At 41.5% G+C, this 144,179-nt stretch overlaps 2 protein-coding genes across 5 annotated transcripts; one reads left to right on the forward strand and one right to left on the reverse strand.

Annotated features, from left to right (window-relative positions):
* Nucleotides 1-12,277: 12,277 nt before the first annotated feature.
* On the forward strand, nt 12,278-20,504 carry rflna (refilin A). The gene is made up of 4 exons (XM_080894258.1): nt 12,278-12,574; nt 12,685-13,028; nt 17,158-17,267; nt 17,371-20,504. The coding sequence occupies exons 2-4, from the start codon at nt 12,810-12,812 to the stop codon at nt 17,702-17,704; spliced, it is 663 nt and encodes a 220-aa protein (XP_080750384.1). The 5' UTR covers nt 12,278-12,574; nt 12,685-12,809; the 3' UTR covers nt 17,705-20,504.
* Nucleotides 20,505-25,092: 4,588 nt separating this feature from the next.
* On the reverse strand, nt 25,093-116,714 carry ncor2 (nuclear receptor corepressor 2). Of its 4 annotated transcripts, none has more exons than XM_080894457.1 (46): nt 116,481-116,714; nt 98,730-98,925; nt 96,514-96,629; nt 88,813-88,990; nt 85,263-85,445; nt 79,035-79,148; nt 73,010-73,066; nt 71,196-71,248; nt 67,306-67,372; nt 66,100-66,272; nt 65,807-65,900; nt 62,556-62,734; nt 61,832-61,886; nt 61,643-61,741; nt 59,862-60,004; nt 57,294-57,454; nt 55,989-56,051; nt 50,765-50,907; nt 50,493-50,631; nt 49,478-49,904; nt 46,621-46,741; nt 45,787-46,048; nt 44,569-44,733; nt 43,972-44,099; nt 43,745-43,844; nt 43,454-43,561; nt 42,906-43,009; nt 40,173-40,323; nt 39,887-40,036; nt 39,696-39,788; nt 38,955-39,160; nt 38,525-38,861; nt 38,154-38,345; nt 37,755-38,000; nt 36,962-37,096; nt 36,586-36,864; nt 36,317-36,494; nt 35,806-36,188; nt 33,824-33,942; nt 33,443-33,612; nt 33,175-33,309; nt 32,158-32,303; nt 32,002-32,055; nt 29,117-29,305; nt 28,203-28,382; nt 25,093-28,112 (listed from the first exon to the last, which is right to left on the reverse strand). In XM_080894457.1, the coding sequence occupies exons 2-46, from the start codon at nt 98,832-98,834 to the stop codon at nt 27,910-27,912; spliced, it is 7,083 nt and encodes a 2,360-aa protein (XP_080750583.1). In that variant the 5' UTR covers nt 98,835-98,925; nt 116,481-116,714; the 3' UTR covers nt 25,093-27,909. The 4 variants fall into 4 exon arrangements, with proteins under 4 accessions (XP_080750583.1, XP_080750582.1, XP_080750581.1 ...); XM_080894456.1 differs by having other exon boundaries at nt 37,755-38,003; XM_080894455.1 differs by having other exon boundaries at nt 43,454-43,564.
* Between the last annotated feature and the right edge of the window lie 27,465 nt (nt 116,715-144,179).

Raw genomic sequence — 144,179 nt, forward strand, 5'->3', positions numbered from 1 at the left:
CAACAAGGTGCTGGAAACATTCGATCTGCGTCCAGCAGACATTTGGGTACTCGACATCACAACAACATTATTGGTCAGTTGTGATGTTAATTCTGGACAAGACAACCTCATTTCTACTAAGAAAGGGAAGGTTTACAAGGTTTGCAGATGGTGGCAGTGACAAAAAGAGAGTAGGTGGTGTTGGAAACTTTGAGACTTTCATTGGGAGTGACCAGAATGTATAGATGAGTACAAGAGAGGGGCAGCTCATATTGAGCATTTTGAAGACAAAGTTAAAGAGGCAGGGTGGAGATGGTTTGGACATGTGCAGAGGAGGGATAGGACAAAGGATGCTGAAGATTGTGCAGCCAGGCAGGAGGAAAAGAAGAAGACCACACCGAAGGTTCATGGATGTAGTGAAGGAGGACATGTGGAGGGTTGGTGTGACAGTGGAGGAATCCAACGAGGGGGTGAGATGGAGGTGTATGATCTGCTGTGGTGATCCATAAAGGGAGCAGCCAAAAGAAGAAGAAGAAGACAATGCATATTGCTACTGAAAAGATTACAGTGTTCCCTAATAATAAACCATAGGTGACAAGAGAACACAGCCAAACCTTCAAGAAGAAAAAGAGTTTTCTTCTCTGGTTTACAAGCTGATAAAAAAGGAGAACAGAGAGGCCAGGCGTGCTTTAAGAAATCTGCCAAACATAAATGCAGCGATAAAGTGGAGCAAAAATTTAAGAGCAGAATTCTTCGCTCTGCCTGACTGGATTTGAAGAATTTGGCACCTGTGAATACAACCTAGTCCTCCCACGAGTTTATTCAGGTTGAAGGCAGTAGTCCAGCATCAAATCTTAATGACCTTTCACATCAGATTTGAGCAAGATAGTAATTGCCACTAAAATGTTACCATCTCCCCACTTAAACCTGGAGACGCAGCCCTTGCAATAACTACAGAAGCACTCAAGAAGACCTAAGATAACTCAGCACCTGGGCCAGATAACAAGAACTGTTTAAAGATTGTGCTGAGCAGCTAGGAAGAGGCGTTCCTGCTCTTGTTCCTGAATTCTATCAATGGCTCCACTGTACCATCGATGTATCAGCTATGGCAGCAATCCCTGATTATTCCCATTCCAAAGAAGAGCAGCAGAGGGGCTGAAGATTCTTGTGGATGGACACCATTCACAAGTCCCTGGAAACCTCTAACACAACAACCAGGCTCCTGTTTGCAGATCTGTCTTTTTTTCATTTAACACATGTAGCCACATATTCTTCCCCAGAAAGTCTTCATTCTGTTTCATCTATGTAACCAACAACTCAGCTTGTTCCCCACAGACTTGTGTTCTCTCACCCTTTCTTTTTATTCTATTTATTGTAGGGCCAAATTCCTTAATGTGAACAAAGAGATGGTCTTGATGTTGTTGTTTTTTAAAAAAAAAAAAAAAAAAAAAAAAAGAGGCAAGTGGCTGATATAATCATAAACACCATCCAAGGGGAACAGGTAGAACTGGTAAATGAGTAAAAGTATTTGGGGCCAAACTTTGAAAAACAACTAAAATTCAACACCAACACAGAGAAGACTCAGGAAATGCCAGCAATGGGAGTGTATCCTGAGAAAACTCTTTAAACAACATCCTTGCAATGCTCTACTATTCCTTCATAGAGCGCTTTATGAAGTTCTCTCCTATTATTGGATTCCCAGTCAGAGTCCTCTCTTTGTGAGCAGTAGATCAAAATAAAGCTGTCAGAATCACGCATGACCTCTCCCATGTGCTGTGGCCCGTTCATTGGATACTTTTTAGACGCCGGCTTCGCTGCCCAGCCTGCAGGTCTCAGGTGACACCTCCATGCCCAGCTTTTTAAAGCATAATCATTCCTCACCCAGTCCTTCTGTGTGTTCACTCTGTCTGTGAGAGTTATGCATTATGCTAACAGGTGAGTCTAAATTGACTATATGTGAATGTGAGTATGAATTGCTGTCTTTCTCTATGTGTGAGTTCAGTCACAGACTGCCACCTGTCAAAGGTGTACCCTGCCTAGATAGATGAATGGATACTTAATAATCCTTTATAATAACTGAGCTCCACAGCATGTGAAAAGCATGTCACTATAAATGAGATTTCTTTACCCTCTTTCCAGGATGCTTGAAGCTAGAAACCCATGTGAGTCATTCAGCAGACAGATACACATGGAGAACAGTTTGTACCCCAACAATGAAGCCAAGTCAAGATGTGTGTTTTTTTTGTCACCAGAGAGCAGCAAACCGTTCTGCACAGCAGGTCCTCTGACCTCTGGAGAATGGGCAGCTCATGAATAACTCTCTGCCCGAACTTTACAGGGAAGTCCTGTTACTGGTGCTCGGTTCTGGCCCTCCTTAAGGCTCAGAGAGAAAAGGAGAGAAAGAGTAATGGTAATGCTGATTGCATTTGACAGAGGCAATGAGAAATATTATACATTACAATGCAGCACACAGTGTTAAGTAGGAAAAATCTGGCAAGGGTCTGTCAAATCATGCTGTCCGCTCCAAGCCACGTGTTCAAAAAAGGGAACATTTAACTGTCACTTACAAACAAACAGGTTATTGTTAAACTCGAGCAGTGCCGCATCATTTAAGCGAGCATTTTGAGAAGATTAAAAGTAAACCGATGAAGCCAAAAACGATTGGCTCTAACTTTCCCAGAACAACAGCGTATTTACACCACCTGTCAAATAAGTGTTTGCTTTATGTAATGAAAAAGAAAAGAGTCAATTATCAGTTATTACGGTGTGATCTCTTTAAGTCTTCATGTCAGCCTTTCAAAATAAAGGGTCATGATGCTGCCCAGGGTGCAAGCATGCAAACATAAACGAGGGATTATGGTTTCAAAGACACATGCGCGCACGCACAAACTCAAACTGGGGAACAGTAAGGCAAAAGCACACATGGGTGGTCCTCGCTTGTCATTTCACTCCTGCAGGCTAGAAGGCAAACACAAAGCACCATGGGAAGCGCAGCCATGCTCTGATGGCAGAGGGGCTGTCAGCCTGCAGGAGACGAGTCATGAGAAGTGACTGGAGCACAAATCACTCTGAGATGAGAGTTTAAACTATCCCCCAAGGCAGCAGAGGAAAAGAAGCTCTCTGGAGAAAATGAACTGTAGAGAATAAATCCCTGCGTCACTGAAGAGGAAGTCCCAGATTGTTTCTTCTTCCTACAACCTGGGCTAAATTGCTTTGTTCTAATTGTGTGGTAATAAATATCATGTTACTGTGGTGAGCTGCTTGTCGTTGACATCAGTCTCAAATTGTTGCGTTTGATTCGTTACTTATGCACAGCTTACGCTCGAACCCAAACCGCAGCCCTGTGCAAACATGTTGAGCAAATAGGCAAGGCTCCTGTCACGGCCCGGGAGCGGGGCTTGTTTATGCCTCCAGAGCACAGAGCGCAGGGCCGGGTGTAGAGATGAATGGAGATGAATGGGACAGGAAACATAAACAGCTGTTATCGCTCTGTCCTTTACACATGCCGTGACCTTTTCTTGTCTTCTTTGGCTCACTCACTTGGCTGTGTTTGCTCCCCCGCTGAGCCCAGCTCTCCCTGTGACCACTGCACACCTTGTTCGGTCAATAAATGCCACTGAAAATCAATAGAGTGTCACAAAGCTCAGATTGTATCTCTGTTCGCATTTCTTTTTTCTGAGGGTGGATACCACTGACACTCCTGCTCCCTGCTATTTGTCTTACAGAGTTTTGTGACTCACGTGGACCATGTGCATGTCATATCTATAAGCCAGAGACTGACTATCGACTGTCTGCGCACAATGTCAATTTTTTATGACGTTACACGTGTTTAAATTGTCACTATGCAATTACCTCAGCAGAACATAGATCCGCATGTGTGCTGATAAAAGACAATGCTCTAAGTCTGCATCATGGAGTATATCGATAAACACAGTTAGCCGCTGTAACTGACACGTTAAACAAAAGTCAGCTCGTGTGTTTACCTACTTACTGTTCACACAAAGCAAAGATGTCAGAGGAAGAAGAGTGCAGGTGAATCACTGATTACAGCTGAGAGTGGATGAGCTGCTAACATGCAAGGCCAACAGCTGTGGAGCGCCGGGGAAGTCCAAGTAAGGGGGTAGCAGAATGTGCAAGACTGCACAGAGCAACACAAACACTAATCAGCTCAGTCCAAGATCAAGTCAAGACATATTCATGTAGCTTCCTCTAAAAACAAGACTCTCCAATGGACAGAGCTCAAGGCAATATATGTATATATGGATAGATCGATACAATACATCAGGGTATGATTTAGGGTCCTGCGTACATTCAACATTTGTACCGGCAGCAGATTGATGAAAGCATCCTTTAGATCGAGGATGTCATACACATTTTGCATTGTGGGCCTTACAGCTCACTTTGATGTGGGGATGTGAAATGGGTTGGACTCATGAATCCGCCCTCTCTCTCAATGTGAAATTTAATTACAACCCGAATACCACAGATATCTGAATATAAGGAGAAGTGCAATTTCAACAGTAAGTCTGTAGTACATGAGACATCTGTCAGCACGACTCTTTGTGCTTCAATAGTAAGAAAAGGGAGCTGATTGGCCACACTGTCCTGGAATTATACACAAGAAAGCTTTTGTTAGCTCACAAAAAAACTACAAGCATTTTTATAGTAACTACTCTGGTGTCGTATGATTGACCATGGGGGAGGTCATTATCAATAGGGAAAATGGTAAAACCTATAAAGCATACAGTAAAAAGTCCAAAATGTATGTAGGTCATTTACCAAAGCCACCCAGTGGGCTGAACTGAAGTTTTTGCCAGGCCAATTCTGGCCCCATTGGCCTTGTGTTTGACACCCATGCTTTAGCTCAGGGGTAGGCAACTCCAGGGCTCAAGGGCCGGTGTCCTCCAGGTTTTAGATGTGTCCTTGCTCTAACATGGCTAATTTAAATGGCTAAATTACCTCCTCAATATGTCTTGAATTTCTCCAGAGACCTGGTAATGAGCTAATCATTTGATCCAGGTGTGTTGACCCAGGGTGAGATCTAAAACCTGGAGGACACCGGACTTTGAGGCCTGGAGTTCCCCACCTCTGCTCTAGCTGTTAATACAGTGACTCATAACTGCGGAACCGATAGCTTGCTTCTACGTATTGAGCCATTGTGTTGAACTTTTGCTTCCTCCTTTTAGAGTTGACAGGAATTTTACACTAAATGCTTTTACTTTAGACATGTTCCCTGGGGGTCCAGACACCATTTAAAGGTTCCAGGAGAGACCATGGGTTAAGAGAGTGTGGTGAATCTTTTTGTGCTTGGGTTTTTGGGTTTTTATAAAATTGGGTTTGGTGCAAAATTAAAGTGTGAAATATTTATTAATATAAAAATGTGAAATGTATTTATTTATTCAAATTGGTATATTGTATACTGTGGTGGAAGGCTGGCATTTAAGAATTTACCTGAGAGTGGAATAATAGTTTAGTGTGTGAACGCTGAACATATTTAAGGCTGCTGGTTGTCATTAGAGAAGGTTGATTGTGCTGTGAAGAAGCTTGATGAGTGGATTGTTTGTAAGGAGAGCTGTATGGCAAATAAATGCTTTCTGTTCCACTACATTTGCCTTGGTCCATCTCACTGTGTTTCCAGCCGCTAAGGGCCACCCTGTTACATCAAGTCAACATGAAATTGTGGGGGGAAAATCCACACAGAGCTAGACTGACGCTCCAGATTTGAACCTCTTGTTTACATTTTTCTGTAGCTTTATGAGGTATCTTTGAGTTGACCCCTAGTAAAGAAATATTCCAATTTCAGACCATCTATATAGAAAAAGAGTTTAGAAAGAATGGAAGGAGAAGAGATTTAGTGGAGATAGAGGAAGTCTCTGTACATTAATAAAACCAGATGCAGCCAGGCTCCTGAGAAGTGCATTTCACATTGAACTCTGTGGTTTGGATGGCACACTGAAAGTCAGCCAGGCTCATCAATCATCATGTCAAAAACTGTTTCTTTTCAAACGGGCAGGGGTAAGGCTATCAGAGGAGAGGTGCAGCGGGGCCACATGAGTCTGCTGAACGAGCAGCCGCCGTTTACGTCTATACTGTGTGAAAGGCAAACTGGAGAAATGGTCACCTATCTGCAACATGGAGAAGATTCACAGCTGAGTCTGTGTGTGGAAACAACTCTGACGTCCCCGTCAGCTCAAAATATTCGTCCTGCTGGGAACTGCCCCTCTGTGCCTTGTTTACACTGAGGGCTGCGCCGAAGCAGGCACACACCCCGTCACGAACAGTGAGCTGCACACATTCGAGACAATATGCGTCTCAAAGGTGTCACAGTGAAAATGTGAAAAATTGGTCACGGGGGCTAAATGCCTGTTGCTCTGTTGTTGCATGCAAACAAACTCGCACAGACACACCTACACCAACCCCCCTCCTCGTCCTGCTGTTACTCTGGTGCAGTTCGTACAGCTGGCTTGGCAGGGTTGTGTGACTGCGGAGAGAATGCCAGAGATTTCTGCAGATCAGGAATGTGTAAGAGAGCGAGCCTCTGACTCTATGCAAACATGTTTGTGTTCTCCCATGTGTGTGTGTGTGTGTGTGTGTGTGTGTGTGTGTGTGTGTGTGTGTGTGTGTGTGTGTGTGTGTGTGTGTGTGTGTGTGTGTGTGTGGCAGGATGTGAGGAATGATTGCCCTGTGAGGGGGAAGGATGATGGAGTACTTAAAAAAATGAATCATCAGCCGACAGCTTGACTTTCCTCCCCCACTGTGTCTGTATCAACGCCTCCTGGGATCTCCAAGCACTCAGAAACTCAGGAAGAATATTGATTGCAGAACTCTTCAATCAGCTCCAACAGAATTGGGTCAAAATGGTAAAGGTGCCTGTTAAATAACATTTACTGAATAAATTGAAAGGATAAAACAGGTATGCAAATTGCCGTCCCAAACATAATAATGGAGTTAATCATCTCCCTGAACATGTGATGAAGGACATGGAAAATACATTCAGTTTGGTCATAAAGTAACCTCCTTCTTGTCAGCTGAACTAACTTCCTCTTTGTAAAACCTGTAAAACCAAACAATGGGCACTGAAATATGCCGAGGAAATGAGCTCTGATGTTGTGTTTGCGTGTTAGAAATGAAGCTAAACTGTGTCAAACTGTCTCAGATTTATTTGTAACATAGATACACAAAACAACATTAATGTAATAGTCATAAAAGTCTATAAGAACCTAATCAATATGTTTCTAAAGAGGATGTTTAATAACTTTGCAATCAGTTCATCCAAATAACAACAAGGTTTTCTGGTTGCTATTTAGTTATACTATTATTATCTCACAGTTTATGCCTTTGCAACGACTTACAAACTTGAATTTGAACAAACCACAAGACTTCTGTCTGACCATAAACACCTTGTTATGCCATGCACAGCAAATTAGCATAAACACTTTATATCAACTGTCAAGCACGGTGGTGAAGGGATGATGATTTGGGCTTGTTTGCAGCCACAGAACCTGGACACCTTGTAGTCATTGACTTTACAATGAATTCCTCTGAATACAAAAGTATTATAATCAAAGATAAGGTCATCTGTCTGACAGCTAAAGATTTTCCAAGACTGTCATGCAACCGGCACTGCAGCAAATCTACAGCATTGACCCAAAGTCCATACCTCAACCTGAGAACCCAGTTCTCATGAAACTATTCGATTCCACATTTCTATATGTAAGACAGCTTCAGATATTCACTTGCAGACTAGAATTAGATAGGCTGATTGTGGGTTTGAACTGATCTATCAATGCGTCCACGTGCAGCATGGAGAAACCGACCCATGTGTAAAATACCAAGATAAAATTCCACCATGCTCACTCCTGTTATTTTCACAGTTCTCTGGGTTATCCTTCGCTGAGGTTGCAATTGAGCAACTCCTCCTTTCGGCATGCTCACAGACATGCCTGCACCCACGAAAGTGCTCATCATCTGGGTCCCAGTGTTTTACGGCTAATCTGTACCAGATCTCCACACTAATCCTTGGAATGTCTGAGGATCAGCATCACTGGGCTCTTAAGGATGGACACGATGATACAAAAACACACCTGATGCGGGGAATGCTAGTAAAAACCTCTCTCCACGGTTTCCTGCTGCGGCTTCCAAACAGAATACATGGAGGAGGGAAAACAGTTCTCAGCAAACAAGATTACAGCTGTGCAGGCTTAACAGGCATGCCATTAAATATATCTTCCAGACAACAAAGGCAAACACAGAGTTATCTCAGTTTTTATGAGAACTGAAAAAACAAACAAGGAGGGGGAAAAAACCATCATGCATGATTTCCTGGAAATCTGTGGTAATCACCATGAAGAGCTGCTGGACCATCAAAGATACAATCAGCCACTTAAGAGTCTGTGCAGTTCTACACTGGCTGTTATTTATGCTCTGATTTCCCTTTTGGCAGAGCTGCTGTTTGTAAGAGTATGAACAGAGAGTGCAGATGTTAGTCGAGGGAATGATCAACAAGGATTCAATTCAGTCTCCTCTGTCTGACACAGTGACTGCTGCCTGTTCACTCAGGTCTGCTTTGTTTGTGTCTGTGTGTGTGTGTGAGAGCAACTCATTTGGTTGCTGCTGGATGGAGAGTTACCACCCGTCTCCACCCAGTCCTGAAATATACCAGGAAGGATAGCTAGACACGCAGACACACAGATCTCCTGAAAAATAATGAATCACTCTTTTCCTCACTAAATGCTTTCCAAACAAAAGCAAACTGCTTAAACAAAGCAGCTGACTGAGCATTTCTTCACTTAACTAAACACGACTGGCACAAGGATGCTTCTTGACGGGACAGGATTATCTTTGAATATATCTGGGGAACTTTTGAATAGCTTTGTGTGAAAAGCTTTCCATATTTGGAGGTTTCAGGTCTTATCAGAGCATGTTTTCAAAACAGATTGTGTCAAAAACGATGGTAGATAACTCTATTTTGTTTAGCTGTCCGACTTCTTTCTTCTTCCTTTTTGCAAATGCATGCCTACACATGTCTACATCCACAAAATACTTTGTTAGATACATCGCTTGGACCCCCTGTTGATTTCAGAACTGCTGAAATTCTTCATGGCATAGATGTAGTAAAGTGCTGGAAACATACCTCAGAGATTTTGGTCCATAGTGATATGGTAGAGTCTCACAGTTGATGCAGATTTGTCAGCTGCACGCCCACAACACAACTCTCGTATTCCACCTCGTCTCAAAGGTGCTCTATTGGCCGTTTGAGTACAGGGAGCTCATTTTTATGTTCAAGAAACCAGTTTGAGAGGATCTGAATTTTGTGACATGGACTGTCATCCTGCAGTAAGTAGGTATCAGAAGATGGGTACACTATCCTCATAAAGAGATAGACATGGTCAGCAACAATACTCAGGTAGAGTGTGGCTTTTAAATGGTCCTCAGTTATTAGTAAGGTTCCAAAGAGTTGCAAAAATATATCCCACATTCTTACCCCACCATCATTCCTCTCTCCAAGGTTGTCTTTAAGATTGCACTGATGTGTTTCACATGAAGAGGGTTTTATTCATCTTCAACCTAACTGGGACTTAAAATTCAGAGAGGTCTTTTTTTTCTAAAGCTATAAAGGATACTAAACATTATATGCAAGTCTCAAAGGCTAAAAGTCGGCGTTGTGGTTGGTTTAAAAAGTTTATAAAGCTTTAGCATGAAAGTATTTAGAAAGTTTCACAGTGAAAAACAAGATTATGGGGAAAAATATTGTAACAATACCGGCATTGTGTGTTTGAAAAGGGTTGGAGTGGGAAAAAAAGACTTTTGAAGTTATCTAAAATACACTTGGAAAAAATATCTTTTCATGTTGGTGAAATTGCAAGAAAATGTCAGCAATACAAGTTTCAACCTGATGAATCACAGCAGTAACACAAAAAATGGATAACACCCAGTATACTAACATTGCTAACAGCAAACTAAACTACAGTGCTGACTGCTCAGTGCACAGACAGGACTTACACCAGTTACTCTTTATGTATGAATGGCTACTGGGCCCTGCAGAGGCCTGTGACAAAATAAGCTGGCAATGGTGCAGATGATGAAGGAGAATTTCTAAACGCATTTTTATTTAACTTCAGTCATAAATCAATGAGTGATTTATTGATTTGCAAAATATGAGTAGCATGTATTAATTGTAAATGACCAATTCACAAGTACATATTATCCAAATAGGGGAGACCGGGGATAGTTGTAACATTTTTGACATTTCTGTCTGTAAATTGAAGCTCTTTTAAGGTAGTGGATTCAAAATGTAATGCAAAGTATTTACATGTCTCTGCTATTAAATAGTGCAGCTATTTTCTCTGCAGCACAATTACCCATTGCATGGTATGGTCTCAAACACGAAGAGTGAAATGTTACAATTAACCCCATAGTCTGGGTTAGTTGTAACATATCCTGGGGTAAAATGTAACACAATGAAATAAGGGTACTGACAAAATATTAACATGTAATCTTTGTTTATTCAACACATGAATGCACTTAGAGCCATTTATGTAACTATGTGTGTGTGTGACAGAATGCAGAAATCTAGCTTTTGAACATATTCCAGCCCCCCAAAAAAGACAAATTATGGAATTTTCTGCAACTGAATATTTCATTAATTTTGGTTGGTCTTCCTTGAGTTTGGCCTCATTGGCTCAGTGGGCATTGTAACCTACAACTCTTGCACCAATTTTGAACATAACAATGAAGCTGAAAAAATGTAGTTGTTCACCAGCATCGCAATTCCATTACTTTTTATCATGGCTTACCTTGGTGTGGTTTGCAAAGTGCTTCAGAAAGATGAGGAAATCTGTTTCTTGCACCCATCCTGATTTATTTCCACTACCAGTACTTCCTACTGGTCCATCTCTGACACAGTGGTCTGCATAATGTATGTGTGGGAACACAAACAGTGGAGGAATTGTGTTGCCAATGGCATTAACCGCATATACAAAAGCGACCAGTGAACCTCTCTCTGCTGATGTCGTTGCCCCAACTTGTTTAATATAAATTAAAGTAAAAGTGTGGTAAGTTGTAACATCTGCATTATTGTTACAACTAACCCAGACTGTTGCTGTTACAACTGACCCAGACTCCTATAGCCATGAACTAGCTAACATTACAGCCAACGGCTAAAACATTAGCGCTAAAGACCTACATAGAATATATCCCCATAGACATACAAATAACATAATTTAAGTTTGATGAGTTTAACTGCAAAGCAGATAATGCTATTAGAAATTGAAATAAAGTAGAAAAACTTACCTTTTGGCATACAAATTACTTTTTTTCATGTTAAATTGTCTGTGTTTGACAAAATGTGCTGATTTTTCACATGTGATAGCAGAACTGAATTGGGCATGCACAGGATGAGTCACATCATTTGAAACTTAGCCCTGATTGGAGAAATTGGAAGTGTTACAACTGACCCACGTTACAACTATCCCCGGTCTCCCCTACAACTTAATCTCCAAAAAATGATCTAAAATAGTGTTGAAATTTTATATATTTATTCGTTTCTAATGACACTTTTGAACTTTTTTCATGACATGAATGCCCAGAGACAGGAAGCGAGGCCTCGTGGGGAAATGAATGGGAAAGAATTTACTGTCAGAAATTCTTCCATTTTATTCTTATGCTTACATTTTTTTCACTCTCTCTTTGGTTAGGGTGAGGCAACAAAACTATTTGGGTGAGGTCTCCAAAAAATACAAACATGCTTCCAACCGAAACAGTCCTGCTGAATATCCATGCATCCTCATAGACGCACAAAATCGCATTTTGTGACTACTACATGAATTGCCACGAAACGGTGCTAATAATTAATAAAAGGGTTGCTTTGCTGAAGTCGTATATCATTAACTTACAATTAATTATTAGTTATAACCAAGTGCAAACGCTGAACAAGTGCCAGAACAATTTGCTTATTATACTTATTTGTTTTTAATTTTTTCTTCTTCGCCAACATTATAAAACGACTCCATCACAGCATCTGTTCTCGTTACTAGCGGATGATTAATTACTTGTCCCTACCTACTAATTATAATATATCTAAGCAGATCGGCGACTGCAGCAGTCAGGAAATTAGATAATTTGCTTAAATGCGCGTCAGCAGGTTCGCAAAACACACCAGCCAAAGTGTACGGGAGGAGCAGGGAGGATGTGCTCGCCCCTGTCGGTTGTACATGGAAGTGATCCAGATCATGAGGGCTGGACTAGATCCAGGTACGAAGGGGGGGCCGAAAAAAGCCTGGCAGGATCATTAAGAGGGAGCTCTCCAGTGAAGAGCGCGCACACACAGGGCGCACACATACTGGAACACACGGTCAGAGCAGAGGAGCTCTCATGCAGCTCGGTGCCAGACGCGCTGTCGACTCTTTGTTTTTTTGCGCGAGTTTTACTACATAGTTTTTTTTTGTTTGTTTATTTGGTTGGTTTTTTTTAATTATAAATCACATAATATTTCACGTTGGAGCTGAGTCCGTGGCTACCGTGTGTTTGTTTCGGACTTCTTCGCGCATATTTGGAATATCTTTCCGGATTAAAGTGGATACTTGACACCGAGCAGGTACAGTAAAGTTTGAAGCTGAGCTGATATCAATCTGAGGGTTTTGTCCAAAGCCTGTGGCCAGTGGTTAAATGTCATTCCCTGATTTTTTTTCTTTTCCTCACTTGCAGAAGTCTTCTTGAGAGAGTTCGCACAGGATTGTTTCTGCTCGACTCAGGAGCGCTTCAAGGAAAGAAAAAAGTATTGTGAGTGCGACTGGGCTTCCTTTTTTTTAAATAACTGAGCCGTCCCAGAAATGGTGGGGCACCTACATTTACAAGCGATGGATGACAGCCTCAAAGGAAAGAACCGGGAAGGTCTGCTCGACAGTCCAGATTCGGGTTTGCCCCCCAGTCCAAGTCCGCCCTTCTGCTCGCTTTCTCCGGCTCTGATCGAGTCGCGCTCGGGCAGCTGCACGACGCCCGTCGAAAGCCATCATGGATATTATAAGAAGGAAAGCAGAGAAGGGAAACTGGTAAGAAACAAACTGTTGCACTTTATTGTTTTAATACCGCCGTGTGAGCGGAGAGCGGACACTTATTCCTGCTCTTTGTGCCCAATTTTGCACTCAGATGCTTCAGTGACACAATGAATTAAAGGACAAAGGAGTTCATCTTCAGTAATGACGCTGAAGGAAGAGAAACTGAAAACCTGAAAGTCATTTTAGCTTTTGGCCAGGAACAGATTTCACATCAGTCCCCCTCACACAACATCTGGAAGCTCTCTCTTGCTTTCTCTATGAGTGCGTGTGTGTGTTTCTGGAATTCAGTTGCAAACTTATGAATTTGCACTCTTGCTACTGGGCCCTCCACAATACAGTAAAACGTTTTTATTTTTTCAGCCTCGTGCATCAGCTGGGCCCTGAGTCTAACCCTGTTACGAAATTAGGGCCCAGGGACTCCCAGGGGTCCTTTCCAGAATTCACTCAGAACGATGACACTTATTAACACTGTTACTTCATCAGCATGAATGAAGGTGGCAGGCTGAGCAAATCAGTAAATAGTCAAATGTGATCAAAATAATAATGGTATTTGAGGATTTGCATATGAAAAACCTTGGATCAGGCTTTTACTCAGAGTCTGCTGTTGCTACAGGATCGCGACTGTGAACTTGTAGACAGAAAACCAGACTTTTAATCCTGTAAATTAACCGTCAGCAGCAGGTCAGTGCCCTCTTTTTGAAACCTGCTGGTTCAAATTAGTTGATTTTTAGGGCAGTACTTCAACCTGTTTTGCTTGTTATCCTAAAGCTATGTGCAGTATTAGCCTTCACAGTCTGTCATGTTGCATTCTCATGGGGGGTGGGGGATTTAGAAAAGTCAGTAGCACAAATATGTACAGACAGTCCCCTACAGGTGCAAAACTGTCCATTTCAAACACTCATTTATTTGGCTATTTTACTCTGACTTTGATCTCTTGCTTAATATTAATATTTTTGTCCATATCTTGCTAGTCCTGCTCAATCTCTGAACACTCACAAGCCCAGCTCCTTAAAAAGAATAGAATTAGAAGCATCAAAATGAAGTTGCAGGGTATCCAAGAACCTCAAAAATCACCAAAAAGATCACTGAAGTCTAAAAAAAAACATCTGGACATCTGGAAGCCAGCATCTTTCTGCATTAAATGCTGTTCACAATGAGTTTAAATGTGGAAGTAATAAAAACTCTGTCTTTATATAGCCTTTTTGATCTTTGCTGTTTCTTGTCTTATCTGAAAATCCTAAATAGCTTCCTGCCTATATGATAAACAAATGTGCAAAATGAGTCAGACATTGCAGTTTAAGGCAATACTTTGTTTTTTGTTTTATTTTTTTGCTGGGTAAGCAACATAACATGAGACATTGTCTCTTCTTTCAAGGCAAACGCTTTTCATTGGCACGTCCTGCAGTGAATCACATGACGAGGCTGATTTGATTGAAAATCATTTCCAGGTCACTCCTAGTTCCAAAAGTCTTAAGAACATGTCTGCACAGGCTGAGGTGGCTTTTAAAGTGTTTCAAAAGAGGCCTCAGAAATGCAGCGCTGCATCCTGGGAGGTGCACGAAACTGGTGTGTGCTGGGACGTGAAGCAAAAAAAAAACGATCATCTAATCCTCTGGAGGTTTGGATTAGAGTGACTCCTCCGCTTTGTGGTTTTTCCCTCTTCTTTTTCTTTTTTTAAAGAAAGGAGCTGCTCCCGCTTCTGTCTGTGGGCCTGTTTGAATTAAAAGAGTCAAATATTTCTATCTAAAAAACAGTTTCCCCAAGTTTACTGAGTATAAATCTGCTGGCAGGATGAAAGGAGGTGTAACTATGCGCCGAATTTTGTTTGTTTGTTGTCTTTTTACTCCTTCCAAATCTATTTCTGTGTTGTTTTTGTATGCTACCTAAGAATAATCCTCTGGTTCTATTTCGAAGGTGCAGGGGGCGAGGGGGGCTCGCTAAAGCGACCTCAGGCCATTGCACAAGTGTTTGATGACCTCTCACTTCTCAAATTAAACACAGATAAATGCTCAGCCAGCTTCGTCCGTTTTCAAACGTGGTTCAAATTCATGCAGATGCAGGATAATTATTCCTATATCTGCATCTTTTTATGTGTGAAGAGATTTACAGGAGCGACAGGATGCATGAAAAGCACATGCGTGGTCGTGTAATCGCGTGTATTTCAGAGGCTGTGGACGTGTCCAGCTCAAGGAGGTGGCTCCAGCTGCTGGTGGATTAGACAGGAAGGACAGGAAGGAGACAGATGACTTTTTCTTACATTTGGCTTGCTGTGGGACACTGATGAGCCTGGCTCTGCCTCTAATGCCTCTACTGCTGTGCAATTCAGCAAATTTTGGTATCGATCAGATAGCAAGTGAATACAGGGTCAGTGTCGATACTAATACCAATACTTCAAATCTATAAAGGTAGCTTATGTAAAGGAGAGCAGCGTGTCATGATTTTAGGACAATGCAGTTATTTACGTTTCATAATAATTAGTTTAGACAACATGCATTTTGAAACTGGATGTTTTTGGAGACTACTCGGCTGTCAGCTCTCCAGCTGTCCGTGTCTGTGTCTGCAGCCAAGTAGAATCTGGGCTTCAGAAAGTAGAAACAAAGTATCGATCCTACCGGGCTAGTATCAGTCCGATACCAATACCAGCACTGGTATCAATACTATTGATATTTGGATAACATCCACACAAACACAGACTTTGCTGCAACAAACAGCCTACAGTTGGAAGTCTGTGTTTGGGTTGGCGTTTCTCTCCATAGCTCGGCATTGTGTGGGTTACTCAGTTGCACACTATTTCTTCTTACGTGGATATGTGCTTCCAGTGGGGTGGTGGTGGTGGGGGGTGCTGTGCTGTGTGTACATGCTCGGGGATACGGCGCCTGGAGGAGGCCTCCCCTCCATTCACAACTGTTTGCTTTGCAGACCTTGCCAGAGCGCACCGTCTGCGGCGAAATACCTGGAATGCTCTCCACGCTGGAGCAGCGGTGGAAAGACAATCAGACCCTCGCGCGCTGTTTCCAAGTCACAGAGCAGAAAAACGAACCAGGCTGAGGTTCGGCTTTTTGTTCGCTGCTGCGTGGCAGCTGTTGAAGCGCGGCGCCGTCGTACAGACAGCCCCGCGCGGCAATGATGGTAGGCTGTAGGTAAGACGAGCTTCTCGCGGTGATCTGCAGCGCCCTTGGCCTTCTCTTGCTCGTCCCCTGTAGCGGCATGTGCAGTCCAAACCGCAGCATGTGACAGCTTCTCCTGTGTAATGTGAGAGGGAGCAGAGCTGCGGTTGTGGAGTGGTTTGATTCAGACGGGGTTAGAGTTTTAATCGCACGTGTACAGAAAAGGGTTCGTTGCATTGTTGCTGTACCAGCTTTTGTGTCCACTGAAGGCTCCAGAGGGGGCCAGTCTTGTAGGTCAGAGGTCAAGTCACAATCAGAGCTTCAACAGACAAATTATACAACAAAACCAAATAATGGGGGTGTGCTTAAAACAATACTTCAAATTTGTATTGCGTGATATTTGGAAGAGAAGTGTTGTAATCCACATGTCATAACAACGTGAACAACCCTGTGTAGTAACATATAGCCAATAAACTGTACAGGTATTGATTGGAGCGTTTTTGACTTCAGTAAGAAGTCAGCTTTAGCTTCAGGAGGATATGGGGACAAATTTGTTAATGGATTAAAAGAAAATGTCTTCAATCAACATAATTAATGCATGTGAGGTAGTGCAGCTAACCTTTTGTAATCTAAACTCATTTTTTAAAAAGCACATTGAGTAACACGCTGCATCTCTACCAGCAGTGGTGTGGGTGTGTTAACCTCCTTAGAGCTGGGATGTTGGAACATAAGGGCAGGAAAAGGAGGGCTACGTTTTTGAACTTTTAAATGTATTTTAACACGTTTTACAGCTTTTCCTGTTGATAAAGACAGGCTGGAGAGTGAAAGTGTTGTTGTCGTCTTTCTGGTCTAATTGTTGTAGTACTGGCCTGTACCTTTTAAAAGGAGAGTTGTTGCGAGGTTGAGAAGAAACAGGGTGGGGACTCCAGTGATTTGAACTGGCTCTTTTGGGATTTCTTATCTGGGATGATTGTTTGCTTATATGTGAGATTGTAACCTGTGTTTTCTCTGCACAGCTGCCCTACCTGCTGCTGAACTCCACGGGAACCGACCCCAAGACTCGCATGCACCCCGTGTTCTTTGGAGAAAGCATCGAGGTCAACCCCAAACCAGAGAAGGAAATCAAGTAAGGGCGCATGTAAAGATGTGGCACTGTTTTTGCATCCTCTTTCATCTCTTTATTGATCCACTTCACGTGAGTTTCTTAACAGCCACTTTGTCGTTTTCAGGTGTAACTCTGAGGTCAAGTACGACTCCGACAAGCACTACCGCGACCGGGTGTTTTGCACCCCCGTTCCCACGGCTACGTCCTTCAGCGAGACGGTGGTGGCGGTGCGGAACTGCACCTGGAGGAGCTACAAAACCCAGGTGTACCTGGAGCCCCGGCAGAGGCCCGTCAGCTACCAGAGCACCACCATAATCTACCCAAAACATGCCAAGAACACTTACCGCACCACGCTCAACTACAACGCCACAGGCTCCCGCCGTTGGTATGTCTCCACAGTGAAACTGGAGTCAAGTGAGGATACTAGTCCCTGCATCATCTACACAGAGGACCTGTAGGGTCTGGACTGCATCAGCCTGCACAGGAACAAAAGCTATTTGGTGATTGTCCTGGTTCTTTTCTCTTTTTTTCTTCTTTTTTTATTTCAAGGACAAAAAAACTCACAAAGGCCCACACTGAGAGGGAAATACTTCAAGCAATATCTGGACTCCATGAAAACCCTGCTCTGTTCACCTTTACTGGCCATGGAAGAAACTGCAGTGGCATTTAATAACCTGATTATATTTAGATTTTCTACTGTTGCAGTCTCTAAAAGGAAGGGCGCTGGGTTTCTGGCAGCTCAAAGCTGCGCTTCGGTGGTTAATGTCTTATTTAATTACAACGCTGACAAGTGGCCTTCGCACTACTTCGGGTTCCTTTGCAACCTCAGTGATGGCAATGATCAGAATGTAGATATCTGTGTATATAGAGAAAAATCAAGAATGACTCGTGTTTTGGATTTCAGCCGAGCCTTTGAAAAATCAGTCACACACAATGTAAAGCTTTCTAAATAATGGCTTTATTGCACTTGTTTTCTATATATCACAGTTCTCTCCAAGGGCTTTTGGCACAGCACGGGGGAATTTCAGGACTGCGTATGAAAATTTGGACCAAAGAGCATTTTGAGTGAGACTGCACACTGAGGCAGCGCACTCGCTTATCATTGGACACTTTCAATTCAAGCTTGTGCAGTTTGATCGAGAGAGCTAAGGCTTTTATCAAAACAACACAGTTAGAGAGGATATATGAGGAGACATGGGATCTCCGTAAAAACTCTCTGTAGCCTTATATTTAACTGTGTCGGACCACGACAGCTGTTCATATAAAACAAACGCGCTGGTGAGTGCAGTCAACGATGCAGTTTTGGTGACTGGTCCTTGTTTGCTCTCTAGGAGGTGCTGAAGGGCTGCAAAACAAAAATGAATAAATAAATTAGCAATAAATTAAGAGTTTAATGCTTAAAAAGTGAATTAAAGTGTGGGTAAAGGACCACATCATCTGTAGTTCCAGTATAACTGAGATCAGGACCTTCAACAGTGATTCCCTTTTTTCCCCCGTCTTTTTCAAACAGTTCACTTTTAACAATCAGATTGAAGTATGTAACACTCCCTCGTCATAATTCTCAGTACAGAACAAACTGTACAGTGGCGCTCACTCATCTGCTTCTCTGTTAGGCCTACAAAACAAGAAGCTTTTCCAAATTCACTCTGTGCAGTGATCTTACATCTGTTTTAACTGTTCCTCGTGTTATTGCCAACACTGCTCCACATTCAGTGGCAGCGGACACTATGAAAGACAACTCGTTAAGTGATTTCATTTAAAGATTGAGGAATACCTTAGCGAGTAAAACCGTCCATACTTTTAAGTGATAATAAGAATAATAATCGATTTAATCTCTGATGTCGAATCACAACTTGTAGCATACCTTCCAAAAAGCCAGTCTTACACAACAAGCTAAACTAGAGTCCTGCCAATACTGTCAGCTGATATTAGCAGACTTATCTGTGATAAACACATTTGAAAAGCAAGGAAGAAACGGGAGAAACGCTCTTAAGTTGAACTCATGTTGTGGTTGTTGTTGCACAGTTTGTCCACCAGAGGGCAAACTATGTCTGCAGCTTTCCTCCAGGCAGGGCACTGGATCAAACTCCACAACCAGCTGATGTGAGCAGTCAGCAGACAAGTAAATAAATAACTACACAGGAAAAATGTGAAAAGTTGGGGGGGAAAGGAAATCTGCGAATTTTGAGAAAGTTCTGTGTCTGAGAAGAAAAAAAATATTGGCCGATAAATCGGGATATCTGATATTTAAATCACCCGATACTGGTATCAGTCTTAAAAATCCGGTATCAGTCGGGCTCTAAGCTAAAGTAATATTTAATTAAGAAAACAGAGCACTGTTTCTGTTTATCAGATATTTAGTAAAAACTAGCCTGTGAAATCAAACCTCTGTCACCGATGTGCAGACTTTATTTAATAAAATCTAATTAACTAGGCGAGTCTAGAATAAACTGAGCATTTCCTTTTTTCAGATCCATGGTAGCACAAAAACTCACAAAAGTGAAGCAGTGAACCCACGCCACATTTCTCCATTGAGGGTTTCATCTATTTCTTTATGTGTGTCTAATATAAATATATGTACATGTTTTAATTATTGAACATGGCAAATATTGAAACTTCAGACTTTACCTCAAATTTTCTTAGGTATCAATTTTAAGTCATTGCCAGTGTGTGTTGTTGATTGTCAGTTTAGGTTTTCTTGTATTTTCACAGTTTGAAATAGCCTCCGGGTTAAGTGTCAAACGGAAAAGTAAGGCGTGCACGAAGCCGAGGCAGTGCATCAGTACTGTAAGATGGGGGTATTTTTAGAGAGGAAGAAACAAATATAAAGGGCGAGAAGAGACGAGACAAGCAGATCTGCTCTTTTCAAAGTAAAAAAATAGAGAGCGGCTGAGGAAATTGTTCAGGAGACGGTTTTTTTTCTACAAAACAAAGCTCCTCGGGAAGATGTTACGAGTTTTGCAATGTGCAGATGGTGCGAGAAATGTCAGAGACAGCCTGTGAAATGTCAGAGGATAATGAGAGACAGTCGACCAGTGTCGAGTGTAATACTTTGGTGGCTTTATGTGAGATCCTTTGTGTGTTTTCTAACACTTGATTTTTGTTACTGTAAAATATTTTCCTGTTGTATATGTGGTATCGAGGCACTTCGCAATTCTCTTTCTATTTTTGTACGCCAATCATTGTTGTTATTCTGATCGAAGAAAGTAATTTAAAACAAAAGATGATTATCCTGATGGAATAAAAGACAAGCAGTTCCCAAACCTTACTTCTGTTGTTTTTGTTGCTCATCTGTGATCACGGGAAACAGAAACAGGTGTTTCTATTTGACAGACTGTACCCCATTAAAATAGAGTCGAGGCCTGTCCATCAGGCAGAGTGTAATGTTAATGTTTTTAAAGCGTTGTCCAAGAGCAGAGGCTGTAAATCAAGGTGGCGATCGTTCCGCATGTTCATCCTCGGCTGGTTTTAAATATCAGACTGCAGCAAAAATAACATAAGCTGCTGCTGCCAGTGTTGGTGCGGGTTTTTGGATGGGAGTCTGCTGCAGCCCACATCATCATTCGGCGCCTCATCCGTCTCTCCCGTGGCGAGGCAGCAAACGGGGCCTGACCGCACTTTCACATTTAGGACCTCATCTATAAAAAGCTTTTTCTTTTAGTGTGTTAATCCAAACTGTACATTTATTATTTTTAAACAAACCACCAAAAGGGAAGGCTCACCCCAAAATTAATGTTAGAATACAGTTTTTCCTCTATTTGTTTCTAGCAGGGTTTTAATAGTTTTGCAATTTTCATTAGTTTTTATTTTTATTTAGTTTTGACTTCAGATTTTCAATTTTATATCAGTTTTAATTAGTTTTTACCAATTGTTTGCTAGTTTAGTTTTTATTTTTTTGAAAATCCTTAGTTTCAGTTTAGTTTTGATTAGTTTCAGTTATAGTTTTAGTTGTGTTTGCAATAATTAAGTGTAACAAAATCCCAGTTTCGTCATATCAGTCATGCTCTTCTGCTTATCCTTGGGTATGTTGCTATTCCAGCTACCATACCCTGCACCCTGGACAGGTCGCCTGTCTGTCGCAGGGCTAACACGCAGAGACAGACAACTCACATTCCCACCTATGGGTTCTTTAAATAAATAAATAAAGGCAGATGAACAACCATTGATACCAGGCAACTATAAAATGTATATCTTGGCCCCAATGAGACTATTAACTCTTGCAGCACCGGGTGTTCGTAATTTTGGTTCAAGTGAATTGATAAACTTTTTGAAGGCAATTGACTCACACGGTTATGTAGATATCCCCGTCCTGTTGTCTCGGGATGCATCACGCTGCCTTGCCTGGGGTTAGCTTCTGTTTTCTGGGGATGAGGGTTGAGTGTGCTCCCTTACCTTCTCAAGGTAAGCTAGGTTAGCCTTCTTGTGTGAGCTTTTCAAGAGCACTTTAAGGTTTGTGGGATTTTTTTCCCCTTTAGAAATGTCCCTCATAATTTGTCTCTTTCCACTACAAGACACTTGCTTTATCCAAAACACAGTCATATTCAAAGTAATCCCAAATTGGACTCTGGCGCTTTCTCTCGACTTTTCCTGACATGATTCTGCGCGTGGACGGAGCAGCAACACAGACGACTCGACTAACGTACTGCCACCTGCTGGCATAATGAGACATAGCAAGACAAAAATCTGGAAACTAAACTTCATTTTCTCCCTTGACTATTGTATGACACGCACACATCTACGAAAACTAAACACATTTTTGCTATAAATTCAGTTAATTTTAGTTTTGTGAACACTCATTACAGTTTTCCTTTTTTATTTTTATTTCCATTAACGAAAATGTTTTTTCACTTCTAGTTTTCGTTATTTCGTTAGTTTTCGTTAACGATAATAACCTTGGTTTCTAGTGTGTGTTCTACTTTTGTAGACATCAATAGTTGTGGAAATGTCTGCTTCCTCTTGAATACAATGTAATTATTATCAGCTGGCTTCATGGTGCTTACAACCTTTTAGTGTCAGCTTCCTGTAGGAACTACTTTATAGCTGCATCTCAGTAAAAGAAAAACTATCATTGTGACTAGAGGCTTGTTGTAGTGAGAGCGTGCCCCACCATATCTGAGCCATTTTGGACGGCTGACAAAATAGGAAAACCACAAGCAGGTAAATATTAGGGGTGCAACGATACACAAAATTCACGGTTCGGTTCGGTTCGATACTTTGGTGTCACGGTTCGATATTTTTTCGATACAAAAAAATGTTCATGCCTTTTTAATTTGTCATTTATTAAAATTATAAATATATATTTTAACTCAAAAGTACAGTTTTTAAATTTAACCCTAACCCTTGTGCGCGTTTTTTATTTTGACAGCGAATGCGCACCTGCGGACCACTTATGTGCACCCCTGGTTATTTAGCTCGTCATATTGCAGCCACAGAAATTCTTTTGTCCATGAAACCATAAAGCTGCACTTTCTTTTTGCCTTATAGTCTGATTTGTCATAACTTCTCCGTTTTGTGGTAAGCTTTTCTTTGGCTGTCACTTCTTCACCCCGACCTGTCTTATTTGGCTCAGCAGAACTAAAATATATATACTGCTACTTTTACACACGGACTCACATAAGCTCAGCGATTCTCTGCGCGATCAACCTCTCACATGTTTAAGCTTGCTGCGGGAGATTTCACTTGTCATGTTTGCATAGTAAGCTAACGATTAATAAGACGATGTCAGAGGAATTGGTGCACAAATTATCATCACTCACAGATCAGTGCTGTCATTGCAAAGTGAAAGCAAAAAAACAAGCGCAAATTCAAACGCGATTTCAATATGTCACATATTGACAGTGGCTCACCGATGCCAATGACATAATTACCCAGCTACATTTCTGAAAGAATGCAAAAGCATTGACATATATTTTTCCTACAATAGCCCGACGGGCAGGGCAGAGAGATTTTCATAGACGGCTGGAAAGATCGCTAGCTCCGGGACGTCGGGCTAGCGATTTTGCAAGCCCTGTATCTGATTGAGGAATCACTCATCTTTGGAAAAGAGAGTTTATTACAGAGAAATGTCTCTTTCCAAAATAAAAGCTATACTATCCGCTTCTTCTGGGCTATATTCTCAGCAGCATAAGGAGAATCACGTGCTAACAGCTGTCTAAATGACTCGGCTAAAGTTAGTAGCATGCTTGTTGTTTTTGTCTTTGCACTAGGATGATGTCGGCGTAAATGTGCAGTCATATTCGTTGTGTTCCCACTAGTGCTTTCAGGTTAATCTCGTTGAAATGACCTTAACGCCACAACACGGCAAATCTCCGTTAACGAGCTACCGCCGATCGCCCCGTGCATGGGGCTAGACGGCCAACACGTTAACGAGCTAACTGCGCTAACACACTAGTTCACACCAATGTAATTAAGCATTGCATGGCACATCCAACATACTGTTTTACTTTAGTCCATGACTCGCTTACCTTCAGGGTCATACGTCACATGAAAACCAAAATAATTCCAAACGCCAGATCTGAATGAGGGTGGGGGAGGTCCATCTTGCAAGGAGAGCTTAACTTCTGTCTCGCTAGCTTGCCCTGCGCTCTTCCTCCTGACTATGCTGTCTGTGTTGAGCGCTCAGTGGATCTGCGCTCGACAGTGCAGCCTAGGCGGAGTAGTCGAACACAGATTCACTGAGCGCTCAACACAGACAGCATCGTCAGAAGGAAAGTTGATAAAATAAATTACAAATGTTGTATTGTTCGATACATATGCGTACCGAACCGAAAGCACTGTATCGAACGGTTCAATATCGATACGAATATCGTTGCATCCCTAGTAAATATACTCTCACTTTATTGTGAAACTTCAAACTTCACCTCAAATTTGATTTGTTATCAATTTTAAGTCCCCCAATGAGGTGCTGGAAACATTCCTCAGAGATTTAGTTCATTTTGACGTGACGGCATCACACAGTTGGAGATTTGTCGGCTGCACATCCACGATGAGAATCCCCTGCCCCACCCACATCCCAAAGGTGGGTTGAAATCTAATTGGAGAGGCCATTTCAGTAAAGTGAGCTTGTTCTCACATTCAAGAAACCAGTTTGAGATGATGCGAGCTTTGACAAAAGAAGATGTGCACACTGTGGTCATAAAGGGATGGGAACGGCCAGCAATGCTCAGGATGGCTGTGCTGTGTGGTGTAAAAGAAGTGATTTATCGCATCTTAACACCACCAGCAGCAGCACCAGCCTGAGCTGCAGATGCAAGGCGGAACGGATCCAGCCTTCAGAGATGCTCTTCTGCATACATTCTGGGTCCAACAGTGGTTATCGGAGTTACCGGTGCCTTCCTATCAGCTCAAAGCAGTCTGCCAGTTCTAACCTCAGACACCAACGATGCATTTGTGACCACAGTCTCTTCTGTCAGTCCTAATAATTATATAGCAGATTGAACTGGAACTGTGCTGCTGATGCTTACCGACTCTCAAATCTTATATATCATATGATTACAAAGTGAAATTGCATTCTACTGGTCGGTTGATTTTAGGTTTTATCAGGGGTTTGTTGAATTCGGCAAAATCTCCGCAGAGCACATGAAGCAGCTTTACTTTGTAGCTGCAAACTTAAATTTAAAATGCAGCTCGACCCATTTTCTTCAATTCTTCTGTTTAAGAAAGAAGAAGAAAAACAAAACCTCACAACAAGACATTCAACATGCAACTGAAATATTTGCTTGTACCGCCCCCTGCTGTAAATCAACCGCCATTACTTTAGGCTCCAGTAATAAGTACAAATGGAAAATGGCAGCCCCTCAATCAAAGCCCCTGCCAATAAATAACAAGACTGAGACCATGAATGGCAATAAGCTTTTTATTTAAACATTAAGGCAGTGTCTCTTTTGTTTTTCATTTTTACACTGCTATCCACAAAGCTTGCTGGTGGGCATGTAGAATTTAACCATGTGAATATGTCTTCTTTCTTTTCTTGTAATACCAACCTTGAAGCAAGCCACATAAATATTTACATCTCTTCAGTTGTATATACAATCCTTGCTATTATACAGTGGGTTATAATAAAAAAAAAAAAAATGCACAAAATGGTTGAACAATGTGTTGTTTGTCAATCCCCCACCCGTCCCTATCCCACCCACCCCCCCCCCCCACTGGACAGTCCAGGGAACACCATCAGCAATCACCTTTGTCCTTTTAGGTTTGAATGATTAATCTGGTTTCCAAATGAAACAGGCGTGCACTGAACAAACAGTGAGAACAAAAAACAAACTGGATACATGTTAAAATTCATTTTTAGTATACTTAAAAAAAACAAAAAAACATATTAGTCAGGGAACAGCTGGATATGGCTTAGTCTGTTTAGCGTCACATTCTTAAATTTCATCAGTGGATAAGTGATATACACGCAGAAACTGTTTCTGCCGTGCCTGATCAAATAAACCATCCATCAGTCTTGACAGAAAAAAAACTTTAAAATAAAAACTAAAAGAAAGAAAAGAAAGAGACCTCAAACACAGCTGAGATGAGCTTTTTGCAGGTAAGGCCAGCTAGATGCTTCACCGTCAACAAGGTAGGATGAAGGAGGGAGAGGAGGTAGTCCTATAACAGTCATGTTTGTGTTGCGAGTATTACGAGCTTACTGCCGCTGCTTCCCAGTCCCAGGCAGGGAAGGAAAAACAGAAGCTTTTCACATCAATTTACAGAGTTAGGGTGACCTTTAAAACGCTGCACGAAAATGTGCTAAAATTGTGAGAAATCGTCGTGTAAAAACTACCAGGATGCTTCTGAACGCCTCGCCCCTCCACCTCCTCTGACTCGTACAAACTCAGGAGCTGCAATGAAGTACACTTGAATTAATTTGTCATAGGTCTGTTGTTTAAGAAAGCGTCTGATGCAGGCCCAGGTAAGCAGTCGTTTGACACAGTTTTGTCTTGTTTAGTGTACAAATCGAATGAGTGAAACATTTAAAAGCTAAGGCAGTGATGGATTGGGAAGGGAGGAAAAAAAGATGTTTCATTTGTTTATTTTTTTGTTTGTTTCTTGTTTTACATTTCCCTGTGTGGACAGTATAAATCCCGGCATGTGGGGGCTAAAAAGAAAAATTGTGCGTCACTTGAGTACTGTATATTGTAAAATAAATGGCACTTAACACTAAGAATATCTCATAACTGTACAAAATCTGCCTGGATGAGGAGTCGAGTCTCAGTGCCTCTTCTGGGCAGCAAAAGGTCAGAGGTCAGATCGGGATTCTAGCAGGCCAGAGGAACCCGACACTGCCATGGACCAAGAGTCATAGAAGGATGGCTTCTTTTTTAATTCTTTAAAGTCAACTTTTTTAATGCAAGGAAACTCGAGTGATGCTGTGGAATTCGCCTTTAAGCAGCTTTAAGTTTGGTCTGCAAACTGGCTCGAAGCGGCTTAAGTCATCGATCACCGAAATGTGATTGTCGCTTTGAGTGCGGGGGAGCTACACAATAGAGGTGGCAAGACCAAAGAACAAAATGAGCAGATGTTGAAGGAGACCTCCACAGTGGGATTTTCTACGCAGTTCTTGGGTCCATTATTTTTTCCCACCTGACACAGGAAACAATTTCTTAAATGCCATTGTGAACAGATTGACAACTAAGTGCTTAATATCCAAAAAACCGTTTCAACAAACACAGACATGGTTAATATATATAAAAAAAATAAAATAAAAAAAAACAGTGAGAGTGTCACTTGTCTCAGTGCCATCCATCTGGCAAATCATCTCTCCGCACATGGATTCCTGAAGTCAAACTAGGGCTTTGCCTTTTCTCCAGGGCCCTCCCCACTATGTGACGACATCAGCAACGAACAGCATGTTTACCCTGTAAACCAATGATATGACCCACCCACATAACAATCTCTGCCTGCCCCCCCCCCCCCGCAAAAAAGATACATCCTTACAACAAAATGACACCATCAAAAGTTCACCATCAAAATGTACTAAAGGTCTCAGCTCACCAAACACAGGACTGGACTGACAGAATTTAAAGTAAAAAAAAAAAAAAACCAACAAAAAAGAAAAAAACCCAAGGAAAAAACAAACACGTCGATTCTCCTCCTGTCCACCCTCGCCTGTGTTCTTGTAGTGGTAGCAGTGCTCAAGCCACGTACACCTGGAGTTCACCATGAAGAAATACGAGAGGGTCATCCGTGTGCATGCCGCTGCTCTCAGGTCAAATCATCTGTCACTAGAGCAGCAGTCATCGGCCTCCTGACTGGACCAACGACACAATCTCAGTCCCCTCCACACAAGTGTAAAAACATTAGACCAGGATACCCGCAAAGGGTGGAGGTCCATGTGTGTATATCAATAAGGCCAGTGAGGAAAAGTAGTAAATTAAGAAGAAAAAAGAAAAAAAAAAGAAAAAGTGATTTGTCCTTTGGAGCAGTCCTGGAGTGAATGCATAACATGTAAGCGCAAACATACATACACGTGCGTGCACACATGCATGCACGGGGGGTGCAGCAGTGCTCCACTTCGTCGCTGTTTGGCATATCAGGTGCATGAGAGGAGGACGCGATCCATTCTCGATGACTGATGGAGGAAATACGTGTTGGAATGGTGTGGGAAGGTCTGCGGATGCCGTGTTTGTGGAGGTGAGTGACCGTACGCAGGTCCTGTTTAATCTGCCGTTTCCAGTCACTCGCTGTCGGACAGGGTCTCGTATTGAGACACAAGCAGAGGTTTGTGCTCCTCCTCCCCCCAGGAGGGGCGACCCTGTCCGGGTCCGGACCCTGGTCCCTGGCTCCCTTGTTGGCCAGAGGAGGGTGAATGAGCAGGCATCGGTCCGCTGGGGTAACGCATGATCAGCGGGTTGCATGGAAACGGAGTTGGTGTTGAACCTGCAGAGAGCAAAACCAAAGAGTTGTTAGCAAGTGTTCACACTGCACCTACAGGATCTCATATGAAATCAGTGTCACAAAGGTTTATACCTGCAGACAAAGGCCGGTCCTCCCAGACACGGTTGGTGAGCGGGGTTCGCCTGTTGCAGTCTCCCTCTGAGTGGACCGAGGACACTGAGGAAGGTCTCTCACCTCCTGAAAGCCCTGGTCCTGGAGACTTTGCCTTGCGCCCATTAGAGCGTCCACTACCCTTCGAGGACTTTGTGCCTCCTGCAAACAAAGGAGATCAAGCGCCGATCTGAGTCTACAGTATACTCCGTTTAAAGATGCTTATTCTGAGCCACCTTTGGCCACATAAACTATAGCTTCCAACATTAATGTTTACGTGTATGGTTCTGTTTGTCACAGCAACACATCAGTAACGCCTAACGTACTCAGGAGCAGGTTTAATCAATGTAAACAAGATTACAGACAGAGCTAAACCGTGTCATTTCAGGAAAATTACCAAGCACCGCTGCTCTATTCTTGGGTTGCAATCAGTGTATTGATAATGACAAGAGCATCGACATGTGTGATGTGTATGCTGAATCAGCCAGTTGATTTCGTAACTTTTAGGCAACAAACAGAGAACTCCATAGTGCTTCCTTTATGACTTAAAACTTGCTTTAACCCAAAAATACACTTCGGTACGGTTGCACAACAGATCATATAATTCAGCTAACTGATAATATTTATTACTATAGATGAGAAGCATGTTAGACCAATTGTTAAAATGGAGACATCTGTTTAAGTAGAAACACCACTCCATAAATAGAAATGCTGGCCACAGAGATTTCCATATATATGCCAAACATTAGGTAACATGATACAAGGACAGTGCAAGGTGCCATTGATCAGATGGCACGGATGCAAATTCTATAAAAATATAGTGTAGGTGTAAAATTTGAACCTTTGGATTCAAATCCAAACCAGATAACGATTGAAGGTTTCTTAAGTGTTGGCACCTTGTGACAAAGAGTCTTCAACTCGCCCCTCTGCAGACAAACCGGAGCTCAGCGGGGTAGCAGCGTTGGATGGAGAGCGCTCCTCAGATTGATCATAATTGCCCATCAAAGCCTTTCTTATAATGGCCTCCAGGCCTATTGAGTTTCCAGGCGTTTCTGGGGCTGGGTTTTGGCGGATGTTTACAGGTACTGTGAAAGAAGAGATCATTATAAAGGTTAATAGTTGGCCGAAAATCACAACAGTGAGATGCAAAATGGTCAGAAAAGTAAAAAAATATGTAAAAATGCTGTTAGGGAGGACGAAGAGCATCAGCAGTGAATAGAGTAAGATATCAAAAAATACAGGATTTCTACTTGTTGGTATACACCAGCCTGAGTGTTTCACACTTGTACTTAAATTCAGTTACAGATGTAGCGTTGAGTGAATAAATAAAAATTAAAAAAAATGGTTGAGCTGCAGCCTCTTCTCCACACACACACACACACACACACACACACACACACACACACACACACACACACACACACACACACACACACACACACACACACAAAGAGACAGCACATCAGCAGAGGCAGTGAAACCAGGTTAAGTTAAAAATAAATGTTCTGGCAACAAGAACCTTCGTTACTGAAAGAGCAATCAAAGCCTTGGTGTAGGCCACTATGCAAAACACCTGTTAAATTTAAAACCACTGAGCAGCTTCAGTTCACACTTGTTAGCACCTGTATTAGAGCGCAGAGGACTGTGGAGAAACCAGAAAACTCCACTCAGCGTTTACTAAAGCCAATTTCCAACTCTGTCCTGGTTTTAGATTTCTAATGGACTTACTAAAACTTGTTCTTTATCTTCAAGATTAAAAGACAAAAAAAACCCTTAAAAATGTATTTAGGAAATGGCAGGAGATGCACTGTTTGGAACCAAACTGACTCAGAGAACAAAATTAGTGCAAAAAATTACTCCAGAATCAAAGCATCCTTTTAAATTCGTGATAGATTTGCAAAATCTAGAAGACTGGCTGAGAGAGCAAGGAATGCACACAGAGTATAAGCGCAGATTTCAAGCATGTGTTCCTCTTCAGTAACAGCACGGCAATTTAGATCAGAGATCGACAGCCGAAGAAATATTTGCCCTGATATAAAAGCGTGCTCTTCTGTCACAACCTGACAGGTAATGTTTGGAGTTCAGCAAAATCTGAATATCCTATGACTGATTACTAGAGAGGAGTATATATACATGAAGGTGTGCTGACTAAAGGTTTTCTTTATGCACTGAATTCTGTAGAAATATGACAAAACCTGAACTCTGTTACTGCTAAAAGTACCTTTGCTGCCTGTAATACATCTCTGTCATGTATACTTCTTGTATCAGGTAATGTTTTCCTCCTAACAGCTCACTTCAAGCTTGGCTCAGTTACATTAAGATACCAGCCTTTTTACACAGCAGAAATGTGTGAGGATCAGGTCTAAACGTTCTGCAGGACCGAGCCAAAGCAAAGGCAACACACTCTTGAACAATCCACCTGTGCCTACAATACTGCCAACATCTCCCACTTGCATTCCAAATAAATTAGCACTCCTAGTGTCATATATCACAGCTATGTCAGGCACAAACTAAGACATGCTTTCCTCCCCTGGCATTAAAGATTGATGCAGTAAAGTGTTTTCTGTGGTTAGTTTAAATCATCTCCTTCCTAAATATTGTGCTCTGAAAGGGAAACTACGGCAAATACATATTCATTCAGTCCACTACTGTTTCAGTTGCAAACTGCAGCTATGGCAAAAACAAGCAAACAAAAAAAAAACCTCAGGATTTTTTTTGTTTGTTTTGTTAAACACTTTCAGAAACAGTAAACAGAGTCATAATTGTCAGCCCAGTTATATGAAAACTATGTGTTTAAATTCAAGTTAAGCAACAGAGGAATTCACAGGCTAGCATAAAACTGCAGAAGATGATCGTCTCACAGAGATATGGAGCCCACCACCACCCACAATGCTCTCAGACATGTGCCCATTCCAACCACACCCATCTTTGACTGATTCTAGCGGTGCATTAAACTGCACGTCTTCAAACTTTCGTGGCTGCCTCTTGCACGGTTGTGATGTGCCAAAGTACACAAAACTGACTTTGCGTAACAGTACAAGTCTCCAAGAGCACAGTTTGCTGATACAGTCTTAAGTACTGTGGTTGGTAATTAGCCAAAGCTAGCATTCAAATCAGAGCTTTGTGTCTGCACACAGAAATGGATTGTTAGCTAACGCTTCCTCACCGATGGTGAGACTGTAGGAGGAATTTAAACTGTAAAGGTAACATGTATAGATGCTCTCATACATTTTCTCATATCTAACAAGTAGGAGACCAAGTCAAGCCTACACTGCACCTGCAGCACACTTGAGCAGAACTTGAAAACATGCAGCTAGCACTGTTCCCCAGTGAGCAGCTGATAGCTGTGATCCATGACAGATTAAAGTCTGCCAAGGTGGTGGACATCAATCTTCTTAAACCTAAATCAAATGTGGTGTAGTTGTGTAAATACAAAGACCGGTTTTTCAAACAAAACAGAGCTAAAATGAAATTTCTGCACTTGGTCAACAATATCAACATGACTGATTTCTTTCTACATTTATTTTACTTCACACTCATGTAGCATCTGCCTCTTGCAGACCCTGTATTAACCACACAAAGGAAGATCAAGCGCAAGTTGCATTTTGAATGTTTGACTTTATGAAAATGCAAAGTTATTTTTGTTTGTTGATGATGCCAGTTATGCAATTCTTAGGTAAAGCTGCCGATCCATTATTATCAAGAAGGCACGGGTATCTCGGCCTAAACGTTCGCTCATTGTTCTGCTGTTTATTAATAGCAATGTGGCTTAAATGATTACCTGCAGTTGTAGATGCTGGCATATTGAAGATTTCTGTTCCAGGCTGACCAGCATCTGAAAGTGTAAACAGGGTTTCTTATTTACGCTCCATTTAAATTAGAATAACATTGTTTACTACTGAGCACTCGGTAAGACCAGTCCTGATGTCAGACTTACTGAAATCAGTTTCACTTCCCACTACTGAAATCATCTTCTTGATGATTTCCTGTTTTTTTGATTTCACAATAGCCGAGTTGCTCTCAGTCAGTTTGCTGAAGAAGGCAGGAGGCTGGGAGGCATTTGGAGGAGAGTGGGAACCCATCCTGTAGAAGAGAAAGTACTATGATGTCAACATGCACACAGACACAAACTAACCCGACTCCTGTGACAAGACAATTTAATAAGCACACATTTAAATATAAGGGCTTCATCATTTTAAAATTGCAAAAAACTTCCAAAACAACAACAACAACAAAAAAAACACTCATTTATCCAACCATCTACTGGTGTGCACTGCTGTGACGACAAGCCCACATTTTTTGTACTCAGCTGTGGTACCTGCCTTCTATACTGAGAATTTCCTAAACAGTTAAGGTGCTACATTCAAGGCATCAGGTCATGCCACCTTATCAAGGAGCAGATGCTCTTTATTGACGTTAAAGCTCCTCCTTTCTCCTACCTCAGAGATGAAACACAGCACAATCAGTTGTTAATAAATGCTGAAACCTGGCAATCACAATTTATGGCCCAGAGGATTACGTGACAATCATGCCACCCACTTCGGTTGTAAAAACTTTTTCAGTGCAACAAGGCTGCCAAACAGATACGCAATCATTAAAGTTTCCTATTTCTCTGACTGAAGAAAATAAAAAGTAGGTTTATTAACCCAGAAGCAACTCTGTTATCTGGAGCAGAAACTCCGGAAACCACAATCCAATGTCAGAGTCTGTCACTGTCCTTTAAACATGACTAAACTACACATACACATGTGACAGGTACAGTATATATGCAAGCACAAAACAGTGGGCTACTATTTCATGACCAGGACCTAAATTTTGACATTGTGTTACAGAATTTGCTCAGTGAAATAATCTAATTAGTGGTGCTAAATGTAAATAAACTGTGCTCATAATGGACTTTTTGGAGCGGACTCTTGATTTTCATGCTGCTGCTCCAACCCAAATCCAAACTTACCCTTGCTCTCCCTGCTCGCTGGGGTAGGAGGCTCCTCTCTGGACTTCAGGTTCAGAGTTGGCTCCAGCAGGAGACACCGGTTCGATGCCGTCAATAGAAACACTGACAGGTGATGTTTTAGGCTGAGGTGTAGATCTGGAAAACAGCATGAATATCATAACTTTGATTATCCATTACATATATTCTATGACATAAAAATCTTTTTATCACTTATTTAAGATAAGACAAAAGGTTAGATGCACTAATTGCACCCAACAGAGATTCCTACCGGTCTCTGTTGCGTTCTCCACCAGGTCCCTCGGCATAGCGGGTCCCCTGAGCAGACTCCTGTGAAGTGGGAGGGGGCTGGGAGGCACTGGGTGGACGGGTCAAGTCCAGGACAGGAGAACCGTGGTAGCTTTGCTGCTGGCTCTGCCTGTAGTCTTTAGTTATCACCTCCTGTTTGGGTGAAGATTATCAACATCAGACATTACACAACACTGTCTGAGATAAACTCTATCAGGAGACCCGTGTGTAAGGATTTTATTTTACTCTAACGAAAACTAAACACATTCGACATGCATGCATTTGCTTTAATACAAACGCCAACTTCTTTTATAAAGCACTTCTAATTATTAGATTATTTTATGCAGTAGTTGAGAGGGCTTACGCTGATGTGCTGTGCCAGAGTGACCACCCTTTGGCTGCCTTTGACACAAGGGGACTGGGGCTGCTGGCCTGGAGACAGTCTCTCTTCAGATGGAGAACGGTAAAGACCGTGTGTCATAGCTAAGAGTCGAATCCAGAAAACACACACACACTTTAAAAATTAGTTTGGATTTTCAGGTTAAGGTGACATAATTCCAAACCTTTGGAATGTCCTAAAGAAAACAAGCATTTTTTTTCCTGAGATGTCTCTACACTCATCCAGACTTTTGTAGGCTCAAGGTGCAAGCTTTGGAAAAAATAAAAGAAGAAGAAGAAAAAGAAAATATATCTAAATATGAGTAAGTGTGAAGAGGTCTCAAGATATTTTCAGTGCACACTTTGCATACAGCCTTGGCAAACTCATCTTTGACCAGAAATGGTGCTAAAATTGACAGGTTTTGCATCAGTAACTGAAATGAAGAAGTTCAAAAAGACACTTTTACATCCTCCTTTATATCACTTGAGGGACTTAAAAAGTGTGTACTGCATGTTATGAATAGAAATAGGCTATTACTATCATACTAGAGTACAAAACCTAACTCCAGAAACTCCATTCAGTCGAGGGTCTAAAACATTCTCCCTGTAAGCTCTCGAGAGCACTACAGCACATGGATTTCAAGACTTTGTGTCCTTTGTGTGTCATATCTCGCTACGTGTTTTTCTTACACAACTCTTACACTACATTATTCATTTCAGAGGATGATGTAAGTTGAAAGAGGGGACCAGGATTGACTCTGTGAATCCCAGAGAGGGAATGAGTGATCCTGTGGGGACAGCAAGCTCTGCCTTTTGTTGTTAGCTAGAAAACACATGAGAGACTGGGTTCATTTCAGCAGCAGCTTTATAAGCACCTGTATTTCTCTCTGTGGATCCATCTACTGTTTTGTGAACAACATCATCCTGGTGTTGTCATCTAGCTCAACCATCTCATCAGCTTTGACAAGCATGCTTCTCGAGTACATTAGCTCGCAACATCCAAAAAAAAGAAAACCTAAATAAATCAGCATAGATTACAGTGAGCAGTAAAACAGGAACATGCACAGATTTGGAAGGCCAGAAGCTGTAGTACCCCCTCCCCCTGATTCGCTGAAAGTGTCTCCAGTCTTTGCCGTGTTACTTCCCCTTCCCACCTGCCTTCTCTGCAACACTGGTGCACTCTGGGACCCCAGGGAGTGAGTTTGGTGGATGGTAATGCTTTTCCTGTTTAATGAAACTATCAGACCAATTTTCTATTTCAATGTTCTTTTTCATCTGAGTTACATATGTTTGAATTACAGCAGTCTTACTGAACAGAGGGTATAAAAATACTACTCTGATGATCTAACTGTCTGTGGTGAAATATTTTCTTAATGTAAGCAGCCGAATGACAGGGAGGAGGGTGCCACATGTTAAATTCAAGTCACATCCTCTTAGGAAATAAAATGAACATAAGCAGCAAAGGATGCTCAACCTAAATGTCCCACCAGCTTTAGCTACCTTAAAGGACACCTAGGATCTTCTTGGAAAAATCAAGTTTTCACAAAAACACTATCAAAACTCATTCAAGCTCGCCAAATTCTTTTAAAAATTTAATCTAATCAAGTATTGTCCAATTTGGGAAAGCTAGAAGTAAGGCTTTCCAGAGGGCACCCTTGGTGGACTTTAAGTCTATAAAAGGGAGAAACTGGGAAAAAAGGCAAAAAAAACAACAACTACAGCATTGAAACAAAAATGTAAATGAATTCTGCTGATCTGATAATGCCAACCACCACAGCGTGCAATAGGCCACACACTGACGGGGGAGTGGGTCTGGGTGATGAGGGGGGACCCCTGGGATCCAGAGCGTCTTACCATTAGTGGCGCTGCTGGCAACAAGCGAGCCCATCTCTGGCATCCCCGTTTCACAAGAAATTTGACGCATAATAATTGCGTTTATGAAGTTGGCCGCAGTCATGGTGGTCTTACCGAGTGATCGGAGCTCTTGTTCCTGAATGGACATCTGTTTGTTTTGAGTCTTTTCCCTACTAGGTGTACCGCTTTCTCCACGGCCAGGAGGGTTGTCTGACTGCAGAGGCAGTAGGTGCTGGGGACGGCCTGAAGCAGAGGTATAAGACCCGGGGTATAGTCCACCTGGGCTGGGGCTGGACAGCTTGGGGTCAGATTTACTGGATGGGCCATGCTGGTCCTGAAAATGTTTGGGTAGACCTCCCCTGTTTTTGCCTGCATCGCGACTCTGCTCTTTGGGTGCATTTAAATCCATGGCAGTTGGGTAGGCCTCAGAAAGCACACCTGTCCTTTGGAGATGGCTAGGGTAAGCTTGGTAGTGGGATGACCCTGAGGGCATGGACCTAACAAAGCAAACACATTTAAAAAAGCGAATTGTATTTATAAAAACAAACAAACAAACAAACAAACAAAAAGCGCGTACAACTTTTTATCTGTTTATTCAAATTTTCTGTGTTAAAGTTCAGTTTACCGTAACACAGATGAGCCGGAGTGTTCGTTGACAGAAAGACTTTTCCCCCCAGTGTGCAGGACACTTGGCCTCTGCTGGACGTTTTCCTGGGTACGAGGCGACACTGGGGAGTGCTGGTGGCTGTGCGGCTGGGACGCAGGTCTTACGCTGCTGCTGCTTGACAAGCTGTGCTCTGTACCTAAGTAGCAGAAACAGACTCGTATAACTTTGCAAATTCCAAACTAGATTCGTAACTTAAATAAAAATGAAGAACACCATATTCTCCACACCTGGTCGCCAGATGGGGGCATGCTCCACATTTCCAATAGAGCCGCCCTTGTCTCTCTCACGCTCTCGATCCCTCTCTCTCTCCCGGTCCCTTTGCCTTTCGCGGTCCCTCTCGCGCTCCCTTTCCTTTTCCCGATCTCTCTGACGGTCCCGTTCGCGCTCCCTCTCCTTTTCCCGTTCCCGCTCCCTCTCACTTTCACGCTCCCTGTCACGTTCACGGTCTCTTTCACGCTCTAAAGATGAGGCCGTGCCTTGCATTTTGCTCATGTGTGAGGAGCCAACTGCACATGCAAAAAAAGGGAGAGAAAGAGAACTTTAGAAATAAAAAGAGTGCAACATATTTATTGTGTGAGTCTGCTAGAGTGAAATTAACTGTACCGGGTGAGATGGGAGAGGTGGTGTAAGGTCTGCCAGGGAAGCCGGTGCTCGTCCCAGGGATGTAAGGGATGCGATCCACTGTCCCTGGAGAGGGAGGGACCAGTATGTGTGATACCTGAGAAAGATCGATGATCCCTAGAGGACAGAGAAGGGTCAGCTGATTACAGGGCATAAAAATAATGAGAGGCTGTCAACAGTCATGCAAATGTTTTATGAGGGAATGTGATATTTATATTTATTAAATCTGAAATGATGGACTGACTATGTGAAATTCTATATTTCTGACAGATAAATGGGAAAGCAGAAGCAAATTACTAAAACATAAACCCTTAATAGATTCTGCTCTAGTGTTCTAAGACAAAGTAATAAATGAGTCAAGATGTGTTCCTTCAATGCGTTATATTGGAAAATAGTCTGACTGGCAGCTCCCTCAATCATCCTACATGACAAATTTTCAGCAACCACTAATGCAGTTCAGTTTTTTTCTATTATATTTATTTGTTTTTGTAGGAAAATCGTGGAAAATGCCATAATAAAGGACAATAAGACTCTCCCACAGAGTGTGATGACAAAATCAAATGCTGCTTTATTACTGTACATCAGCTGACTATAAATAAACTGTCCACCAAATTGATTTAAATAACTCCGAGCATGAACAGCACTAACATTAAATTTTGGCTTGCAGGTGCTTCTATTAATAACAACCACCCTGCTGTTGTTTCATACTCCTATTTGTATTCGTAGTGCAGGTGCAGCACACTTGACTGCACTTTCAGTTAGTGACTGCCCTTACCCCGAGGAGGGTAGGGCAGGGGGACAGCCTGGTCACGTGATGGAATGCCCCTCATGATGTCAGATGAGCGCTGTGCAGCCATGGCAGCAGCTGCGGGCCACTGATGCATCTGCTGAGAAGTGATATAGTCGTTGAGCAGCGTCTGCCGGTTCTCCAGGGCGGCGGTGTCAGGAAAGCCACGGATGATGTAGGGGTAGTGGGGAGAGTATGGAGCGCCGGAAGCAAGGGGCCTATGCAAGTAGTATGCTGCTGTGTATAAACAAGAAGATGATCTATCAGGAAGTCACTCAACTTGGAGTAAAACTCTCATCACATTATCACACAAATGCCTTGCAGATGATTAAACTGTTCTCTAATGAGGATGGGGACAACATGTACACACTATAATGGACACAGTACCTGAGTCGATTGGGATACTACGACCCATTGCAGCAGGATCAAAAGCTAAGGAAATGTGACGGTACATTTCATGTCCCAGACTCGGAAACAGGGTCTGCTGATCTGGAAGAGTGGAAAGTGGTGATTTGGTGGTAGTCATCTCTCTGGGGGTTGGTGTGGCTTTACGCTCCTGAGTCAGATTCTTACTGGAAACTGGTGGGGGAAATAAAAAACAAAAAAAATTAATAGGAAACAGAATAATTTTTAGTACAGAACAACTCTTTTACATGCCTGTCACACATATACACGATTTATGCATTTTCATATACTTCTTGATTCTTTTTTCGTTTAAATTACAAACTCTCAATCATTTTAGCATGTGATATACTTACCCTCATGCTGCCTTTGACCTGCCTCCCTGGACAGTGGGGAGCTACGATGTGAGGATCCAGGGTAAGGTGTCCTTAAGGCTCCTTTATCATCGTAGCCCACTGGGCTGTGATGGGCTTTGCCACCCTGCTCTGACCCCAGCGTCAGTGGAGAAGAGCGCGATATGGGACTAGCTGTACTGACCACTGCACTGGGGCGCCCTTTAGGTGCGTCTTCATATCGGCTTCTCTCAGTACGCATCTCCAGGTGTGACTGTGTACCGTGGTAGGGACTGCCCATGATGGAGCGGACATCATGACGTTTCCCTGAACTAGCCACCTCCTGCTTCATGGACGATCCCTTCAGAGACCACAATGGGAATTAACTCAGTTAGCAAGCATGAAGTGTTTGATTGTCTCTACACGTGTCATTAGCATTATCTTTAGTGTGTACCTGTACAATGATGCCCTCCTTTCCAGGCTGTCGGAGCTCTTCCCTGGGAATGAGGTGGATAGAGCGCCCAGCCTCCTTCACTATGGTCTCTCGGCCTTTCATAGAATCAGACAAAGAGCCAGGCCCACGAGGTGGGGGGCTCTCTCTTTTCATCTGTTTAGGTTCCCTCCTCATGTAGGTATCCTGATCTAGATGACGAGGTATACCTGAAATTTTAATATATGACTATTATTGATCTTCAAACAAGAGCAGGAAGCCTAGTGTTCTCATTTCTTTTCATAATTTAGCCATACGTGAGCCAAAGGATAAAGAAACATGAGCGACAGACACAAAGGTTTTATAAGCTTAGCTGAATAATCTGGGGTTCGAGATCTGCTTAATTTGCTGCTCTTTAGGCAAATAACTTCAGGTCAGCTAGCACTATCCATTTCTTTGTAAAGGAAGAAACAACAGAAAAATGTGGCTTTCAGTTCACTGGAGGAAGCTCTGGGAGTGGAGTCAGATGAAATGAGAACACGGACTACATCAATCAATAACCTGTTACGCCTTTAACCATGCACCATCACAAAACCAATGGTGACTGGTAAAGCAGCATCAGTCTTTTCTGGGGTCGCCAAAAACACAGGCTACATTAACATTCTCCTTTAATGTATGTTCTGCTTGAGGACATTTTTTAAGTACTTCACCAGGATGAAATGAGAATTCAAAATAAAATCTCGTTGGAAGTAAACCGCTTGCTACCTTGTGAGATGGAACCACGGATGTGATGAGAGTCCTTGTAAGAGGCATGGTGGGGACTGTCACTATCATGAGGCATGGCTCGTCCAATCAGTCCTGAGGTGGAGGGACCAAGGAGGGAATGGTAAGGTGTAAGACTATGGTGAGTTATTTCATAAACAATCAATGTCAAACCTCTATATGTCATCTGTTACCTTCACAGTTGGCAGCAGACAACGATTCCCTCATAGGCAGTCCCCTCGAGATGCCTCCTTCCATTACATCATAAGGACGCTTGAGGCCCAGGATTTCCCCAGACTGCCCTCCACCTCGGCCCTCATCTTTAGGAGTCTGGGATGCTGAGCCTATAAATGACAAAGATCTCAGTAAATATACTGACAGTATTTCTTAAGGTATGTGCAATTTGAATCAATATTATTTCTAAGATTAACTAAAAGCAACACAGCAAAAAGTAGGACAATACGGCCAAGTGCTACTTACGATCATATGTAAGAATGTGCCCACTAATGCCCTCATAGAGCACATGTCCTTTAGACAGGGCCTCATCGCGCTCCCTCTCAACTCGGCTGGCACTGTCCTCAGTCATTAGTCGCGCTATGGTTCCCTTATAAAGCGAATCAGCCGGCGTCCCCTGTGGAAAACAAAAAGAAGAAATGAGACCTGTACTTTGTACCATCAGTGTGTTGTAACAGAGAATCAAAAAAAAAAAAAGAAGTCTGATTAGGATTTTGATATACAAATGACAGTGAAGCCTGACAGCAGACAACCTTGACTACAAGCAGACTTGGTTAACAATCCTCATTTCGGTAAAACTAAACAGTGCCAACGTCATAACAAAAAATGTTACGGAAATGACAAACTTTATATCACGAGTGTTAAACTGTTATTTACAATTACTCCACTAATTAAAAACAACAAGAAAAACAAGTGAACAAACATCTATGGAAATTTAAGCTGACTGTTCTTGAGTCTAATCAGACTCAACTATGTCAAAGAAGGAAAACACTAAGTTAAAAATAAGTACAGCTTGAGGTTAAACATTTCAGAGGAATCATCAAGTGAACCCACTCACACAACTTGAGTCACGTCACTAAAGTGGACATGAAAAGTAGTAGCTTAGGGAACATTGTTACTGTGTTGCTTGCAGCTTTTCCAAGAAGACACTGAGGAAGGACGAGGCCAGACTAGCATGGTTTCTTATTATAGGATCAGATGGCGCTGACTTAAGTTACCCGCACCTACCCTTTAAGAAGAGGCATCAATGCTATATGGATTCGTGCACTGAACAGTAGCCTGCACACTAAAAAGGTATCCCTCTAACAATGGAGATGTTACACTTTCAGCCATCTCTCCTTTTACTAATCCACAACAGCAGATAGAAGCCAGTATGGCAGCTGGATATGATATTACAGTGGGCATATCAATGACTGGTTTTGCCCGCGCCTAGAGTAAATAGATAAAGTAAAGAGGGAACAGATGCGGTACATTGTGTACCTGTTGCTAAGGTGACGGGGCCACCCAGAGCTGCAGTTATGTCACAGCACCACGGAAATCCACCAGCCTTATGACCTCTAACCAGCTCTGCTGCTCTCGTTTCCATCAAAAGGACAAAGCTCAGACGCATGAAGGCTGCTAAAATTGACTGTGGCAGGTATAAAGACATAAAGCCTTCAACTTTATGAGCAGAAACCAGTGATGGCATCAAAATGAACCAATGAAGTACTGCTAACAATGCGTGGCCCGTCAGTGTATGAGCTGTACATGCTGCTGTCACTATGAACCTTGACTTAATTTAACAGTGTTAGTTTCAGTTCAGTATTACAAGGGGAAATGGTGAGCTAGGGCTGGGCAATAAAACAATAAAGATAATTATTGCAAAAAAATTCTCCCCTACAGAAATATGAGACATGGTCAATATTAACCTCCTAAGACCCGAACTCTTCCACTACATGCTTTTTTAATTTTTCATTGATATTTGGACATATTGGGGCCCGATGAATGTAAAAACAAAGAATTACCAGATTTTTTTTTTTTTTGCCTTATTTTTGTTTTTAAGAAAAATGAGAGCCACATATGAGCATATTCGTTTAAAATCTTGATAGAACAGTAGCAGTATAATGTCCTCATAAGTGGATAATCAGGCCCTTGTAGAGCAAAATTCAGTATTTTGGTCTAAATAACCCAAAATGTGATGGCCACATATGTGGACACCAGATCCTAGGAGGTTAAAGTCAATAAAAGCCAATTCATGTTTTGAGATATAACACGAAAGGGTCAATGACATCAATCATGTGGTTGGAATTGAGTTGGAGCCAGCATGCACCTTGCTAGGTGGAGGCAGTGTCAAAAATGTGTGACATAACAAGACCGTGGGCTGTTGTTGGCCCATCAGTCAGAAGGAAGAGCAAAGTTTTAACATACAAAGACTCCTGCAGAAGCCGTCTTTGCTTTTCATGTTGTATTTTTTTCCCCCTATCTTTGATTTTCTCGAGATCTCTGCTGTCACTCCTTTCCCTTTCCCAGCCTGTTTATTAACAAATCGGCATTCAACCAATGCACAGTGTCATCTATGTCGAGCAATGTGCAATTGAGATTTTGGAGGACTGCACAGGAGTAGCGCCGCTTGAAAAGCACTCTCCTTATATCTTCACCTAGGAACAAAAATGAACTCTTAAGCTTGACTTAAGAAACTGATTTGATTTAGATCCTAGCCGTACGTGCTAGTTATGATGTCAAACAAAAGCAGGTCACTTCTAAACCTGCATACTGGGGAATTATTTATAAGCGTGTTCAGTGAATTTGAAAGGTTGCTCGGAGGTTCCTCGAAAAGGGGAAGAGAACAGTTTTCCAGTTGTGTTGTAATGCACAACTCAAACTAGAACAGAGTCAGCAGAATATTATTAACAAACACGAGGATTGCCCCACCCAACAAACTGTACATATGGGAGACTGTTGCAACGAGAGTTGTAACAGTGGTCAGGGATTATCTGTAGGTTACATCATCAAACCAACAGCCTATGAGTATTTTCAGTGGAAACAACAAGAACCTTTACATGAGTAAAATTCTTTGGAAAATACAAATAAGCCTGTTGTTATTTTCTGAATAGAGTTTGTCTCTCCACTTTTGTACCAATTTTGAACTTTATACTGGAGCATTTTTAACTCCAGTATAGCAGCTATATTACAAGGACTACTTCAGCGGTCAGCACTCACCTGAGTAATGGAGCCGCCTCGATAGGGAATTGGGGAATCAGGATGCAGTCTGGTCCCTGGGATGCCTTTAGTGATACTACCCCCCTGAACAGCTGAAATAGACGCTTTAAGGACAGTAAGAGAGAGACAGCTGTCACTATAATCCAACATGTAAAGTCACATTAAGAGTAAAAAAGAGGAATGCATTTAACTGGAAATAAATATTTGAAACTGTTTTGCAAGACCACCCGAAAAGAAAAAGTTGAAGCATCACCGAGTACAATCACTTCTGCACATACAGATTTGGGCAGTTTCTCTCAATCTTCACATTTTCCCAACATCAGTGAACTCAACTACCCACTGACTTTATAATAAACAGATAGATGAATGACCAGACAGAGAGAGATTGAAAGTCTAGCCTAGGTTACATTCAGTACATTTAGAAAAGTCACTCCAATTTGGTGTGTTGGAATAAAAAGCAAGTCATGATTTGACTTTGTTCAGAATCTGTGGCTTATTGCTTGTAATCAGTATGGCAGTAAAACAGTGGGAAAAGACAGAGCACCCACCACGTCCAGCAGCACTATCATGAGATGGCCCTTGGGCTGACAGGTTATCAGCTTGGGAGGACGAGCTGTGAGGGGACAGCTGTTCCTGCTTTACTATTGGAAAACCACCTGCTATATATTAGATTACAGAGAGAAAAGAGAACAAAATGAATAGGGACAATTTTATTATCCTTTATTTATCCAGGTAAAAGTCTCATTGAAAGTAAAATCTCATTTTGAAGACAGACCTTGCTGAGAGGGGCAGGGCACAATAATGAGAGAGTATCAATCCCCTCAGCCAGATTTACTCACCCCCTTTCCTCTGATCCATCCAAGGCACCCCCATCGGTGCGGAGGGCATCTTCCCATGGTCCAACCCATGAGCTGGGCTGTGCAGCTGTACTGGTGTGCCCTGTTTATTTAATTAAAAAAAAATGTACATGGTCATAAGAACAATATGTAGGATCACTGATCAAAACAATTACATGATTTCTACTCTCAAACTATGTCTACTTAATGTTATTGGTGTGGTGCTGTACCTGTGTGATAGAGCCTCCTGGCTTGGAGGAGGAAATGAGAGGTGGAGGCTCTGGCATTGTGAGCGGTCTCACTGCTGCTAGCCTTCCGCTGTCCTGCGGCAGTGAGGGGTGGCCTGATGGCTGGAACGCTGGCAGATGGATGAGATTGTGAGAATGAGATTTGAGCAAGTGATCTTTAGACAAAGGCTTAAAAAAGCAAGTTAAGTAGACATGGATTTGCTAAATGTTCTCACAGTACAGATAAAAGATTATGTAAAGCAGCGGTCCCCAACCTTTTTTGCGCCACGGACCGGTTTATGCCCGACAATATTTTCACGGACCGGCCTTTAAGGTGTCGCGGATAAATACAACAAAAAAAACTTAGTACCGGTACCGAAAAAAAGAAGATTTATTCATAACACACGTGAAAAGACCCAGGAAAACTGAGTTAACGATAAAAACAATAACAAAATAATGCTGAAAACCGATAAAAACCCTGAAAACCATACATTTCAGACCTGAGCCTCAACTCTCGCGGCCCGGTACCAAACGATTCACGGACCGGTACCGGTCCGAGGCCCGGGGATTGGCGACCGCTGATGTAAAGAGAATGCTCACAGTTGAAGTGGATCAGGTGCTGGTCATGAGTGCTCTTGGACATGTCTCGTGGGGACACAGGGTAAGGGGATAGAACTGAGCGCCCCAAGTTAGAGGTCCTCGGGTCATCAGGGCCGAGCGCCTGCTTCTTAGCTTCACTGTGTGGAGAGAATGCTGGGGGCTTTTCTGCAACAGTGACACACAAGGAGAGTCAGGACCAGGTAACAACACACAAATGGTTATCCACTAATCCAAGAAGTTGTCCTTTGGCCATTACCAACACACTACTGTCCACACCTTCATCAATGTCATCATAAGAATTACAAAGAATATCTCATGCTACCTCCCAGACAGAGTGACACGCCACTGAATTAGTACCCTTACTTAATACAATCACACCATCCCAGTGCTAATATTTAAAGTGAAATCCAGCTGAGGAGAAGTTAAAAGGCAATGGATGAACCTACTTAATCCCTGCAGGAGGAGCAGCAACTGCTTCTCATTGCTCTGAATGGACATAAGCACACCACAGATCATTAAATCCTCACAGCATTTTTACAATCATCAAATCCTCAATTTTTTAAATCCCCACAAGCGCTTACTTGTAACTATTACTTCCCCCACACGGTGATTAAATGCTGAAAAATATCAATAGATATCAGCTGGAATACATGTTTATATCTGTCCTTATATTAGCATAAATGAATGAAAAAGGACTTTGGAGTTCACAGCTGCCGTGCACATGCTGGTTATAAAAGACCTCTCTTTGTGTGGACCTTTAAAAGTCCATTCAACAAGCTTACAGTAACTGCACTGAACCAGACTGTATTCCCTTTTGGGTCAATAGCAATACCAGATCATTTATCAGTTCCCTCTCCCTGAGTGTCCCAGAAACACTTCAATGCCCTAAACACTAGAGTACACAGACTCAAGGTTACAGGATGTAGCAAGGACCAACAAAGTAAAACTAGATCAAATGCAACTAGAACAGCATGTTGTACTGCATTTTCATTAACCTCATTTTAAAAAAATAATTTCATTAATCCTCTAATCTTGTTTTCATAAAACACCAAGCTGTACACCCTGCAGTGGAGTGACACTAAGGTCATACAGAACAGTGATAAAAAGGATCCAAGCTGAAAACCTAAAACTGTGAAGAACTTGTGTTTGCAACTTCAGCAGGTAAATATAGTTTCTAGGCAATAAGAGAAGTTTCTGTTGTGATGGAGGTGTGCATACCATCCTTTTCGCCGGCAGAGGGGCTGCGCGGGCGAACACGTGGGCTGTTGCTGTGCAGAGCCTCCCTGTCTCTGTCTGCCTGTGGGGTATAAGGCTGCTGTTTGCCTGGCTGGCCTGGAAACTGCTGCTGCTGTTGCAGCTTGACCTCCTGGGAGGACTCCCCATGAGCCATGGTGATCTGTTGCTGGTACAGTGCCAAAGCGTGGGGAGGCAGTAATGCCTTCCCACTCTGCTGACCCCCGTGCACCGAGGCTTCTTGCATCTGCACACAGGGCGACAAGAAAATAACAGAGTTACATATGTGCCACACATATAACACAAGCCCACACCTATCCAGGAGCTGACATATGGTTAGCCACATAAAATATCTGATAAGCATGTCAGCTAAGACGCATCTCTTATTTCTTGACAAGCTAAAGTTTCCCTAATGGTCATTATCTCATTTCTCGTTATCCTCCATCTGGTTGGCTTATCTCATACAGTTATGACTTAACAATTTCACCTACTATGGTGTTAGCCTTGTAAGCAGAGAGACTTTGATAGGATTCACAACTGCAATGAAAGATTGTGAGTGCGTGAGTTCATCAGTTTTATGTGGCGAAGACACTTTCAAAGGCTGGGAAAGCCACGATGCTCTTCACTTAAAAAGGGACATAAAGGTTTATAGGGACACAATAACAATGCTCATTATCAAGTCCATATGTGTATTCTTGGATTCTAGCAAAGTAGTTCTGCATGAGTCATATTAAATAAAAAATAAATAAATACATAAAAAAGATCTGTAACTGTTTGAAACAAGAACTAAAGCTAGCAACTTTAAAATTAGCAACTCACAATAGGTGGTATAGCAGCTGCTCTCTGTTTCAGCTGTTTCAGATCCATGGGCTTCTGTAGTGGGGATGATATGACCCCATCATGAGTGTAGTTCAGTAGGCTTGGCCGTGGAGACATCATTCTACACAGACGGACAGAAATAAGTTAGTGGGAGTAAAGAAGAGGTTGAAAAGAAGAGCATACAAAATCACTTGTTTAGTTTTTCCACCCACTAATGTAGTAGGATGTGTGCTGACATAGCCTGAGACCATGGGAAAAAAGTAAAGATTCATATTGATGTATTACACATCTGTCAAAAAACACAACAGACTCTGAATTACAGTTAAACACACAAATCGATGCACAGAACCACGCATGCACGCCCCCCCCCCCCCCCCCCCCCCCCAACCCTCCCCCTTTTGTTTGCCTTGGCAGAGGGCAGCATTTCCCTGAGCTCTGCCAGTACATGCAGTCTGCTGTCATGGAAAAAACTGAACAAGTACCGTGCAAACACGACTAATCAGTTCTCCTACGCACTCTGACACCAATTTCTAGCGGCCTCATTCACAGACACATACGACATGTTTTATTAATATTATTATTTAAATATATATATATATATATATATATATATATATATATATATATATATATATATATATATATATATATATATATATATATATATATATATATATATATATATATATATATATATATATATATATATATATATATATATATATATATACACACACACATTTTCATACTGATGTGCAAATAAAATCCTTGGCTAATAGAAAAGTGCAACCTGTGGTACATGAACACACAAACACAGCTTGCCAAATATGGCTTCAATGCTGTACAGTGTAGCTAGGCAACTACTACCACTTCAAAGCCCTCACTGCTTTGTGTTCTTATGTCTGCTGTGTCAGAACAGAGATGTAAGATACCCAAGAAAACTCAAAAACCAGAAGATTTTTTACAACAAAGCTCTCAAACTGGTATAACGATGTAAACAGGGGAAATAAAGCAGGGAAGGGATACACTGATCAGCACTCAATCTGCCTAATACTGTGTAGGTCCCTATTATGCCAGAACAGCTCTGAGGCCTTTGGAGCTTGAACATGGCATCATTGTATCTTATGACTGCATGGCATTGGTGATATTGGAGTGTTTGGGTGCTGCTGTGGTATTAGGCCACTGTGCCTCATACTTTTATATGCAACAGATGTTTGATAGCATCATTGTCTGTAGAGTTTGGAAACAGGCTCACTGTCCAGAGGTATTTCTTATATTCTCGAGATGGTTTTCTGATATGTTTTTTGCTTTCTGTTGGAGGACATTAAGGTACAGCCATTTTTGTTGATCTGCAACAGTGTTAGGTGGGTGGTAAATAGCAGTAAAAGTAATAACCACATAAATACCAGGGAAAAGATGTCCCTGTAAAATTCAGGGTTATGGCTATAAGCCTGGTCCTCTGATTAGTGCTGATGGTTCTCACTATGGGCCTCCTGCATGACCTCATCAGAACCTCAAATGTCCCTATTCTTGAGAACAGCTGCAGCCTGAGGGGCTGGTAACTTTGGGAATCCTGAAAATGCAATGCTGGGGGAGACGCTGCCTGTGCTGCAACCAAGAGGCCTTGGCAGATGACAGAGGTGTCAAGGAAATCCTTTTTCCTTTGTCATTAGGGTGGGGAGCCCAAGCCAGCATGCCCGCCCCACAAGAACCATTAGCCCCATGGCTTTCCCAGTAGCCTATATTCCCACTTTCTGGAACTGGAGGACATTGTCGGATGTAACAAATATTTCTTCCCACATAGTGGTATCTGGTTTAGCTATCTTACCCTCTTCTGAAGGGATGTTGATCTTAGCAGCTGTGTGCTTGCACATGTCCTGTATGTTGCGCTATAAGGTAGACAGCGATGGAGGTTTAGTTGGTAGTGAGGGAGTTGGAAATTATAGTTAGAAGACAGGAGTTCTGAATCAGCTGACTCATCTCCATCATTGTTAGCGTCGCTTCCCAGGATAGCTCTAATAGAGAAAAGCCCTCACATCGTCAGTCTGCCACCAGTGATGGGAAAGAATTAGCTACTGGCTCAGAGTGTGCTTCTGCATAAAAGTCCTTAGGTATTAGCACTTTTCCCTGTGGCAAAGCTGCCTCACACACCAAAGGGACACTGCCCTGCAGGTTAGCCTGGTGAGCGAGCCTGCAGTGGCACAATTTGTGTCATAAAGGAATACAATGGATACAGATTTGGGGGGAGGTCAAGGCAGCCTCAGCAGTCTACACATGCCACACAAACTGGGTGTGTATCTCTTGTTGCTGCAGAGAGACAGATTTCCAACTTCACTCAGGTTGTTAGCCATAGACATGCTGGTGGGCCTGACAATCGGCTAAACAGCCACCAAACTAATGTGCAGGGAAGAATACTGCTGTTCTTTGGGTAGCGCAGACTAAAAAGTAGTGCTACTTATTTTATACAGTATTGCTACCTAATAGGGTACGGCTAGAGCCGTTAGCTTAGTACCCAAAGAACAGCTGCCAACAGGCTTCCGTGAGAAGAGAGAAGAGGTTTTTGAATGACATCTCACGCTATGTCACACCCCATTATGTGGGTGTCACTGAGAAAGCCTATAGCAGGTGGCGTAATAGTATTTCAGCTTCTGATGAGGTCAGGGAGGAAGCATTACCCCATAGTCATGAAACAAATGCGATGAAAGAGAATACTGCATTGTAGAGAGAGCATCCATCATATTCACTTCACGGGTCACAGTTTTAATGTTGTGCCTGTATAAAATTGTTGCTTTAATTTAAACAAATGGGAAATTACCATTTACCATTATCCACTATATCCATTGCTACGAACCCTCACCTGTTCTTATCTGTGTTGTCCGTCTCCTCCACCTCATCAGCACTGCAAGTGGCACTAGAGTCACTGTCTCCATGGGAGCAAGTTTTGGCCGCATGGTCCTTCTTGGAGTTCTTGTTGGAGCTCTTGACTTCCTCCGTGCCTGCAGTGGGAGGTTTTGTATCTGTGGCATCACTGGGCGGTGTTGGCTGCAGCTGGTCTCTGTTGGGCTCCCCTGTTTCAGTCTTAATCTCCTGTTTAATGGAATCTGCATCTTCCTTGACTGGAGGTTTCTCATCCCCTGCCTGACTTGTGTCTGCGAGGTCCTCCTTCTTGTCGCCAGTGTTTGAGCTGCCCTTTGCCTTGCTTGAGGCTTCCTCCTTAGCCTTGCTGTCCTCAGACGAGTGCGGCGAGGGCAGGCTCTCCGTGTCAGAGCTGTTATTGGCTCCACCTGGCAGGGACACAGGGTTCGAAAGGAAACAAATTAGAGGTTTGTACTACAAATGTTTTATCTCCTTCACCTTTTTTCTTCCATTTTTCCTCTTATCTCTTTCTGCTAAAGAAGATTTTTCGCAGTGCCAGTCTTCTGCCTAATCAGGTTTCACTGTACAATAAGGGGAAAACAAAACCAATTGGAATGATGGATGAAAGCCCCCAGGACTTCAGTGCTCTATTGAGGAAGTACAGTCTACGCAGTACACTTCTGTCAACAAACTACAGCAACGTTTCATGATCATTTTCCCATTTGTAAACCATGATTCTTTAAGCCAACGTGAGCTGCTCAAACACTTTTTTCTGTCATATGAAACGATGCCACTTTATAAAGTTTGTGTAGAATAAAATGCAATTTAAAAAAAACAACTCTGGCATAAATTCTACATTTACAACCATTAATAACTAAACTGTAAGAGAGTTATTAAGTCTATGTATGCAATCTAGTTTGTAGTTCGGCTGTAGTTGTCCTGAACATTCAATGCAATACAAACAACTTTGTAGACAAAATAGAAGGCTTAAAATCAAGGCATAAGGATTGATATACCTTCTCCATCCTCGGGGGCTTCTTCTTCATTGCAGCTGGCTCCTGAACCCTCCATCTCCTCCTCCTCTGCTGGATATGGGGCATTAGTTTCCTCATTCTGTGAGGCTTTGCCTCTACGACGGGCCTTTCGTTCCTTCTCCTGGGTGAAAATAAGCCCAAAAAAAAAAAAAAAAAAAAAAAACTCAACAGAAGCAATCTTACAGTATAACATTACACAAAGTATAAAATTCATTTTATTGTTTTTAAAGGCTTGCGGATGTCATTTTGATTACCGATTTCATTTTATGCTGCTGCAGAATTTCATCCAGTTTCTGCCTCTTCTTGTAGTTGAAGTAGAAGTTCTTGCACTGTGACACGGTCTTTGATCCCACCATCTTGGCGATGGCGGACCAATTCCTACCATACTGGAGAAGGCCTAGAATTAACAGATGGACAGGCAGAGGGATTAGGATAGACATACAGAGACAGACGTGTGGATGTGGCCCTTGATGATCTGCTATTCTCTCTGCAGCTGTAAAAGATGTAAGCTGTGCAAAGTGCACTGCTTGTGACGATTGTAAATTTAATGGTTATTTTGGCTTATATACTATCAACGCCATCTCTAATCTCTTCAAGTGTACAGCGTTGCCATTGTAAATCAATAGCCAGGAACATCCGTCTCTATACAGCTGTCTAAACTGCGGCACAGCCTGGGAGTTTTACCCACAGTGTAACATAGACACTGTTCCACTCTGCCAGGAGCACCATGGCTTATTAACATAGATTTCCAAAGTACAGACAGAGAGTGAAAGAAAGAGAGAGACTGATAAAGCAAAAAGGAGAGGGACGTGCTAGTGGTAGGTAAACCGCCAGTCAAACCAATGACATCACTAACTCACTCCACTGGGGTCACTGTGTGTCATATTCTAACTGACTTTGATGTGACCCACTTCCAAGAAACCCAAGTCCTTTACTCAGTCAAGCACATGATTGGGCCTTACACAAGAGTCTACAGGCACCCGCTGGGCCAGGGCTGTGATAGATCAACCTGTCATGAAACACACAAGAATGTAGGGACGCACACAAAGTGTGTATATGTGCTATAGTAAGATATGCAGAGAGCATTCAGTGCATAAAGACAAGTAAATGAGAAATACAGATAGCATAGAATCTGCTCCAGCGCCCCCCTCCCAGAGTCTGCTGTTAGCTAAAAGGCAGCTCATTAACAGTGTGTTGTAAGAGGCTTAGCTTACACCACCCACTTGTTTCCTGTGCCAGCCTGACAGGTCCTGGCAACAGGACAGCTCTCAAAAGGTTGCTGGGGGCTGGTGGGTGGGAGGGGTGTTATTAACAGGCACAGAGCCAACACGTCTTGGGATAACCTTGGCCATGGGTTCAGAGGTCTCTGCATCTCATCGCTTAATGGAGGTAGTAGGACGACACGCAGAGCTGCGAGCCAAAGGAGAGGAAAGGACAGCTGTTTACAGCCCCATCAGTTCAGCTCTCATAATAATCTGAAAGCCTGAATCTGATACCAACACTGGATTGAGTAGTTAGTGATAAGACTATTACTAAGTAATATCTGCAATAAAAACTGATCTATTAGTTGTTTACAAGTCTCATTTCCTGGAAATGTTTCATAAGACTTTGTGTACAGAGATACTTATAACACTGATATTACGACACATAAAATGCCACCTAAATATGAAAAAGTTTTTTTTAAAACTGCACAGTCGTGTTTCACTCGCACAATAGTTGCAATTGTATTAACATTAGCACCTACATAAGTGCTGTGTCACACATACAGTGTGTAAATGTAATTTAAAAAAAAAATCTCTAGCTAAAAGGGCTAGCAAAGCTATGAATCATGCAGAAAAAGTGGAAAGACCTATAATATTCACTGTTCGGCTGAGAATTTATTAATACTATTATAAAAAGAGCTGCCATAACAAGCTTGGGTGATCTTCATGTCTGAGCTTCTGGAGTCTAAAAGTGGCAGCGCACCTTGAAACTGTTAAAGTGGAAGAGGTTTTTCAGCTGAAATATTCATTGCTGCCACCAAAGGTATTGCTAGAAAAGCTTCTCCCAGGAAGAAAAGACTGGTTGGCCTGACTCGCTCCATGAGGACTGAGACACGTGACTGCTGATACCTAATAACCTTTTAAAGTCTGTGGGTGGGAGGGGGTGGACTGCCCTACAAGTCATACACCCTCGAAACTGATAAGAGTACACACAAAAATATATGCCTTCACACCAACCATGAAACAACGGTGGCATAAGAATAAGCACATTTATAGAAGTTAGATTAACTCTTCGCAGCATGCAGTGAAGCTGAAGTGCTAAAGAGTTCAATTTATTTACTGAAGGTCAAAGGTCACTTTGTGATGACCTCTAGCTATATCCAGTTTGATCCGCCACACGCAAGCACACAAACCACACAAAGCACAATCCCAATAAGTTATAGTTGGCTCAGGGCCTCAGTTGCTCAGAGCAACACACATGTAGCATACATCCAATCAGCTGTAAGAATACTGAAACAGGTGGTAGCCTCACACCCAATCAGGACATCGTATTTTCTTTAGCTCCTCCCAGATAAAGTCCAATCAACACCTGGTGCGGCCAGAAAGTGGTTATTCCTGTCTGTCACATGCCTGTCGCTCTGGTCGTCGTCTCGTGCCCCTGCTCTGGATAACGCTATCAGACGGTCTGATCTCTCGAGGGCCAGCAGGGAAGCTGTTCAGGGCTGGGCCTTCCGGATCCAGAGCAGAGGAGATGAAAACAGCTCAGTCTCAGTGTTCTTCTTGCCAGCTGGCTCGATACATGAGCCGGTGTCAGGTTGACATACTCTAAACCAGCACATGCTCCTGGCCTCTCCCCTCCTTTTCCCTCTCCCTCTGTCCTCCCTGTGCTTCGGTGAGTGCTGCTCTGTTCTTCTCAGTCGCTCCTCTCCCCAATGGCGGTCGCCTGGGAAGACTTCCACAGGAAAGTGGGACTGTGGGGCGGTTCTATGTGCTCAGCCTCTCTCTCCTCATCTGATCTCTCCTCTATCTCTCTTTTTTTCCCTCCCTCCCTCTTTCCGTCGGTCTGTCCCTCCCCCTACCTCACTCTGCCAGCAGGCACCGCGGCATGCACATACACACACATGCACACACAACCGCATGAGTGAGTACAAACTCTCTCTCTCTCTCGTTAATACTCTAGCACACAGACACAAACATACACTCGGGCAGTCCAAGAGTAAACAGAGAGAGAGAGAGAGAGAGAGAGAGGGGGGGGGGGGGGGGGGTGGAGAGAGAGAGAGAGAAGCCTGGTGAAAGCGAGGAAACACAGAAAGCAGAGCCACTGAGCCAGAGAGACAATGGAGAAAGGGAAAGGATATAGAAGTGGAGAGTAAGCACAGAGAGAAGAGTGGGGGCAGCAGGGGTGAGAGAGGGAGTTGATGTTGATACCATGAGAAAGCATAAAGGCTTTCACATTTTTCCTGACTGACCTGCTTTTCATCTTGAATGTGACCTCTCTAGTTTATAACAACACACAGTGAGAGGAGAGAGAAAGTGAGTGGGGGAAAGAGGCGCTTGCCAAATCTTCCACAGCTCTTGCCAATCTGGGCTGTTGCCATCTTCCCAACCGAGAGACAGAACGAGAGAGAGTTGGAGCAACGGCGGAGGAGAAAGGGAGAAAAGATAATATGGCATTCTCTACCTGCTGCTCCTTTAAATGGGTTCTTCCAGCATGCAGAGCTGGGCCTATTATCCAGCTGCCTGGCTGCCCGCACCCAAGCGAAGCCTGGCAGATTAGCACACTTACATAAATGCTGGCCAAGACTGGTACGCACTCCAGCACACACAGGCATAGCCTTTGCTACACATTACTTGCATGTGCCCACATTCACGTAGGCGTAGGGTGGTGGGTTTAAGACAGAGTTACAAAGCCTGCTCATCTCTTGTTTGAGGTGCCAATCTTTGACTGGGGAAGACAAGGGCGATCCATCTCCAAGTGTGGCCATGCCATCCTCGAAGGCACTGCTGGCTGGCACTGCCACGCAGGAATGGTGAGGCCCAGCCAGACACTATAAATGCCATTATTCAGATCTGGTTAGCTCAAAGGGATAAACACATTAGCATCGGGACACCTAAACCTCTTTAAAACATATACATGTCAAGCACCTGCTGCGGAAAAGCACCTTGACAAACTTATTCAAAACTAAAGCGCAACTGAGGAAATGGGAGGACGGAGGTTGTGATCTTGGAATGTCTGAATTCTTGGAAAGGGAATCCCTTTTGACAGGTGTGGAGGTTGTTGCTAGAACTGATGATAAAACGACCTCCTCCTCCTCAGCCCTTGGTACTGTAGCTGGGGTTCTGTGGTTACATAAGCCCTTCACAGAAGCACCGCTCCCACAGAGCTGCCAGGCTAATCCTCTTGGATGGAGTGCCCCACTAATCCTACAGCAGGAGAATGGAACTGAAGACATTAACCAGGATTACTACACAGGACCGTGTTCGAGCCAGGCTAGTGCCAGTTATCACAAAATAACCTCTTAACACACAAACCTGCACAAACACCCAAGTAGCAATTTGCAGGAGACGGGACACAAAGCACAAAGCAGGTGCAGACTAAATGGGATTTTAATATCACACTGGAGCTTCTGATAGTTGTTTGCAAGGCACCTCATCTGCTGTTCAAAACATTCAAAAACAGGCCTGCCAGTCGCACAAAGCACAATGACACATCACCTATAAATTACCACAAAGCAGCCGCCTTGTGAAACCCAGTGAATCATGTGCAGAAGACCTAGCACTACAAAGAGGTAGTTGATCAACTTTGCCCACTATTTTAGAAGTTATCGAAAAAGGATACATTTATTGTGAAGAGTAAAGAAAGATCTTTATATGCAATGTCACTGCCAACACACACACACACACTCACCTTTTCTTGCAATATGTAAACGTGTTTTTAAAGCATAGTAAACATTACTGCAGGTAAAGGGCTCATTGAATCAGCAAATGAGGGTAATGTACTGCATATTAAAAAAACGAAACCAAAAAAAAAAAAAAAAAAAAAAAAAACAACTTTAAAAGCATACTCAGAGAGTGCAGGTGCAAGGAAAACTGACAGAATGTCAGTGACCTTTATGAATCAGCCAGTAATCTTCAGTGAGAGACAATAAACAGCCGCATTCGTTAATGACTGCTGTATTCGCAGGGGTTGGTTGATAAGGGGCAGACTTTACAGCCTCCTTGATAAAATACAGGCTTGCCTTGACCCAGAGACACAGGGAAACGGCTCCAAAAAGCAGCAGACTCCGTTCAGGCAGACTGACATACACATGCATAGACATAACCTAGCAGCACGTGGTGGTTGCTACCACACCAACAGGAAGTCACAGCCACATCACTTGTCTATGCTTTCGAACAGTGCTTGAAGCTGATAAGTATTCTTTGCGTTGACGAGTTTATTATAATACATAAAACATGCAATAAAGCTACTTCACATGAGAAAAGAAAGGTGTCTTACCTTTTTTGGCAGTTTCCATCTCTTCTTCAGTCCAGCGAGAGCTCTCATTCATTTCAAGATTGGCTGTTAAAAAATTTTTTTTAAAAAGACAAAAAAAAAAAAAAAAGACAAAAAAGGAGAACCACCAAGTTAGAGAAGGCGGGAGGAGGTGGAGGGGGGAGTGGGGAGTTGTCACTATGTCTGTTAGGGAGTGACTGACGAGAAGAAAGACAGAGAGAAATTAAAGAAGAAAAAAAGAATAAGAGGGGGAGGGAGGCTTGAGTTGCTTGCTAGTGAAGCACTGCAGCATGGGTCGCTAGGGACTGTTTGTTTTAGATGGTGGAAGCAGGAAATCCAAGGAGAGAAGTCAGTTAATGATTATAGACATAACAACTGGCTTCTTTCGCTGCACAGGCCATAAGCCAGGCTGTCCCTGGCCTTCCATGACAGGACAGCGCAGCAGGAGTCTGTGCTCACGTGTCCTCTATATGGACCTGTGAAGGGCACATTGGGCCAGCTAGCACTTCTGCTAGCAAGGGAGCAAACAGTGGCAGGGGTGTGGCTGCTGACTGAGAGCCCCTACAGCCCGAGTCACCAGGGGATTCTTTGTGACTACACCTGCAGCATGTATGCACAAATGCTGAAACATCAAAAATGCCATCCTAGCCTGAAGCTAGTTTGTCTGTGTGTGCACAGCTTACACACCATCTGTTAGAACATGAAACAGAGCTAAGCAGGGGGACAGTGCTGACACACAGTCCTTTATTAATAGTTCATCTTTTGCCAATAGGATTTTGTGTGCGTACCTAATGCTGCCACATTTTACACCCATTACGATTTCTTTTTTTTATGGTGTTTGAGTGACAGTCAGGCAAAAGTAATGAGTTTAAGACTGAATAAGACAACACGAATAACAGACAAAGGATCAACAGTGCACTCTTGTGGTACGGGACCAAAGACCACAACTAGATCAAAGGTGACCAAACTCAGTGCTGAGTGATGATGGCAAATATTTATCTGTAAAGATTCTCTCTTGTTCAATTGCTGTTAACAAATGCACACAATTTATTCCTGCATGCCATCTTAATCTTTTACATCCAGTTAAAAATTATGGGGTTAATTTAGAATGATTTTGTAATAAAGTATGTCTTTACATCTGTATATAAGTCCAATAGCAATTTTATCATGCTGTTTACCTACATTGTTTTCTAAGGCTACAGAGTTCAGCGTGGCTTAAGTCATATGATAATTTGTTGTTTTTTTTAACACTGAAAGAAGAGAGAGGAGAAATCTGCACCAATTTGCTGCAATGCAAGAGATACTGACCGAGCTCATTGTTGAGTGGCGGTGCTGAGGTCTCCTCTGCTTCGCTGGTCATAGAGCGGGTTATACGGCCCTTGCGGCGTCCCTGGCTATTGGCTGTTCGTCGACCCTTGATAGCCACGGGAGGCTCTTTGTCCTCTGCATCTTCTCCAGAGGTGTCGTCCCTGTATTTGGAAAATGTCAACAGAGTCAGCAAGAGAATGCACCGGGTTGCTGAATGGTCGGGTCTATTAAACGGGACATTAATTTCTGGGCAGCACTGTGAGGCACTGATAATAGTCTTTTAAAGAAAAAAACAAAACAAAACAAAGGTAGGGTGGGGGGTATGATTCAACAGCATAATGGCTTCAGTCTGAAACTGAAATCAAGTGTTTTATTGCAGAAGAACAGACTACAAGCATGATCTGTGGTGAGTTTTGTGCAGGCAAAGTTCATCACAAAATGATGACTCAAGATTTAAAAAAAATGGTTCCAAATATTCATCAGGGATATAAATTTTATTTAATATTTATTGGGACTATAATAATTTCTGAAAAAAAAAAATGCAAATGATAGGATGCAAATATTGAACAAACAGGAGCTGTGACACATTTCAATACTACAACGCTAAAAAACAGCAGGACCAAGAAAAAGCATCTCACTGAAGTAACACTGGGAAATTGTGGTACATTATTCAATATGTGGACAGAGAAGCAGGTAAATGAAACTAATGGACTGTTTTCTGATATGCAAAAATAATGACCTTATATGCCTGATGCAATTACTTGCGTGGGTATACTGTCCCAATCCTGGACACGGACATGTTTGTCCAAATGAGGATGGGCTAGGGCTGTTCGATATAACGATACATATCAGATGACGATATAAAAACGTCTATCGTTTCATTTTACGCTATCGTTTGTTTCGTGGGTCGCAAAATAAACTGTTTACAACAATATTTTTTCATCGTTTTGATGGTCACTGCAGTGGCTATATTCATTTCTTAAAGTTCTCTCTTTCTCTTATATTTTATATAACCACACTACGGACGGACAAGCGCCTGTTTTTATGCGTTGTCGTTAGCAACAACGACGGTAACACCATCGCGTGTCCGCTTGTTTATGTTCCACATAAACCTTTCACAATAAAGCCAAAGATCCTGTTGAGAATCACGTGAAAGAGCAGATTATTTCCGGATGAGAAATAAAAAAAAGAGTCGCCAGGTGCTAAAAAAATAAACCTTAGACTCAAACGTTAGAACAGGCTTTGCCCCGCACCACGCTGTGTAATAAATACTCAAAGTAAATAACAAAGAAAATGGCGGCCATTACAACTTATGTCTAAAAATGTATAGTTTCACGCATCTGTTAGAACACTTGACTACAGTTACATGACGCGCAGCTGGAAACACTTCCCGCAAGTCGAGCTGCCCGAGATTCACAGAATTTACAGAAAATATTACATTTTTGTGATTTATGTCGTTATCGGACGATAGATGTCTTATATCGGGATATGAGATTTTGGTCATATCACACAGCCCTAGGATGGGCAAAAATACCTCAGAATGAAACAAACTTCAAATCAAAAATTTGAACGTGTATGCAGACGCTGCTTTTTCCATTCTTTTTATTTCCAGGATAATTTATTGAGTGTCTGCACAATGGCATGCCAGGAGACAGCCACTGAATTTGAACCTTCTGCTCCTCCATTCATCTTCCCCCAGCTCCATTAATCTTGCTGAGGGGAGCTGGTGGCACACTAAATATAGGCAAGCCAGCTGTGCCAGGGGTGACAGGCAGGCAGCGGGGTGTGCTGGGAGTCACGGAGTCCCCTGGCCTCGCCTCAGAGCAGGCGGGCACCCGGCAACGCTTCATCATCATCATCCTCCTGCAGTCTGACACATCTGCAAATATGACCTACCATTGCTTGAAACTGCTAGAGTGTACACTCTCAGCTGACAACATAATATAGTGCCTAAATACACACGCAGAGGGATGGATTTATCTAATAATTTTCAGGCAACAGAATGCAATGAAATTCCTACCGTTTCTGCCTCATTCAGTGGCACCGTGCCTAAAAACACCCCCTCCTTCAACACTGCACCCAGCTAGGTTAATTACACGGCTTATTTTCCTCACCAAAAACAACTCAGACTAACAAAATAAGCACAGAGTTTTAAAAATGAGACTTTGTGCTATTTGCAAAGGGATGAACGTAAACAGGAAAACAGCTGCTCTACTAGGGAGAGCAAATGGAAGCTCAAAATTGCTGTAGGTGGAAAGTCTGGCTGGAGGTGAGGGAGAAAGAGCTCAAGGGTTACAGAATGATTGCATTTCCAGATCAACTCCCAATAGCCAAAAATTACCCCAACTCCATTTCCTGCATCCTGACATGGAACAATTCGAAAAATTGCGACTTGGAGAAAAAGATCAAGTAAGAAAAATTACTCCAGCTGTATGGGTTCACCCACTCAACTCCATCTTTTCTTTGAGCTGTCAGTGTGCTCTCAAATTTAAAGCTCCCAGTGCTAAAAGCTTGCTTGGATAGTTTTGACTTCTTTTTTTTTTTTTTTTTAAATTAATGGCAACTCACTTCATTCCATCTTCCTTGTCTTCAGTGTCATTTTTCTCTTCATCCCGCTCTGCCTCCTTCTCTTTCTCCTCCTTCTCCTTGTCTTCCTGGCTGTTCCGGTTCACTTGTTGTTGCTGCTGCTGCTGCTGCTGCTGCTGACCGTGCTGTGAGGAAAAAACACAACAATGAGGTGCCGTATTACAAAGATAATCCCAAGTAGTTTGGCAAAAACAAACAACCCAAAAATCTCCTGCAATTTGCACATCTTTGACGCACACGCTTCAGTGTGCAAACGCAGAGGCATTCAGATTTTGTCAAAATCCTGTGCATCCTGCCCATCAGATTAATATAAAAAGAAGCAGTCGGTGGTTAACAGCTTTACTTGAGTAGGTTACTCCAGTATCTTTCTAGCATTACTAACCACAATTTATCTTCTCCGATTTCATGCATGTTCTGCTTGCTTCCAAACAGCGAATGACTTAGCAATTTTGGTGGCAGAACCCAAGTCTGAGACTTCCTAGCCGACGGTGTCAGGCTGGCCTTTGTGGTGGTGTTTTTTTCTTGTTTTTTTAAACATAGAATATGAAACCAAAAAAAAAAAAAAGAAATTCCACTCTTCCTCATTTCTAAAACCTTGCTTTCTTTTATTGTTTTTTAAATGCATCTCACTTTACCTAAATGAAGATTTACGCAGCTTCAATTTTAGCATAGGCAAAACCAAAGAGGATGCGAAAGTTCCGAAATTACAGTAGCACATTTCTTGCTCCTGAAGCACCCAGAACCACTTCCTCAGCAGTTTCCTGCCTGTCTGGGCTTTTATGGTTAGAGTTCACAGCACTGACACGCAGCTCGACCTAAAACCATAAATACTGCTTAACAATGATCAGTCGGCTCTTCATCAAGAATTAAGATCTCATATTCTCTTTTTGAGGTATTTGCAGTATCATTCTGAGCAAATGCTCACCCAAACCATGTAAACAATGTGTATCTCTGTAATAGACATATTTTCAGTAGCTCCTGACAACCAAACAACAATTGGCAAAATCTTACTTAGCATTTGTTGTTAGGGAGGGAGAAGAGTAAATTTAAAAATGCACCTTTCACACAGAGAAGCTAATTCTTTTTTCTCCATTTGCACAGCATCCCTAATGTCCTCTCCCGCTCTGTGAAATTAATAATGATCTCAACACAACACTACAATACTTAGAAAAAGATTGGACTCTGTGAAGCTGGAAAGACATTAACATTTATATTAAGTCATTTCCTATTATATTTTCTCCTCTCCCCAAAAATAATCTGTTACCATTTGGAGCAATCCTGATGTATAGCAATGCACTTTCTGTTCCTCCTCTGCAGATACCTCCCTCTGTGACAGTGAGCTGTAAATGCTAGCTGCTAATCAAGAGATATGGTCGCAAAGTGCCTGGTAATGAGCAGTTTCTTCAGGAAAGATGACATAGTTTGCTCATAAACATACGAAAAGGTCGCCCTACATGTGCCATTTCATTAGTGCCACCATGAAGTTAGCACCTGCGGTTAGATACATTATAACAGAGTTCATTTGGAGCAGGAATAACGTCACCCTACTACAGAAAAATGGTTTAACATGGTGAGATGATGATTGTGTTTACAACAGACATTATCAGCCTCATTCTGAGTTGATTTTAAAGGGACTTAAGTCTTTCAGTGTGCCATATTTACACATAAAGTACCCCATGTGCTCTACACAAAAACAATCTTATCTCAACTCAATCACAATGCAGAGAATCTATCAGAAGTGTAAGCCTCAAAGATGAAAATACCTGGCTTCTTCCTCTGCGTCGGTAGTTCCTTCGCACAATGTTCTTGTAGTTCTCATTCTTTTTGGTCAGGTAGTAAAAGAGCACACACTCTGCCACCGTCTGAAACATGAAACAAATGTCATTTCTTATGCCTTGAAAAAAGGGAATGACACAAAAACAAAGGAGTGAAGAGGGAGAAAAAAAGTATACCTTTCTCTCTAGAAAAGACGCAATCAGACCGAAGTTTTTGGGGTGCTGGATGAACCTGTGGAAGCACAACAAAGGCAACAGAATGAATCCAAAATAATGGTAATTTCTGGAAAGTCACAAAATACCACGAAGAGAGTGCCTGGGGGTGGGATGACATCAGCGATCACACAGAAAGAAAATGAGAATTTATGACTCAGCTTACCTAAAAAAAATAAAACAAAAAGAACAGAAAAAAGGAGAAAAACAAAAACCCTGCTTTAAATCTAAAATCTATTACATAAATAAATATTTCAATAAATAAATAAAACCGGTTACTTAGTATTTCTTTTAGATCAGAATTGTTAGAAGAAGAAGCTGAAGTTTATGTGGGGCCAAACTTTAAAGTTGACGATTTTACAGCACGGGTTTGATTTGGCTGCCTGAACCGCCTCTTCTCAATTCTCACGAAAGAGGAAGAGTCACTTCCTTACTAACAACTCCCTGACCCTTTCTCAGTCACACATGTTTCACAGGGAGTAAAAGACGCAGTTCGCCATGTTATATAAAAAGCAAATCTCAGGAAATTTTATGAACGTAAGAGCTGAACTGAAAGTTAATACAGCATCTGAAAACAGAATAAACCTGTAAAGATGAAGGAAAACCAACAGTCTGGTCATATGCTGTGCTGTGGGTGTCCAACAGCTTCTGTTTCTAGCAGTGTTATTATCAAAGGAAAGGAGCTTACTTCTCTCTGAACGTGTCCTTCTCTTGATCGCTCCACATATTCATAACCTGCCGGTCCTTGTACACCTTCATGGGGTCACCCATCAACCCATTCATGTTGATGAACTTGATGCGTTGCTGCTCAGCGTCAAACAGCATAGGAGGGATGACTGCCAGCTGTCGCATTTGCTTCTCTGTGTTCTAGTGTCCACGCGTGCCACAAACCCACACAAGACAGAGAAATCAACATCCTGGAGTGAGGGGGCTGGTCTCCAGAGAGACATACAGCCTAGTGCTAATACAGACATGCACTCTCTTAAAAAGTTGTGTGGTAGCACATGATGTTTGAAGCATTTGGAAAACAAGCACAGAATTTCAGTGTGATTTGGTGACTCAACAGGCTCTGTTATGCTAGGTCTAATAGCAGCTCTCCTTCACAGACTTATTTCCCATCACTCAATTATTTGCAACGTAACAAAGAACCAAAACCTCAGGACTGGTTTGTAAATGAAAAGCACTGTCTTGTTGTCAGCTTTCCAAAGACTGAAGGTTTGCAGTCTAATCGACTGACAATAAGTAATCATGACACTGTCAGGAATAAGTACGAGCTTTTGTGCATATTTTTGTGTGTTAGAGTCCAGACTTCAGTTTAGTAGATGAAGCTTGTGATGAGGAGGAGGATGACGTTTTATCTATATGCCAGTCACGTTGTGTCTTTCCTTTGTGTTTTCACTTCTTTGGTGAGGGGGATCCTGTCTCAGATGATAAAACATAGGTGTGATCCTTCATATCGTGAGTCTGAAGGTGCAGACATTAATTAAAATTTGCATTCTTGGCACTTTTCTCCTCTACCTTTGGTGTACTTTGCATGTGACTGGTCTGTGATATTTTCAGTGACTATATTTTCAATTTGAAAACACACTTTGAGAACTGAATTTCATTTCAACTGGAGTAATTATTAGCTTTTGTACTTTAAATGCCCCACAACACTTGAATGTCAAAATATTTTTAATACTAAAACTCTTCCCAAAACCTGTAAATCTCCAGGCAGTTACTTAGCTGTGATTTTGAAGTCCATGCTAAAGTTCCCCATTCTCTGCCTGAAGGTTTAGATTCATCGCAGAACAATTACACAGAGTGTAACGGGCAAGAACTATGATTACTGAAGCTAAGGCTATGGGTCAACTGTACAGATTACACAGCACATAAAGCAAAGAGAAAGGAGGTAAGACTACCAGTGAGAGAGCCAGTAGAAACTGCCAGAAACTCCTAAAGCCTTTGAGAGCATTCCAGCTGAAAGCAGCTGTGCTAGCTTCTGGGTTGTGGTGGCCTCAAAAGTATAGTTGGTCATTTTTTTAACCACTTAAGCCCCACGCCCCCGGTGCCGGGGCAAAAAGGAGGAGATCACATTTAATTGGTTATAACACAGGTGAGAAATGTAAGTCCAGACATGTGTGGTATCCACAGAAAGCTCTGAATCTCAGCAAAAATGTCATATAAACCATTTCTATAACCGCCAAACACACCGAAAACAAGCCATGATTAAACGAGCAGTTACGTAAATGCGCAGAAGTCTGCTAAACAAACAAAACCAAACAAGAATTTCTTCAGACTTCATGTATCAGGCTAAAGAAAGGCTGGTTATCTTCTAGATTGGTTGAAGTGATGTCAACGTGACATTGTTACTGTGATCCTGTTGGCTCAAACGGTTAAAAAGAGGGGCCAATCATGCAAATTGACCAAAGGAAACCAAAGTTACAGCCCCAGAGGCCAATCAAACGCTCTATGCGCACTGCAGAAAAGGGCCATTACCATGTAAATGTGTGGTTAATTCTTCAAAAATATTTTTTAAAAAAGCATTTTTAGGCCTGTTAATAAAATTAATTAATTTCTGCTCTTTAATACATAAAAAAAAAAATTCCAATGGTATGGTGTCCAATTGTGTGCCGAAAGTGGACATTTTTGTACAGCGTCTGGATATTCATGTATTGACAGTGCTGTAATTTTTCCACTGTTTCACTTTAGAAACATAAATTTTTGCACAGAGGATGTTTAAATGTTGGTTACTGAATTACTGGAATGAAATGTGAACTGAGGCATATTTTTGAAAGGGTTATATGCTAAGAAATGTAAAAAAATTAAAAAAATTAAAAAAAATAGGCGAGGATTAAATCTACATTGTCATTCTGCTTAACTGCATTTATCCATGTGGCTAGAGACTGGTCACATACAAAGTACACCAAAGGTAGAGGAGAAAAGTGCCATGAAGGCAAATTTTTATTCATGCCTGCCAAAAAAGTGAAAATACAAAGAAAGACAGCGCGCCTGGCATCTGGATAAAGCGTCATCCTCTTCCTCACTACAAGCTTCATCTCCTGAACTGAAGTCAGGACTCTAAAGATGTATTTATTCCTGACAATGTTGCGATTATTTATTGTCAGTCGATTAGACATGCAACCCTCCAGTCACTGGAAAGCTGATGACAAGACTATCATAGCCGAAGCAAACCAAACATTTCCCACTGTAGTATTTTCACATTTAAATTCACCTAACAAAACACAAGTTGACTTATATTGAAGTCAGAGCAAATGCATTGTTTATGTCAGCAGCTCTGGCACTGCTCTGTCAGTGAATCGGTTTGAATTATGACAGAGAGTAAGGAAACAAGGAGGAACTGCTAGTGATCTGTTCAGATGAAGTGCTGCAGGCAACAGCACACCTCTGACTTCTTAGCAAGGTAACCAGCTTTCACTTTTACAGCAAGTTTTTGTTCAAAGACTCACGTTGTGTCTTTCAAAAAACAAACAAAACCAAAAAAAAGATGATTGTTCAGCATGATGATGGGAAAGGCCAATTACTGACAGATTTTCTGGTCCTTTTTTCTCTTTGTACACCTATAACTGTGTGAGGTGCAGCATTAAACTGGTATCAATACTGCCACCAGTAACTGCAGGCGTCACCAAAAAAAAAAAAAAAAAAAAAAAAAAAAAGAGCAATAAAAAACATCCAAAGTGCAGTGAAGCTAAAATGCTACACATCAATATTTGGCCTGAGCTGCACTTACCTTTAAACCAGCAGCAATTAACATATAGACAATTTTTAAGCTCACAAACTTCACATATTTAATACGAAATAGGTGAACGCTCACATATACAGATTTACATATTAAGGCATAATCACATTTCTCCCAACTTGACTGGGAAGAACTTACAAATACAAGATGCACATGAAGACCAAGTCTAGGGGCTAAGCCACTTTAAGAGAAGAGCTTACCTCATGCTCTGATATTCCATCAATGATTTCAGAGACTTCATGTTCACTGCGAGCTGCAGATGAGGTCAGCCCACCCCCTCGCTGCCCAACACGGCTACAAAAAGAAAAAAAGAAGACCCGTTCATTCAAATCTACCCACACACTGCTGGCAGTGAGCTACCTACATCACATGATGAAACAAATCCACGTTAACGCTTTACAAGAGCAGCAGTAATAAGGCAACAAATCAAACTGATTGAGTCTGTTACATTAACAGTGTCTGTTGTGCCGGTAGGGAAAACAAATCATCCCACCTCTGCATTCGCTCCTGCAGCTCTCTTTGCTTGCGGATCTCTGGGAACTGTTTCTCGTAGTACTCCCGCACCTTGCTTTCCTTGGCTCTGCGCCGTGGGTTGTTTTCAATGCGCTCCACCTTCTTCTCCCAAGCCTCCATTAGCTGGTCATAGCGCTGGCAAAACTTCTGTTCCTGAAGGATCACAGAAACAAAACGAGCTCAGTCTAATGTGGATCTATTTAAATATGATCCTTACGCCATATTGGATTTGAACTAGGAGGAGTATTACGTTTGAGAAGATGCATTTCCTGAAGATTTGACAGGAAACCTTAAAACACACGGCAACCCTCAAAGAACAAAATGATTTTTCATATTACGTCTCCTGGGTGTATCCTACCATGCACCCCTGTGTGTTCAGAGGGGGCAAAGTGACGTGTTGGTATTCTACGAGGAGTCTAGCCTCGAGTCAAATCTCCGGCAGACGGCAGCCAACTGTTTTCCCAGCATCCTCACAGGCAGGCTGTAAAGCAGGCCATTAACCCTGGTGGAGACACGACCCTCGACGGGCTCATAAATTACAATGTAACGTCCCCCTTCACTTTGCCCACAAGGAGCTCCTCACTTTGAGAAGAGTGGACACCGTGACACTGATGAGGTGCTGCATTTGAACCATTTTTTTTTTTCTTTCTTACATCAACTTACAATACAGAATATGCTGTGACAGAGTTCCTCTGGCACCAACTGAGAGATTAGATGCTACTTTCTCATCATATATTTTTTACTTTTGGATACACGCAAATGTCAGTAAAAAATAATGATTTCCTGTCAAGTCAGTTGATTTTACAATGGCTGCCTGGCTTTAGCATCAGAACTCACCCCATTGATCTCAGCTTTATTTATAGTCGTGCTCTTTAGCTCAGTCTTACTCAGGCCCTGGCAGGCTGGAGCATTGGGTAACCCTGTACACTGCTCATTACAGTGTACAGTGAATTCAAAATTATACTTTCAGATGACAACATGGGTTATTTTTTTGGTTGGTTTTGAGAGCAATTGTTTCCCAGGAGCACAGTGCAAGTACCAACAGCAGATCATACCCACAACCTTTTTTTTTTTGTATGCCTAAAATGGCCACGCACTTCAAGGAGCAGCTGGCCCACTTTCATACTAGTCATCTGTCACGGGCTAAGGCCAGCAGAGAGTCAAAAATGTGAAGTTCTATACTTACCCACTGCTTACGAGCATGATTTCTCCTTTTGAAGTATAAGATGAGCTTCTTCCTCATCGCCTGGTTTCTAAGAGGAGAAAACAGAGGGCAGAAGGATGGGAATAAAAGAATAAGGTGAGAACATGTGAGGGGGATCCAATCATTGTCAGACACTGCTCTGGCTTTCATCATATTTCTCTCACATAATGGAGCCAAGCCTATGATGTCCTCAAGATCCTCAGGTACATTTTCTATTATTTCAGGAGCTTCTGTGCGGCACTTCTTTTCTCAATACAAAAATAACCACATAAACACACACTCTCTCTCAGACTCTCACACACTCACATAAACACAAACAATGCCTGTCCTTGTATGCCACCCCTCGATAAACTCAAACTTGCTTCTGGGTGGAAAGGACAGCGAGGGGAGCCAAACTTATAAAACTTGTCTGTGCTGGGAACAGCCAGCCACAGAGCTTCAAATAAAGGTCAGGGCCAGTAATCTCCTTAGGCAGCCACTCAGTTTGTCTCTTTCTTTGCTGCAAGACAGAGTTTTATTCCTGACACTTAATCTGTCACTTGTAAGGTCACGTTCCCCACTGATTAATGTAATCTTATTCTACATTAGTCACTTCAGCTGAGCCGCAGGGTCCTTCAGGTCATGGACAAGGACGGAAAACTAGGAAGTGGGCTAACAGGGGTGTATGACTCTTGTGAAAATTTAAAGATAGCACGATAGCATTCAGTAAGCAGAGATATAAATGCTGACGATGGCCCTGCTCGCATTCCCAACTTTTTATCTGTAGTACCAAAACCAAGTCAGATCTACAGAGCCTCAACCCCCAACCTACAAAAACACTCCCACGCACACACACATACAAACACAGACACATGTTGAGCTGTGGCATTGCAGCAGGGTTGAGGAAAGATAAAAGCTGCCAAATCCAGCTAGATAGTGTAGATGTCCACACAGTGTGGCCTATAATGGATGAGAACTAACTCACTATGGCAAAAACAGGACTGATAGATTAAGCTCTTTAAGGACAGAGATGGCTTTGTCCTCTAGACACCAGATGGCAAAGGGAAAGATTAGCAGCCCTGAACACTTACAAAAGGTTTCCTTTGTCCTGCTGTAAGCCGGTGCCATTTCTGAGATATTGGAGAACACTGTAATTTGGCATTATACCTCTAAAACATGACGGCTGAAAGACGCATTATATGCAAAATTGTGACAGATGTTCTACAGTGGTGCCACCACACTAAGAAAAAAAAACAAAAAACTTTTCAAACCTCATAATTAGAATTTGCCGTTACAGTAAACTGCATACAAAAAGGATATCTGTAAATGTCCTTTGTGACACTACTACTACTGTGTGATGATACACTGAGATGATGAACTAGGATGGAGACAGAGCTCCACAGAGATACTACTAGTCGCCTATCCCAACATGAATACCAAGGTTATCAAACCAGTTAACAAAACAAAGGAGTCAATTGTGCAGGCTCAAAGCGACACACTGGTATTTAATAACATAAACACGAAGAGAGTGAAGACAGTTTTCAGTTAATTGCTTTGAGGCAATAATACTGATCAAACGATGAAGGGATCAAAAGGGGTGAAGACAGCAGTGTGCGGGTAAGAGGTCAGACACATCTTGTGGTGCGCCACTGCCCAAACTACAGTGCCAACTGTGCAGGCGAGCCACTACACCCTCCCAGAGTCGTTTGATGTGTCTCACTGTGAATTACAGTCCTTAAAAGATTACAGATAGACATAAGCTATATTGACAGACATGGCAGTGCCACACAGGATTGTATACTTTCTGCTCCTCTCTTATTCCAGTAGGCATTTTTTTGTGTTTGCTTGTCTTTTTAACCCCTTAGCCTCCCTATTGTTACACACATTAATTCCATCAAGTCTCACTACTTAGGTTATCTCACATCCCCCTCTGAAATGTCATTGTTTGTAGTCTGCCAGTGGGTAAAGGATAGTTGAAATATGGGATGTGGTGGAAAGCAGCTAGTTTCTCACACTGAGGCAATATAAAACCAATGCAGGGATTAATGGCTGCTAAGGTTACCAAGTTTCAATCGTTGGAATTATAATAAAAACAAAAACAAAGGCTAAATTAACAGAATATAACAGGAATTGCCTTGTGTGGACCTCATTTACATTATGTAGGTGTTGTTGCTCTTAACGTTTTACTATCATGGTTTCAAATTCCTTGTATACACTGATTACACATCAATCAGTCGCAACATTAAAACTAGCTCCTGAGTCTTCTGCACCTCTTCCTTGTGCTGCTGAAGCAGTTCTGACCTGCCAAGGAGGATGACTCCCCAGGACTTTAGCAGCAGATCCTTAATATCCGATAAGTTGCAAAGGAGACCCTTTGCAGTGAGATCAGCAGGGTGAAATATTAACCAGTTAGCAGCTGGTAAGGCAACAACTACAACAACAAGACAGAGAACACTATGATTTAAGTTGTGTGTTATGTTTCATAATAATATATCTGGAAAGGAGAAGTATGAATTGACACTACATCCATGGTTTAAAGCACTCAATTTGAACATAATTTGAACAAAAAAAACTAACTATTTTCTTTATATGTTACCAAGTATAAAGGGAGTCATTAACCCTTAACAGATGTCTCTACCAGCAAACTGCAGGTCCTGGTGCCACTGATGATGGTTTCCAAAAGCTTGAATAACAAATCCTTTGTGCCTACATTACCAGTATATGCCAGTCGACACCAAAAGACAGGAACCAGTCAACCATAGCAACTTATATTCCTCCGCTTTGGTCTCTGTGGCCTTTTGACTTTCTTGTAATCCAGATTCAGCTTCATAATATTTCTCAGTACATTGTGTCGCTGTGTGTGGTTACGACAGGCTGCAAGCTGACAGGAAATGCAAGCAAATGTTTTTACATCTCTCTTGACAAGTGAATTTGCACTGCATTTCCTCCCTACCATAAAACTGACTTTTGTTCTTTGTTTTTGTTTTTTTTAAACACAGGTTTCTGCCAGAGGGCTGTGTATGGTTAGTTTTGATTCAAGAAGATCAACTTCTTGAATCAAAACCAACCATACACTTAGGTAGGTCAAAGGTTTGTGCTGTGCTAGAAGCAAGACTATCGGTCCCTGTTTCTTAAAGTGCAGACACACAGAGACACAAAAAAGGGATATTAGGTAATTAGAACAATGTATATATTTTTCTGGTCTGAAAGCATCTAATGTTTTGGTAGGTTAAAGCAAAATCCAGTTTTCCCAGATGAACACTGTTTTCACCAGATCTTCTTCAAATCTCTTCGCTAATTTGGGAAAAAGTGGCCCTAAACATCCACATGATGTAAAAGAAATCATTATTTAGAAGAGAACACCCTGCACTGTTGAAGGATCCAGTTCTGACACCGATGTTCACCATTTAGGACAGAGGTCAACAGCAGCAGTTCTTCAATCCCATGTGCATCAACACACACTGACTACCAATGACCTTATCGCTAATTCACCAGTTTTTGAACCACTTTCAGTGGTCGGTCTTTGCCAAAATCACTTTGATCTTTAAAGCTGCCTTTTTCTCCTCCATCTTCGTGTTCACTCGCAGCTTAATTTATTCTATTGCTTGACAGGTGCGATTGTAAAAAAAGACACAAAAACCACAACACTGACACAAAAAACTTAATCTGTCAGTGGGATTAGCGCTTTGGCTAAATCGGTGTACATCTTTAAATACATCCGTTTGTAATTAATTTATATAAAAACATGTCCATCAAGAGCTCTAAAGTGACATTTATCCCACAGGAGGTCCCATGTCAGTTAACATATTCAATACGTTACACCTGTATTTTAGTGTTTGTGTATAAAAGACTTAGTGATAAGAGTGTGTAGGCATATATAATGACAAACTCACATTTTGATGTTTTCATGGTACTGCTTGGTATCAGATGGCTGGTTGTACAGAGGCTGGAATGGAGGGGAAAAAAGCTGATGAACAGAAAGCCATTTTTTTCCAACTGTATAACAGATAAAACAAAGGTCATATGTCACTTTTCCTTCCAACATGTCATGAATATGACTCTCACCTTACAGCAAAAAAATAAATAAAATAAAATAAAATATGACCTTAAACCACAGGGTTTTTCCTGAGGTTACTGCTCAAAAGTAAAATGTCCAAAATAAATATAGTATTTCTCTGCATACACTCTGGATAAACAATCTTAGTATCAAAACAAAGCTAAAATTTGTGAGACCTTATCAGAGGTGTAAATACAGGTGTCAAAGTAACTGAGGATGGAAGAAAAAAATCTATATATTTTTAAGAAAATATGAAAAAAAAGACCTTTGAAAATATGCTGCAGTATACAAAACTCCAGAAAATCATGAATCACCATATGGATATTATGTGTGCATAATATCCATATGGTGAAAGTTGCAATAGCTGCAATGCTGCGGAGTGAAACTGAGAAAAGTTGCAGAGGTTTTAGTGAAGACATAGCCAGGCGTATTGCAATTTGGCACAGTGAGTGAAAATTGAAATTTCTTAGGTATTAACAGCATTAACTTTCTTTACATGCCTAAAGATTTCTTGTATTTGAATATTTTCTGACGAATTGCCCACATACATGTGCATAATGGGCCTTCCATGAATGTAATGGATAATCTGTGGGCCTGAAAATTCTGAGGGGCAGTAACTTTGGCTTCTATTGGCCGATTTGCATGACTGACCCCTCCTTTTAATCATTTGAGCCAGTAGGATCACAGTAACTTTCACAACGTTTACATCAACCCCACCAACCAGAAATTGCAGGGCGAGAAATACAAGTGAATGCAAAAAGCACAACACTTACCATTGTTAAATTCAATCGCTGTAACTGTCGGAAAATGGCAACGTTTTGGCAGGAAAGGGTCTGAGGCATTGTGGGAGATTTTCAGGAAATGAGAGATAGCCACGACTTTTAAAGTTTTGGTATAAAAAAAAAGCAAAGGTAAGGCTGAATTCATGTTACAGTTTTTAAAAGTGAAATATAATTTCGGTCTTCTTTTGTTGCTGGTTCAGTGAATTTTGCTCAGCGCGTGATGAAAGTTGCAGTTTTGGGATCTATGCAATATCAGCTTTTAGAAATTTATTATTTAAGGGTTTCAAGAGGTTAGCAAGACTGATACAAAGCTGTGACTGACAGAAGACCGATAACATGATATAATTCAATCCAGCGAACTCACTCATAAAACAAATAAACTAGGGATAGTATTTTGCGTGGGCTCTTGAATAGGCTCATTAAAAAATAAAAAAAAAATTTAAAAAAAACTTAAAAAGCCAAGTGGACACACTCAGTGTGCTACTATGCATGTGGGAGTAAGATGTATGGACAGCCAGATGGCCACACATAGTATATCAGGATGTAGATGAAGAAAAACACAGTAGTCTGGAAATGTATAAAGGAGCAGAAGTACTCATTTCAGTACGACTGCTAGAACAAGCAACATGCGAGTCATTTTATTTAAAATTAAATATTTAACATACCACCTAATGGAGCTTTAAGATAGCACACAAATGTTTTCACTTCATTATTTTTAACCTAAGAACTTGGTCATGATGTGATCAGGCTTGTTCCTCTCCCCTAAGCATCCTTTGTCCCTCTAATGTGACCTTGTGAAAAAACACAGGGGGGGAAGAAAGGGAAATGCTAAAACTGACTTGTGAGATAAAGTAAAGTCTCTACTCACCAGCTCTACCCTGGGTCCCAGTCCCTCCAGTATCCTGTGAGCTTCTTCTGCCTTTTTCTAGTGAGCAAAGATAAACACAAGTAGAACATTAGCCGGCCGCCTGCACCTCTGCCATCACCACGGCAACGCAATGAACATGCTAACTTGATCACTAAGGCTACACCACTTCTTGCCGGCTGGATGGAGAGATGGATGCGTTGACTATTATTAGAGCTTTTAACTGAAGCTGGGCCGCAGCTCCTTGCCTCAGCACCCTCTCCCCTTTCTCTCTCTCTCTCGCTCAGATAAAAAATAAAAGATTACTCACCACCCCTGAGCAGAGAGGTAAGAGAGGAAGAGCAGGCGGGCAGGAAAGCAAGTGGGAGTGGAACAAAAAATGAGTGGGAGAGAAAGAGCAGAAAAAAAGAAGAGAAAAAAAACACAAGGAACAAGGAGGGGTGGGGGCTACAAGGCTTTGGTACTTATCTAATAAGAGACATCTGATGAAAGACAGAGAAAGCTCCGAGCTACCTACAGCCATCAACCCCTTAAAAAACAAAATTCCTGGTCCAGGGACCATAAAACAAGAGGACGGGTTTTGGGGCATGAAGCTGGGCAGTTAAAAAAAGAAGGGAAAAAAAGGAGGGGGGGGGGGGAGAGACGACAAAAAACAAACAAACAAACAAACAAAAAAAACCCACACACCCCCATCTCGGGGTGACCTCTCTGCTGCTCTGCTCCTCCATACATTTATATTTAGCTCCCTCCACTAGACAAATGTTGAAAGCAGTGGCCCAGACTGCTCCTCTCAGTGCTTTTTCATGCTTTTCTTTATTCCACTATGTAAGCCTAATCAAACAGCCCCTCCTTGGTGGCACGCTGCACACTCCGTTTCACATCTCAGTTCATTTTCCTCAATGATCAATCTAAACTGCCTGGGCTTCAGCTCTTTTTCCACTAGTACTACCTCAACGCGACTTGAAGTGGTACAACCCGTCTCGACTTGTTTTCCATTACAATCGAGTACCGCCTAAGGTGGCGCGGGGTCTTTATAGCAACGCGTCCGAACGTCTCGTGACGTCATTTGTATGCGACAAGAACACGACAACTAGGGCGGCCTGCGGCATTTTTCAGACTCGTGTCCACCGTGTTGTTTCCGTGTAGCCATTTCCCTTGTCGCCTGGTTTTAAAACCGGCGGTTTCAATTTTCGTGAAGCAGAAGCTCTAATGATTCATCGTGTGATGCCTCTGACTAGCCAATTGGTGGCACACAGTTTTTCGATGTCATATTTTCCAGTCGCCCTGGATCGCTTGGAACCGCGGTCAAGTAGGTACCCAAAAAAAGCATATATGGTATCAGGTGTTATCACGTAATGGAAAACCCTAAGTAGGTACTAATGGGAAAGGGCTATTACAGACAGGATTGGCAGTATAAAACAAAGAAGGGTGGTGGATGGAGAGGAGCATGTGGGAGAAATGGGTGGGTGTGTGATGGAGCCTACACGCTTCACCTCCCATCATGTTTCTTCACTGTAGAGGTAGCAAAGGAGGTGTTTGGGGACCTTCTCCTAAGTTTATACAAGACTCATGCAAACAGACTTGAAAGTGAGACCCCAGAGAAGCTCAGCACAGCTCAGCTTCAGTCAACACAGGCTGACAAGTAGGTCACCTGAGAGGGAATCCAAATGACACAGGTCCTACCTTTAAAACTACCGTGCATTTCCCCTTACTATGAATGCAAGCAGAAGCACTGATGCTTTACATATGCACAGCATACATATCTTTCAAATGCAAATACTGTATCGGGATGTTATTATTCTTCCTTCAGTCTGATTAGAGTTTTTCCTCATTCCTGTTGCTCGTCACCAGTGAGTAGGTGTAACAGGCTGCAGAGTGTTGCCTCAGAGAGCTTGCTCACTACAGAAGCAGTTAATGAGCAGCAATTATTAAAAGCAGCCTTTCATCCTCAGGGGAATTGGGAGACTCAAGGATTTATATTCATTTCCTGGCTGTGACACTTTAAGCGAATTTGAGAACAAGACTGCATGATTTCTGACCTCAAACCGCTTGAAACACACATTCAGATGAAAATACTTGAAATGGCATGTTCAGAGATAAAGAGTGAGGAGGGGGAGCAGACAAGACTATTCTGCTTATTTCATGAGGGAGGGACGATGCTTTTAATAACTGCTCTCTCGATCCATGTCTACCACAGATAGCCCATCACACAACCGAAGCGGAGAAGCTGGTTCCATTATTTCAATCACACTCCCCTGTGGTAGCACACTGGACTTAAGGGCTGCGCAGTTGTAAATCAACTATTTTCTCCAGCAGGTCATTGCTTAGGCTGCTGCCCCCGCGACCCGGCCCCGGACAAAGCGGATGAAGATGGATGGATGGAGGTCATAAGCTCAAACTAAAACTACAATAGTGTGGTTTTTTGTTTGTTTTTTTGGGGGGTTTTTTTGTTTTTTGGGTGGGGTGGGGGGGGGTGTAATGTGACTACAATCACAAAACCTGTGAAACTCCCATAAGGGGGGGGGGGGGGGGGGGGGGGGGGGAATAAATAAAAAAAATAAAAAAAACAGGTACGAAAAGATAAAGCCTAGAGGGCAAACTTAACACAGAATAATGAAAGAATTTAGCATAGCTCAATGCAAGTTTCACAAGCCAGTGTAACACAGGATCTTTTTTCCTGTTGTGTTTTGTGTCCGTGTTCTAAATATGAGAAGAGTGAAACCGAGCTGAGCCTTCCCCAGAGTTGGGGGGCTGTCAGCAGAAATGAGGCTGTAACCCTGAATGAGAAAGCTGAGCAGAGTGTAGCAGGAACAAATGACAACACAAAGACATGAGCTCAAAAGGGTACACGGAGGCTGAAGTAATAATAGACAGATGCTTAAATACACACCTGTGTGTGGCGACATGTTAAAATACATACTCAAGGTGGTGTTCAGCACACACCTACCAGTGATTATTTTTGTTTGAAATTGGGTATAGCACCAAAGCTGAGGGACATAAAGGATGCAAGTTATTTTGCAACCTCTAAAAAAAAAAAAAGCAAACATTTGAGGATATATCATTTGCTTTTAAAAAAAAAAAAAAAAATTTCGAGTGCGCAAGCTCTAACCTCCACAGCTCTGTGTGCTTTGAGTTTGAGTGCATTAATACACACACACACACACACACACACACACACACACACACACACACACACACACACACACACACACACACACACACACACACACACACACACACACACACGCACGCACGTTCCAGGAGCCGTTGAGTCAGATGTTGCCAGGCGTAAATGATTTCTATCTAGAACAGGCCATTTACTGTTAACTGTTGTCTGCAAAAAAAGATGGGGCTGTACAAGTTATTCTAAGATTTCCTGGCGTTTCTAGAAGCAACCGTACACCTTCAAGTGTATTATCACCTCTGGGCTGAGTAGAGTTTACACTCATTCACATGTAGTATTTAAAACCAAGCCAGAAAAAACTGTTTTCTCTCAGCATGATATCTTTACTGCCTCAGATCACAATACCTGGATTCATTTAATATCTTACTGTATTATGTTAAATTTCACTTTTCTAAGATCATCATCTTTATATTTTAATTATTATCTTGAATAAAAGTGAAATTCTCTTTTGAGAAAAAAGTTGAAATGTGGAGATTCCAGTTTCAAGACCCTCTAAACAATGCCTTGTGTAGTTGAGTTCATGAAATCTTACATCATTTTCCGTTTTAGTTACAAGGAAATTTCTCTTTTAGCACATAAACACAGTATAAAGACACTGAAAAGATGGTGCAGAAAGCTGCACCTGGCCAGAAGGGAAATAAGCCAGAAATAAAAATTTGGCTTGATTTGTAAAATATGAAATAGCAAGAATATCAATGGTTACACCCTTGTGCAATAAAAAGGATGCGTGTTGTATCACAAGATAAGACAGCTGTCCAATCTGTTTTACTAAATCATCAACACCAGGCATTTTGTAGAGGGTATAGAAGCTGTCTGGAATCTCTACATTTTAGCTAAAATAGTATTTTGACTTCAATCGCAAAATTTTGACTTTATTCTCAAAACATAGAATAATTTCTTAACATGGCCCTAAGACTCCTTCATAGAGAAGGAGAACAAATAGAAATAAATTTAAAAAGAAAAAAAAAAAGCTCTTTTTTTTTTTTTATAGAAAGGGAGGGTGAAGCAAAAGCAAGTTGGAGGGTCGGCAGTAGGCCAAAGTACACCAAGTCAGTGAGAGGGAAGTGGGAAGTGTTACAGAGGTAACGCTACAAGTCAGCGATTTGTACACATCCAGATAACTCTTAAGCAATGTCCTGCTATTTCCCAGAAATGCTTTGAGTCGGCTGTGCCTGATGACAGTAATAGTTGTGAAGGACAACCCCAGCTCTCCTAAAAGGGCTTTTAATGCCATTTGTGGCCATGAACTAGCAGAAAATTATTGTTCTCTAAAAACCAAGCTTCTGCACAAAAACAAAACCTGAAGGCAAACAAATGACGCAAAAATGTTCTGCTCTGCAGCCAGATCCAGGACACACAATACCAAGATTTGTCGGTTTGTTTTTTGTGTAACGGTCCGACATACCGCCTTTAGCCAAAGGCAAGGACATAAAACGTAGCTGTAAAAGACATGGGCTACGACCAACACGTCACTTTGTGCTACTGGAGCCTCCATACACGGACTCTGAATAACACAGAGAATGGATGACCCTACACTGACATGCCCATGATGATTCAAAACAAGCAAAGATGGGGGGGGGGGGGGGGGGGAGTGTCCCTGAACTGGGTTTTTTGTTTTGTTTTGAATGACATTTAATCAGGGTTAAAATTTACACCTTTACGATCAATTCTTCATTTTTGGTGCCTTGAATGTGCCAGAAATGTTGACAATATTGAAATTTGCTTTGTTAGCAAACAATTAGTTGTTTACCTGTTCCTAAATCCAGCTTCTTTTCCTGAATCTGGGGGCACAGTGAAATGAAAGGAGGACTTCCCTTCTTAAAATGCCACTTTATTAAAAAATAAATAAATAATAATAAAAAAAAAATGGAGGTGCAAACCTCCTTCCAACCACTAGAGGGACCGAGAGCACAGAGAATCACTTCAAATATAGACTTCTGTACACAACATTCTCTGCAGCACATAATTATTGCCTTGATTTGGACTTTTTAAATAAATAAATAAGACTGGCCACATTTTCTAATGAATTTTTTTATTTTTGCTTCATTTTTCTTTTTGGAAAGAATTGAGAATTTGCATAAACAGACCTGCATAAAAGACACAAGTGCATTTGTATCATTCCCTGATATGTGTATGTTTTTTGTTTGTTTGGGTTTTTTTGCATGCATACACCTGTAAATTCATCATACTTGCTATGCTGACCTTTAGGAAGTCGTTCTGCCTTGCCTGACATTAAAGACTAGAGAACAGGTATGAGACGCATCTGTGACACTCACCGTCTCTGTTACACAATTTAGGGTTGGGCTTTTTTTCAAGAATTTAATCAAATAAGGTATTTAAAAACGACAGATCACAATGAAAAGAAAAAGAAACATTCTTGCAGACTGTATAAACCCACCATGAGCAACACACACTTTGATTATGGTGTAAGTGTATTAATGAAAATCACAAAAGTACTATAGACTACTTGTATGTTATGCGGTTTCTTTAAAGCTACACCTGCTGTGCAATTTAGATTAGCTTACAGAAACTATTTTCAAACTCTGAGCAGCTTCTCATCTCAAAATTAGCATACATCACACATCAGAGAATGTTCAGAGGACAGCACAACTTAATTTAGGGGCTTATCGTGCACCAGCCAAAAACCACCCAAACATGAGGAAACGGTTGCCCTCCTCCACTATTATTTACTTGTGCTGATAAATATAGTCAAAATGAAGTGAAACTATTTCAAATGCAAGGTGTGTGTGTGTGTGTGTGTGTGTGTGTGTGTGTGTGTGTGTGTGTGTGTGTGTGTGTGTGTGTGTGTGTGTGTGTGTGTGTGTGTGTGTGTATTCCACTGACCCTGTTCTCATCGTAGATGATCTGCACCAGGCTGCGGTGCTTGGCCTCACTTGGTGGTGGCGAGATGGGTCGCTCTGGCTCATGGGGCTTTGCGGCCTCCTCCTCCAGCTGTTGCTGTAACGTGCGTGTAAACAAAGATGACAGTTAATGCTTAAAATAGGGCCCTGGACTTCAAGGAAGACCTGCGGCTCACAGGTTTCTGCTGTGAGGTTAGACAGTGTGCATTAGATCAGCTGTCCTTCTCTAGCTCTCCAACAGGGACAGCATTAACTGTCCTATTTACTGTAATAGCTATTAGCACCCCAGGGTCTAGTTAATCAAAGAGTTACCAAAACAGCTTGTAAACAGAGCCAATGCCTGGTGTGTAGCTTGAACATCCATTGACTAAAAAAAGAGAGAGACAGAGACAGACAGAAAAGAGAGAAATAATGACATGAACATGTGGAAAAACAACACCAGACAAATACTGGAACAGAGGAAGTTCTTTAACCTACTAGTCATCTTGGCAGGTGACCAAGCTTTACTTGTGATTACACTACAGAACCAGAGGACTTAAGGAAACTACTGTGGAGCATTTTGGCATTCAGAAAGAAGCTAACCAGTTTATAGAAAGAAAAGCAGAAATCATAAATGGAAAAGCAAAGTGTAAATGCAACCAAAGGGGGACTGCTATTCAAACTGTGCATTCTACCCATATGTGGAAGAGGCTAAATGTACCAGTCAGGATAATTAATCCGCCCACACTTTATGACACCAATATGCAGCATGTGGACACAGCCACTTCCTTCTGACTTTGAAAACGGAAGGCAGGCAACGTAGTGCCGTACGAAGTAGCGAGAAAAACAAACTTCAAAGTAGCGCTACGCGTTCAGCGGGAGGCGTGGATGATGAGCGGCGATAAACTTGCGAAAAGCAAGTTATGCCCAACTCCACCGGTGGATTCTGACAGCGTGGAAAAGTGTGAAAACATCCACGATCAGCAACGGATTTTGAAGGGCTGGACTGCTGCATGATGGAGAGGAGGACTCCGACACTGACAATGAGGATTTCTTTGGTTTTGAAAGTGACAACGAAGGAGAGAAGCGGAGAGTGGATGACGAAGCCATCCTGAGCCTGTTTGTATCCGACACTGGAGGAGAGGACTTTGGTGGTTTTAGTGCGCAGGAAGAAGAGAAAGATGGTGGTGAATGACTGACTTTTCTTCTTGTTAAAGCTGTGTCACTGCACCTGAGCCTAAAAGGTAGTCCGAATCTATTTTTCTGGTGTGCTGTAGGTTACTGTTATGTACTACATGTGCAAATATGTACCCATAACTTGTTTTTCAAAATATTAATAAAAGGGGTGTGTCTCCAAACAGCCATCTCTTTCCTGACAATTCCCTTTGTGCATATTCTCTTACATATGATAAGTCAACATTGAAACACCTGCGGCTTTTGGTCAGGTGAGGCTAATGTATGTACAAAACAGGATTTTCCCCTGATTTTAGCTTGTGCGGCTAATATTCAGGTGCGCTTTGTAGTCCGGGAAATACGGTATTGTTTCGGAGGAAAACACGAACACAGCGTACAGTTGAGTCTTAATAGCTTACTTACAGCTGGGCTCGTCAGGCACTCTTCTTGGCTGCAGTGGTTATTATTATATTTACATGCTTCCAGCTCCTGTTTCTGCTCGATGATAACTCGTAGTTTTCCACTCGCCTTTTTCTCCCTCCTCGCGCTCACAGACACATAACGGGTATGGCAGTGCATTCTCCCTGCAGCACGGACTACACTGCCCATGAGGCTACATTCTTTAGAGCATGTAGCATTCTGCCTATTAGCTTAGCACAACAACAACAAAAGGCCACTCTCTCACCCAGGAAACACGCAGAGAAAGAGCGTCACCCTGTAACCATGGCAACCGTAACGCTGCCACCTGGAACAACAGAACGTAGCTGTCAAACCCAAACAGTCCTGACCCGCCACAATATGAAACAGGAAAGTACCGCCGTGTAATCCATTTATTTCAACAAAGTAACTGTATTGTAAATACCACCTTTTTAAACGGTAACTGTAACGGAATACAGTTACTCATATTTTGTATTTTAAATACGTAACGGCGGTACATGTATTCCGTTACTCCCCAACACTGCATTTCTGACACCCTCCCAAAGTCTATAAAAGACACAAAAGAGAGCTGAGATCTTACTTCCTGTTTACCTTATTTCAATAAGATTCAGTCTATGGGTCTGAAAGATGGAGACAGAAACTGGAGAAGTGTACTCAGCTATAAGTTATCTGGAAGAATAGACCAAGTGCTGCTGACCATACAACGTATCTACCAGTTAAGTCAGCCACGTTCCCCTCCCCACTCCCCCTTCTGATCTCCTGACAGGGGCTTCAGAAAGGGGAGAAAGGAAGCCTCCAGAGGATCTACTTGAGAGGAGTATAAGACGGATCATCTTTTGCCATTATAGCCCTGGATAAGAATCTGGTGAGGCAAACAGACATCCCCACAGAGAGCCCCCTTCCCTGTTCAAACCCACCATGAAGTAAAATAAAATAAAACAGCCATCCTGAGCTTGGCTGACATGAATCATGCTGGCTGTAACCTAAACCTTAACCGCCACCCATTCACCAACTCTGCCAAAACCTTTTAATAAAGTTTTAGCATGCCACCTAATTAGTCCAGATGTTTTAATGCTCGAAGAGAGCCGGACTGTAAAAATATCCATAAAAAATACTGTGTGTATTAAGCGACGATGATGAGGGGAGGGATCTTGATTTATGCTGGTGAGCAGCTGAGTTCAGATTCTCCATCATTTAAAAAGGTTCGACACCAAGGTTGAAATCCAATAGCTGGCTTCATTTTGGTTCTTGTGGTAATTTGGAAAAAAAAGAGAAAGGAGGCAGTTCTCAGTTTCAGCAGTCGTGTTGTTCATGCCAGCAAATTTTACAGCAATAGTTGATTTATGTTAGTGTGGCAAAAACAGGACAAACTAAAGGACATGTTGTGATGAGATTACATCAGCGGTGACACCAATGAGGTCTCAGACCACCCTCATCTCTGATGTCAGGGCCATCATTTTACTGTCAGCTTGACTGCGTTACTTAGAGCGCTGTGCAAAAGTTTTGAGCCACTCTCATTTTTGTATTTTTTCCTTCCAACCCAGACTTTCTTGTATTTCTTTTTATTAAAGTACTGTTGAGCAATAGCTCTCATGACTTTCTGAGGGTCTTTCAATTTGCTGCTTTTTCACTCCCGCTACTTAGCACAGACCTATGAATCACTCAAGCATAAACCAGGAACTTAACTCAATGGATGAACCAGTATTGTGTCATACCTACAACTTAGCGAAGAACCAATTTTAAGAACATATTTAGTCAGTTTGTTACCAGCATCCAGTTTGTCAAACATAAAATTAAGTTTTTTGCACAAAAAACTTAAGTAAAAGTTCGGCATATCCCAGCAGTGTGCCTTTTAAAAATTGGAGGAAACCGGAGAGCAATGCAAAATCATTTTAACACAACAGAAGAGCTTTTACTGTCCCTTCAAGAAGCCTGGAGAACTATTGCTGAAGACTACTTAAAGTAGAAAGCCTGCCTAAAAGAGTTCAGGCTATGTTGAAGAATAAATGTGGTCATACCACTTGTACCTCAAGCTTGTTCGAGTTGTACAAACTCTCTTTGCGTCATATACTTTCCACGCATATTTTCATGTTTCAATAAATCCTACACATCTTTCCTATTTTCATAACAAAATATGAAAAAGTGAGCGGTGAATAAAGGCTTTTACACGCTACTATAAACAGAAACCACAGACACGTAAACATATAAACATCTGGCAAAGTACTCAACCCTATTTTGTGGTAGCTCTCGTTACAGCAGGTGTCTCCGGGAGTACATGTGACACACTTTCACAGGGTTAAAACCGTACCCCACACAAACTATCACATGTATGTTGACAGAACAATTTCAGTAAAAAGAACAAGCTTGACCATACGATTTCATCACTGATCATGGAAGGAAGCCAAAGGGGAAGTGGTGTGGTCAGCATACAAGTGGTGCAGACAAACACAAAACCTCACCATAGTCTCACTCCTCCCCCAGAGAAGCTGTTATATATAGCTCCATATACATTTTCAACTTACTTTTGTCCCAAATTAAATAGTGAAGAGAACTAAGCCTGGTGTAGTTTGTGTATATAATCACTGCACACCAAGCAAAAAACAGCTACAAGCTCAAATGTGGTGATTACAACACAGCAAAGACTATTTAAGACTTTATTGCTTTGATGCCAACTGAAGCCTGGCAGGGAAAGTCACACTGGAAAACCAATTATTTCAAACAAACACGACAGTACACTAAGAAAACTCAACACAGGCGCATGCAAGTGCTGGCAACGTCTTCTACAAGCACGACAAACAGTTCAGTACTTTTTTTCTTTAACCCAATTTCAGTGTGATTTATTAGCATGAATGCAGGATGACTGCACATGAATGACATCACAGCAGTTTCTACTGAACTTCTACGCACAAAATATCTCACCCGCACGACTGATTATGTGTGGAATGTTTAACTTAACTCACATGGATACTGAAAAAATTTAAAGACTCAATGAGTTTTCCCAAAATCTTTAAATGGTTATAGAATTTTCTTTAAATGAAAGCAGAAATGTCTCCCCCATGTGATTATCATGTACCATAATGTGCTTAAAATATTTCCAGGGTTGCTGTGGCAGCAGAAGTAGCAAAAGAAAGAGATAGCTAATGAAGAAAGAAGTAGGTTATGAGGAGGAGGAAAAGGAAGAGGGCAGCAGCCAATATGCTGTTTTGGGAGCTAGAAGAGCAGGTAAAAGCGACATGCACACGGCAACCCACCACGCAGTTACCATCACAAACAGAATCCACTTTTGTGGGAAACCCTGCATAATTATTTACAGTCTAATTTTAAGTTTAATGAAACTATATTTTGTAATCTAGGAAGGTAACAATGATTGCAATATCGAGAGCATCCTGAGCGGCTGCATCACTGTCTGGTTTGGGAACTGTGCCATATCGGACCGCAAGACCCTACAGCGGATAGTGGGAACAGCAGAGAAGATCATTGGGGTCTCTCTCCCCTCTATTGAGGACATCTAGACCAGACGCTGCATTCGCAAAGCCACCAGCATTGTGGCTGATCGGACACACCCCTCTCACACACTCTTCACACTCCTGCCATCTGGAAAAAGGTACCGAAGCATTCGGGCACACACATCCAGACTGTGCAACAGCTTTTTTCCACAAGCCATCCGTCTCCTCAGCAAAATGGGACTGGACTGATACACACACACACACACACACACACACACACACACACACACACACACACACACACACACACACACACACACACACACACACACACACACACACACACACACACCTTAACTCAACTACCTCAAAACATTGAGACTGGACTGACTAATCAACACAAGCGCAAACACACTGACCTACACCACCAATATCGTACACACCAACCTGTAAATGCTCTTTTGCACAATATTATTACTGGACTTTTTGCACTAACTTCTTTACTTCCTAATTTTTGCTGCTACACTAAGGAATGTTTACTGTTCCTCCACTACCTCAACTCACCATCACAAAACCTTATTATTATGTTACGTTGTGTTTTTTTTTTTTGTCACACTGTCACTTTGTTGCTCTTGTTTGCACATTTGCACGTGCACTTTGTTGTCTGCTGTCTGTTTAAAAAAAAAAAAAAAAAGGCTTCCCTAGATAGTTAGTTTTTGTTAATTTATGTTGTAATTTATGTTAGGTCAGTCTGTCTTGTCTCTGCTAGCCAGCTAACTAGGCCTCTTAGTTAGCTAGTTTAGTGTTTTCTGTTAATTTATGTTGTAAATTTATGTTGCATGTAGCACCTTGGTCCTGGAGTGAACGTTGTTTCGCTTCACTGTGTACTAACTGTATATGGTTGAAGTGACAATAAAGCCAACTTGACTTGACTTGAATATGAGACGTAAATGTGTCATACTGACTGAAAAGGAAAGAATGTGAAGCTTTTTCTTCATTGCTGTACAAGATAAACTATTTTGCAACCTAGCTGGCAAATACATTCTTGGAACACGCGTTCCCACTGATTAAAATCAGCTTACAACACTTTTGTGACGCTAGTACATTAATAAGATGGCAACATTCTGTAACCAGTATGTCCTCAAAGTTAAGAGCAGAACTGTACATTTACACACCTGTTTTTTGCGAAGCTTGCAAATCTGCTGCTCCACCATGCTGATCTCCCTGTCTACACGGTCCATGTTCTGAATCAATTCTTCCTTGGAGAACCGAGCTGGAACCAGCTCCAAGTCAGGATCAATATGGACAGGACTTACAGGGGAGATGGGCTCCAGCTTCCCAATGGCGCTTCCGCGATCCTACAGAAGCACAACAGAGAGCACAGTGTCATGATTAGATGTAAAACATATAAAAGATGTAAGAATGAAGCAAATGGGGTTTTTGTAGTGTGACACGTGTATACAATGTTATAGCCAGAAGGTCAGAAAAAAGAGCCCTCACAAACAACAAGCATAAAAGCTGTTGCTAGAAGCTCTTTATAGAGAACGACCTTGTAGGTTTCCTCCCACGCCTTCCATTTCTCAAGGCCACTCTATAAGAAACATCATCCAAACAGTGCGTGTACCCTTTTACATCAATAGCACATGCCAGTGAATAAATGACAGCACATTGGCTCCGTGAACACACAGATTCTCTCACCAGATTTAGGCACAATAGAGACTGTTTAAAAATACAAACTCACTCCATTTTTGTTGCTGTGACGACACTTTGGGAGATATCAGATTGGTAGTGGATGTGCGGGAGGTTTAAATTCTGGTGATACTCATTAACCAGCAAAGTAGAAATGATGTGAGTCAGTCCAAAAAAAAAAAAAAAAAAAAAAAAAAAACAGAGGTATCTCCATTAACTGAGCAGCGTTTGTGGCCCTGCATTGGTATCCATTTCTGTAGCTCTTTGGCTACACAAAGAGAGGGACTGCTATGCAGATTGGCTTTCAAACAGCACAAGCAGCTAATATTAGCACCCCACAGCGCTGAGTGCAGCGAGCTACTGTGAAAGCTCGTCTGAAGTCACTGCACTAGAAAACCACTTGACACTGAACTGACAGAGTTAAGTGTGTTACGTTAATGATATTAGTTTATTGCTATATAGAGAGACAGTATGTCAAGCCTCCGTACTGTTACTCTTCTGGCTTTCTGCCGTAATGGAAATACCAGTCCTTAATGCGTGCCTCATACAAGTATTCACAGCATTTTTTGCAGCCAAAGGAAAAGAGAGAAGCAGGGAGGGGGAAAAAAATCTCTACAGTACTTTTATTCTCTGTGCACACAAACACAAAAAAAAAATTGTGTGATCTCTACACCAAAGTTTTGGCTATGTGGACAAACACCCTTGTACACTCAAACTATTATAACTGCCTGAACAAGAGCAATGCATTTTTTTTATGTCTAAAATACATCAACAATTATTAGAGGAAGGAAAGAAAAAAAAAAAAAACAAAAAAAAAAAAAAAAAAAAACAGCTGGCTGTCATTTCTCAATAACAATTGGGCCAAAGATCTGGGTGCTTGTGAATGTTCCTACTTTTTGAATATATGCACACATTTTAGTGTTTATCCAACTTGGGTTTTGTATTGTGTTATTTTTAAACGTTTGAAATGAAGGTTACGTAAGTAGGCTAATCTGGACCAGGCAGGTGGCATTACAGCCCTGCAGATCTGCTGTGATTGAAAATGTCAGTGCCAGAGGATGCTCAGGCGCTGTCCTTAATGATGAAATCCTAGGATAGCCCTAACAAAGCACTCACCATATATAGCAGTAAACTACAGGACATACTCATGTTGTCCAAAAAACATCTCTCAACTATAATAACTTTCAACAGCTGCAAACGAAATAGTTGAGTTAGAAACCTTGTTTATCCAGATGGGATTCGATGATATGACAAAACTACATTTTTCAAATCAACTTCTCCCTCTGATTTTGCTCCCTACGCTATCCTTTCTTTGGTTAAGCGGTACGTCAAGAGTTCCTAGACCTTTGACATTGTGTGAAAAGGTCACAGTTCAATTGCTAAGCCCAGTCCAGTATAGCTTATAGCTTAACCGTTTCACACTCTTCAGCATGATGTGAAGCCTTAGACATCCTGTTCTCGTGCTAAGTTCAGAGTTCACTTTCTCAATTCTAGATTGAGAAAGTGCTAGAGTCAACCTACTGAAACCGATGTGACTGAAACATGACTTTCACATATGTCAAAGGTGAATGTCATTATAATACTTTGCACCTAATATAACACCAATGCCAAACAGCACTTGGTTTAATTGGATGCCCTAACAACTAACCACTCTATTTATTCACAGATGCTAGCAAGGCTTAGAGTATGGTAGAGCCCACAAACACAATCCTACTAATGCCACCACGTGTGCAAAAGCCAAATCATATCATTCCCTCCTCCTTCAAAGCAATCCCGGTTATCAAAGGCGCGTCAAGCTAACCAACATATTACTGCTTTCTGTGATAAACCTCAGAATAAAAGGATTGCACACACGCAACAGAAGCAGAAACCTTATAAGAGGGGAAAGTGCATTAGTCAGCTTTGTCACATGTGAATTCCTTCAGTGCCATAAATATTTCATAACATCAACAGCAATGCTCATTTTTAAGCCATATAAGGCCAGTGAACTCTGAGATCATCCCTGTAAAGATGATTTCTCCTAATGTCTCACTCTTATGCTCCCTTATATTTCATTTTCTTTCCAAAAACCACAAATTCAGGATGATTGAACAATGGTTTACTGTAACATGCTGCCTTTGTCCCTCTGATTCTCAGTCCATGTGAGTCATGCTGTAACCATCAGCTTTGTCTGATACTACTGGCCTACTCCCTTTTTACTGTTAGCCTTTTACTCTTATTTTCCTCTATTACCCTTTATCTGCATCTCCCTACATCTGCCCTTTGCCTCATTTCAGCCGCATCTCCCTTTCTAACTCAGTAGCATTAGGTGCACTTGTTCCACACAGTGACTGCATCTGACATCACTTACATAATGGGTTTCCAGCCCTTGCCGCTCTAAGGGGGAATTGCTGGCATTCCTGAATGTTTCCCTGCTAGCCTAAGAGTCTGTCTTTTTTCCCCTGTGCCGTCTGTTATTGTTGTATCTATTTACCATTCCTTGGCTGGCTGCCTCCCCTGGCAGTTCGAAGCACTCTGTGTAAAATCAGGAACACCTCCTCATCAGCAGCTCTACACACAAGCAAGTCATTTTGATCTGTAGTTCACACAGTTTCGTGCTCAGTCTTTTGAAATCTAGGTCAGCTCTATTATTTATTAATTGCTGTTTCACAACTACCTTAGTCTTCCTACTGCTGCTCACAGAGAGCCAGCTTAGCTACAATGCTGAATCTCTCTCTACAACCTCGGCTGTGTGTCTAATAACATCCTCTGGGGCTCTGAAGGAGTCAAATAAAAAACAGATTTCTAGGATGATTTTTTTGTGTGTGTGTGTTATTTTTCAAGGAAAATCATAATTGTTGAATATCATTTTGGTAATACAGCAAACTCCCAAAATACTGATTGTGTTAATTGAAAAACTTTGTTTTACATCTAGCCCTGTATTTTGCATTTAGCATGGCTTTCTTCTATTGTTATTAGCAGCAAAGTCAAGGACGAATGTTTTTTGTTTTCATTCGCTTGCTGGCACTTTTACTGTACTTCATACCAACTACTGACCTTTGTCATGTCCTCAGGCCCTCCCAGAGGCAATGGCGGGCGGTGGGATGAAGGCCTCATCACAGACTCTGGTCCCATCTCTAAACGAGGCCTTTTGATATCTGCATACTCCACCTCTGATTGGCCAGTGGGCTCTGTTAGGTAGATGTGCTCATAGCGGATATGCTGCTCCTGTCCTCTGCAAAAGACATAAAAAAAAAAAAAAACAAATGCAGCAGATAAGAAAAAGTACAAAATGTTATAGAAGGAAAAAACAGATACTGATGAAAAGCAACATTTTCCTTGATATCTTGTTCTTGCACAGACATAGTGACTCCATCTTGAAACGCACAGGACCAATGATAGTGTTAAAGTCCAGGTGCCACATACGAAAGGGCACTTAAAGATGTCTTGGTGACTTAGTGCCTTGTTGGTTTTGTGTTAAGTGAGTACAGCTTATTTATAAAGGTAATTTGCACAGACATGAAGTCAAAGTGCTCTACAACAGAACAGTATAAAAATAAATACAACTACTGGAGAGACACACAATAAAACCTGCTCTATACCAGATAATTAAAATATAGTAGCAAGTAGGGCTGCACGATTAATCGTTAGAAAATCGCGATCTCGATTCATACTTATGTGCGATCTCATTTCCAAATGACAACGATTTAAAAAAAAAAAAAAAAAAAAAAAAAGCCGACGACGACGATTGTGCCGCATTTTGATCCGGGACATACTCTGCATGAAAACAAGCGCTCACTCTTCCTGTTCAACAAATGACAAGGGCGGAGCCTTATACCACGTGATCCAGAAGCTGTGCCGTGTGATGCTAAAATTAGCAGGGGAAAAAACAACGGAGAGCACGTCAGGGATGACGAGAAAGTGACAGGAGAAAATCCGTCCCGGTCAACCACCCAAACATCAATAACGGGAACCTTATACAGCGCTTCCCTATACCCGTCGAACTCCCGCAGGCACAAAGAAATTAGAGGCTATTACTTATCACCTGACTCCCATCAAAACGAGGGATTTAGGAAAATGATCAACACCCTAGACAAACGCTACACAGTGCCGTCCCACAACTATTTTTCTATTGTTGCACTACCTGCTCTATACACGCAGTGTCGAGCAACGGTGGAGACGGAATTTCAAGCAGTACAACATTTAGCGGCAACAACAAAACGTGAGACATTTGTTTTTTTTATGTTTAGTCTCAACTGTTACGAAGTTGATGTGCAGTTAATAAGTGCAATAAATATTTATACTGGAAAAGAAAATCGTGAGAGAATCGTGATCTCAATTCTAAGCCAAAAAAATCGTGATTCTCATTTTATGCAAAATCGTGCTGCCCTAGTAGCAAGGCAAAACCACGGAATGAAATAGAACTACAGTAAACAATTAAAGGCAGTTAATATCAAACAGAATCTCTTGCTCTCCTTTAAAAAAAAAAAAAAAAAAAACTTACAAAGTTGGCAGTCATAAAACCAGAGCAAAAGACTACTCCATAACTGCCACTGAGTGAAGGCTCTGTCCCGCTACTCTTCAGTTTTAAAACCTCATAATTCCCACATCCACTTGGGTTCAACTGATGTATATTTTATAAATAGACTGTGAGGGTAGATGTTGAACAATCCAAAAGCTTGCCCATGTTTTGTGATCATGCAGACTCCGCAGAGAATTTACATTAAATGCCACCAACTACACATTGGCCCAAAGCTGGAGCTAGACCATTTAGTGGTCTGTATACAAGCGTTTTGAAATAAATTCTAAAATCCACTGAGACCAGTGTAAAGTATGTATAAAATAAGGGTAATATGAGCTTGCTCCCTAGAACATGCTAGTCTGCCTGCACCATTTTCTCTTGAATATGAGAAAGATGGGTCATCTAACCCAGTAAACAATGTCCACAATCTGTGCAACAATACTCATGATACCCACTAAAGAAGAAAATAAAGAAAATTCAGTTTAATTTTTAAGACACCAAATCCTAACAACTGTTGCCTTAAGGCACTTCATATTGCAATGTAAAGCGCCCACAATAACACAGAACACAAGAAAACAGAAAACAAAACGAAATAACAGACCCAGCACTGAACCCCGCATGTTAGTAAGCCATGGAAGAAGAGAACTTCAAGCTTCAGTTACAGTCCAAACTGGACTGACTGAAACTCTCTGAGTGTAACTGCAAAGGTATGAAAATAATTGCCATCTAATTTATAAATGCAGAATGCAAACATGTTACCATCAGTCTGAATGAGTCTTTATCAATAAGCACAACTTATTCTCCACTGGCTGCCAGCTGGTTGTGTTCTGTATTCAAGTTCTTATATAAAAGGAAGGTTGCTAACCGCAAATGTAATAGAAGTAAATTCACATTTTAACTATGTAAACAGCAACACATGTGATTTTCACTGATTTGTCACAGTTAATTGCTGTATAATCAGAAATAGATTGCACGGAAATGCCAGTTTGACCCCATATAATTGCAGAATGAAAGCAGACCATCTTATGGCAACATTATAGGCAGGTTTTAGAGCCAGTGTTGGAATGCTTAACAATCTCATTTTGCATTGTTACAACTGTTGTCTTTGTTTTAGTTTCCGAACAACGCGCTGCATTATGGAAACTGTTAACGTTGCAGATGTATGGCAATTCGACTGTGCAGGTGCTCATCTGTGATTGGTGTGCTGATGTACAGCTCCTGGGTGACCGGTTCCAGCCTGTAAACCCACCCTATACGCAGAGCCCACAGAACCAATGGCGAGAGAGGCTCACTTGCTTCCCTGAACGCCTAAGTATGAGTATTGAGAATGAAGTGCTGTTTTCTCTTCTTTTTCTGTGAGTTAATGTACATGGGCATCGGAGCTTAGCTTAGTTTTTGTTTATTATTTTAGCCTCAGCTCACCCTGAAGCGTTGACACTCCTGTTTTGTCGTTTTCTCCTTCACGTTTTTGGAAATAAAAATGACATTTAAGAGAGATGTGGTCCGTGGTCAAAAATTACGCCATCAGTTAACGAATTTGAGAGGACAACACTAATCCTGTGGGCTAGAGACAAGACTCAGAGCAGGCTTGTTTTATCACGATGACCTAATTAAATCCCATTTATACAGACCACAACAAAAAAGTCACGTGTAAACAAGTTGACAGTTACAGCCTGAGATCAGGCTGTCCTAAATCCTTGTGTTCAAGGCTGACACAAGCGTCAGCGGGCTTGGCTTGGTTCAAACCGAATCATCATCAAATAATCACTGACTGCCTTTTTTGTTGTTGTAATATGGCAGCATGCAATTGGTTACCCAGGACTGGAAAGTGGAAAAAATAAGGAAGGAAGAAAATTGGAAATGGTGACTCACTGTAACACTAACATTTACAGCAGCATATACCGAAGGTCTTTGTGGGGTTTGTGTGTGGCCACTGCATACAAAAGTCATAAAAGGCTTTGTTTCAAGCTTCGAGGAAACTATGACACTCCCTATACTGCACACCAACAGTACAATGGCTCTGGATGTTTGAGCCTTACTTACACTAAGAGACAATGTGGCGCGATCTAATCATGATATGCTGCATGTGCAGTGGCAGTATAAATCACACTTTTCACATTCATTAAATTCATTAATACACTGGGGAAACCAGTAAAAAGGGGGCCTTGGTGTGCAGTCAAATGACAGTTTCCACATGTTAACTGCACTCGCTACTTAGATGTGGGAAGTTTTATTAGCCCGGTTGTAAATGGATCTCTGTTCTTACTAGGGGAGCAGTTTTCTCAAATCTGCCCTGAAGGCAGATGCCAGAATGTCGGTGACTTTGCTGCCAGTGTCAAAATGGAAGTAGCTTCTGAAGAGAAGAGGGAAAACACAACCATAATTGCTGGTCCAATACCCACAATGGCCTAGTGTGAGGTTTCTTTATGTGCCAAAGAACATGTAGCCCATCACTGTCTGGAGGTGTGGTGTAACAATCAAGACATTAACATAATCCAAAAATGTGGACATGCATGTTGGACTGAAATGTGTTATGCTTTTTTTTTTTTTTTTTTTTTTTAATTATATAATTTAAAGACAAGTCGCAAACATTATGGACTGCAAACGGCAAAAGATAGAGATACATATATAACAAAAGCAACCGGAGGGAAAAAATATTGCCCAGATGGTGTGCGATTTCTCCCCCGGACACAATTTTCTCACTCATTCAGTCGAATACTTCCTCATCTCCATAGAGGACTGGCACTTACATAATCACATCAAACTCTCCAGCCCACCCCCTTCTCTCTCCGTCTCTCCCCCTGTCCTTTTCTTCTCTTCTCTTTCTTTCTCCCTCTCTCCCATGTGAGCGTGCAGAATAATCTGTTCACTAGGGAGGATTTGTCTGGAGGATAGGAGAAAGATGTGCATGGAGGTGAGAGCTGAGAGTGTATGGCAGAGACAGGGAAGGAGCAACACAACACCCCACTACTTTCTTACTGGCTTGGGCCCCATTATGCCAAGAACAGAGATCGTGTATGCTGATTGCTGCCTGTTGTTGTGAAAGCACTACAGCGTTTGTGTGGCTGCCAATCTCTTCGTTGCTCCCCAGAGGAGCAGCTACGCAGCTGTGCACGGTGCAGGAAAGGCTAACAGAGACAGAGAGACACACACACACACACACACACACACACAGAGAGAGACACACACACAGACACACACACACACACACACACACACACACACACAGAGAGAGAGAGAGAGAGAGAGAGAGAGAGACACACACACACACAGAGAGAGAGAGAGAGAGAGAGAGAGAGAGAGAGAGAGAGAGAGAGAGAGAGAGAGAGAGAGAGAGAGAGAGAGAGAGAGAGAGAGAGAGAGAGAGAGAGAGAGAGAGAGAGAGAGAGAGAGAGAGAGAGAGAGAGAGAGAGAGAGAGAGAGAGAGAGAGAGAGAGAGAGAGAGAGAGACAGAGAGAGAGACAGAGAGAGACAGAGAGAGAGACAGAGAGAGAGACAGAGACAGAGAGAGACTGACTCCTGGCTAAATGCACCACAGCTGGGATGAATGAAAGTGAGATAATGCACAGTAGAGTGGGGACGGCGGGTGGAGCTCAAAAACTTCATGCAAAATGTGCAAGCCATCTACTTTTCTGTTCACATTACGGAATAAAGTTGCCCAGTGGCCAAAAATACTGGAGAATATTTACAAAATATCGTAGCAACCACATTTATTCAAATACTTAAAAGATCTGTTTCTAGGAAATCAATGTGTGAAATGCAGGTAGAGGCAGAACAATCAAATGAAATAATGTATGTAAAGTAATTCAGCACATTAGAGGCCTTAATCAAAAAAGGCTGCATTGCAATTACAAATGCAACACATTTGAATGAAAGAAAGACTGGGATGTCTAGGCATTCAAAGAGCAGCAATACAAAGGATTCATTTAAAAAGACTACGAACACTGCCAAACTGCACCTACCCATATGCCCAAAGGACTCCGATTACTTTCACAGAATAATTCAACAATAATGCAGGCTATGGTGCAAACTCATTTTCCATTCTTGCACCAGACACGTTTAGACACTCTGTTCTGTCCAGAAAATAAAGTGTTAAGTGGCTTCAGTATCTTGTTATGCTTGCTAGAAAATGTATTCGCTCCCTTTCTCAAGAAGCTGGGATGATCTCACACAGACGGGAAGAGGGGGAGTGAGTGAGATACTGCAAGGAGTAAAAAAGGAAGGTGAAACAAACAACTGCCATAGTGGTTCACAAGTGATTACACACTGCAACGGTTTTCTGACCTGTAATTAGGTTAAAATAGCACATTTCCTCCTGCCTTCAGTCCAGATTATTAAAGAGAAAACATTAATCTGTCAAACCGTTTCTCAGTATGACAGATCTCTGGAGAATGGCACAGTTTCTAAAGGCCATATTAGTGCTCACATTTTCTCCCCGAGTTTGCTACAAATGGAAACATGGTGTGCAGAATTACCGAGACTTGTGAAAAGACAAGCACACAGAAGAGAATAGACTGAAGGATTCCAAAGGCCAGAATTACACTATTCACACTCTGAATGAGCTTCAGTCTGAATTCTGAGATCTCTAAAGGAATGCTGAAGCCCTGAAATATTCAGCTGAAAGCTTCCCCACCCCCAGACGCCTGCCAGCAAGACCACCGGTTTATTTCAGCTTCTACAAAGAAATGTGGGCTACCTGTCTGTAATCTCTCCTTCTCATATGAAGGTTATTTTTATGTGCTTAAAAACATAATTCATTGCCACTGTAAAAGCTGCAGAAGGCACAAGTGAGTCAACTCAGAGAGACTGCCAAGTGATTGAATGAAGAGTCAGAAAATCAGAAGCTAGTGGGAAGCATTCAAACTGTGCAGTGTTTATCTGTTTATCAAACCATGACCCAATGTTCCCGCACTGCGGGCTAAGCTAATAACTGTTAAATGGGGCCAGTGCACAGCTCTCTGTTATACAGTGAAGACCATAATGCTAGCAGACTGACATTTAAATAAGCCAAAAATAAAAATAAAAAATATGCCACAGCCCCACAGTGCTACAGAATCATTTTGCCATCTGCTGTCTGCCATGTCAGACACACAAGATGATTTATATACTGAAAGACAGACCCCAGCCTACTCCTGACTGATGTAATATCTGTCAGCTGATTTCTAGTAAAGTCTGCCTACATTTTGTATTCCATGCATGTTTTAATACATGCAAGAAAATCTGCCAAACAACTGAAGGAGGAAAAAAATTCTTGTGACTTCCTCTGTGCGTCATGCAAAATTCATATCATGCACATCAATTATTTCTAAGTACTCATCAAGTTTCATCCTCAAAAAGAGATTATATTATATAAATAAAGACCATTAGCAGGTACAAGACCTGCATCTGCATTGACAAGGTACTACTCATACAATTCTTTGGCCAATTTACTGTTTGGTCGATTAGAAAAGCTTTTTTTTTTAAAAATAAAAATAAAAAAATTTTTTTTAAAAACCACCTCTGCAAGCTTCATTGCCCAGCACAGCAGTTTAACACAACATTACAGAAGAACGGCTGCAGATGCCAATTACATAAGGATTAAACTGGGGGAGGGTTAACAGGCACAGGCTTTAACAGAATAATACTGCATAACAAATGCTGTCTGCAAGAAGCCTCTATGTGGCTGTGGCTAGCAATCAACAAGAACAAATTCATCAAATTTGGCAATGCCACATAAGCATCCATCCATCCAATATCCAGAGCTGGCGGCCCAAAAGGCCGCTCCCTTGATGTGTGACATCTTCCCCATTCACCACAAAGTCTCTGACTTTCATCTACTACTACAGCTCAGTCCCACATTTCTAAAATTACACTATTAAGGATGAATTACTTTTCTTTCTTTCTTTTTTAATTGAAATGTGCATCTAGTATAAAAATATGGTGTCACCAATAAAACTAAAGCAGTGGCAGATGCTGAAATGATCTGTAACAATACATCAATAGCATTTTTTTGTTCAGCAAAAGCTATAATTATGTTAACCTAAAATATTTTTTGTAGTAGACATTGTTGGGCATTCACCGACACCAATTTTATATCTACACATACATTCAATTGCAATCAGTGACCTCACGCAGTTTAAAAAAAAAAAAAAAAAAAAAAAAAAGACCAAGAGAAATCTTCTCTGGTAGGTTTCAAAATTAGAGAAATGTGTTCCTCGTGAGGGGATAGACCATATTCATGAAGAAGGCATCCTTACCTTTCACTTCCAGGCTGGAACTCTGAAAGCAAAGAAGGTCGACGACGATGGGGCTGGGTGAGGTGGGGACTGTATTCCCTGCTATGATGAGAGGGGTAGTCAACCAGTCCGACATCCTACAACAGAGACAACAAATCTTATAGAAACTCCATCCTCATTAGAACACCACGTAATGTTAGTGTTAGAAAACCACAAATACCTCCCCCCAAAAAAAGTCTCCTGCCTTGGTTCTCCTGTAATTTCTTATCTTTTATCTTAAGCTCTCTGTCAGTTGGCGATATGTCACACATTCCATCAACTTTCATCGTCCAATGAATATGATGACATAAAGGAGCAGCAGGGTTAAACTAATGGTGGCCTAAAGTCTTGGAACTTCCTGTCATTCAAGTGAAAAAAAAAGCCTTGCAAACACTAAAGGTCAGTGAATGAACTTTTACGTCAGCCAGAGGCCTCTTCTTTCAAGCACAGACAGCTTTGTCGACGATGCGTGGAAGAACATAATCTTGATAATTAGGAGATGTGGGTGGAAATCATGCGGAAGGCCTTGATGCCGACTCCATAACAAAAACATGAACTTTCAACTCAAACATCTAATGAGGGGACCATTTTCAGGTTACGGCAGTGTAATCTGGAAAAACACCTATGGGGGTCTTTGGGGTTAAGCCCTTTCCAGTAGATCTGACTAAAATCCTGTTTACCAAATAGAGCTGGGCGATAGAACGATAACAATATGTATCGCGATATAACTTTTACTCGATAGAGAAATTAAGCTATCGCGATAGACCTCGCCGCTCTTGTCCTCTTAAAAAAATAAATAAATAAATAAAAGGTCAGCCAATCCAAATTAAGTAGCGCAGAGCCGAACCAATCACAGCCGCAGCGTCACGTCGCGTGACTTGTTACGTACCGCACAAGTGCCAAGCCGCACGTGTGTTTGTTTGGGAAGCAGCCAGCGCGTAATGGAGGAAATGAGTGTGCCGACTAGAAAAATCAACCGAGCGTGACCGAAGAGAAAACAGATGATGGTTCCAATGCCGGAGAGATTGTCGAACGGAAGAGCCATAGAAGTTCCGTAGTGTGAAGGTATTTCGGCTATTTCAAGTCTGACAAAAAATAGAGTAGCATGCACTGTAAATTGTGCCGAAAGCAAGTCTGCAAATACAATAAACTGGTGCATGCGTCAGACTGTGCGCCACGTTATTGTTTCGGTGAAATTAATTTCTACAATACTGTTACTGTTAATTCTACTCTCTGCAGTGTTTAAATGCTTACAAATACACACAGTTACTGTCCCTCCACACACACGACTCGGTTCTGCTTCTATGCCCCAGCTTTGTTTACTTTTTCCCACCGAGGCTTCTAGACTTCTGATTGGCCAATATTTCTGCACGGTTAGGAATCTAGCGCCACCTGCTGCTTTGGCATGTTCATAGCAGCGTTTTCCTTCATTTCTGCCTTTATGTGTGGACGGGATTATTTTTTTAAAACGAAAACGGAAAATCTGCGTTTTCAAAAATACCCGTGTACGTGTGGACGTAGCCTCAGTCTCTGACTGGAAGCGCTAATTCGTCATTCGGCTTTTGTCAGACTAAAGTAACTGTTAAAACTGTTTGAAAAGCTCAGCTATACAACAAGGAGAGATTGAGAATTTCCTTTTAGTTCTCAGTTTATTTGATATTGACAAAAGTTAGTCAGTTTTGTCTGTTCTTCTGTAAAACAAACTAAGATTTATTTTTAGAATTAATATTTTGTTTCTAAGTGGAATTGACAATTTAGTCTGTTTCGTTTGTTCTATTTTGAAACTTAAACGCTTTAGCGGCTGCCTTTTGTGTAGTTTGCAATATTTGCCTTTATTTATCTGAAAAAGTCTCATGTTCCTTAAGTACATCTACCCTGTTGAACTTATTATGGGAAATAAATATTTAAATAAAAACAAGCTGCTGATTATTTCACATTTTACTTGTGAGCAACGGCACATTTAAATCTTACAAATATAGTTATTTGGCTTATATCGTGATAGATATCGTTATCGCCTGAAATGAAAAAAACATATCGTGATATGAAAAAATCTCATATCGCCCAGCTCTATTACCAAATATCCAAGTAGGAACAGCCAAGCCACAACTACAGTTTTCATCTTTCAAATGTTTTTCCCTACAAAACAAAAAGGCAACACAAGTGATTCCATTAAAATCATTGTGTGTAAGGCCCCTTACCGTGTGTGCCCGTTGCAGCTGCAGTGGTAGAGTGGCGGGGTTTGGCAGGTGCCGTGTGTCCACAGTCCTCCGGCCCGGCGGCACAGTCTGGGGATGAGAGGACATGCTGGCACAGCCGCTTCCTCTACAGGCAGGAAGTGGGTGTTGCTGTAGAGCAGATGCTGCACATTATCGGCCGTTTCTTTTAGCCTGCAACCTATGAGAAAAGAAAAGAAAAAAGATTAGATGTTTTGAAAGTTAGGCCAGTGGAATTGCTCTCAACAACAGAATAATCACAAAACTGGCTGTAAGCACAGCTCTTTGATGCTTTCTGGATAGTACATCCAAAAAAAACTAGAGATCTTAGAATGTCATCACATCCCTACCACAGCTGCTCCACCCTTAGTAAAGAAGTGAGAATCCTTGCACCTGCTAGACCCAACCTCTCATTCACAGCCTACTGAATGGCCCACTGTCCACACACGGAGGACTTGCAGACAACACCGGCCAAGACAAGCAACCAGCCAGTAAAAATACTCCAAGCGCGATGGGGTTTTAGGACCAACATAAATAACTCATTTCCAGATAGAGATGTAGGTCTCAGGAGTCAGGCCACTAGATTTTAACTGCAGATGACATTATGTAAACCAGAGTGGTCACATCCACAAGGAGTATGGCATATATGGACCCAAAAAAATAAAAAAAAAATTAAAAAAAATTAAAAAAAAAAATGGACATACAAGTAAAAACAGCCCTGAGTGCTACCTACAGAATGAGGTATAGGTAGGTCTGTCACATAGGCCTGAGACAACTTTAATTATTAATATATTATATATGTTATCATTATGAACATATATGTGGACCTCAGGCACCTCCTGCAACAAGGAAGGAAGTGAAGAGAATTTGTTACTTAAAGGTAACAGGTGTTAATCACAAGGACAGACATACAGAAGAATAAGTTAAAATTACTTTGCAAGGTAAAGGAAAAAAAGAATCATCTAATGACATGCTAACTGCAATGCAAATGCTCAGAAATGGTGGCAGCATGCAGTACTTGCAATGCACTGGCCGCAACCCTGTAATTGGGTTTAAAACCCCATAAAAAAGAGGGAATAACTGCCCTGTCCTCATTACAGCGACCATGCAAATTATAGCAGATGTTGGAAAACATATTTGCAATATAAAAATTAAAGAAAAATAAAAAAAAAAAATATATATATATATATATATATATATATATATATATATATATATATATATATATATATATATATATATATATATATATATAAAAAAAAATTTGTTTCTCAGTGGGATGGATGGATGGATACACTTATAGTCTTATTTGTGAGATTTCACTCTCCACATGATGTTCACCGTCATTCTCAGGCACACTTACAAGCCTGCTTTGCTAGTAGTAGTAGTAGTGGATGGACTAGTGCCTGCGACATGTGTCCCTGTGACTTCTGCCAGCAGAGAAATTAGGCCTCCTGCCATTTCTGCAGGGCTTTGGCTAATGACGCCTCCCTCTCATAGCTCATGTTTCAGTGCTGTGTGTGGCGCACAACAAGAGGCATGGTGAAATATGGGCACTCAACAGGGGCACTGATCGAAATCTTGACAAGATAGCAAAGTGCTTTAAGTGCACTGCAATTTTGTAAACTGAATGGGAAAGCCACTGTCACTGAGCCAAACGCTCAAAACAAGTCCAAATGCATTTCACTGCTCGACGACAAGATAGGACACAGAGTAGTTTCTTACTTTAGTCTAAAAAACGCTATGCAAAAACACTTAACAACAAACATAAGTAGTTATTAAACATATGAAATAAGCAATACCAACTATGTATTCATACTTTAATATGCAACAATGTTTAGTGATTTGATAAATTAATGACTATTAGAACAGAAACTACAAACACATTATCTTGTTTCATTTGGTTACTTCCCAATTTTATTGATGACACACATATGAAAGACATGCCCTATATCCTATGTGGAACCCTCCATTTCCAATACTGCATTAACAGATCGAGCCTTAACTACTGCTACTGGCTGTTAACTGAGCAGCAGTACTTAATTTCTTTAGTGCTGGAATATTAATTTGAGTAATAGAAAGAAGCACTTTGCCTACACTGAGATTAGTCTAATTTTAGATTTAAATTATTAAAGAATAGATAATAAGGAAAACTAATATGCTGTTTGGCTCTACAACGAAAAATTAATGTTCACTATTTTACGGAAAGTGGCAACGATATTGTGCTGGGCTGCTCCAGAAAAGCTGGCAGGTTAGCAAGTAATGGCAGACAAACATTAAAAACTACAGTCAATCACTGCAATCTGCAAGCAACCAAATGAATCACTTGGTGCAGCAATAGATTTAATCCAGCAACAGCCAGAAGCCTTCAGTAACCGCTGCCAGCCAGTCAGGGAATACATGTTGTTCCCTAGCAGCCGGTGGTTGTATCACATTCAATATGGCGAACAACTCTTGAGTATTGTGGCCATGACGTCACATGACAAACCGCAACTACTGGCTATAGTTCCTCATAGTGAGCTCCTTTCAAGTCTCTCAGCTGGGACAGGCTGAGTAATAATCTTTGCAACTGGTAATAAAGTAGAACTTTTTATAGCACAATGAACCAGAGACCAAATCACAGCACTACTTTGGGCAGAGTACTATTGTGCCAGTCTCCATTGTCTGACTATGATTTTGAGTCTTTTTTCCCCAGCACAAAGAGGGGCACTATCTACCCTTCCTTCCTGTTCAACTGTCACAAATACAAAGTGTCACTTGATTTCAGTTACGCAAAGGGCTCTATTACGAAAGGCTGAACATGGCTCTGACTGTAAGAAACAGAGGAGCTCTGTAAACATAGGCTCATAGAGGCCACAAGATGGGAAAACACTGCTCAGAGTCTCACACCAACTAGAGACTGTGCCTTTGTGTCTCGCAGTCTAAACTGTGGCTTCAAATATTTTCACAAAACTAGTGCACACTCATTGTTTGGTCAGACAGACTTGAGTAAACAGACCACAGAGGGAAAGTCCTTTAGCAGAAACCCTTAAATAATTTAAGACACTATTACTGTATTGACATAATGTGTACTATTCAAAATAAAAGGTCAAAAAAAAGAGGCCAGAAAGACTTAAACGGGGTGAGATGAGCCTACCCACGCAGAAACCTCTCTTTGATGACTGTCGTGTTCAGAGAGATTCCCCTGAGAAGTGAGAAAACAAGTCTGCAGGCCGTATCAAGATCGGCTAGGGCTGCTCGATTATGGCAAAAATGATAATCACGATTATTTTCACTGAAATTGAGATCACGATTATTTGACGATATTTATTTAACCCTTTAAGACCTACCATAGAACCAAGTCCACCAGAGCTTATATTATTATTTTTTTTACATGTTGTAGTGCCATTTGTGGGAGCATTTCAAGTTGCTATACATCAATACAACTGTTATAGCCCATATTTTAATAATATGTATGCATTAAGTCCATAGTAATTACATAAATTGCAAAAAAGTGCAATAAACTACAAAAAAAATTGAAAATCGCTTTTGTTTTGTTTACATATATTTCTACTTGGAGAAATTTAAGAGGTTTATCCCTCAAAACTTTAAATACAATAAAGTTGCAAAAAAAAATAGTTTCCCACCACAGGAAATTTTGAGTGTCTTCATAGTTTTATTTTGGAGATACAGCAATTTTTATATACTGCAGGAAAAACAAAAAACAATCCTATGATGCAAATTTGCAAAGAAAACAGCATGTGCATCATTTTACTGTGGGAAGTGTTACGAACAGCTGATAGGAACGGCAAAGCATGTTTCTGGAATATTATGTTTTTGTTCCTGCAAGCGCTTTTTATGCAATTTTTGCAAAGCTATATGTGGAACGAAACCGTGACCTAGGACAAGCTGATGGCATAAGATGTAAGTACAACTCCTCCGGTTTCATATGCAAAACAAATTATTGCGCTAGCTTACACGGTTCAGGTTCTACAGGGATTTAACAATAGTTACGCAAAACGGAGCGTGCTGCTCTGACCGGCTTTAAAGGGTTAACAATAACTTTTAAAAAATAATATAAAATAGTGTGCAACACCACTGAAGTTTTTTTTTTTTTTTTTTTAACTCTCTTTTCAACCAACGGCAGTCACTCTCCAAATAACTTCTGCTTAGCTTTCCGAGCTTCCCTCGGGTCCTCTTAATCAGCGGTCTCCACCCTTTTTTGCGCCACGGACTGGTTTATGCCCGACAATATTTTCACAGACAGCCTTTAAGGTGTCGCGGATAAATGAGGGAGGGGCTAATAATCGGCTCAGTCATTTTTAATGATCGTTGAAAGCCCAGATCGTAATCGTGATTAAAATTCGATTAATTGAGCAGCCCTAAGATCGGCAGAGAACAAAAAACCTCAATCAAGATGAGAGAACCAACACAATGAGTGATCTTTGACATCCACTCTGAAGCGAAAGGGGCCTTCCAGGCGACGGGCTAAACACATGCACTGGCACTGCTACAGACACCCACAGGCAAGTCGTTGGCTTGCTTCCAATGCTGCAAATGAACTCAGTCACCTCACTCTCTCGCTCTAGCGTGCCTTCCTTCCCCACTCTCTTTTTACTCTCTTCTTTTCCACATAGTAGAGTGGGCCTCAACCTTCAGCAGTGCAAGCCAATATTTCATCCTCTTACCCCCACACACCCCACCCTCCCTCTCCATTTTAGGAATGGCTTTGGAAATACTAGCACAGAGCACACAGACGGCTTGCAGTCTTCAAGTGGAGCAGAAGGCAGACTTCAAACAACAGTTTCATTCTACTGATATAAACAGTTATTCAAATCTCGGTGTGCTCAGACTTTGTAGCTTGAGCACAATTGATTGTCCTCATTCCTGAGAAAATTAAAGGATTTTTTTATATACATGATTGTGAATACTAAAATAGAAGCAAACAACTATTTGCCATGTAAAGATACAGCGCTGTAATTGTATCCTTAGCAGAGACCTAGTAAGCTCACTACCAGCTCCATATGTTTATTCTGAACTGAAGTAGCTTTGCATGATTTACAGTTCAAGGTAATCTGTGTTTATCCTAAACTGGGTCTTAGTGTATCCCCTCAGTTCATCCACCATCTCAAACAGGCCATTTTAGCTCCCTTACCCCTTCCTTTATGCCAACTTTCTTGTGATTGGCTGCCACTTGTAAACAACAAGTAGGTGAGGCTGTTATACTCACTACCCGGCTCAGACACCCAGAGAGTGCCTCTCTGGGACCTTCCTGTATTTTAAAGAGATGCGAGTGAAAGCAGCATTCATCTAAGTGACAGGAAAAATGTGGCCACTAGGGCTGTGCGATATGACCAAAATCTCATATCCCGATAGATGTCTTCTATCGTTCCGATAACTAAATAAATCACAAAAATGTTACATCTTCTGAAAATTCTGTGAATCCAAATTAGATGCTGTACTGTCATTTTTGTTAATTTTAAACCAATTCGATTACCATTACACAGTAGATTCTCTTACACATTAACCTAAAAAAAACAAAAAAACAAAAACAACCTTGTGCTTCCCTGACGTCCTGATTAGACGCTTCAAAACCATTTTATCTACATGGCAGAAGATTTCTTACAGGTACTGAAAGCACACTCTCCTACAGTCTTGGTAAACTCCTGTATTAACATTTACAAGTGGTGTAAGCTTGTGTTTCAACGGGACTTTAACCTGAGTGTGTCCATGTATTTTTTCGGTCTTTACCAGTCTGCAGCTGATCCAGTGAGAGGAGAAAAACCAGTCTGTTCACACATCTTTGCACTTCCTGTGTCTTTATATAGCACCAAATGGTTATTGGCAAAATACATTTCAGATGTACGAACTGCCCAGACATATCAGGTGATCTGAGACAGGTCTGGTTAATGTCACTGGACACCCTTAACATCTTGTGGTAGTCATAACATGATTTCATATTTTTCAACTCTGGTGCTCTTATTTTTTATTTTAATTTTTTTTGGCAGGGGGGACCTGCAGTCTTATAGCTAAATCTGGAGAAACTTTAGCATAGTCTTGCACATTCATGCAGCTCTACTCCAACATTTTTCCTCATTCCCCATCCACAGAAATTTAACACAGAAACAGAGCCCTTGCAATTAATCCACTGAAGCCTAACAATTAGGCCCAAATAGATCTTTTAAGGTCAAAAGACATAAAGAAGGTCAATGCCCATCCTAAGATGATACAGTGGAAATCATTACACTATTTCCAAGTGAGCTCACCAACTTCGTTTTATATTTAAAGACAAAAAAAGGTTTCTCTTGACACTGATGTTTCCCAGACATGACTTTGCCTTGTTTCACTGTTTAAATAATTCATTCTGATCGGCCCGTGTCATGAACAGAAACGCCAAGAAGAAGACGTACTACAAAAAGTAAAATGAAAAGAAAAAGAGAGAAGGTGATTGTAAATACCTTTCAGTTAATCTCAGAACAAAAACACTTAAAAGATCCAAACCAAAGTGCACCAGCATTTCTAGTGCCAGGCTGAAATATCAAAACAATGACGACAAGGTAGACTGCTGCCATTAAAAAGTAGGATGACGACATAAAAATCAATGCTGTAAAGAGGTCATGATGCAAGAAATACCTTATTGTAAGTACATGTTTAATCTAAGACAGCCATAAAAAATTTTTTTTTAAAAAGAACACAGGCACGATTTGTGCCAACAGACAACCCGTGTGATATGCGATGATCAGCGGCATCTGGCCAATGAAGAGGGTATTTGCCTGGTGTGCTAATGCATTAATTAAATATGAGAGCTGGAGACTCAGGCTGGTGCGGTTCTCATTAGTTAGACAATCACTGGTGTTGCTTTCATAAGGTGACAAGTACTACATCAGTAGGCTTTCAATTATTCTTAGGCAGCACGAGGAACAGCGCGCCTGTGAAAAATATTCCCTCTTTTCCGCAACAGTGGACTCACCCAAACTTATTAATAACTGCTAGGTTTTTATTAGGAATTTTACATTTACTTAACTACTGCTCCAAACTATTAGACACCACGTCAAAGCAGTCACCAGTGTGGCTTAAATTGTCAAAAACAGATTTCTTGTGTGTTCAGCATTTAGGCTTTGAAATGTGCATCAGAATTGGCATATCTCAATATGTTTGGACTAGTAATGAATATGGGGATATGAAGATATATCCATCTATCACTAACACCCAGACCACCACGTATGTGAAGCCCTCCTATGTCATCAAAACAGAAAGACTGCTCAGAGTTTTCAGCTTGAAATAAGGTTAAACTTACACTAATGTTGGCTTTCTGTGTCTATTTTAAAAAGCGCTGTGAACAAAAAGGCTAAGAGGTGAAGTATACTTCGCACACTGTGGCAAATTTGGTTAATCTAGAGATAACATACAAAGATGTCAACATTCAAATGTCTGAAAATCAGGCCGGAATCTGCATTTTATTTTTGAATGTACTCGATCTTAATCTGGCAATAGGTGCAAGGATGCTAGAAGCTTTCCTAATGATAACACTGCTAGCTGCCACATAGGAAAGCAGTTACCCTAGTTACCCAAACACTGCAGCCTACCCCTGCTTGACTTTCACAAAGGAAATCTGCGGTCACAACACACAGTCAGCAACTGAAGACATTGTGCAAAAAGTGTGAACACCCACAGTCAACTTTGACACAGCTGTAATTTGCCTGATAGAAAGAGGTACAATGACCCTTAACCACAGCCTGTCAGACCTTTCATTTTAAATCTGACGGAACAGCACTGCCTATCACACTAACAGCAGCATGATTAGAAACAAAGACACCTGCAGCCATGAGACATGAGTAAAAAAAGAAAAAAAAAATAACAACAAAGCTATTTCAGATGCCGTGACTGAAAATGAAAGTGGAAGTATTCAAGTATAAACAGCACAGGAAGCTTCACTGATATGACTCTTATTAGGTAAAATAACCAATGTAATGCTACCCAAATAAGGTCCTTTAAAACACAAACCTACTGTGCCATTTAGTTTGACAAGAAAAGTAGAAAAATAATGCTTGCCATACAATGCAATACGATTCTTAAAAGCCTTGATATTCTGTGCACTGAAAAGAAATGTGTCAAACGTAGGTCACCTAATTTGTTGCATATGCATCACATATATTTTACACTTATTAACATTAATGCTGCTTAGATGTCTATTTCAGGCTGTAGTGCCAGTACTGTGTTCTCATAAGAAAAGCCAATTACAGAACTCTCATAAATCTTAAAACATTTAGATTTGGTGGGTATTAGGGTTCAGTATTGCTGCCAATTTAGGGTTGGACCCTAGCCCAAAAGCTAAGTGAAGCACTAGATTTGCTAGGTTTGCTACAGAGAACCATCAGGGAAGTCATCCCTGAGAGCTGTTTGAAAGTACGTACCCCTTTTCCAAAGGTAAAACTTAGGTTTGAAACCATGTTAGTAGTTTAGCTTTGGGAGATGCTCTGCTACACACCTTTAAGGGAAACCTCTATGAGACTGGTATGCTGAAGCTATTAGTATAAAGGTGTAGTTTTAAAAAAAAAACAACAAAAAAAACCACTATGATTCACCTACTGTTATACCCACAGTAAACAACCAAAAGAAAAATATATAACTACTCAGAATAATCCACTAGGATAGCTGTATCAGACATAAGGTAAAAAGAATGTGAAGAAGAAGAAGAAAAAATGCATTTGTATTTTGCAATAGACTACACGCATCATTGTCACCATTTCAACACAGACTTTAAAATGGACTAATCTGACAGGAAAGGACTAGCCAGGAGGTGGTGAGAGACTAACAGAACCAGCGATTGGCTGTCCTGAACCTCCAGATGTGGTCATCCAGCTGTGTCTATGGTGTACAGTAGAGCCATTATTGGATTTCCTGCCTGTTCCCTCGCTACTGGCCGCTTCAGCGACATTGTGTGAAATTACATAAGGCTCGCCCTGCCCCCTCCCTGCTGCCCAGTGTAGAACACAGGCCTTCACACACTGCCAACTATGACTCCCTGTAATCATGCAAGCAAAGCCACTCAACCAAAACACTCTTGAGGATCTAAAAGATACTCCCCTCCTGCTCACTCACACATGCTGACGCCAGGGAAGCAAAATTTACGTAATTTCTCTGGTAACTCCATTATGAAGAATCAACAAAAATCTTAATAAGTGCCTAAGAATGAGTTTACGGGAATACGCCTACATACAAAACAAATGAAAATGAAAGTGTGTGAGATATAGATATATATATATATATATATATATATATATATATATATATATATATATATATATATATATATATATATATATATATATAAATAAAAGCAACTTGGATCTCTATGACTATTTCTCCCCTTGTAAAGCAACTAAATACATGGTAGTTGGATATCTGTATGGCTTCTTTGACTGACAGGTGTGCTAGGAAAGGCCACGAAAACCAATGTCTGTCCCTCTCCTCTGACAATTCAAGCTACTGCACTGGACTGCTGCCCTGCATGTGTAGCATTTTAATAGTCTTGTAGCACTAATTAGCAGCTTTTTTGTCTTTAAAAGTGAAGCTCACTAACCAAGCTAAAGTCTAGTTTTGAACCCTCAAGATTGGCATTTCTGCTGTCGCCATCTTGGTTTCAAAATTCAGATGTGACAGGCAGGGGAGGGTTTGATTGTGAAACCACTTGCTGGCTGGTTGACGGCTTGTGAAGCAGAAGTCACGACCCAATAAGTAAACCACAAATAATTCTACTCTTCAAAACGGTGTGACCAAGATTTACAAGATAAACCCAATTTTTAATACGACCCCAAATGAGAGACTGAGACCATAAACTCAGCAGGAAATCGTTTACTAAGTCAAATACGAAAGCTTTTCCTCGTATACTTCCATAGAAACACACGTCTTTTTGCAACCACAGCTATCACCATCTGGTGGCATTCAGATAGAAAATAGGCCAAAGGCACTTCAAATTTGGCTTGATGTTTCCTACCTGGAAGCTATGTAAAGCCATGTTTTAGTTTGTATATTGACAAAGCTAAATGATTACATCTTCTGCTAAGTGTTTGCATTATGTCCGAGATATAAAGGTACTTTCTTTCGCTTCCGACTGTTGTATTATCACATGCATTCTGGATTTTATCAGCCAAAACTGGCCTATCGAGGATATTCAATGGTAAGTAGGTAAGTAAAACCACTGGAAACAACTCAAGTTCTCTATCACAGTGCTAAATTATATTGTTCATTTATTCTTTGAGCATACTTGTAAAATTAACAGTTATGCAAATGCACTACAAGTGAGGCAAATCCAAAAATCTGAACTAAATAATATAAATTCAAGTTGTCTAGATAAACCTTATTCATTCAGGTCAGAAATGTCAAAAAATGCACAACAATACTCCAACTCCGCCTTCATAACTTGTCTGGTAAAGTTCACAAAGTAAAGATAAGGAATTGTTCATGTAACAGTTTACATTTTATGCAGAAATTGTTGTACGGCCATTACTGTTAGAGTACAAAATATCATTTATCTGTTACTGACACACAAAGTTATTTCCCAGCTGTGTGGGACATGATAACATGAAGCTTTAACTTATGAATCTCCCTTTATTCTCCATTGGCTCTTTAAAGTCCACCTGACATTCAGCTCTCAATTCTAAGCAGCAGGAAATAAAACTGAGGAGTGCACTTGTCTGCTGAGCTGACCTACGTCCCCTGCACTGCTGCTTAATTATTCAAGAACTTTGAAATGTTCTTCAGTATGGCAGCATGCAACCCGAGTGCCTTTTTGCCCCTCATGATAGCAGCTTCATAGAACTTCCAGTTGTGCATGACAAGGTGTCTATGCATGTACACTGACATCGTGCATGTATTGCCAAATACTAAAGTCCATACATGCCTCCAGTATTGACACAGATGGCACAAACAATACACCGCTCCCAAATATGACACACAAGCTTGAATTAATTACAGTCAGGGAACCATTTAAGCAGGGAATAAATCCAAACATTACAAAGCAAAGACCAGATGTCATATCAACAGCTTGATGTACAGGCACATTCAAAAGGACTAATTTGTTCCAAACTGCACTGTCATGGATCCAAGGTACATGTCAAGACAGGAGTTCAGTCCTCTCACACAAGCACACGCAATCAGTAATTACACTTTCATACCTCTCACTTCTACAGTGGAATACAGCTGATATGTGTTCACCAACTCTCAGCTTGGCTAACTAACATCCTTTAATGGGGGGAAAAAAAACAAAAACAAATAACAACGCTGTAACACACTCTTAGTAGAAAACTTGGGCTAATCAGAGAGGCAAATGCAACACTACCCACACTGGTAGCCTACACACAAACAAGAGTAATGCCCTTTACCATGCTGTCATCTGTGTTGCGTAAGAGAGTCAAGTGAATCACTTACCACAGAGCCATTTCTAATCTTTGCTAATCCGCTGTCTGGCTCTCTTTTATAGCGTTTAAATATGGGTGACTGGTTTTAATAGCAAGAATATTTCATAGCTAGGGAAATCAAAACAGAACACCTTATGAATAATAAATGACTACCTTCTAATAACAGCATCCAAACACAGGTGTATCACAAGAGGTTTTGAGATGGTGTTTTACAACACAATAAGAAGTGCTAAGTATCTTTTCTGACCATTTAATTATCTTCATAATTGTATCGATGAAACAAAAAAAGAGTAAATTAAGTAGCTCAACATTAAACATTTGATCATATTCTCTCGTATTTAAAACGCAGTCATGTCTAATCTTCAAAGTCACCGACTAAAAGAGAAACTCATGACATTTAATAAAAAGGAGCAAGCTAACCTAAAAAGGAAAAGATACAACGATTCCTGTAATAGATCATTGTAACAAAAGGAAGTGAAGTTTGGTGCTCAAAAAAAAAAAAAAAAAAAAAAAATTCTTGTTACTAACCTAAGATTCAAGTGTTTTACGATAAAGCATGGGCTTATAAAACGTGTTCTTCCACATACCAAAAAACCCCACTAGAAATGCATACTGCCACAACATGAATACAAACAATAGTAGCAGTTTAGACTGCTGTTTATACAGTTTTTGTAATTGACAGGAACAGGTAGTGCATTAACGCAGTGATAGAGCGCCATATCAACTGTCAACATCATCTACAGCCTATATACCACAAAATTATTCTGGAAGTACTTTGTATGTAACACAAACACACAAAAGCCAAACAGCCAAAAAATAAGGTATTGTTTAAAACCCTGATAGACTACTTTACAATAAAGGTCAACATGAACACCCTAAAGAGTGTAAAAAAAATAAATAAATGTCTACTATAACAAGATAGGCAATCAGTTTTCAATGTTTATACATATGAGGAATTTTACAGGTTACTTCTCAAGCAACACAAATTCCTGATTGAAGAATAGATCTCCCGTTTTTAAACTTTGCAAGGTGATGGACACAGAATCGGTCTGACCTCCATACCCTTTCAATCCCTAGGCCAGCAGACAGAACATGCCCAACCTCCTCCTCTCTATAACTGCCTAAATGTTAAAATTAGATTACTTAGATGATTAGGGCAGAAATCTGAAGCTGCAGGATAACCAATATCAGAGACATTTTCTTTGAACAACACATCACAACAAGTTTTTCCATTTGCAATCACAAAAAATAAAAAAATAAAAAAAAAAATAGCACAGCTGCCTAACTTCGGCCCCCCCATGTAGCCACTAGAGCTGGGGTGGTACCATTGTCCAGTTCAATAGCACTTAGATTGTAATCTGAAGCAGAGCAACAGACCAGCTGTGCTTGATCATAATATTCTATCACACTGAGTCATGCATAACATTCTCCACACACAAAACCTACCAGGTGCAGTCCACTAGTGAGCAAGAAATGCTAGACAGCTGCACTTACTCATCCAGTGAGAAGGAAACTGGGTTGGAGGAGGGAAAGAGCCTGTGAGGCAGTTTTACAGAGACTGCCTCATATTTCTCTCTTAGGTTTCCACATGTAAACTTGAGGGTTCATGAAGTGCACCATGTACTAAACTTGTGTCGTTTCCCTATAATCACTCTGTTTGTGCAGCAGTTAGAGTAAATAAACATTTAATTTGCTGTGTCAAGTGCTAAGTGTTGGAAAAGTCACATCTGCTTGGATTTGCTGCATTATGAGGGTAAGAAACCATGTGAACTTGTGATTTAATTCCCCATCCAACTGGCCTGTATAGCCAAGATTCGGGTAGAGATTTGAATCAAGGCTTTAGCTGATATAAAACAGTGGCTTACAGCCCTGACACACCAAGCAGACAGATGAGTTGGATTGCATGTGGACAAATGTCACCAGATCTAGTAAGCTGTTAACATCTGATTAAGAATGTATATGCATGGTTTGACACTGGCCAACAAAAAGCAAGTACAAGGCAAGTGTTGTTCCCATACCACAAATACCATTTCTAAAATCCAAATAAAATCCTTATAGAGCACTAAGGACACTCAACTGAGTCCGAATCAAGAAAAAATTACATTTGCCTACCTACATACATTCATACATGTCCATGAATACATATCTGTACATTTCTTCATTTTTACAAGGATTGGTCAAGTCTGAAGACATACAGCATATAAAGCTAGCAGTTAGGATGTATATAGACAGACGTTGTTTTGCCTAATATGCCTGCTGTGCTAAATCCACTATCAGAATGTGAAGAAACAACCGCTATGACTTCAGTTCAAAACTTGTGTGCACTGTGCTGAAGAAATATCAACTAAAATTGGACTATAACCAGGCCGTACTTTCCTGTAATTCAAATATGTACCATGAGAAGGAACAGTGAGCCAGTGTAGCATATATTTAACCAGCAAGCCATTAAAAACATTCTTATTTATGATGATAGCATAGGAAAAGGCAAAGCCTTGTAATGAAACGTGGTTAGGGCTGTAAATCTTTTAAACACGCGTCATGATTTGAGTTACAAAAAGGTATTTTGCATAGCTTCACTTGGGTTCACCATCTCCACCATGGTGTTGCCTATTTGCCAAAACACCCAGTTGAGGTGTTTTGGCAAATATTTAATATTTATTTCCCCAAATTAAAAACATGCTTAGGCACTACACCCAAGTCTCAAGCATTCATTATATACTTTCTACATCCACAAGTCCACTAGGATCAACTCAGGTTTAGAATTTGATTGCAAAGATCCATGTGGATGTTCATGTTTTTTGTTTGTTTATTTAGGGGGGTAATCATGCAAAATCTATAGAAAATTTACAGTACATTGCAATATCTACGCATGAACAAGTTGACTTCAAAGTAGTATAACAGAACATTAGTTTGTTATCAGGTGTCCAGCTGCCCATGTATGTGTCTGGAGTGTATTCAAGACTGATCTGACAGTTCAAATGTAACAAATGCAAAAAAAGAAAAAAAATGTAATCAAATTTGAGGCAGTCTTTTACTATGCATGTACTGCAAATGCTCACATTACTCTGACTATAACACCATTTTTAACTCATCTAGAATATGATTTTAGTTACAAGAGTTAGATGTGTTGCACATGCTCTTCCTGTATATGGTATATTTTGTTGTTTGTGGAAGATTACCTGCTATATCAGAGGCAGCTAATGGTCACATAAATAAAAAATAAAGAACTTGTGACATTTATTATTATGAAAGAAAGACATTTGGAATTTTAATGGAAATCTTTGATTTATGGCGATGCAATGTGCTTTGTCTTCCCACAAGAATTTACTGTAAGGATTCATCTTTCACAATGAAATAAAATGAAATGAGCAAGAACTTCCCCTTTCCGGTTTCATAACTCTGTTGTGTTTCTTAATAAGAGAAGAAATTGAACTAGCGGTGTAACGGTCTCCCTGAGGCTCCATGCAGAGCACGGGATTATCTCCTGCCCCCATTACCCTTCTGGAAAAGGGGGAGATATCGCCTCACTCAAATTTAACTCTTTACAATCCTGACACTATGCAATACAGACTCCAATTTTGAGGATTCACATCAGAATTAGATTTTTGATTTTGAGTGCATTATGGATTATTAGGAGGTTTAAAAGCTTTTCAGCCTGCCTGATCACACACCAAGTGTCTACAAGTACTATAACTGCTTGTAATATTGAGTGATTTTACATTAATGTACTAAATAAGCTAAACAACCTGCGCAATCAAACATCACACAGAATTTGTACTAGAGGACATTAAATGTCCAGTCCAACCGATTTTAATATGCAGCTGTCCAGAAAAATTGAGGGCTGAAGCTTAGGAAAATGATATTTGTTTCTAATAATACTTAGCTTGAAGCCCCCGAAATAACATATTACGGTGTCATGACGCAGTACCGGCGCAATATTTCCCCCACCCGACCTGCTGCCACAGCCATTACTGTCATTACTTTAACAACAGCGTGGGCTTCAATCCTATACATGAATGTAAATGCAAACAAACAAGGATGACTACATGAATGAGACAATCACAAGATTACATAAAAGCTATGGCGGAGAAACTGAGGGATTGCTTCATCATTACTGGTAACTGCAGGAACATTATTTGTACATTAGCCAACGTTGGTGGTGAAAATGGCATTAAACGAAACAGCTGATTAGCCATTTTCAGTAACAAAACACCCTCCTTGTTGCTATAAAGAGCATGTGTATAAAAATAGCTTCAGTAACACACACACATACATCATAATATCCTAACTACCCATGTGCTCATGTTGCTTATGCTAATTAGCAATGTGGAGCAGTAGGTGGTTAATGGGTGGTTAAACCATGCTAGTGTTGGGGGAGGGGTGGGATCTGATGTATAAATATCAGAGTGAAAAAGAAATGAATCAGAGGGTCTTTCCCTTTATTTATCTTCCAACTATCTTTAGATATTATGGAAATTTGTCCCAATTTGACTTGTGCACTGTACCAGATGTTTAACGGGAAAACTTCCTGCTGATAAAGTTAGATGTTTCAGTTGACAGGAAGTAATCTAAAGCAATCAGTTGTTTAGCATAACCTATCACACAAGCGTTATAAGGCACTGGAATAGCTATAACACATGCAAAATAAATACATGGATTGCATTTAATACTGATTGATTTTGAGTGAAACACATTTCATTCATTTGTGATAAGGCATTGCCTGCTTTACACAAACACACTCATCATATTGTTGTCCAACTCCTTTTTTTGTTGTTGTTTTTTTTAGCTCTGCTTCAAACCTGTGGTCTTACCACAGATCACTATTTTTATCATTGGTGACGTGCATAATCTATGTACTAATGGAAACAGGAAAATGCATTGACTCTTTGGTCATCCGTGATACAGTGCATCAAAGTGGCTTACCAACTTGGTCAAACTATATCCAGGGGAAAACCCCGTTTTATAACCAGAGAGGACAGATCAGTAAATACATCATTTAATCCCAGATATCCAGACAGTTACAGTTTAAGGTTTGCAAGTTTTTAAATATACATTACCATACCACTATGTATGTTCGCAATTGTGTGTTCCCACACGTTTCAAACGTAGGCACATAAAAGTAAGATATGAGACAAAATATGAGTTTGTGTTTCTTAGGGAACAATCACAGCAACACAAATTTCACAAGACAAATGCCTATTATTTGATTGCCGATAATCGGCTTTTATCTACAGTACGTGTTACAAGAGTTGAAGATATACACTATAGAACAAATAACTTTAGACAACAAGGACACCATCAAGGTGAACGTCCTCCCTAGCATTCAATATTAGGAAAACGTCTTTTAAACTATTTGTAACTCACTACCTTAGGTATCCAACCAAAGTGTTTTCAGTCTTTACAGAATTAACAGGTGTGTCTCAATAGCGATTAACTACTTAGAACCACCAAAATTAGAATGTTTTTATGACGGACTATCATTACATAGACTGACTGTAGAGACAGGAATGCAGTTTACCGGAGAATACACAGAGGTCCAAAAACCCCAGTCCAACTCCAGCAAGTATACTCACTCAGCAGCAATGTTGAGAAGCCAAACACTAACGCAAACTCCCTACAGTCCCTCTTTACTTTTGTTTTTAGAGACTTGACATCAAGCTGCTTACAAAACTACTGCACGCCAAATATAGCTTATCAGCCATCTGACAACAAACCAATTCGTCCCCGCTAAAGCCGATTCAGCGCATTACGTTCACTTCATGTACAACCAGTGTTTACAAACGCAAACCGGGCGCTATTGTGCATAGCCAAGTTAGCAGGCTAAATGACTTAGCTTGAACCCATTTTCTGGTACCGTATAGTAAAAAGTTGACAATCACTAATATTGTCGGATATTGGTCGTGTTGTGTGTGGAATAGCGTCAGTAACGAGTCACCACCAGTGTATGATTAATTCAGCTGAATAAAATTGGCGCTGGCTACTCGGTCATTCTGACAGCTAGCTTGGGAAGCTACCCTGGTTAGCCATTAGCCAGCCTAGCCTAGCCTAGCCATGTAGCACGTGTTCCGGATTTATAAAATAATTAACTAGCTGGGAATAACCAGCCAACTAGCACTACTGTGGCAAGATGGGTAACCAGCTAGTCGAACACCGCTAAAACATTTAATTTCATACAGGTCTGATAGGTCATGTAACTATAGCACAGCATAGAGACTCGAAAAGGTCAATACTGCTGTTTCTCCTCCAAAGAATAGCCGGACCCCGTCATCCAACAGCAGAACAGACCCCCCCCCCCCCCAAAACCAATGGACACAGCGAGCAATGAAAGCTAACTAACCTTAGCGGCGGGGCAAAAGAAATCATTCGGTGGTGTTATCGCACTGTGACTAACGTCCCAATCCTCGTCACTCGGTCCAATTTCGCTTAAAAGTCTTCTCGCTTCGACTAAACGTCTCTCCCCGGAATTAATCCACATGAAAGAGTAGTTTTCGTTTTCATTTAATCCGCTAGCGGTTTTCGGATACGTCGTGCCTGTTCCTGCACAACACAGTGGTCTAGTACTACTCCCTGAGCTGCTGCTGCTGAGACCATAGCAGGGCTGAACCGCCTCTGTCTTTCTCAATAGGTCCATAAGCTCTCTCGCTCCTCCTCTTTACTCAAAGCGCTGCACATTTCCCATGCCCACAGCATATTCAAAATTATAGTAATTTGGCATGACTCATTTTCATTGGTAAATAAAATGTTATGATTAATTTTCCAAATAGATTTGTAGGTGTGCTATTTAGGTGATTAACAAATATATATGTATAAAGCATACACGGTACAGCTGCTTAAATTTCCATCATAATCTAACACACTACAAACAGTCCACAAGAATTTCCATCTTATCCTGGACTTATTGGTACACATTAGACTCAAACGCACTGGCCCTCTCCAGTTACACCCCTCCCTGCTCCTTTATGAACCCAGAGCCTCCAAAAAAAGGGGGGTCAACCCAAGCATTAAAACTCCAGGAAGTCTACATCTGTGCTGCTTGATTCCCATGGAGAAGTACAAGCTGTGAATACACTGACTTAACATTGAAGGATAGTATTCAGGAGATCACAATATGCCATGCTGTGAACTGAGTTGATGACTCTGCTGAAGCCGGTACCTTGCAAATGATCTGAAACTGCTTTCTCTACTTCACACTGGCTTCTAAAAGTCACCACCCATGCTGCATCTACTTGAGTCACAGAGAGGATTTTGTGGAAAATGTCTGGCTGCCTTGTGGGGTTTTTTTTGTTGTTGTTGTTTTTCAATCAGCAGGGCTCATTTAAAAAAAAAAATCTGCTGAAACGTAATCCTGGTTTTTACAGTCTATGGTAGTAAGTTTCAGTTAATTTTATGATTATTTATTGTGTTATTCCACTTGGACAAGTCCTTGGCAACCTGTATTTGCCATATAACTATCTGGCACACTCCAGCCAGGCTTTATCTCGCCCTAAATTTAAGCAGCAGCCTTTCCTATGATGTCAGTTGGGATTGTTTTTTTTCTTCCTTTCTTCTTTCTTCCCTGTGTTTTTCTTTCTGCTCTGCGGTTTGGGAGACCCCCTCTAACCATCAGTATAACCACCATCTCTTCGTTCAGCCATCACAGAGCAGGAGAGATAACTGTTTATTTCAGCTGGGTTTTTTGGACCCAGCCGTTTGTCTGAACAATCTCTCCCAGATCTGCAATGCCCAATTTATCAGCTTGTTGATAAAGTGCAAATGTTTCTCACTTGCCAGTTTTGATGTCAACAGCTGTGTTTTATCTGCAGCCAGACTCCTCATAATGTTAAACAAAGCTCCAGACAAAGGCCAAATGGACACAACACTCTCTTTGCCTTTCTCTCCAAATTCTCACAACTGATAAATCTGGACAGGGTGCACTTTTTCCTGAATGCAAAGCAAATTCGGCAGCTCACTTTTGGATCCTCTGGGGTATCTTTTCTACAAGTTATTCGTGCAACTAAAGGATTGCTTCAGTAGATCCAGAGCCCACATGAAAGGCACCACCAGGGGTGAGAGCATGAACTAAGCAGACTTTGGAGATTTTAAAGGCAATCAGTTGGCAGATGCACTGCAGACATCCATAATGGCTAGGAAATAAAACATCAACTAAGCACCATCCTGTGATGACATTACAACAGCCACAACTCCATTGAATTCTCAGCCCACATCTTTCTATCACCAGATAAATTTCTGCAAATAAGGAGTGACACATATAACAAATGAATGAACTGTAATGTGCAGTTCTCCTTTCTTTTAGATCAGACCATCAACAGTATGAGCTGACCTGCTTTTTAATCTCAACCGCACACCTGTAAAGTTGTGTATCTTGCACTTGTGTGACATTGTCACGGTGACATCATTTGTACACAGATTGCTTCAGTTGGTGTATCCAGAAGCACATTTTGCATCGCAGGCACACAGAGACACACAAGGTGAAAACAGCAGCAGCATAGAAAGCCTTTTAGAGGTGAGAGGAGGCTGGAGGGAAAATCCTCATCAAAACAGCACTTCTTAAAAGATGGGCCGCCACCCGGAGTCTGCCAGATTAATGGAGCTCCCCTTTCTGAATGATCAGCTTTGATTACAAATTCAAATACTCTCATGCCGCATGGTCCCATCCTTCAAACACCCGTGGCCGATTAGAAACACATTATTAGACTCTGGCATTTTTATTTTTTTAGTGCATTCATGGGTAGTATTTAAGGAATGTTCACTTAGGCTTAAACTAATTGGATTCAAATACAGTTAATCCAGGAAATGTGTCTGTTCTAATAAATAGAAATAAAAAAAAATACAAAAAAACATCTCTAATTGAAATCGAGTGTACCATTTCTAATGTGATTTCTAGATGAAGGTGATGGATACTTTGAGGCATGCGTCGCTATTTATATCTCCGGTGTAATTACATGCCAGCTTCTTCCTATTGCTGTGATGTACATTTTTAGCTGAGGCATAATTCATCCTGTCACTGCCGGCATTTATTATTGTCACGACTGGGCTCGAGTCAAACAGCCTGGGAAAATTATCTTTCCCCCCTGGACGCAGGCGCGAGAGAAGAGCCTGATTTTGATGCCACTGTTTGCTTTGTATCATTCACACGTCACTCGTGGTTTTTGCAATTCAGAGCGAGGGCTGAAATGCATTCACAGCCACAGCATTTCACCTAACTGCCTCCTCGCCGCCACAACAAAGACAGCACTGAGAGCAGAAATGGCAGCACCTTCGCTGAAGACTCTAACGACTGCCTGCATTGTTGGAATTCCGGCTTAACTTCCTGAGTCTGTCCACACCTGGCCGACAGCCAGCAAACGCTTTTTTCTCTCTCTCTTTTTTTTTCTTTTCCTGCCTTTTATCAAGATCATGTGTAGACTAAATCTCACTGCTGAGACATAATATGAATCTTTCCAGCCTCGCTCACATGTAATACAAAGTCGGATAGTGCTCTGTGTCTTTGTTACATCATGCATCCATGTAATTTAGCAGCTTTAAAAAAACAAAATCACAGATATTGGTTTGGAGTACAAGTTTAAATCTGTGCAAGGCAGAAATGTGATTTCAACCCCTGACTGAAATAACCAGCTCTCTCTCTCTCTATATATATATATATATATATAGAAAGAGAGAGAGAGAGAGAGAGACAGAGACAGAGAGTGCTGGATAGATAGATAGATAGATAGATAGATAGATAGATAGATAGATAGATAGATAGATAGATAGATAGATAGATAGATAGATAGATAGATAGATAGATAGATAGATAGATAGATAGATAGATAGATGTATAAACACATCTATATGATGCACACTCTGCTTTCATGTGACAAATCATGCTTGAATTTCCTCTGGCTGGTGTGGGCGTGACAGGCATATTCACACTTGTCCAATGTCCAAGTCAACCGATGGAACTGGGCTCGAGTCAAAAATTGCAGGAGCTTAGCTCAGTCAACCATCTGTCAGGTTGCATGGATTCATGTGGAGTACACTAAAGTGGACCTTGTATGGACATGTTCCAGCAGGACTGTCATGAGATCAGTGTTCACCATGAAAGGAAGTTAAAAAAAAAAAAAAAATTTTCAATGGAAAACTGATGTGAGGAGGATGTGTGATGATTCACTGCATTTACCACTTTCAGTACATAGGTAGATAGACACATGGTTTAGCATATAATATACATTTGCATATGGATGGAGGTTTGGCATTTGTAAAGCTCGTCAGAAAAATCAGTCAGCATAGATAGCTGCCCTCTGATTGGATGCATTACAATCAACAGATAGGACGTACAACGATAACACTGATGCTTTGTACAGATGCAATCGGCTCCTGATGCTGTGGACTTTCCTAAGCGTGCTATCAAAGTTGTGATATAAATCTTGGCAGTTAAGAAGCAATAGTGATGAAAAAGCTACAAAGAATCAGTGTCATATTCTGCTGGCATGGGCGTAGAAGTGAGCTTGTTCAGCTCGAGCAGTGAATTGTGCCTGCTTTCCAATTTTGGACACATTTTCTGAAAGAAAAAAAAACATAATATTACATTTGATCTGTGATGATGATATGAGTTCAACTAGTCCTTTCCAGCAAGGTCCAAAAACGAATTTCTTTTCTTACTCAAGTGGCTGCTTTTTGTTGTTGTTGTTGTTGTTACATGGAGAGCTGTAAGCCCAAAGGTGAATTGCTGCTGATCAGCCAACTCAAATACAGCTCTGCAGGAAATGCTGAGCTCTATAGACTTGGATCTAATGTAAAAAGCCCAGGATGTCCTTCACTTTCCATTCCAGCCCTTTGTCCACTGTGAGATAACAGGCTGTAGGCTGACTTTTACATAAACTAGACTGAGGCTAGCACTAGTTCCAGGAAAAATGTGTGGGAGGTCGAATACTACCATTTCGATGGAAAAAAAAAAAAGAAGAAGAGGAAGAATGGGGTGGGGGTGTATATAGGTTGCCATAGCACTAAAGGACGAAGAGAAATAGCAGCATTTTCAGTGGGAGGACAGAGAGGGGAGGGCTTCAGAAGAGTGCAAAACCCCCATAAATAAAGCTAATGAAATGGCAGTTCAGTGTGGAGATAGGTGGAATGGCTGGTTGGGTCTTACCCACTGTCTGATTTATCTTCAGTGGCCCTGTGAGCACAGCAGGGGGATCCATTACCTTACCTCATCAATAACATCCCATGGACAGGGAAAAAGGTCTGCTTTCCACACTGACACCCACCCCAGGGACCTGCTCAGAAAAGCTCACTTAGTGGGGGGATGGGACGTTGCTGTAATGTAGTCACATAAATGTCTCAGCTGGGGGATGGGTTACTTCAGTGAGCTGTGCGGGTGGTAGTGGTGGTGCTCAATATACAGCACAGAATACTATTCAGCACATTGCTCCAACTCATGATTGTATGCATGCTGGAAATGGAGTCTTTTGGCATTTCCCACATGGTCACACGGAGCAGCTTGGATCTTTTCTTGCATGTCGACGGTGAGGTGCAAACGTACACTCTTTGAGCGAGACGACGCTGGGAGCTATGATCTAAGAAAATGACAGCACAGAGAGGCTCGTAAATGATTGATAAGGTTCACCTAATTCATAAGCAATGCCGGTGATAAACTGGAAGAGTACAGGTTCATTCATGCCCGAGATCGTGCTGTACCATAAACAGTGCTGGGATTTTGAAAGTGATCCCAAAAGGTTGGACTGAAAATGTGAAGCCACAGCAAACAGTTCTTTAGTCTAACAGAGGGTTTTTGGAATTAAAACACGCTGCGTGACAACGATAATAAGGCTTGGAAGTGTTTTACACTAGAAATGAGGTGAAATGTTAACAGTGCTTACGGTCTAGAGGGAGTTGATAACAGCGGAGAGATAAGAATAGAGTGCAATAGTAGATACTGTGACTGAAGTAATCTCTGACACACATCCCTCACTCTGTGCATGTGAGTGTGTGTGTCTGTGTGCGTGTCTGTATATCTTTCATGTGCTTTTTGTAGGGAGATCACAAGATAGTGGCAGTGTCTGTGCAGGCTGAGTAAGTCGTCCTGAGGGAGTAGCTTTTTAGCAGTGTGGCTGAAAAGGAGGAAGCTCGACACTCAAACCACAGAGACACAGAATGAAATCCTTGTGAAGTCCCCCTTTTTTCCCCTCTCTCTCTCTCTCTCTCTCTCTCTCTCTTTCGCTCTCTCTCAGCTGCTCCAGTGTCAGCTAAGTAAACGTTGGACTTTGATCACAAAATTGAGGACTTCACTCCTTGTGTCAAGTCAAGAATTCACAATTGCCCTAAGAGAACTTCTCCAGGGTCGCGTCCCGTCGGCATGAGGTATTTGCAGTGGGAAAGCAACTCTAACTTTTCAGAGAATGAAGCTGACTGAATTTCACCCCTGAACACTTTTATCTGTCGTATTACTCTACGACCTCTGTGTTGTAATATACAGTGAGCCTTAGGGGGCATTTCTTTTAACACACACACACACACACCGTCTCCAGACATGCAGATGTAGCTCCTCTGGGAAATGCAGCAGGACTCAGGCCCTGACAGGCCAGTGGAAGACTGAGTTAGCTGCTCCACACAGCTACACAGATTTAACACTTCCACTCCCATCTGTAGGTGCCTATAACGTGCCTCCCTGCATCTTTGTTTCTTTTCTTCTTTTAATTTTTAATTTTTTACTTTTGGCTTGTCTGCAAACAAAGCAAAAGAGATAAAGACATATTCGCCTCTAATTCCTCAACCCTCAGATCTTACTGGACTGTCAGACATGCTGAAAACTGAATGTTTTTTTTTGCTTTCAAACTGATTGAAAATCAAGCATCTGTGAGGTGTTCTCAGAAGCTAGCTGTGCAAGCAAACAGTAAACACAGCTTTGATGCAGAGTATGTTAACCTCAGTCTGTAACTTAATATCGCTGTTAATGTCTCAGCAAACAGTCTACTATTTACACCAGTAATATTAGCAACAGTAGCATTCACAGAGCTAATGTAGAAAAAAGGTAATACTCAGTACTTACTCTTTTTGTTTCCCCTCAGGTTTTAGTACCTGCCAGCCTTTAGCCCTTCTGTTACATTAGCTTGTTTGTCATTCAGGGTAGGTAGTGTACAATGTTTTAGCGAAGTTTTATTTTGTAGCTTCACCAGCTCTAAGAGGAACTTTGAGTGGTGAAATTGGAAAGAAAACAACAACACTGCGTTAACTAATGCTCAACATATGAAAATATATAAAAACTGTTCTGTATTTAGCAGTGAGGAACTGCATGGTTAGGTGGCAGTTCACTTTTTTAATAGTACAGTGGAAACAAATGCATGCAGCACTATTATCAGTCTATAACCACACTAGTGTCACTGAGAGGTTATGCTAATGCACAATGCTGCTTTAAACTAAATGTTAATACTGGCAAACAAAACTCCTGTTAATGTTATGGAGTCATGTTTGCCATCTTGTGTGTTAGTATGCTAATATGTGCTAATTAGCAAAAACCCCAAAGCATACATATTACATATATATGGTCATAAACTAAAGTGGAAATGGAAAGCTTAACCTGATGGTGGCACTATGGATTTAAAGAACCATAAAAGTTTGTAATATTTCTCTTCAGTGAGATTTATGACATTTTGGTTAAAAAAAAAAAAATCGGTTTGGGTCAAAAAAGCTAAAGCAAAAAAGCTTAACTGCTGCATATTAATGTAATGCTCTATAACGCTTTTGAGCATTCACATGTCTCATTAACTCACAGAAGCGCTTTCTGTCTGACATTCACAACTTGAAGTTCAGTATCGATATGCATATCCAAACACATGCATCTGTATCCGTGTGTAAACAGATGTGTATATAAGCCGGCACATATGTATGTATGTAAATCTATTATATATATCGGTATGTTTGCAGCTTTGCATTTTTATATTTGTGGGTATATATGTGTAGATAAACATATATATCAGGATAATGATTATTGTTGTTCTTGATACTGCATTCTTATGTCATTTGATTTCACTTAAATCTTACTACCCCCCACCACCACCACCATTTATCCCCCTTCCAACGTGACATGTCCATGTCCTGTGCTGTTGTATGTATTTAAAAAAAGACAAACATGCTCACATATGATATAAGAATAAAACCAAACCAAACCAAACATCTGAGCAGTACTTTGCAAAGAACAATGTGCACAGAATAGATGAATACACACACACACAAAGGAGGATGTTGCTATATGCGTCCTTGAGGAAGAGGGTGATATCCTATTCAGCAGCTTCTGTTTGGTTGTGCTGACATCAAGGTCAAAATGTACACAGCCCTGCTTAGGAAGGAGGGAAAATAGTCCATCAAACGAGCATTGAACCAAGCCTTGCATCGTGGAAAGCGTTGATGCAGGAATACCGGGTCCTCTGAGAATAGCTGCTGCTCTGTAAGCATCTACGTCGCTCCCCGAGCATCCACTTCGAGTATTCCTTTTTCCCCATGATCTGAATTTTTGTCCTTTAGCAAAGACCCTCAAGTGTCTTTCTGCCGAAACGCCTTTTGTCATCTTCTGGTGAATGAAAAGGGATTTAATAGATTTAGGGATTTGATGATATAGGTCTCGCTTTGGCTGTGTGTAAATTCCTGTAAAACTATGCAAAAGTCTGCTGTGGGTGACTACAAGAGGAAAAAAATAAAATAAAGGCAGTGGAAAGAGCTGAGTGGACATTATAGGAGAGAGTAACAGAAGAAGAATTTAGTCTTACACTGCCAGAGCTAGTGAGTCACATCCGATCTGAGAGATTCGTGTCAGATGTGGGATAGTGGGAGGTGTGCGTGTGTGTGTGGGCTGCAGAAATATGATATAGAAGAGCCAATCCAGCCTGCTGGCGTTCTCTCTTGAACACCCAGAAATTAATCCATCCACCTTGGAAAGTCCTCAAGGCTTTTTCACACTGAGGATGCAACGTGTTAGTAGCAGACTTGAACAGGGTCTTTGTGTGTTTGTGTCCATAGAGACTGTAAAGGAGTGGGGGGAAAAACTGCGCCATATACACCAAAGATTATGTGTAAGATGCACACTGATTCTATTGTTTGGAGAAAAGAAAACCAAAACTCTGTGATAGTGATATCCTAAACTTGAACTCATGCCTCAGTGCAGCTGTGTAACTTCACAACACCAGTTCTACTTGCTGCCTGGGAGCAGCATTGCACTCTGTGACCTTTGCTCTACATAAAGGATTGACTCAACCACTGCAAGTGCAACATTTCAACCATAATCTCACACTTGCAGATTTGTATCTCTTCTGTCATTATTGGGCAAAGGGCCTAATAATGACAAAGCCTTTCTTTTGCACCTCTGCATCCCATCCATTCACTGTCTGTGTCTGCCCAGAGCAACGGCCCCCATTTTGATCCCGGTAATGATTGGTGCCCAGCCAGGTGGCAATAATGTGCCCATTCTACTGTGTTTCCTTCCAGGGGTCAGGGGTGCTGGCTGATTAACATACAGGATGTGACCTTTAATCCACTAGCAGCTCCTTTCAGCATTAATCTCCCCCAGCCAGCATTCAGCTCTGATAATGGCATGTTAATTAATGACGCTCTTTTGAGGTAGTGTCAGCCGCCGCTGGATGATCCAAGAACTGGTTAACACCTTGCACATGTTCAAGTCATCCCAAGAATATCACGCACAAGACTCCGTCGTGCAACGGGCAAATTAGATAATTTCCCGAGCGCAAACATTTTCTTCAGTGAGAATCAGCGGGCTCAGTGACTAAATGTTGACTGACGTTTTATACTCAGTCTCAAAGGCTGTAAAATGTAAATATGCTATCTCGCGCATATCGCCCCATCAGTGTTTGCTCTAGCAGGAGAAATGTCAATCCATTCTCTCTCCTTTCCCCTCATATCGCTCCTGATCAAGCTGCTCGCTTGAATGCATTCACAGATGCACAGGATCTACCCAAAGGACTGTCATCGCCCCAGCTTATACATATTTAATCAAATATTTACATTCTCTTGCACACGTTCCCCACTGACATTAGGAGAAGACAGAGCTGCCGAAGTCCGGGCTCCCCAGTTTTGTGTACACTGGATGAGTCAGAGTGACAGAGAAGACAAGCAAAGGCCAGACTTGTCTGGGAACTGTGACAGGATTTATGGCTCTGTGCGCCTTGGAGGGGAGGCCGCAGAATTGTGTGTGCATCTCTGTGTGTGTGCATCTGTGTGTGTGTGTGCGTTTTTGTTCAGCCCTTCAATAGACTGGCAACCTGTCCAGGGTGTGGCCCTCCTTTCACTCTACAAAAACTGCTATAGGCTTTAGCACACAATAAGCCTGAATTGGATAAATGGTTAAGAAATTTAGTGGATGGATGGAAAGTCAAGAGGGTTACCAAACATATCATATTCAGGTAAAGGCAGAGCAGCGGGTTATTTTCTGCACTTCCAAATTGCAAAGGTTGGATAATCATGCTTTCCCCAATTAAGAAATGTTGCAAAAGTTTAAATTTTCTTCAAGCAGATGTTTAAAAAAGCCATCCATGCCTTCATCTTGTCACATTTGGACTATTTCCTCAATAATTTGGTCTCAATCAAAAGTCAATCTCTCACCTTCAGCTCTTTCAAAACTCCACATCACTCCCATCCTCGCTATACTATGCCGGCTACCTGATAGAAAACAGATCTAGGTGTCACCAGCAAAACAATGAAAAGATCTAAATTTCTAAAAAATGGACAGCCTGGGCAATATATAAAAAAGAAAACCTAAAAGGGCCCAAAATAGAACCCTGAGGTACGCCACAGGAGAGAGAAGCCACAGAAGAAGAAAACACACCACTTTTAACAGAGAAACTTCTGTCAGTCAGAGAGGATTTAAACCAGTCAAGAGCTACTCTAATGCCCACACACTGTTCAAGACAAGATAAAAGAATAGAATGATTGACAGTATCAAAAGCTACCGTTAGGTCTAAAAGTACTACTAGGAGAGTTTTTTTAGACATTGAGATGAAGAATGTGCTTCAAACAGTCCGAATGGATCGCTATTTACACGCAAGATATTTTTTGTTTAGTTTTTTGATTTTTTACTGCTTTTCAGGAGACACCCAGATGGCAGGTAGAAGCTTTTAGAGACGGATCATGTTTTTCATGGTTTTTGCTCAGTTGCAGTGAAAAACATCCACTTTGGGTCATTTTTTCATCATCTGTCTACGTTTGCATTTCTATTCATTCTCATTTAACCACCAGCTGCAACCAAGAAAATGTGTTTAAACGTTCACTCAAACCAAAACATTCTGACACATGTAGATTCTGTTGATGTGTGCGTCAGATTTTAAGTTAATATACGCCAACTTTGAATAATTCTTCCATTTTGTGTGTTTGGGGTTTTCTTATCCATAGTTTTCTTATGCATGCGATGGTACGTGTTTCAAAGATCCAGACTAATTCTGAATTAATTCCACAATCTATGAAATTATTCCTCATATTGTGAAAGCCCCCCACACATCGCAGGCCTTCATATGTAGCTCCAACTGACCCCCTTCCTGTTTTTGTCAACACTAACGCATACATTTCTTCATAAAATGAAGGCAAATGGTTAAAGTGAAACTTTATTTATGTCCAATTGTCCAACTAAGGTGAATTATTCTTTCTTTTTTTTGTATTTTTCTTCTTGAACTTTCTTTTTCTTGTGCATTTGGTTGTTTTTTTTTGTTCTACTTTGTCATGGACGGCCAGTAACTCTTGATGTCTGCAGTTCATGAAACGTACACTGGAGGTCTTTGTGTTTTTTCTTTTATTGTTGTTTCTCCTCTTCCATTTCAGTGTTTGTGTGCTGTACTTGGTTATACAGTCTTTGCAAAGTCTTTTGCTCACCATTGCTTGGATTTTGTTCTGCATTTTTGTTGATATATTCTTGTTTTTTGTCCTCAATTTCAGTGTTTTTGTCTTTTGCTTTGTTGTAAAATACTGGTAATTCTGTATTTTCTTCTCAAAGTCTTGGAGAACATGTTTCCAGTTGTTGCTTGTCTTTCAGTAGTGATGCATTTCTTTGGCGCACATCATCAAAAATCCCTCGCAGGCCTTCATTTTTCTTCTCCATGTGATGAGCTTGCACTGCATCCCTTGGTGTTTTTCCTTAAGCTTTCACTACAGTTCTGTGTTTGTTGTCTACTGTTGCTTCTTTTCTTTTTGCAGTTGTGTATTTCTTGGGAGCGCTTTATTAAACATAACTTGCAGCCCTTTGTTTTTCTTCTCCATGTTGAGGAGCTTGCACTGCGTCTCTTGATGTATTTCTTCCATGTTTTGGAGTTTGCACTGCATTTCTCTGGGCTTCTCTGTCACTTGAGTTTCCTCTGCTTGCTTTTGTTCAACCATATTCTCCAAATGTTGTTTTTCCTTGATAAAATGCTTAAATGCTCTTTTGAGAGCTTTAAAATAATTGCACTGAGGAGTGCTGGGGTGATCTTTTTGTCTCAGGCGGTGTCTTTTCTCTGACATTTTGGTATCATTTATACAATGCCTCTGTAAAGGAGCAAAATGTTTTAAAATTCTTCTTAGTCCATGCCTAAGGTTTACAGTTTTTTACAGACGCTAGGACACATTTCTCAATACTTAGGTCACGTTTGCAAAACTCCTCACACAGTGAGCACAACAGAAGTCTATGTGGGCTAAACTGAGGACCAGTTATCATTGTTTTGGCACAAAATGCATTCAATGACTACATCTCTCAAATTTCATGAATTATTTTCTCACTCAGACGCAACAACTGCCAAAAATCTTTGTACGTACAGGACATTTTGCATGTGCTTACATACTGTTTTCAAAACTGTTAAACTTATGGCCAAAACAATAACACAATGCAAACTTGAAAAGACAGCAAAATTCAACAGCAATATTTTATTGAAACATATTTTAAATCTAAAAATGCAGTTTAACCAGCCACAGCTGATTCTCATTGTAGATGAACATCTGCACAGGTGTTACTCCTTCAATCTTTCAACTCCTTCAATTCTGGCAGCCAGAATATTATTTCCTAGGTGTGTTGCCCTAGATGACATAAGATGTGATGTGGATGAGAACCTGTGGCCAAATGGAGGAGACCGAGTAGATTAGCATTACTATTGTATGTGTATCAGTGGATGGTGTGTATACAAATTCTTGTATTTTGGGATTACTTAGTGCAAAAAAATAAAAATACATAAACAAATATTGACGAATTCTGCATGATGTCTGATTCATTCCAGTAACATATATTGAAATTATAAACAGAGATGTGTCCTTGTTTTACACAAGAAAACACTGTGTAATGCTACATGTTGTTAGTGTTTTTTAGGTCATTGTTTTGTGGGTGACAAAGTGTGTTTGTCGGCTGTCAACCTTTGCTAGTGTTCTGGAAGAATGAGTTTATTTGAGACCTGAATGAAGTGTTTTGGTAGTTGTAGTGCATTTTGAATGTGAAATGAACTGCTTTGCCAAGCTGACGGTCAGTTAGGAGGATTGTGTGAAGAGTTTTGCAAAAGTGACCTAAGTATTGGGAAATGTGTCCTAGCGTCTGTAAAAAACTGTAAAGGCTGCAAACAAACTGAGGTGTGGAAAATGGTTGATTTGAAGTTTTTCTTGCCTCCTTGGGAGTTATGAAAACCGATATGAATCCCCATATGAATGGAGATTCATCTGCACGGACTAAGGTTAATTATGGAGTTCCACAGGGTTCCCTGCTAGGACCAGATGTGTTTACATTAGTTTCCTCTAGGTAGCATCATTAGAAGGAAATGCATACATTTTGGCATACTTCTAGGCTGGGCTACTGTAAATCACTATTATCAGGATGTCCTAAAAACTCCCCCCAAAACCTTTAGTTAATCCAAAATTCTGCAGCAAGAGTACTGACAGGAACTAGAAAGAGAGAGCAGATTTCCCCTATATTTATTTCCCTCCATTGGCTCCCTGTTAAATCCAGAATTTTTTCAAAATCCTGCTCCTCACATACAAGGTCTAGAATAATCAGGCCACATCTCATCTTAATGACCTTCTAGTACCATATTACCCCATTAGAGCAGTTTTCTCTCACACTGCGGGCTTACTTGTTGTTCCTAGAATATTTAAAAGTAGAATGGGAGGCAGAGCCTTCAGTTTTGAGGCCCCTCTTCTATGGAGCCAGCTTCTAGTTTGGATTTAGGAGACAGATTAGGCTTAAAACTTTCCTTTTTGCTAAAGCAGCGGTCCCCAACCCCCGGGCCTCGAACCGGTCCGTGAGTCGTTTGGTACCGCGAGAGTTGAGGCTCAGGTGTGAAATGTGTGGTTTTCAGGGTTTTTATCTGTTTTCAGCTTTATTTTGTTATCGTTTTTAGCGTTAACTCGGTTTTCCTCGGTCTTTTCACGTTTGTTATGAATAACTCTTCTTTTTTTCATTACCGGTACTAGTTTTATTTTGTTGTATTTTTCCGCGACACCTTAAAGGCCGGTCCGTGAAAATATTGTCGGGCATAAACCGGTCCATGGCGCAAAAAACCGCTGTGCTAAAGCATATAATTAAGGCTGGATCAGGTGACCCTGAATCCTCCCTTAGTTATGCTGCAATAGGTGTAGGCTGCAGGGGGATTCCCATGATGAGTGTTTCTTCTTTAGTCACCTTTCTCACTCACTATGTGTTAATAGACCTCTCTGCACTGAATCATATTGTTTTTAATCTCTGTCTCTCTTTCACAGCTTGTCTTTTATCCTGTCTTCCTTCTCTCACCCCAACCGGTTGCGGCAGATGGCCGCCCCTCCCTGAGCCTGGTTCTGTTGGAGGTTTCTTCCGGTTAAAAGGCAGTTTTTCCTTCCCACTGTCGCCCAAGTGCCTGCTCATAGGGATTATATGATTGTTGGGTTTTTTCTCTGTATGTATTATTTTAGGGCCTACCTTAGTTTAGCTCAGTGGTTGAGCATCTGCTTATATGCCTTATAACAGCAGCCTGGGTTCAAGTCTGACCTGTGGCTCCCTGTTGCATGTCTCCTTCCTCTTCATCCTTCACGCTGCTCTCCACTGTTCTAATAAAAGCAAGAATACTTTTAAAAACATAATAGTTTTAAAGTCTTACATGGGCTCCCACATTATGCATTTGGTCAGACCTTATGAACTGAGCCATTGCTTCCATTCCCCTGTTCGGACCCTTTTAGAAAATCTAGTATCTAGTATTTTTGTTTGTAAAACTTGAAGTTTGCTGTCAACTGATTATTGTTGTATTAATCCATCCAACAGTTGTTGAAAGAAAGAGAAAAAACATTCAAAAGAGTAAATTCACCGGCAGGATTCCTCCTCTGGACACCACTGATCCCTGTGCCACATATGGCAAAGCTCTACACAGTATCAGTTTAAGTTTAAATGCTGAAACGAGCTGAAGTATTTGCTCAGCACAGCGCTGAAAGGAGCTAACGATTCTGCTGAGGCTCCGGCACTGTGAGCAAACAACAATTAACAATTGTGTAAGTGTGATAAACCGGGCTGGAAGTGAGCAGATGAATGTTTTGGTTACGCAGTTACAAATGAGTCCACTGGTGTGCAAACACTGAACGGCAATTGATGAAATCATTTGGGTTGTGTTTACTTCACCCCGTGAAGTTATTTCATGTGATATTTAATCCAGTAAACCGAATAATGGAATAACTAACATCCTGTTTCGGCAACTGCAGAGTGATATTAGTAATAAATGTGAAGGGTGGACTGCTATGAAAATACTAGAGGCAGGAAGAAACCAGCCCAATCAGAATAAATCCCCTGTTCACCGAGAGTAAATCTGAATAAGTTATAAAAAAAAAAAGACTGAATAAACAGATCAAAGCTTAACATATAAACACCAGTGATTTATATCCGTCTAGAATCAGCTACTGCAGCTAAGACCAAATATGCTCTTTCTCCTCCTCACTTCACCTCCCCCACAATAGTCGCTTCACTTTTCCCCTCCAGTGTTTCTTCGCAGCGGTTTCAGAGGACTGCTCTGTTGGCTTGTGGCTGATGCTTCATTTATGGTACTGTGATTGTGTGTGTTTGCAGAGGTGTCTGCCTACGGACAGCTTACAGAAAGCGTTTTTCAGCCAACTGCCATCCTCCAAAGTCCCAACTGCACATTGCTCAATGTGGATGACGCCGTGCGTTGGTTGAATGCTGATTGGTTGACAAGTGGGCCAGTCTTGTGCCAAAAAGCTATCAACTGCCAAAGAGGGATTTCTGATGTTTCTATGTGTTTTTATTAGTGCAATATTTTTCCTTATAATAAGAACTAGGCTATAGTCAACAGAATTTATGAAGTGATTAGATATAAAATGAAAAATGACTTGTTTTGCAGCATCTTTATGACTCTGTGTCATTGTAACTACTTTAGAATCAAATCAGTCTTTTCTGGCCCATTAAAAAATATCTTTATAGAACACTGATGTTACTATTGTTGCAATTTCTGCTGCCATCTTGGCCGCATCGCTCTTGAAAATTCATTTTTAATGTCAGTGACACTTTTTACCCAGATAAATAAAGGAAATATAATAGTCACTTTTGCCAAAAATGACTCAAAAAGGGATTGACTCAATGCGATCAATTTTTGAAAAATACAGCATGAAAAGCACTTTTCCGCAGCTGTGATTGGATTACCAGCATCAAATAAATATTTACCACATGTGGTTTCTTTTTCTCATCTGAATAGGTGCGAGTCTCTTGAGGTGGCATCTTCCAGGATTGAAATGTAGTGTCTGTATTAAAAAAAAAAGAAAGAAGAAATTAGTTTTCTCTGATATTAAACCAATCCATTACACCAGTGTGATGGTCAAGGTCTCTTTCCCACACGTGGGGGAAGCGCAAGAAAAGTTCAATATTAGGCCAAATCACTAACTCTGAGCAGCCACATCTATTATAACATGGAGCTCAAGGATGCATAAAGGATTCCCTTGGGCTACGCAGTGAGCATGCAAGGAAGATCAAACCTGTGGGCAAAGGGAAAGCGAAGAGGAGGATAATTCAAACTATATAGGCGAGTGACTGAATGTCTCCAAGACCCCCCTCGTCACAGATGTTAAGAGTCTGGTTACATTTTTTGCTCCACTAAAGAAAAGTGAAAGTAAAAGGAACTCCTCCAGCGATGAGCGCCCTATTATGAAAAGTAGGACTGTGGGTGTGCCGTGTTAACTGAGAACGAGCAGCTTTTTCCACAGTGTGCCAAACCGATAAAACATCATGAGGCCCAGTTAAGATTTAAATATGAATATCTGAGCAGATACTAGATTGTTTAAACAACGAGGAGAGGCCAAGTTGGCCCCTATTGCCTTCTAGACGTTTGGAAAAACGGCTTACCTCAAACTTGTTCTCGGTATCACACTGGAATTAGATATCACCCTCAAATATCCTTTAAAAAAAAAAAATGGACCTGCACGCTTGTGTGGCCTTGAGGTATTTAACTACTGTTGTGTACTTCAAGAGGCATATTATTTACTCCATCACCGTTTGTCCTTTTTAAGCTTTTTAAGATTTGGAGGCTTGGACACAGGTCCTCACTTCTAGTCCTTTCAATAAAAAATGTAGCTGTGCCTCTATAAAGGGAACAAAGTTCAATTTAGTGTTATTCAGTGCATGCAAGCCACACCAGATTACACAGCGGTCATCCACAGTAGCAGGATTTTTAAGATATAAACTTAGTTCACCCCTTAAATAGTTTAAGGAGCAGTAGCGCTTCTTTTTTTTAATGAAGCCTTCGAGCATTACACAGACAGAATAATTTATTATAGCCACAATTCATGTCATGCTATGATTTGGCAGCTCAGAACCAGACTACAGGAGCATTTCTCTCCTGTTATAGCCACCACAGCATAATAAGCCTCCCTAACACTGCCAAACAAAGCTGGCGTCGAGACATATATTACTAAATAAGCACAATTATCACCCTTACTAACATAACGTCCTGAACAGACACATTACAAACACTAATGACAGGTGTCTGCGTGTGCATTTTTCCTGTCCTGTGCTAGCTCCCCGGCACTTAAATCATTGAAACTTTGGGATACCCTGCTTGTAATAATCAGTATTTCTCAGCAAAGTGATGCTGAAACGCCCGCACGGTGGTTGTGTAGGTGCACTTAGTAATGCAAGGCTGACAGTTATGACAGAGTGTCGAGACAAGAGGGGCGCTGCGCAGCGCAGAAATGGCTGTGGGAGGGAAATAGGTGGTGTGTGTAAATAGCTTCTGTGTCTGCTGGAGAAGAAGCTCAACTATCTCGCTGAAGGGTAAACACTCTAAAAGCATTTGTTAGATTAGAATCAGAGCTAATACAGTCAGTTCTATACCTGATTTAGGTTATGGATTTAGTGCTGCATGCATATAATTCTATAGGACCAAAACATGACCCTCTTATTCTCAGATAGGTGTAATGAAGACGCTTCATCACTCATTTACAGCAATTTGTATTTTTGTCTGACGAGGTCTTTGCACGTTTGGAAATACATTTGCACATTTAGAAACTCTTAAATATTTATTGCTTATTTGCTGTAAAGTTTAACAAATTGTGTGATTCTGTCTCTGCTTAGTGCATGGTGAGCAGATGCTGTAATACAACCAGACAGTATTAATCACAACTATAACTGATTATCACGTAGTTTGGAAAAATGAGGGCAATTTATTTGTGCAATGATTGCAAAAATGGGTGCTGATTTACTGCAAGTGGGTTTGTAGTGTCGCAACCGCTCACCTGTTTTCTCCTTTGTCTTCTCCAGGGTGTTCAGGCAAATGTGTCCCTGCGGGTCTGAACACTATTTAAAGGCTCTGGGAGAGACTGAGGAGGAGGCAGGGTGGGAAACATGATTGGGGTTTTTAGGTATCCTTTGAGATTTGTAGCGTTACATGTTTTTAATGTAAATACAGGGTATATAGACACTTTTGGGTAATAGTTTTAATTCTGAAGAATAATACCATGCTTACATGCTCTATTGTCTTTTTGTAAAGTGTGGGAACAACTCTGGCAGGTTATGAGCAAAGTGTGGCTCATCGGCAGCAGGGCATAAAAGGATGCCAATTACCCGATTAGTGTTGGTTTTGCTTTGCTGCTGGTATAGGTCACGGGTCCTCCACAGAGCTGCTGGCTTCAGCTTTGTAAATTGAAGCTTTGATAAATTAAAACAACAAAACTTGGACTGTACTAAATGAACATCTGAGATTCCTGACTAAAATCTACAGGCAGGGAATCAAAGCAGGGTGGATGTTGGGAAACAGCTAACTGTATAAAAGTCACGAGAAAACCAAGTTAAAGTTGAGCTTTAAAAAAACAGAAGAAGAAGAAAAGGAGCGACCAAAATATACCCCCGTCTCTGCATGATTGAGATAAATACATAAGCATAGTAATCACCGTGTCCTTGTAATTATACACACAGGAAAAACTGTAACCCAGTCCTGGAAACCACAACACCCAGTAACAGCACTCAGAAGATGACAAGATGTCTTGCTCTTCTCTCCATTCCCTCTTCTTCTTCTTCTTCTTCTTCTTCTTCTTCTTCTTCCTTTTTTTGCTTTCCGCCCCTTTCCAACATTTCAGGCAAGGAACGAGGCCCCTGACCAAGATACTGGACTCCATCTCCTCATGAAGCAGCATGACTTGTGCACGTACGTGTGTCTGTGCGTGTGTGATTTATGTCTTCTCCAGACTCAGCTCAGTAAGAGCTGGAAGTACACTGCCCCCCTCCCCCACCCACCAACACCACCTCCATTCTCCCTCCTCCAATTGCCCAACAAAGCTCTTTAAAAATGTGTGTCAGAGGTTTGGGGGGAGGTTCCCCTGAGAGGCAAATAGAATTAGGGAGCTGAAACTATGCTATAGCTCCTCAGCTGACAGTAGGAGTACACGCCCTGGACGGACAGCATTCCCCCTCCCTGTTTCTATTTCTTTCTCATACCTGCACACTTTTTTGTTTTACATAACAGCCATCCGTATATGTGGAGAGAGGAACTGCGCACAGCATTTGGCCCGCGTGGTGCACTGAATACCCCTGAAATATGATACACTTGCTAAATATTATCTTTGTACACTTACATGCTGACACAAGCAAAGAAAAAGGCAAACACACACACACAGCCATGCACAGCAACCGCATCAGTGCTTCCTCTGGCATTAATCTCACACATTTATTCTGGTCAGTCTACTTGCAGGGAGGAATTCACCAGGAGATCTCATGTTGCATATCAACACTTCCATTTGTGCAGCGAGAGGCTTTAAGTAGGTTAGAGGCAGGCATGCACACTCCACTTTCGTCTCCAACCCCTCTGGGCAGTAAACGATTCTGTCAGCGAGGCACGCCGCTCGTTATCGACGTGCTCGCAGGCTGGAAGTTGCGGGCGCCGCAGCAGTTCCTGCTGAAGCAGTGCAGCCTCTGCCTCACAACAACGGCAATGAGTGATGATCGAGTGCATTATGGATCAGCTATAATACTGGAACACAGCAGCACGTTTAAACTCAAAAAGGACCTCTGCAGTGAGGTGATGTGCAATGATTCAAGCAGAGTGCGTGCAGCTGGAGAAGTGAAGATGTGATGGCCATTATTGCTTTTTATGAATTCTCATCAGTGATTATTAGCTCCGAAATCACCAGGATGCACCATCTGATAACCATGAATGCGTTTAGAACACATCCATCTGGTACTTTGAGATATTTCATTGATCTTGAGCTGGATCTGCTAATGGTGTCCCAGAAAAAAAATATCCAGGGATCACCAGGGAATTTATCCTCAGCGGAAGAGAAATGATATAAATAGAAACAGGGAAGGAAAAAAATGTGGTACTCTATGCAAGACTCGCTGAGATATTTCAGTCTGGACCAAAGCTGACTGGAATTGCCATCACTAGAGTCCCTGCATCTGTGTGGCTTAAAAAAAATGCTGCTGGTTGTTAATCTGTTGCAGTTTAAAGCCAACCCGCCCCCTCCCCCCCTAGCCTGAAGCACTTTGGCTGCATGTGCAAGGCTTACAGCTATTTTGAAACAGGAATGTTATAAGGTATAGTTTTTCTGAATTCCCAAATCCTCAGTATGGTAGCTGTCCAGGAGGTTGATGGTGGGGGCAGTGGAAGATTAGATTGTGGATCCTGCCAGACCAGAATAATAATCCTCGGATTAATGGCTCCTGTTCCTTTGCATTGCTCAAACTTGCTGTGTTACGTTTCACAAGTGTTTGCGGCTGGAATGTGTGTTTTTGGATCATGCATCCGTAATCCACTGTACTGTACGCTCCACATGACTGTGAACCCCATTATCTCATTATCTCCCAACAACCAAAATCAGCCAACTGCTTCATCTAACACACATGTTTCCTATCATGCTGGGGGCATTCCAATCATTCCACGAAAAGAATTCCACTGAAAGAAAAGATCTGTCATGTACCGAGCACAGGAACTGGAAAGGAATGGCTAATTTTATTTGTTCAGTTTAATTAATGTAGAAATGTATACAGGTAGTGCAGGTTATATGAAAGAGCAGCCTATGAAGAAACCAGTAGTGATGCCCAGGCTGTTACCTGGCTGAAATAGCAACCCTAATAAATAAAACGGGTAATTTTGATCAAATATCTAGAATATTTGGAGGAAATGTGCCATAAATATGATGCTTTGTTTTAGGACACCCCAAAGTCCTACAGTGGGTTACTGGTCACATTCACACCAGCACACTGACGCTGTGTGCTGTGGTTTTCAGTTTGTGGCGTGGCTTTTTTCAGTGGGTGTATTGATCGGTTGGTCTGTTGCTCTGTTGAGTGCAGATTGATTACCACATTTTTGCGCAGACACTCATTGTGATTTCCTGATTTTTATCCTGCACCATCAGTTGGTCTACAGGTTTTCCCTCATACGTCTGATGGTGCAAGAGTTTGTGCAGATGCAGAAAATGTGCTGCAGGATTGTAGCGGAAAACATCAGCAAAAGTAACGCAGTGACCACCTGCCCATCCCTAATACTACCTCCATCCAACACAGAGAGACAGACAAGCACAGACTCTTTATCCACACGTAAAGTCAATTTAGAATCACCGGTTGACCTGGAGAGCGTGTCTTTGGATTGTGGGAGGAAGCCAGAGCAGCTGGAGGAAACCCACACAGGCTGAAAGCAGAACACGCAGACTCCACACAGTAAGGAGAAAGCTGACCAGGAGGTTTGAACCTTCTGTGCTGTGAAGCGACTGCGCTAACAGTCACCTCCCGCGATGAAGAGCCACAGGAGGCAAACAAATTGTGTGGGATCGTTTCTGCCAAATTGCAGTTTCCTGTGCCAGCATCTTGGGCACGTCTGTGTGGGAGAAGATTATTTTTGTAGCTTCTGGGATCCCTCTAATATACATTCACTGCCTCCAACAGAGAGGCAGAAAGAAAAGCTAAAGCACAGTTAGGGTTATTTTTTCTAAAACAAAAGCTGCCATGTCTGATCTCTTGTTTGTGACTTGTGGTACTTTGCACTTTGGTTGTTCAGATAACAGGTCAAATATACAAATGGGTGTATATAGGGGCGTTTTATGCATTTAACAGAGAGGCTGGTTCATGATCAGAGCCCTAACCTCTGCAGAGCACCTCATATTTATAAGTTTTAGCTGATAACTTAATTTTACTGGGTTTTTAACATGGGAACAAAACACAGAAATAAGAAGTTCTTGATGATTATTTCCTTTCACGTGGTCTCGTATTTTCCTCAAAGTACAGATCAAATGGAGGGGTCATACAAGGTGCGTAAACACAGCTGGAGTTCATAGCACTTTGCCCAGTCACTCTGGAGAATTGGAGAGCAGGAAAAAGATTTTTAAACTTGAAAAAAAATCTTCAGGGAAAAATGGAACAAATAAATTATACAAACACAAACCGAGCCATCAGCGGTAGAATGAAACGCATAAGGTTTCCCAAAAAGTAAAGGAATAGATTAAATTACTGAATCTTGTTTTTTTGTCCTTTATATTCAAAAAGTCCCTGTGACTCACATTTGTAGATAGATCACACATTCACAGTTGTGAATCTATTGCTTCCTCCACAGAAAAAGAATATGTAAATAAATAAACGGTTTGTGCTACGACAGTGTCGCAATCTTTCCGGGAATGCAGGTCCCAGCAAACTGACCCCGAGGTCAGACCGTGCAATGCTCGCAGAAAATGCAAAAAAAAAACCAAAAAACCCCAAGAGCTACATCACAGACTCCACTGGCCTTGGTTAGCATGTTAAATGTTAAAGTTCATGACAGTGCAATTAGAAAGAGGCTGAATAAGTGTGGCTTCTTTGGAAGGGTTGCCGGGAGGAAGCTTCTTCTTTCTAAGAGGAACATTGCAGCTCAGCTACGAACAAACAACAAAGCAGCGCAAACACCTCATACCAGCTGTCAGCACGGCGGTGGACGGGTGAGGATTTGGGCTTGTTTTGCCGGAGCACCGTGCAGTCATTGAGTCGACTCCTCTGTACACCAAAATAATGTAGGGTCAAATGTGAGGACAGCTGTCTCACAGATAAAGCTTGGCCCAAATTGGGTCATGCAACAGGACAATGATCCCAAGCACAGCAGCAAGTCTATAGCGTCAAGATGTTTCACTGACGTCAGCCGGACTGAAATGCTGTAGCGGGATCTTAAGAGAGCTGTGCATAAACAAATGCCTGCAAACGTCAATGAACTGAAGCAACAAGCCACTGAATCATGGGAGGTACTTAGTTCTCCACAGCAGTGCATATTACTCTGTCTTTGGAGTTATGACAAACCTTAAAGTGTTTTTTTCCTGGGAGTAATTTCCCCGTAGGTCTGAGCTTAAGGCGGATGCATTGTGTTCTACATTTCTCTGTGGTTTTGACGGTTTATTTCAAAATGCCATCTTTAATGGCATTTCTCCGGATGATAGGTTTCTGTCAGTTGCTGAAAAGTATCTAAACTTTCACCTGAGGATATTACACAGTAAGAGGTGATGCTCTTTATACATCCATCTTCATCGCTGGTGGCTGGTACTCGATCTCAGCTGCCGTGGAGGTGGAATTATGTTCACATAAGGTAGATAACTCTTGATTCCTTGGTATTTAGCAGAAGGCTTTTGAACAATATACTTCATGTGGGGAAGAGGTAGAGAACGTTGGGGGGGGGGGGGGGGGGGGGGGGGGGGACAAGATCAGTGGGTGTGACAGAGACTGCAGGCGGCAGCAGGGGATTCAAAGTAAGCCAATAAATAACATCCTAGTGAGACAGCGACTGCCCCCACCTCAGCAGCAGTCACCCCGTTCCATCCATAACCCCCTTGGCCCCGCCGACTGGGCCCCCTTGATTACTGGCCTCTCAGACGGGAGGGGGGCTGCACAATACGCCTCTCATACGGCCCTCACTCACCTCTTGCCTCCATTTGTTGGACATTCATCTTTCAGCATGTGTGTGAGTTTGTTTAGGGGGTTCATGCAGAGAGGATGAGAGGGGGTGCAGACGCAGGGATGGTGTGTGTGTGTGTGTGTGTGTGTGGTAGATGTTCTTCACATCATCTCCCTTTCCAATGCACCCACCCCCCTCCCAAACACTGCTCTATCTCTCTCCCTATCCCAGACCACCACGAGGCTCTGCGCTGTGGTTCCACTAAGACAGTTGGGTGGTTTAAACACTAGCCGCTTTGGGCTGCGCTCCACAGAGGCCGGGAAGAAGAGAAGGAGCTCGTCGTCTCCCCTCAGACTGGATACGGTCCTCCCCGTTCCCCTCGAAGCCAGTTACATTTCTGGCTTCGCAGCCGTCGTACGAGCATTCGCCAGTTTCACTCATGTTAGCGGAAATAGTCTTTTAAACATTATTTTAAGCACGCCAAGGCTAAAACTAAAAATACTCAGCCTGTCTTTCTTCTAAATATAAATTCTTAATAGCTGGGGTATAATCTGTTACAATCTGTGATCAAAAATGTGCCAATATGACACGCTGTATTTCTCAGTATGAGAGGCTGTAGGCTAAATCCTCCACATTGCTCGTGAAATTCAGAAAATATATCACGATATGGAAGAACTGACAGCCTACGGTTCTGCACATGAATACTGACAGGGGACATTATGTTTTGTGCTCTGATCGAGGAGGTGGATATTGCCAGCGTGCCTGGAAATGAGAAACTCCAAAGTAAAAGTGCAAATGACACTAGAAGACTTTCCTCTTATTTTTAGAAGCTCAAATGCAGTTGTACAGTCAGAAATTAGGTGTTTTATTTCAAACTTGGTCAGGACATCAGCAGAGAATGGGTTTCCACTTTTCAGATCGTGGGCCTTTCTGCATTTAGTTTTGCCTTAATCAGCTGGACTGAGATCAGCTGATTGACTCGTAAGCTTTTACTAAGTGTGGATATCTATAAACTGCAGAATTGATCCAGCTGCTGCTGTCTTCTGTCACATCATCTATAAACACCAGTGACCAGGTGTCACTCCACATGCTAATGCATCATATCTCCTCTAATGTTTTTTTTTTTTACACGTCTTTTACTTTTCCTACAATTTTTTTTGTTTTCCATCATTCTGGTACATCTTAAATTTTAGTGTTATCTGTCCAAAGAGTCCTGCTCCTGAGCAAATTTCTAAAAGAAAAAGAGCCTCACTCCAGGAAAAAACTTTTCAGCAAATTGCTCAATTACATTCGAGCTCTTGAAAAAGACGGGGCCACATATTAAAGAGTTGTAATTCCAAAACCCTTCCTGCAATTTGGATGCGAATAACCTCAAATTAAAGCCGAGAGTCTGTACTTTAACTGTCACTTGCAAATGCTATGTGTCTCGGGTCTACTTGAAAAATAAAACAACAATAATCGTATCAGCAGCGTTCGTAGTGTACGGACCTAGGTGTGGCACACAAGCCGCATGTACGCTCACGCACACGCGCGCAGGAACGGCAGGCAGACGACAGGCATTTCGCGCATTAAAGGCCGGAGCTGGAAAGGAAGGGCAGGGGCCACACTTCAGCCAAGGTTATCGCCGAGGCTCGGAGAGAAGACAGAGATCATCTTTGTGGTTCACAGCCACTCGCTTACATGACTGTCATGCCACAAGACATTTGCGTGCAAGATGAGAGCAGCCGAGCGTAGTGGGCTGACAGGAGCAGACAGAGAGAAAGAGGCGAGAGGCACGGAGGTAAGAAAGAGAAGCCCAGGGAGACAGAGAGGGAGAGATTCAGAGGAAATGAGTGGGAGGTGGGAGCAGAGAGTGGCAGACTTATATTGTGGATCTACGTGGTATGTTTTCAAAGTGCTGAATGACACTTCCTATCACTGTGGTGAGGGAAGTGGAGCGTGTCAGCTCCGGTGAGCTCTCTCTCTCGCTGCATCTTACATGCAGAGCAATTACCACCGGCACATACCCCCCACCACCACCACCACCACCACCTCCAACACCACCACCGCCTCACTGCAATTCAGTGAAATCAGCCAGCAGACCTGTGACTCATCAGTTAGAGTAATAGGCCTGTCCTGCTTTGGCCTCAGGAGTCTCACGGGTTGCAGGAGGCTTAAGGAGCACGGGGAGATGACTAAACTGAGTGAAGCTGTCTCGTTACAGAGGGGAGGACTTCACAGAAATCACCTCTGATATCAGCTTTAATGTTTATTAGTATGGATCAATGCTATTCATGAGACGCTAAAAGGCTTTCTTTTTTTAAACCTGCGAAGTGTCGAAGTTCCACCGTTTGCCGAAAAGCTCCACAGCAGCAGCGACAAAAGGTCAAATACCATGCTCAAGGGCACATGAGCAGCATTTGGACAGCACGGTCTGACAGGTTCCTAATGTGATGCATCTATTTAAAGGAAAAGCATAAATAAAATAAAAGCCCGAAGCGAGACGTGTCTGAGGAGCTTAGAGGGCTGCGTTGCCAGTGTGTGCTACATAAACCATTGTTCCACCAGCCCTGTGATTTGCACTAAAGGGGGTCACAGTTGGTTGCCATGGCAACCTTTCAGTATAGATGGCCTGCTTCTTTTCCAGCGGCGGTGATCATCAGCATCATTGAAGGAGCATCATTAGCGCCGAGCCCCCGGGGCTGTGTGATCAGCGGCTGGCCAGAACATTAGAGAGAGAGAGAGAGAGAGAGAGAGAGAGGATTTGGACTTTTATCATCTGCAGGGTGAGGCAGAGCTCGCTCCTAAGGACTCCCTAATACCTGATCTCTTTCTTTTTTATCCCCACACTCATTCACAGATGACAGAAACTGCCATACTCTCTCTATTTATCCGTCTTCATTTTCTTGTATATTTATTTATTGGCTTTTGCGAAAATTCCCCCATTCGCTTACATTTCCGTTCCACTGTACTGATTGACGGCGTTATTTTCAGTTGGGCTGTTTAACCTCGCTTCTTTAGCAACTTCCCGCAATGAGGCAACCGCTTGTGTTGTGATCCTGTTTTGATCAACCAACAGGTGCAAAGCTGAACCCATGACCCAGTTTGACTGACAGTTCTCAGTTGCGTACTGGAAGAACTGTAAAAAGAATACGAGTGTGTGTCTGTGTATGTGTGTGCGGATGTGTGTGAGAGAGAGAGGGGAAGGGAAACTAGTATATAAATAAATACACCAACTCATCAAACCAATAACATCGGAAAGTAAATGTGAAAGTATCTCAATCGTAGGCAAAAGCAAACAAGAATATCATTTGAAGATGGTTTGTTTCACGCTCACGCAGCTTTGTAATGTCTCCTTTTATTTAAGCGTTTGGCCATTTATTTAGGCAGCCTTGGCCCTCCGTACAGGCCTGCTAAGCTTGCTTGTGCACGCGTTGCCTTCAGCTCTGCTTGTTTCTTAGGCAACAACAAAGCCGTTTGCCATGTTGATCTCTTCACTGGAGCTGTGTCAACACATGTAATCGTTGTATCATCCCGGTTTTCCAGAGGCTGTCACTCAAATGGGCTCCTGTGCTTTTCCACATGCTTCAGGGGCATTTGTTCACGGCTCTATGCAAATGCGGGGGGGGGGGGGGGAGAGAGCCACACACAATAGTGCAAGAGCAGCCCTCATTTCTCCCTCGCGTATTTGACACTCTTCAGAGGCTTTAAAGACCCGGCTGAGGTAAACACTCACTTGGTGGGCGGCTAGTGTCTGAGCAGGAAGATAA

The sequence above is a fragment of the Rhamphochromis sp. 'chilingali' genome (assembly GCF_963969265.1).
Source record: "Rhamphochromis sp. 'chilingali' genome assembly, chromosome: 10".
Taxonomy (NCBI): Eukaryota; Metazoa; Chordata; class Actinopteri; order Cichliformes; family Cichlidae; genus Rhamphochromis; species Rhamphochromis sp. 'chilingali'.

What these genes read in the sequence shown, in the direction of transcription:
- rflna (XM_080894258.1), top strand. Translation starts at nt 12,810, where the DNA reads ATGGTGGGGCACCTACATTTACAAGCGATGGATGACAGCCTCAAAGGA. An exon ending in AAAGCAGAGAAGGGAAACTG is followed by an intron (nt 13,029 to 17,157) that starts GTAAGAAACAAA and finishes TTCTCTGCACAG; the next exon opens with CTGCCCTACCTGCTGCTGAA. An exon ending in AAACCAGAGAAGGAAATCAA is followed by an intron (nt 17,268 to 17,370) that starts GTAAGGGCGCAT and finishes TGTCGTTTTCAG; the next exon opens with GTGTAACTCTGAGGTCAAGT.
- ncor2 (XM_080894454.1), bottom strand. Translation starts at nt 98,834, where the DNA reads ATGTCCTCTCATCCCCAGACTGTGCCGCCGGGCCGGAGGACTGTGGAC. An exon ending in GCAAGCTTCGCAAAAAACAG is followed by an intron (nt 79,149 to 85,262) that starts GTGTGTAAATGT and finishes CGCACGTTACAG; the next exon opens with CAACAGCTGGAGGAGGAGGC. An exon ending in GACAAGGAAGATGGAATGAA is followed by an intron (nt 57,455 to 59,861) that starts GTGAGTTGCCAT and finishes TTCCAAATACAG; the next exon opens with GGACGACACCTCTGGAGAAG.